The sequence below is a fragment of the Chelonia mydas genome, chromosome 6 (assembly GCF_015237465.2).
Source record: "Chelonia mydas isolate rCheMyd1 chromosome 6, rCheMyd1.pri.v2, whole genome shotgun sequence".
NCBI lineage: Eukaryota > Metazoa > Chordata > Testudines > Cheloniidae > Chelonia > Chelonia mydas.
Window position 1 is genome coordinate 25,892,504 of NC_051246.2, and position 144,179 is coordinate 26,036,682.

Below are 144,179 nucleotides of genomic sequence, written 5' to 3' on the forward strand. Positions count from 1 at the left end.
CTCTTTAATGGTGGCTGGGTCACACAGAGATTGATGAGTCTGGCACAGTCTTTGCTAACAGCACAGTTTTTATCAGTACAGGCTCATGCTTTTAGAACCGGAGGTCCCAGATTTACTGGTGTTGGACACAGGGCCCATGGGTCAATTTCCTTTCTTCAACCAATGCACGCCCTCTCTGCCAGGCTGGACTCCCCACATTCTGCACTCAGAGCTGGCAGGAATGGAAGGTACTGAGCCAGCTCAAGAGCAGCCTGCCCAGGAAGGATCAATGCAGCTCCCACTAGCAGGAGGCTGCAGCTGAAGGTCAGCTCAGCTGATCAGCAAGCCTCTGAGTGGGTTTGCTGTTGTAAGTTTCAGGGTTGTTCTAGCTTACTCCTGGCTGTTTATGGTCCTAAAGGACCTTTTGGGCAGCCAGGGATCTCTGGGATGTGATGACTCCAGCCTCACCCCCAAGGCTGACCTAAGGGAAAATGTTGCCCTGGATGAACTTGTATTTTGGTGCCTCTGGCCTCCGCTGCCTCCCCGGGGTCTCCACCAATCCCCCCATTGCCCCTGGCCCCAGCTGCCTCCCCATCAATCCCCCCATCATTCCTGGACCTTGCTGCCTCTCTCCCCTCCATTGCCCAGAACTCCTTTCCATGGCCTTGCACCCCAGGCCCTCCCCGCTCCTTGCCATTTGACCACAGTGTGCCCCCTCCCCTGACTATTGTGCCTTGGGCAGTCACCCACCCATAACCCTGCTCACCCCCTACACTGGGAGTGTGTTGTGTACGAGCTAGCCACACTGCTGTACAAGATTTTCCTATGCCAAGGGAACCTTCTATTCACTGGTTTCAGTTGTTTTGCGCTATGAGTGGTAAAAAGCAGCCATAACAGGGCCGAGGATCTGGCTGTTTGTCTCTACAGCATGCCATCAAATCAATAATTGTTTGAACACAAACAAAAGATTTAAGATGACTCATTTCAAACCTTTGCCTCACTGTGCCTGGTTTTGCTAGATTTCTCCTCTGAGTTTTCCTGAATCCTAAGGATTTATGACATTTAGGAATTTTCCAGATTTTGAGATTTTTAGGCTGCACTTACATTAGGTCATTTGAAATATATTGTAAGCCCTTTGGAGCAGGGCCTCTTTTTTATGTATTTGTACAGTGCATGCCACAATGGGGCCCTGGGCACTATGACAACACAAATAAATAACATAGTAGGAAGGTTTTGAAGGAGCAACTTTAAGTATTTTAAGTTTTTGAACTCTGATTCACAGTAGTACAGCAAGATACAGAGGCTGACTCTCCATGGTCTTGCACTTTGTGTAGTCAATTACACTTGTGCAAAGTGAGCACAATTCTGTTTTGGCAGCATTTTACACCCACTTTGCATTAGTCCTAATGAACATATGGTGCAAGATACTGTAAAGTCATGTTTTTGGTTCACTACCCCAACTAATTGCCACTTTCCTTGCTCTGATTTTGTACATTGGGTACAATATGCAAGAGTCAAATTCAATCTGCAGACATAGATACAGAACTTCTATTGAGTCAAATTGTACTTGTGTAAGAGATTAGAAATTCGTCCTAAGAAGTAGGTGAAAATGTCATTTTAAAAGAGACAGATAGAAGGCCTAATCCCACAAGCACTGCATGCCCAAACTCCCATGGATAATAATTCAGTGTTACTTTGATACATGGAAGGTATCAGTTTATCTTTTTATAGATTGTATCCTTATTTGTCCTATTTAATATTAAATTTGTCTGGGTAAAAGTCTGCATGTAATGCATCACAGTTAAATTCTAGCTAAAACAAAAATTTCCACGCATTACTCAGAACTGAAAACAAACTCCGACCGGCCTCAGTAGAGGTGGCTTGCAAGTCTGCTCATAGCACTGAATACTAAAAGGAGGAGGGGAACATTTCTTGGTGAAGCCTGAGTTTATATTAATAATATGTGTGGTGGTACCAATATATTCTCCAAGGGTATTTTGACCCAAAAGCAGTAAAGAAACTTAATACAAAAAAGTCACACAGTTAGGGATGGTGCATTTGGCCACCAGGTGACACTGTCTTCTTATGAGTGGAAATTAGATCAAGACATCATTTTGGCCAACCTGCTTAAAATATTATGGAGTTTATTTCTTGTGTAACTGGAAATTAAGTAGTTTAGTCATAAGCTTGAAGCTTCAAAGGGAATTAGGCCTGTTGTCTAGTGTCAAGGTCTGATTTTAAAATAAAATGGTCTTTGATCTATGGAAAATGACAGTTTCTTCTCTCTGTTTAAGTTTGCAGGTAAAGAGAAACCAAATTGCAGAGGAGACTGTCTGGATGTAATAATCCAGAATATAAAATACAGCCCTTTGAAGTAGATTATATCGATTAGCATTTCAGAGGATCTCAGAAGAGGGAGCTCTGGAAAGTCTAGACTTCAAGTGGCTAGCTAAGAAACATAAGAGATGATGGCTTTCTCACTAGACTGGACTCTCAGCATCATCTTCTATAATTTAATTCAGCTCTTGAATCAAGGAGGATTAAAGACACAAAGGGAAGAAGCAAAAAGTCTTAACAAGTTTGGTGAAATGAGTATCACCTGGAAACAGCTTTGAGACTGCAAGGAAGATTCAATGAGCTAGCAAGACAGATAGGGGAAGCACTACAGAAAAGTTTTAGATTACTAGGAGGGTTGAGTTTGTTATATTCTGCCTTTTACTTATCCTGTGAGATCAGACAGGCCATTGACCAAGTAAACCATGGGCCAGCTTCTGAAAAGTCTTACAGGAATACCAAGGAGAGGAGCATAAATTCAGCCCCAGCACTTATTGTGCCAATGTTGCTTCTCTGTCCATCCCTTTGCAGGTACAGCTCCCAAAATGAAGAGACATAGCCAGGAATCCCTACCCTGCATCACCCTCTGGAACAGCGCTGGTGCACAGTGTTCTGCCACCCCGTAAGGAGGTGTTGTTGTGGACTTTCCAGTTTCTGCCTTCCCAATGACTCTCTGGTACAGGTCTGCACCAACCCCAGTTGTAGTTCTGGTTTTAATAAACTGACTGGAGTTCAATGCTATTGTCCTATTTGCTGTCACAATTGTAAACAATGAAGCATGTTGCTAGTTCTACTGATTCAGTGGGGTATGTGTAGCAAGACTCTAGTTTCCGTCTGGGCAGATGTAGAGCCGATTGTAAAATCACTACAATGGGCATTGTTAGCCTTGTCTGTGGTCTCACCAGAGAAACGAAGGAGTGAAGTGGTTGGCAAGACTTACATGATTCTTTTGCTCCTGCAGATGGTCTGTCCGTTTCAAGGTTGACTTGGTGAGGTTATGTAGAAGAGGCTTGCTCTTCTGCCTGTGCTGTGTCTATATGGAGGACTTCAATCTGCAGGGTAGTCACACCGGCCAGCATAACAGATATTCAACATAAACATGTTTACCTGTTTTCTTTGGAGTTAGTCAGGAAATATAGGTTATTATTTCCTTTATCCTGTGACATTAACCTGTAGGTAGGATGAGCCAAAGGAAGTATCTAGCAGTCAGACAAGAAGGAATTGTAGATCGTTTGAGTTGCTTTCATTTACTGTTTGAGTTTGACCTGTGTTAAGAGCTGATTTAATGAGCAGCTCAAAGGAAGCCATTTCCAGTGCACAACAGCAAGTATTTGTATTGGGTGTACAAATCCCAAGAATTATGCTGCATGTTCTTGAACACCATCTATCACTTTATCTATTAAGTAGCTATTTACATATATTAAACATTCTTGTAACAACTCATGTTTCACTGTGGCCCATTGGATTCTGTAGTCCACACATACTTGAAGTTTTGTCTTTTCATCTTTTAGACCTGAGCCTGGGAGGCTTTGACACTCTCAAATTCTGTTACTTCAGTGGGATTGAGTGCTGTGTATTTTGCAGGGTCGGACATTTATGGACTCGTCAAGAAAGTTTAAGATCATTCCTGTAAGGAATGGTGACGTTCCAAGGCTTACATTGCAAGTCCTCATGGTTACCAACAAATCCCTGGACACGTTACAAGTGTGACCAATGCAGTGATATTTTCCTGACTCTAAAGGAAGCCTTTAGAATGAAAAAACAGAAGCCACTAAAACCAAGCAAGAAACCATCTTGACCCATACTAGCAATCACAGCAGACCCAGCCATTGCTCCTGCAAAAAAGAAGGGGGCTATGACTATTAAGCTACCCTCCTCCAGGTTGTTGACATATAGGTATATACCTTTGACCTCACTCATCTTAATCCAGACATACGGGACAAGTTTTATTACAAACTGCAGTACATGGTCAAAGTACATTATCTTTGAAAACTACATTATTTTGAAAACTACATTACATTTGAAAACTACAAACTACATTTCAAAGTACATTATCTTTGAAAACTCATGGCGATCGGGGGAAGTCCCGGACGACTGGAAAAAGGCTAACATAGTGCCCATCTTTAAAAAAGGGAAGAAGGAGGATCCTGGGAATTACAGGCCAGTCAGCCTCACCTCAGTCCCTGGAAAAATCATGGAGCAGGTCCTCAAGGAATCAATTCTGAAGCAGTTAGAGGAGAGGAAAGTGATCAGGAACAGTCAACATGGATTCACCAAGGGCAAGTCATGCCTGACTAATCTAATTGCCTTCTATGATGAGATAACTGGCTCTGTGGATGAGGGGAAAGCGGTGGATGTGTTGTTTCTTGACTTTAGCAAAGCTTTTGACACGATCTCCCACAGTATTCTTGTCAGCAAGTTAAAGAAGTATGGGCTGGATGAATGGACTATAAGGTGGATAGAAAGTTGGCTAGATTGTCGGGCTCAACGGGTAATGATCAATGGCTCCATGTCTAGTTGGCAGCCGGTATCAAGTGGAGTGCCCCAAGGGTTGGTCCTCGGGCTGGTTTTGTTCAATATCTTCATAAATGATCTGGAGGATGGTGTGGATTGCACCCTCAGCAAGTTTGCAGATGACACTAAACTGGGAGGAGAGGTAGATATGCTGGAGGGTAGGGATAGGATACAGAGGGCCCTAGACAAATTAGAGGATTGGGCCAAAAGAAATCTGTTGAGGTTCAACAAGGACAAATGCAGAGTCCTGCACTTAGGATGGAAGAATCCCATGCACCGCTACAGACTAGGGACTGAATGGCTCGGCACCAGTTCTGCAGAAAAGGACCTAGGGGTTACAGTGGACGAGAAGCTGGATGTGAGTCAACAGTGTGCCCTTGTTGCCAAGAAGGCCAATGGCATTTTGGGATGTATATATAGGGGCACTGCCAGCAGATCGAGGGACGTGATCGTTCCCCTCTATTCGACATTTGTGAGGCCTCATCTGGAGTAGTGTGTCCAGTTTTGGGCCCCACACTACAAGAAGAATGTGGAAAAATTGGAAAGAGTCCAGCAGAGGGCAACAAAAATGATTAGGGAACTGGAACACATGACTTATGAGGAAAGGCTGAGGGAACTGGGCTTGTTTAGTCTGCAGAAGAGAAGAATGAGCGGGGATTTGATAGCTGCTTTCAACTACCTGAAAGGGGGTTCCAAAGAGGATGGATCTAGACTGTTCTCAGTGGTAGCTGATGACAGAACAAGGAGTAATTGTCTCAAGTTGCAATGGGGGAGGTTTAGGTTGGATATTAGGAAAAACTTTTTCACTAGGAGGGTGGTGAAACACTAGAATGCGTTACCTAGGGAGGTGGTGGAATCTCCTTCTGTCATAAATATAAAGGGAAGGGTAAACCCCTTTGAAATCCCTCCTGGCCAGGGGAAAGCTCCTCTCACCTGTAAAGGGTTAAGAAGCTAAAGGTAACCTCGCTGGCACCTGACCAAAATGACCTATGAGGAGACAAGATACTTTCAAAAGCTGGGAGGAGGGAGAGAAACAAAGGGTCTATGTGTCTGTCTACATTCTGTTTTTGCCGGGGATAGACCAGGAATGGAGTCTTAGAACTTTTAGTAAGTAATTTAACTAGGTACGTGTTAGATTATGATTTTTTTAAATGGCTGAGAAAAGAACTGTGCTGAATAGAATAACTATTTCTGTCTGTGTATCTTTTTTGTAACTTAAGGTTTTGCCTAGAGGGGTTCTCTATGTTTTGAATCTAATTACCCTGTAAGGTATCTACCATCCTGATTTTACAGGGGGGATTTCTTTATTTCTATTTACTTCTATTTTTATTAAAAGTCTTCTTGTAAGAAAACTGAATGCTTTTTCATTGTTCTCAGATCCAAGGGTTTGGGTCTGTGGTCACCTATGCAAATTGGTGAGGCTTTTTATTCAACATTTCCCAGGAAAGGGGGGGTGCAAGTGTTGGGAGGATTGTTCATTGTTCTTAAGATCCAAGGGTCTGGGTCTATAGTCACCTAGGCAAATTGGTGAGGCTTTTTACCAAACCTTGTCCAGGAAGTGGGGTGCAAGGTTTTGGGAAGTATTTTGGGGGGAAAGACGTGTCCAAACAGCTCTTCCCCAGTAACCAGTATTAGTTTGGTGGTGGTAGCGGCCAATCCAAGAACAAAGGGTGGAATATTTTGTACCTTGGGAAAGTTTTGACCTAAGCTGGTAAAAATAAGCTTAGAAGGTTTTTCATGCAGGTCCCTACATCTGTACCCTAGAGTTCAAAGTGGGGAAGGAACCTTGACATGGTGTTAGTGGTGGGATTAACCTGAAATCATTTTGAGATCCAGTTGAGATTTTTTGAACTAGAAATACAGATTTTAAAAAAGGAAATTTTTTTTTCCTTTGGAAAGGAAGTCCAGAAAGCAGCTGACACTGAAAGCAGCTTGCTTTTCTCTGCTTTGTGGCCAAGCAGAGACAAAAGGGGATTATCTTTGTGAATTGCAGGTTTTCTTTGCCTGGAGGCAGGGTACTTAACTCCTGCAGGGAAATTCGCAGTCTTCCAACCCAGAGTTTTTTTTTCCCTAAAAGTAAATGGGGGGGGGGGGGGTTCTACCCATTTGCCTGGAGACAAAAGTGGCAGGGTTGGTTTTTTTTTTTTTGGATTTTGATTTTTTACAAGGAGCACAAGTTTAAAAAGGAAACTTTTTTTTCCTTTGGGCTGCTGGTAAGCAGGTTTCCAAGTAGTTGGAGGTTTTTTGCTTTGATTTGGGCCCAGAGCAGAGACAAGGGAATTGTCTTTTTCTGTAGGCTGACAATCACTATCAGAGAATAGGTATTCTATTCCAGCACAGCAAAATTTTACAGCCAAGTTTTGTTTGTTTATTTCTAAACCTCGGTTGTAAAGTTAGTTAAAAACAGAGAGGTTAGAATGACAAAATCCACGGCTCGACAAAAGCTGGAATTAGCCAGATTTCAGGCTGAGAAAAGATAAAAAGAACATGAAAGACAGATAGAACTCATGCGGCTGAAGAAGGAGGAGAAGGAACAAGAAAGGGAGGCAGCGAAAGAGGCAGCGAAAGAGGCAGAACAACACCAAGCGGCTGCTCACAGGAGAGCTATGGAAGCAAAGGACAAAGAACTGGAGGAGAAGAAAAAAGAGAGGAAGTATGTGGAGGAGATAGAGAAGATAAAGGCTCAGCAGAATATCCCAACAAACCCTAGCAATCCTTCTCCAAATACCACTTCCCATCCCAGAAAATTCCCCACCTACAAGGCAGGCGATGATACTGAAGCCTTCCAAGAAAACTTCGAAAGGGCCTGCCTTGGGTACAACCTCTCTACTGACCAATACATGGTACAGCTGAGGCCGCAGCTCAGTGGACCCTTAGCTGAGGTGGCAGCTGAAATGCCTAAAGAACACATGAACAAGTATGAACTGTTTAAATCCAAGGCGAGAGTCAGAATAGGGATAACACCCGAGCAGTCTCGTCGGAAGTTCAGAGCCCTAAGGTGAAAACCAGACGTGTCATTTACCTGACATGCTTACCACATTGTGAAACATTGGGATGCCTGGATATCAGGAGCAAGTGTTGAATCTCCAGTAAATTTGCCCTTCCTAATGCAAATGGAACAATTCTTAGAGGGTGTTCCTGAGGAAATAGAAAAATACTTCCTAGATAAAAAGCCCAAAACTGTAATCGAGGCAGGAGAGATTGGAGCCAAATGGGTGGAGGTGGCAGAGAAAAAAAAAACTGGTCGCAGTTGGAGCGGAGACCAAAAGGGACAACCCCAGACCACACCCTATTACCGGGGGCCGCCCAAGGCCCCACCTACCTCCCAAAGAACCCTCCAGACCCCTTATCGTCCCACCACCCCATTCTCCAGCAACCCACCTCGCCCCAGTGACCCGTCAGCTGGACGATGTTTTAAATGTAACGAGCTGGGGCATGTAAAGGCCAACTGCCCCAAGAACCCCAACAGATTACAGTTCATTGCACCGGAATCACACCAGAGGTCCGCAGGCCCAGATACCTCCCAGATACCCTTGGAGCGGAGGGAAACTGTGAGTGTGGGCGGGAAGAAGGTCACCGCGTGGAGGGACACCGGAGCACAAGTGTCAGCTATCCATGCTTCCTTAGTGGACCCCAATTTAATCAACCCAGAGATCCAAGTAACGATTCAACCCTTCAAGTCCAACTCTTTCAATTTGCCTACAGCCAAGTTGCCTGTCTAGTACAAGGGCTGGTCAGGAACGTGGACTTTTGCAGTCTATGATGATTATCCCATCCCCATGCTTTTGGGGGAAGACTTGGCCAATCATGTGAAGCAGGCCAAGAAGGTGGGAATGGTCACTCGCAGCCAGGCTATACAAGCCGTGAGGCCTAGCTCTGTTCCGGAAACTTCTATCAGGACCCGGTCAGAGGTGATGGACCCGGACCCCAGGCCAATGTCTGCAACAGCAGTAGTGGATCCAGTCCCAGAGACCCAGACGGAACCAGTCCCAGAACCGGAACCAGCCGAACAACCAACACCAGACCCATTGTCAGCACTGAATCCAGTACTTGCAACCTCAACACCAGAGGGCCCCACCGAATCTGAACTGGCAGCAGCCGATAACCCTACACAAGAGGCTCAGCCGGAGCCTGAATCCCAACATAGTGCACCAGCGGAGAGCGGTTCACAGTCAACAGAAACAGCTCCATCCCCTATATCGCTTCCAGAGGGACCAAGCCTAGGTCCACAATCCCATGAGGAACTGATGTCTTCAACATCAAGGGAACAGTTCCAGACCGAACAGGAAGCAGATGAAAGCCTCCAGAGAGCTTGGACGGCGGCACGGAGCAACCCACCGCCTCTCAGATCTTCTAATCGATCCAGGTTTGTTGTAAAAAGAGGACTTTTATACAAGGAAACTCTTTCTGGTGGACACCAGGAAGACTGGCATCCTCAGAGACAGTTGGTAGTTCCAACTAAATACCAGGCCAAGCTCTTGAGCTTACCCCAGGATCACCCTAGTGGCCATGCTGGGGTGAACAGGACCAAAGACCGTTTGGGGGGGTCATTCCACTGGGAGGGAATGGGCAAGGATGTTTCTACCTATGTCCAGTCTTGTGAGGTGTGCCAAAGAGTGGGAAAACCCCAAGACCAGGTCAAAGCCTCTCTCCAGCCACTCCCCATCATTGAAGTTCCATTTCAGCGAGTAGCTGGGGATATTCTGGGTCCTTTTCCGAAAAAGACACCCAGAGGAAAGCAGTACATACTGACTTTCATGGATTTTGCCACCCGATGGCCGGAAGCAGTAGCTCTAAGCAACACCAGGGCTAAAAGTGTGTGCCAGGCACTTGCAGACATTTTTGCCAGGGTAGGTTGGCCCTCCGACATCCTCACAGATGCAGGGACTAATTTCCTGGCAGGAACTATAAAAAACCTTTGGGAAGCTCATGGGGTAAATCACTTGGTTGCCACTCCTTACCACCATCAAACAAATGGCATGGTGGAGAAGTTTAATGGAACTTTGGGGGCCATGATACGTAAATTCGTAAATGAGCACTCCAGTGATTGGGGCCTAGTGTTGCAGCAGTTGCTCTTTGCCTACAGAGCTGTACCACACCCCAGTTTAGGGTTTTCCCCATTTAAACTTGTATATGGCTGTGAGGTTAAGGGGCCATTGCAGTTGGTGAAGCAGCAATGGGAGGGATTTACACCTTCTCCAGGAACTAACATTCTGGACTTTGTAACCAACCTACAAAACACCCTCTGAACCTCTTTAGCCCTTGCTAAAGAAAACTTACAGGATGCTCAAAAAGAGCAAAAAGCCTGGTATGATAAACATGCCAGAGAGCGTTCCTTCAAAGTAGGGGACGAGGTCATAGTCTTAAAGGCGCTCCAGGCCCATAAAATGGAAGCATCGTGGGAAGGGCCATTCACGGTCCAGGAGTGCCTGGGAGCTGTTAATTATCTCATAGCATTCCCCACCTCCAACCGAAAGCCTAAGGTGTACCATATTAATTCTCTAAAGCCCTTTTATTCCAGAGAATTAAAGGTTTGTCAGTTTACAGCCCAGAGAGGAGATGACGCTGAGTGGCCTAAAAGTGTCTACTACAAAGAGAAATGTGCTAGTGGTGTGGAAAAGGTGAACCTCTCCATGACCCTTGGGCGTATGCAGCGACAGCAAATCCAGGAGCTGTGCACTAGCTACGCGCCAACGTTCTCAGCCACCCCAAGACTGACTGAACGGGCATACCACTCCATTGACACAGGTAATGCTCACCCAATTAGGGTCCAACCTTACCGGGTGTCTCCTCAAGCTAAAACTGCTATAAAACGGGAGATCCAGAATATGTTACAGATGGGTGTAATCCGCCCCTATGAAAGTGCATGGGCATCTCCAGTGGTTCTAGTTCCCAAACCAGATGGGGAAATACGTTTTTGCGTGGACTACCGTAAGCTAAATGCTGTAACTCGCCCAGACAACTATCCAATGCCACGCACAGATGAACTATTAAAGAAACTGGGACGGGCCCAGTTCATCTCTACCTTGGACTTAACCAAGGGGTACTGGCAGGTACCGCTAGATGAATCTGACAAGGAAAGGTCAGCCTTCACCACACATCTCGGGCTGTATGAATTTAATGTACTCCCTTTCGGGCTGCGAAATGCACCCGCCACCTTCCAAAGACTTGTAGATGGTCTCCTAGCGGGATTAGGAGAATATGCAGTCGCTTACCTTGACAATGTGGCCATATTTTCGGATTCCTGGGCAGACCACCTGGAACATCTACAAAAAGTCCTTGAGCGCATAAAAGAGGCAGGACTAACTATTAAGGCTAAGAAGTGTCAAATAGGCCTAAACAGAGTGACTTACCTTGGACACCAGGTGGGTCAAGGAACTATCAGCCCCCTACAGGCCAAAGTGGATGCCATCCAAAAGTGGCCTGTCCCAAAATCAAAGAAACAGGTTCAATCCTTCTTAGGCTTGGCCGGTTATTACAGACGATTTGTACCGCAATACAGCCAAATCGCCGCCCCACTGACAGACCTAACCAAAAAGAAACAGCCAAATGCTGTTCAGTGGACCGAAAAGTGTCAGAAGGCCTTTAACAAGCTTAAAGCGACACTCAGGTCTGACCCTGTACTAAGGGCCCCAGACTTTGACAAACCGTTCATAGTAACCACAGATGCGTCCGAGCGTGGTGTGGGAGCAGTTTTAATGCAGAAAGGACCTGATCAAGAATTCCACCCTGTAGTGTTTCTCAGCAAAAAACTGTCTGAGAGGGAAAGCAACTGGTCAGTCACTGAAAAAGAATGTTACGCCATTGTCTACGCTCTGGAAAAGCTATGCCCATATGTTTGGGGACGGCGTTTCCACCTGCAAACCGACCATGCTGCACTGAAGTGGCTTCACACCGTCAAAGAAACTAACAAAAAACTTCTTCGGTGGAGTTTAGCTCTCCAAGATTTTGATTTCGACATCCAACACATCTCAGGAGCTTCTAACAAAGTGGCTGATGCACTCTCCCATGAAAGTTTCCCAGAATCAACTGGTTAAAATCGTCCTTGAGATGCAGAAAATATTGTTAGTCTTTATGTACTTGGTAGTATATTTAGAAATGCATGTGTCTTATTAACTCTGTTTTTCCTAGAGCTCCAGGAAGAAATCCCAGCCAGTGTTTCACCCTAGCTGAGATTTGGGGGGCGTGTCATAAATATAAAGGGAAGGGTAAACCACTTTGAAATCCCTCCTGGCCAGAGGAAAGCTCCTCTCACCTGTAAAGGGTTAAGAAGCTAAAGGTAACCTCGCTGGCACCTGACCAAAATGACCAATGAGGAGACAAGATACTTTCAAAAGCTGGGAAGAGGGAGAGAAACAAAGGGTCTGTGTGTCTGTCTATATTCTATTGGTGAGGCTTTTTACCAAACCTTGTCCAGGAAGTGGGGTGCAAGGTTTTGGGAAGTATTTTGGGGGGAAAGACGTGTCCAAACAGCTCTTCCCCAGTAACCAGTATTAGTTTGGTGGTGGTAGCGGCCAATCCAAGGACAAAGGGTGGAATATTTTGTACCTTGGGAAAGTTTTGACCTAAGCTGGTAAAAATAAGCTTAGAAGGTTTTTCATGCAGGTCCCCACATCTGTACCCTAGAGTTCACAGTGGGGAAGGAACCTTGACACCTTCCTTAGATATTTTTAAGGTCAGGCTTGACAAAGCCCTGGCTGGGATGATTTAGTTGGGGATTGGTCCTGCTTTGAGCAGGGGGTTGGACTAGATGACCTCCTGAGGTCCCTTCCAACCCTGATATTCTATGATTCTATGATCTATGGGATCCAAAAAGCCCCAGCACTGTTATAAATAGCATAAAAAAACTTTAACCCACACATATTCAGTTCAAATTGTAATTTAATTCAGTCTATTTCCCAAAATAACCACTCAAGGACCATTCAAGCTATTACCAAATCCAGCTACAACTTCCCATCCCTTGCCTGACACACATCCTCTTCTCTTCACTTACTGACATCTTTCACAGAGGGGGAGGAAAAGGCAGGCTTTTCTTCTGCACTGCTGTCTCTGCCCCCTTCTGAATATCTCTGCAGTAAAGCCACCCAACTGTGGTCCTTCCCCAAGAAAAGGGGTTAACTGTTTTTCTGCCAGCCCAGGGGTGGAGTCTGTACACTCTGTCACAAAGCAAATCATGACTTTTTAATGATAACAATAGCAAATATCTTTAATTGAATTAGACTAACAATAGTAGCAACAATAAGAAAACAAAATAACAACAGGTTTCAGAGTAACAGCCGTGTTAGTCTGTATTCGTAAAAAGAAAAGGAGTACTTGTGGCACCTTAGAGACTAATCAGTTTATTTGAGCATGAGCTTTCGTGAGCTAAGTGAGCTGTAGCTCACGAAAGCTCATGCTCAAATAAACTGGTTAGTCTCTAAAATAACAACAGAAATTAATCAGGCTAGCACTGTGAGCCGGTCCTTATTTATAAACTACATCCATCCCATTTCAGTCTTAGATTTAGTCTCCAACTTTAATCCCAGCTGCAACTGCGTTTGGTCTTTTGGGCTGAAATCCTGCAACATGCTGTGTGTGACAGAGCCCTGTTAAAGTAAATGAGTTTCTGTGCAGGCTCAGGGGTCCACTTGCGTACAACAAATTGCAGAAGCGTGACTTTGCACTCTCTCTGGAACTTAAATTGCCACATACAGTCACCACAATTCTTAGAGCTCCACACACCACATTCTTGTTTGTCTCCAGAAGAAATGTCTCCACTGTGATTTTACAGCAAGATAACTACTAATTTTTCTTTATCTCACTGTAAGAAAAACACCTTTTTGTCAGTGAAGACAAAGCCTTAGGCTCATCCTGATTTTAGATTAATTCCTCAGATATCATGTATTTGGTAAACAGGAAAGCAATGGCTTTACTCACTCTTATTGGTACAGCAACATATCAGTGCTACAGTTAGAATATGTTCTCCATCATGGCATCCTGAAAACTCCTTAAATCTATGTGGTCCTGGGGATAGATAAGCAAACTAGATTATTTTTTCAGATGGGAAGGAAAGAAAGTTCTGACCTGTCTGAAGGAGGTAAAGGCTGGATCAGGATAGAGCATAATAAGTATTATTCCTCCAAATATTCCTACAGCTAGTCCAAAAATCAGGTCTAGACATGTTAGCCCAGGTGCGTGGGTGGGCATGAAGATCCCCAGGAGAATCTCATGATTGTCATGCGAGACATGAGAGCCTGAGAAGGTGTTTCAGAGGGGCTATGGCCTGCATATTGTAATGTCTCAGAATGGTGGTTTATATGACTATAAGGTACATTATCCATGTGATGCTTGGTGGTTTAGCTTTCTGACTCTTATGCACATTATAGAATCTTAGATGGTAATTGGGTGCGGGGGGAAGAGGTGCATCTAAATCAGACACTCTCCAACTGGGATCTTTTGACCGCATGGGACCTGTACATATTTTCTGTGGAGTTCACAAAATGCATGGATTTTCTTTCAACTATCATAAAAACAGATTAATATTTTCAATAATTAACAAAATAGAAAATGCATTTGAAGAGAGGTGGGTTGTTATGATGTTTTTCAAACTTCAGAACAATGTTTTTCAGATTCAAAAGGTTTAAGGATTCCTGATCTTGTCAAAACCGTAGAGCGAGTCAGCCTAATCCCTTTTAATTGCACACCGAATGTATTGTGCCCCTTCTTATCCATGGACTTGGAAGTATAATGTGTGGACTGACAGGAATGATTTCTTCTTGGTTCAGTTTGGTGAAATTAAAATAAATAATCGTCTGCTCTCACAAACTTAATGATGCTATTGTGCTTTTCAGGTACAGGAGCTGAGAGAGCATATAGTCTTATAAACAAAAGTACAACAGATGATAATGAGGAAGGATGGTGTTAGGGTTAAGATGCTGAATTGAGACTGGGAGATTTCAATTCAATTCCAAGCTTTGTTGCAAACATCCTGAGTGACTTTGGGCAAGTAACTTAATCCCTCTGTGCCTCAGTTCCCCGTCTACGAAATGGAGATAATAATTCTTCCATTTTCTTTTCTTGTACCTTTTTCCTGTCTTGTCTATTTAGATTATAAACAGTTTGGAACAGAAACTACTGTCTCTTGCTATGTGTATGTAAAACATTGGGACCTCCCCAACACTGGTTGAGGACTTTAGTTGCTGCTATAATAGAAAAAAATAATAAATAAGTAATGATGCTAGAGCAAATGTGGACTAGACAATATTGTCCAGCTGATGGCTTGTAACATGAATTCCTGTGTCCGGTAACAGAAAGACAAGGAAAGGTAATATATTTTATTAGACAAATGTTGGTGAAAGAGACAAGCTTTCCAGCCACACAGAGCTCTCCTTCAGTGCTGGGTACCACACTCGGGTACCACACTCAGGTACCACTGTTATGCTCTGGTGCCCAGACCCGGCAATAGACTACCCACACCTTGGGGGTGGCAGGGGGAGCTGGTGTTATTAATAGGGCTGTCAATTAATCGCAGTTAACTCACGCGATTAACTCAAATAAATTAATTGTGATTAAAAAAATCAGTCACCATTAATTGCACTTATAACAATAGAATACCAATTGAAATTTATTAAATATTTTTTGATGTTTTTCTACATTTTCAATATTGATTTCAATTACAACACAGAATACAAAGTGCACAGTGCTCACTTAATATTATTATTTTTGATTACAAATATATGCACTGTAAAAATGATAAACAAAAGAAATATTATTTTTCAGTTCACCTCATACAAGTGCAAACTCTTTATTGTGAAAGTATAACTTACAAAGGCAGATTTTTTTTTGGTTACATAACTGCACTCAAAACCAAAACAGTGTAAAACTTTAGAGCCTACAAGTCCACCTAGTCCTACTTCTTGTTCAGCCAACTGCTAAGACAAACAAGTTTGTTTCCATTGATGGGAGATACTGCTGCCTGCTTCTTATTTACAATGTCATCTGAAAGTGAGAACAGGTGTTCACATGGCACATTTGTAGCTGGCGTGGCAAGGTATTTACATGCCAGATATGCTAAACATTCTTATGCCCCTTCCATGCTTCGGCCACCATTCCAGAGGACATGCTTGCATGCTGATGATGCTCATTAAAAAAATAATGTGTCAATTAAATTTGTGACTGTACTCCTTGGGGGTGGGGGGAGAATTGTATGCCTCCTGCTCTGTTTTACCTGCATTCTGCCATACATTTCATGTTATAGCAGACTCGGATGATGACCCAGCACATGTTAGTTTTAAGAACACTTTCACAGGAGATTTCACAAAAAGCAAAGAAGATACCAATGTGAGATTTCTAAAGATAACTAGGGCCCTTGACCCAAGGTTTAAGAATCTGAAGTGCCTTTCAAAATCTGAGAAGGACGGGGTGTGGAGCATACTTTCAGAAGTCTTAAAAAAGCAACACTTCAATGCAGAAACTATGGAACCCAAACCACCAAAAATGGAAACCAACCTTCTGCTGGTGGCATGTGACTCAGATGATGAAAATGAACATGAGTCGGTCCTCACTGCTTTGGATCATTATCGAGCAGAACCCATCATCAGCATGGAAGCATGTCCTTTGGAATGTTGGTTGAAGCATGAAGGGACATATGAATCTTTAGCGCATCTGGCACATATTAAGCACATAACCCTCCTTGACTCGCCTTCCCCCCTCTCCACGCAGCAGGGGGCGCTGCGGGGCCCTGGCTCACCGCCTCCCCCCCGCCCCCACCTTGTTTTGCCGGCCGGGCTAGCGGGCGGGCCCCGCGCGCGCCTGCGCAGACGGGCGGAGGCTGAAGAGCCCGAGTGCGGAGGTGGTGGCGGTTGTAGCGGGTCTGTTTTGCTGACGGCCCCGGGCTCAGCTGCTGGGCCAAGATGCCGGCCGTGTCGAAGGGAGACGGGATGCGGGGCCTGGCGGTCTTCATCTCCGACATCCGGAACTGTGAGTGCGGCCGCGGGGCCCGGCTGCGCTGGGAACAGGGGGGCGGCGGCGGGCTGCTGCGGGTCCGCTCCGGGGGGCGCTTCGGAGCGGGGCCGTGCTCGGACGGGACGGCGCGGGGGCCAATCCGGGAGGGGCTGCTTGGGAGGGGGGAGCGGGGGCCGCCCTGGGGAAGGGGCTGCTGGGGCGGGGGGAGAAGCAGGGGCTGTTCTTGGAGGGGGGGGCGTGCTGACGTGGGGAGGCAGGTTGCGGGGGGGGGGGGGTTATGCTGGGGGAGCTGGGAGGGGCTGGGTTTGTATGGGGAAGGGGGCTGTGCGTGCCTTGCTTTAAATGGGGTGTCTTGGGGAGCCTGTACCGTCAGGGGACAAACAGTATGGGTGGGCTGGGACTCGGGCTTTCTATTATGATGGTGTCTCTATTTAAGTGGCTGTCTGGCCCGTCCTCCCTCTTCCCTCCCCATGCTAGTTTTGAGATCTCCAAGCGCTGCTGCGCCCTGGGGCTTCTTTCTTAGTGACCTGTGGTGAGGGGGACAGTCTCATTGTATGATGGCTAGTACCTAGTTCTTGGTTGTGTGGATAAAATGTGGATTGGGGTGGGGGGTTATTCCAAGTCCTCGGTTGTCATTTTAGCCAATGCAAAGGCGTGCAGTGTGTGTTAAGGAGGAAGACTCTGGCCTTGTTCCAGAGAAAACGTTGTGGTAGTGGAACTGATCTCTGTCCATTCCCCAACCCTTCTTCGTGGACACACTTAAATCTACTTTACAAGAGGGTTATATCAATTTAGCTTAATTCGGGATGCTACTGAATTAAGCTAAATCAATGTCAGTCGTAGGCCCGTTTAATTTTGCCCACACAGGGTGTTTGTGCCACTCTAAATTGTTTAAAAAAAATCTGTTCTTTAGACAAGTGTAACATGTGCAATCAGAGTTTTTGTCCCTGATCTTTGAGAAGCTCAAAGGTGAGGTGAAAAGAGTAATGAAAAGAAAACTGTGTGGCTGAGGGTGATGGCAAGGGAGGGATTGTATGTGTCAGAGAGAGAGTCAAACACACATACTCTGCTGTGTCTGATAAAGGGAAAAGGTAGGGGAGGAGGGGCGCATGCTAGAGAGAAGCCTGAATTCTTGGAGTTCTTTATGTGACCTTGGGAATTGGATTAATATTAAGCACAATGATAACTCTTCTTAAAATGTTTCCAACCAAACACTGCAAGTTCATGAGAACTCCTGAACACAAAATTAGTCATTGATCAAATGTCACTGACTTTCAATGTGTTAAATAAACTAAACTAACACTAAAGTGTTAACTTAGGTAAAACTCTTATAAAAAATTACCCAACAGTGTTACTTTAATATTCCTCCATGATACTGATGAACTAATGGGATCATTGAAGCCATTTGTCATTCTTTGAGTATATCTAATTCGCTTGGATACAAAACATGTAGGGATTGTGGCTTGTGCTACATGTATACAGACTAGATGAGAGGCAATATGATTTTTCACAATCAGAACTGCGCAAAATGAAAATTCCATGGCTGGAAGAAATTAAACTTTGCTTGCAGTTGAAGATGATTGGGACTCTTGGAATTGATGATAACTAAAAAGGTGGTGCTCATTTCTGCAGCGGTAATGATTGTCTTAGTGTTCCATATTGATGATGTGAATCTTAAAATACTGATTGGCATTATACTGTTTTCCTGCCTGGACACAGTATAAAAAAACCCCATACACTTTGTACGATGAAGACAAAATGCAAGCAGTGGTAATGGAGGCAGAGGTAGAAGAAATGACTCAGCTGGAGTGTGGATAAGGATGGAAATGGGGGCAGCATGGTCTTTAAGTAATTTTTGGATGTATCTATTATATAAACAAGGCAACAAGCAACCTATTGTATGGTGGTGACATTAAGGATCTCTAGCCTGCAACTGGAGAAGAAAGATGGTCCAGTGGTTAGGGCATTAGCCTGGGACTTGGGAGATCCAGGTTCAATTACCATCTCTGCTACAGACTTCCTGTGTGACATGGGGCAAATCATGTAATCTCTCTGCTTCCATTTCCATTAAAATGGGGTTAACGGCACTTCCCTACCTTACAGGGTATTATGAAAATAGATAAACGGATTGACCATGGGGCACTCAGATACTGTGGCAATGGATGGTTAGGCAACTAGGAGAGAGGTATCTAAGATGAGCCAGAAGCAGATTTTCTTATTTTTTCATTTGGTGGGCCCAACTATATTACAGATTTCCTGGTGAAATTCAGAGTCCTATGTAAACTCTGGGAATTCAGTGACATTTAACATGAAATATAACTGCTATCATGCTTAATACTGTAGTCACTGCAACCATTGATTGTTTTCAGGTAGTTGTCCAAGAGTGCTGCTATTCTGTTCTTCATAAAGACTGGTTATGCTAGCTCACACTCTGAGAACACATAGCATGTTCCTATTATTTGGGCTGAATTAATGGACCAAGAGAAAAATCAGGCAGGTGATAATGGAACCCAGAACAGATGAAACATACAAGAGAAAATTAATGGTCACACCAGTTTTTCCATAAAAGCTAATTTGGGCTCTTGATTTAGCCCTGTTAGTTTTGCACAAGGACTTGAATTTGGAGGATATGTCACATAGTAATAAGTTGGAGAAACTTAAAACGTGTAAGTGTCTAGTAATATTGTGAATCAAGTCTAGGCTCTGTATGCCAAGACACTGCTAGGATGCTAATAGGCAGACAAATGAATGTCATCAGCCTTAGAAGGACCCAGCTGAAGAGAAATAAAAAGGCCTTGCTTGTATTTGCTGCATGAACTAGGTTGGCAAAATGTAATTTTGTAATAAAATCAATAAAATATTCACCCTCTCATTCTTCAGACAAGTTTTTTCTTACTATACAGATGCTGCTATAAAACGAAAATAATTGAGCTTATCGTTTATATCTAATTCATAGCAGCAACACTGATCCTATATGAAGACTCTAGTGACTTTCTCTCACATTTTTCTCTAGTATATCCACTGTCTGCCTCTGATAAACATTGTTTTACTCAATTCATAATATAGAACCTGGTATTATTTTGTTTGCTACTAGTAAGCAAAATGTAATATAGAATTAAGTGCATAATTAAAATGAAGAATGCCTTGACAACTAACTAAAGCAGAGCAGTAATGATCCCTTTAAGTATTTCTAAGATAGCACTTACCACTGTTGAATAAAATAGAAGTTGATTCAATAAAAGATATAACCTCACCCACCTTGTTTATTACTTATTGCTGTCCGTTACAGTAATGTTTACATAGTGGACTTTGTTCTTCACCTCTCTGGGGTTTTCCAGCTTTGCGTACTTTTTCTTTTCTTGTAATCCTCATCTTTGTGGATATGACTGCAAAAAAGTGGCCTTGTAATATGTTACGAAAAGAGCAAAACTCAGGTTCAGCCTTGTTTTCTGGAAGGCAGTTCTACTGAGATGGAAGGCAGACTGGATTGAGTACTTTTCTCTGGATATTGTAAACGTCAATATGAGAAATGCTTGTATTGTTCCTTAGGAGTGCAGCTGTATTTGGTTGCGGATGAAACTGGTTGTGAATTAAACTCTGTAGTTAGGCCCTGTCTGTGTACGCCCTTAAAGATTAAAACTAGGACTTTGAATTCCTGCTGGATGTGAACTGGGAATGTGTGGTTGGGGCACAACCCAGTCGTAATATTTTTCATGGGCCTTTCTTGTTAAGGACAGTAAAGTCTGTGTAAAATGGATTTTACATTGCCTACATTCTCATCCACAAACACACTGAATTATAATAATCCAATCCAGAGGTGACTAGAACAAATCAGTATGGTCAGAATTTCATCCTAGAGGAAAGAACATAATTTCACAGGAACTGGAGACAGAAGGGTTTCTCACCACTGTTTCTGCCTGGAAATCCATAATTAATGATGAGTACAGTAGGATCTTGTACTGTCTTAACAAATATAGATCAAATGCTGTGGTGGAAGTGGCATTGTCTTGTAGTTTTTTCAGCATGCATTTTCCCTTTCCAGTATTGCGACTTCTGTCTTGTTTACATTCAGTTTGAGTCAGCTCTTTTTCATTCAGGTGCTGATCATAGTGTCTTCAAGGGCAGTGATTTCTTTTGGTAAGAAGTTGAGATAAAGCTGATGTTATGAGCATGTCGTTGGCAATGGAACTTGTGCCATTTTGTAACCTCTGCCAGTAGCCAGAGTATGCTAAGCTGTCACATCCCAAATTTAAACCTGATCGAAGGGTATAGGATGTCAGTGAATATTAACGTTGGAATTTGGTTGAGTATTCTTGTGATCCTTGTCAAGGAAAAGGAGGTTGGAAAGAGGTGGAAGCTTAAGAGACTGTCCTTCATTGTGCATAGTTTCATGAGCCCTTTACTGACTATCGCATGTTTAGGGAGGTTTAAATGTTGTCAGTTTGTCAGTAGGCTCATTTACTTTTGGGGTAAAATTTTCAAAAGTGCCTAAGTAATATTTTTAAAAGGACAAGGATTTGTTTTTGCAAGTAGTGACACAGGCATTACTTAAACTTTCCAGTACTTCCTGTACATGATTGGGAAACTGGATGGCTGCTGCCCTCTATTCTAGTTTGAATCTTCTGGAATTAGTTCTGTACGTGTGCGTGGGGGGAGGGAGGGATCTGTACACCAAGTACAGTTAATTCTACTTAAGTCAAAGGCTAAATATTTGACACACTTGTAATCTTGTGCATAAAGCGCACTGTCATGCTGGGTTTCAAACTTAACTCTGAATTTCTTGGACTCAAATTTTTAAGTGTAGATATTTCTGTTAATACTACTGTATTCGTGTCCTGAGGGATTCAGTGTATATTTGTATACAATTTAGATGGAAAGGTTGCAAGCAAATAAATTAGATGGTTGTTCAAACATTGCTTCTGTAACTGATTCCTTCCTTGTTATCACAAATAACGTTATTTGGATTAAGTGTGTTTGATTTTTATTTGTTAGTACTTGGGTGATAAAGAATGGAGGATTGGCTGCTTTTGCAGGTGCCATCGTTAGCAGTTGAAGAAGGGAGGCTGCCAGTTCTGGGCCTCCTAGCATTCCACAGCTAGACACTTGAGTTAAACTCAAGTGCCTAGACAAATTAACTTCCAAATCTCTGCTGGAATACTAATGAGACTCTCATAACAGATAAGCATATCAATAGATGTTCCTCCTGGTGTTGGAGCCTGGGCTCTGAAACCCAGTGAAAGGGATGGGTTTCAGATCCTGGGCTCCAGCCTGAGTGGAAATATCTATACTGCTATTTTTAGCTCTGTGGCCCAAGTCGGTTGATCTGGAATCTCAGGGTATGTCTACACTGCAGTTACACACCCATGGCTGGCCAGTGCCAGCTGACTTGGGCTAATGGGCTGTTTAATTGCAGTATAGACATTCAGGCTCAGACTGGAGCCTGGGCTATATGACCCTTTGAGCTGAGGGTCCCAGAGCTTAGGCTGCAGCCCTAACCTGAATGTCTTCACCACAGTTAAACATCCCCTTAGCCCAAGCCGCAGGTGCCTGAGTCAGCTGGAACGGGCCAGCCATGGGTTTTTAATTGCAGTGTAGACATACCCTTAGGGAGTGGGCAAGCAGATTGGTTTGTTGTCTCTGTATGCTATATTTATTTACAAATGTCTTCTCAGTCCCCATACATGTATTTGTGTAATGGTTTACAAAATTCTTTATATCTTTTGGTTTCACTGAGTGGACCATTATCTATATTGCATGGTTCTCTGTTTCGCGTGCACTGTCAGGATGTAAACAGCTTTTTTATTTGGGGGAGCTAGAGTTTAAAAAATAAACTAGCTGTTGAATATCACTTCAGTGAGTAGTTTTGTACCATGAGTAAATTTGTCTACTGCTGGTACAGTGTAAAAGGAATTTCTGTTCCAAACTGAGTAATTTCTTTCTTTCTTAATGCGATCCCTAGATTTTTTTTTTCTTTTGCCCGGAGAGAGGGAAAAGCCCCCTATTGTGTGCACCAGTACTGTAGACAGTTCCAGTAATCATTAATTTCTGCTCTAGACTTTATTCCTAAGTTTCAGAGCCACTTCATTGAAAATGTTGGTAGACCTTTTAAATAGCACAGACAGCGGTGGAGGTGGGAGAGCGGGTTGCTTATATTGAAATCGAGCTTTTTTTTTTCTTAATGTTGTCGTTTAAGGTTACAAAATGGCACTGAAGCCCTTTTAGGGCTAGCCTCTGCTCTCGGACACAATGTGAGATACATCCAACAACGCACAATTGTAATGCGGTAACTTAGTAGAGCTACTGATACTAACTCTTAGTACTTCTCCTCAGACTCCAGCTCTTCCCCATACACCAACCTTTTTCTCTTGGGCTCAATCCTTGGTATTGCAAAAAGTTCATTTTATCTTCTGTTAGTGATGTGATTGCCCCCTTCAGCATTCCCCAGTTGCATGGAGATATCTTCCAGACTACCTTTTCCCCACTTTGTTTCAAGAAAACAATCTCTATTTAAAAAAGATCAAGAATATCTCTTACACATTGTAATAGCGTCAGACCTTGGATTTATATTGGAATAAGCCAGACTCTCAAGCCAGATAAGATACTGGATGTTTTTATGTTACCTTTTTCTGTATTTTAGAAATCAAAAATAAATTATAACTATTGGCATTTTAAGAACTGTTTTCAGTTGCTTATAACTTTGCCAAATTTAAACTGCTTAGGCTGAAATTTTCCATGCAGGATGACTTTTGGAGAAAACTTGAGGGGAAAAACTAAGCCGTCTTGATGAATTTAAGGACTTTTTTTTGCCAATATTAAATTTTTAAAATATTTCTGAGAAACCCTAGCACCTTCATGCTTGGGGTGGGGATCGACACTGACTTCAGAGATGCTATTTATTGTCTCTGCAATCCACTCAAACTTTATATCAGCCTCTGAAAATTTCTGTTAACACATGCACATATGCTCAAAATTTCTATTTCTTGCTGTTTGGGCCACTGTGCTCCCCCCTAGGTAGCATGGATGAGGAAACTGGCTAATTAGAATGGAGCGGGATAAACTCCAGAGGCAGAAGGGGTGGCCTGTGTGGGGAGAATGGGATATAGGCAAACAGTATGCAACCATCCCTAGAGGGTATTCCTCCAGAACCTGATACTGAGCCCCAGCCTTCCTATGCTGTTAGCAAATAGCATGAAACCCACCCCCAGCAGTGTCTCATACCCCTTTAGAGGCTGGTCCACAAAGGATGGAAATCTGCTTGTGCTACCAATTACTTAATTAGCTCAAGTGGTACGGGTTTGTACTATGGATCTAAAGGTGCCAGTCCTACCATTGACTTATGGAAGGGTCAGTATGATTCCATATGATATTTTGTGTTTTCAGTTTGCTTCTTAAAATTTTTAAAGAAATGTATACCAGAAAACCACATTAAGACAAACATCAAGGTAGCAAAATCAGGCACTCAAGATTAGAAAAGAATTAAGGTTGCCTGCAGCCTTAATTTACCTCCTTATGGATATGCGTTATGGTAGTATTTAATTGTGACTACCTACTATTTTTTCCAAAGGACTCCTACTTCACTCAGCCCCCAGGATAGATGGTGCTTTCTGAATGGTTGCTCTTCAGTATTTTCTAGACATAAACGATGGGTATGTAGATCAATGCACTGAGCTTCTCAGAAGCTAATTCTAGGCAAACTCACAATGCCTAAAACACTGAAATTATTAAGTGTTTAAATTAAAAACTTTGTTTACTATATCTGTTAAATGTGTTCTGTGCACAACATCAAATCAAAATAGTTCTTGCAACATTACAGCCCTTTTACTGGAGTAGGCTGGCCAGTATTTAAAAAAAATAAATAAAAAAAAATTAAAAAATAATTGTTTTTCACTTGGTAAACCGTGACACAGCTTAATCCCTAAGGTCATAGTCTGTGGCATAGCTATGAATTGCACTTGTCTTCTGAGCCCCAGTTTAGTGCCTTGACCACAAGAGCATCTTGCCACAATTAGTTTATATTTCTGTATCCTACCATCTTCACCTTAGTTACTGTAATCTGGAGTCATTCAATTGTTCTTGCATAATGAGGAAACTTCTCCTCTGTTAACTTGTTCTGTATCCTACTCTTCAGAGGAGACGCTAAATCTCCTGTCGTCCTAGCAACAGATTTGAGGCCACCATGGCTATTCAAAGATCTCCATCTTCTCCCAGGAAACCAATGTATGTGGAAGTGTCACACGAAAAATAGAGCCTTTCTACACAATTAACTTCCAGAGGATCCATTTTCAGCATGATTGTACACTGTCAGTGTACAAATGTAGTTTCGCAAGGGAGGCCATTAAACTAGAAAATGTCTCCCTACACTTGAGAAGGGACTCCTAGTACACAGTTAATGATCCTTTACAAGTGATTAACATGATGTACAGAATTATTTTGATTCTCCTCCCCTCTCCCCCCCATGACATTCTGGGGAATAAGAAGCTGGGTCTGAACTGAATTTCAGACTTTCATGGGATATTAAACCTAAGATTACAAAAGCTGCTCACAGTGGAGCCTTCTAAACTAATAGTTGAAATGAAAAATGAATTTACTGGTTAAATGTATTGAGTTCTGTATAGTGTAAAAAAAAAAAAAAAAAAAAGCATATATTGGAATAAAAGATCTAAGACTTATTGATACAATGATGCTTTAAGGATTACTGAATTGATTACAAGCGACAAATCCAGGAACAGTTTAATCTCTTGATTGTCATTTGTTGCTTAAGTTTTGGAGTGATAAGATGAGCTTTGTCTGTGTCAAAGTAACTTGCTACCCTTAAAACTAAGACATCCCTTTCTAGAGCATGGCATAATGCAATCTTCTGATATAATCCTGACATATAGCATGCCTAGCTCCTCTCTTGATTTGGCCAGTCAGTTTAATTTTAAACTTGACATAAAATGATCCCATCAAATGTGCTTAAATTGTGACCTTATCCAGATTCAGACTTTGAATCAAATGAGAAGTTACAACACTCCAAAAAAATAAATATTTACATCTGTTGTTCTTCCCAAAATGGTAAAACCAGAAACTCAAGTTATGCAAGTTATCCACACAGTATATTGCTGTCTTCGTCCCCTGCAGATGTGTTTAACAGTGCAATTTTAACTCTTGTTTTGATGTAAATTTTAGTGGCAATGTTCTGGTGACAACAACTAAAGAAGTTAAATATAAGGATGATTTTGTTCTACGTTATAAAGCGGGGGAGGGTTCTTAAGAGGATATGTGTACCTATCGATATCTTTTGTATGGTTGTAGCCATGACTCCTCGCCCCCTCATGATTGCTAATGAAAATGGAAGTTCAGGTTTTCTGTGGAAAAAATAAACCATTACAAAACATGTTGCCCAAGAAATGTTTTAAAATGCTTCTACTCTCTCCCTTTCTCTGATTGGTCTTACAGAATCTATTTTAACTCTGGATGTGGTAGGTCTTATGATTTAGCTGATGCAAGGTAATGAGTAAGAAGCTGTGAATAGAATAGTGCTACATCTTCATTTCATTAACAGGTTTAACAATAGTAGACAACAAATTATGTCAGATCTAAGAAATCCAGCTTTAGATCACATGGCCTCTGAAACGTGTGTTTTACTAAGTTTTGGACCATTTCATGGAAACCGAGATTTCCAGTTCAAATGGAAATCGACCCATCTGATTTCAGAACTGTGGGATAATGTAGCAGTTCTTCAGAATCCAAATACTTTGAATGTGTTTTAAGGGCTTGTCTACACTGTGGGGTAATGCGCTGTATGGGAGGGTGATTTCTAAAGTGTACTAATGAGCTGTGTTTTACTTGGTCCATGTAGACTCTACTGGAGTGCAATAAATGTTCTCTAGCACGCATTCATGTCATATTTTTTCAAACAGCACTGTGTTACAGTGCACTAGACTAGGGAACCTGTAGTGTGCTCCAGTAAGGTCTGTGTGGACCAATTAATGCACAGCATGTTCGTGCTGTTGAGAAGTCACTTCCCCCTTACCCCACTGTGTTGACAAGCTCCAACTCTAATATGTTGTTGCAACACTCTGTACTCTTGCCTCAGCTATCTTTGCAAATGCTTGCTGTTGTTACTACAGTGGTCTCTGAGATGCAGGCGTTTCTGTCTTCCAGTAGTACATTGATTCTGTTGCTCAGTTATCAGAAATGAGGCACAATTGGAGAAAGTAGCATTTCAGCTTCTGTACTTAATCTTGACAACTGCATCTCACATGTTTTTCCAGCAAAAGCAACATTCCATCTGTTTGGTAAGGGTGCTAATGGTAAATGGTGAACAGTGGTGCTGAGAAGAACTGCTGGAGGGTTTTACCTTAACTGATCTGAATAATGTAGGTAAAATAGTTAAGTTTGAGTTAAATTTCTTCCTCCTGTCTTAGACCTGTTGGGCTTCAGCAACATGGGGCGGCACAGGCCAATGCTTTAGAAATAGCTATTAGCATTTTAAAGGCACTCCTGGGGAGTGGGGACAGTACTGCAAGTCTGGCTTCATGCTTAGAATCATCAAAATATGTTTCTTAAACTCAAATCTTTCTCTGTATGGTTAACGACACTTACTTATCTCCCAGCAACAGAACTCTTCCAAATGGAGATATGAAATAACGTTTTTTTTAACTACGAATCTCCACCCTGAAAATGAAGACCGTTAACAGCCATTTTTGCTATGGAAACCTATATTCCATTGCACTTCTTTAAAGTATCATCTTGATGGAATGTACTTAGAGAAGAAAGTGAGAGCTGCTGCTAGAGACACAGGAAACATGAGACTTCCCCTGAACATTTTTAAACAAGTTTCTCTTGAATTTTTAGCTTAATGTAAAATCCAGAAAAAATGCCAACAGCTTGTTTTTAGGCATACTTTTTATCTTCTGATGCTATTCCCTGTGTCTCCAGATGCTGCTCATACTTTTCTATCTTTTTTCAGGCACTTTCTTCCAAACTTCTCCCCAGCATTTAGTTTCAAACCTAGATTATCTGTCCCCCACCAAATTTCATACATGCATTTTCCCCCTACTGTGTGCTGAAATGGGACAGGTGTCAAATCCCTTGAGGGTACTGTTTTTATACTTATTTGCCTTGAGAATGGTGTTCCTCTGTGTCTGGTTTGCACATGGGAAAATGGGTGCAATGTGGAGGAGAAGCAGAAGAGTGTAGATTGGATTAGGGGAGTGCACGCTGAATTTTCCCTCTGGCAGAAGACACAACCCACTGTGTATCCTTTGTGGTACTGACCCAGGGGCTACCACAGTCAGTGGAAGTCATTGGTAGAACTGCTTTTAAGGAGCTGGCAGTGGGGAACAGTGTGGAGGTGCAAGCTTCCCACGGGACTCTTGAGATTGGCCAGTTTGGAACCAACCTACTCCTTAGGTGGAAAAAGAGAGAGGAACTCATTGAGGTGAGTAAAACTAGTAAAAGTCTCTTGAAGAGATTTCACTCCTTCCTGTGAAATAGCATGCATGGGAGGAACAGGGCCTTAGTGATCATGTAGTTGTTTAATTAACAAAAGAGAGACTTTGGCCATATTTCAACTGCAGAGTTAACCTAGGTTTACACTTGAGTAACATTGATCGAGTGAGAGTAGCCACGCTGCAAAATAATGTTCTACCTGTTTTGTGTTAGCAGCTGACAAGTTGTGCTAACTCGAGCTGTAGCTTATGCCTCCTGACAGGCTGGCCAATTCAAGTTAAAAGCACCACCACACTGAAGTTGCACGTTCTTCTGTGTGAACAGGACTCTAGTTAATATGAACACTTAAGTTGCAACTCAGGTTAACTTTGCAGTGAAGACAATCCATCTGAAAGCTTTCCCAGTTTTTTTAATACTATATAATGTCTATTAAATGACTACATCATTTAAGGCACTTGTAAAAGATCACTTTTTTGCTTTTCTCTCTTCCTCGGTCTATCTTTTTACTCAGTTTTCCTCCTTTTTCCTTTTAATGTGTTCTCTGCTTCCCTTTCTTCTCTTAGTACTACTGATTTAATTTTTAGTATAACAGTACTTTGCACCATCTAGGGGTCTAGCAGAAGCAGTAAAAATTAACTAAAGCTCATTTCACGCTGGAGCTGCAAACAGCACTAACTAGGAACAGCAAAACTAGAACTTGAACGATTCTCCTTGGGCAATTAACCTGGAGAGGATATCTGAAACATAACCTGTATTTCTGAACAATCATCTTCAACTGTTATGATCTTATCCTCCTTTTGTCCTTTCCTCATGAATTCTGAAGATTTTGTTTCTCGGTGGGTGCTTACTCATTAGGGTAACAATGTTAAGAGCAAGCTTTGAGCCTGAATCACCAGCACTTAATTTATAACGAGCCTAAGGATTTATAGGGGTTTGATGGACCTACTATGTATATCTGACTCCTCTGCCCCCTCCCCCCCAACTTTGTTGTAATAAACTGTTATTATCTACTGGCTTTGAAATATGAGGCCTGACGGACCAAAATCTGGGCGACGTTAACAGAGGCTTTTGTGGATTGTCACTGAGAGAGTGCAGTTTAGCTGCATCAACTTCTGTTTCAATCATGTCTGAGCATGCTTATTGTCATCCCCAAATCCCTCTGAAATAAGCAAGTTTAGAAACTGCAGATGAATAAGGAGACTACATGGGCAAAGCCAGAGTACTTTTCGCAGGTTCAGCTGGCATTCTGTAAAATCTTTTTAGAATAGTGTAATAATGTAGCATTGATCTTAGAGATGTTGCCATAATCTTATGAATGTGTTCACATTGCTTCAGAAATATGACTACTTAATTACTGATTAGCGAGAGGGGAAATAATTTTTTGGTGAATAATGCAGAAGTGCAAGAGTAGAAGCTTTAGGCTATTTTCATCAGGGTATTTCTTTCTTGAAGCTGTAATTTTTGCGGTAGGAATTAATGTCTCCTTAAATTAATTTACCAGGTGAAGTTCAGATGTCTTAAAAGTAGCCAGATTTGAACTTCTTGTGATAAATGGTTTATCTGGATTTTGGGAAAGTTGTACACTTAAGTGGTGGGTGTGGGAACATTATATTCTCACTGGAACTAGGAATTCTGTTACATAGACCAGATTTTGGCATATTTCACTTATGATGATGCACTAAGTACCAAAACAGTAGACATTTCAACTAACTCAGGAGTAAAACCAAATACACTGTTTATAAACTTGCACTGAAATATTAAGTGGGTTATAATTTTCATATATGGATATCTTTGTGTCACTTGTGTTTAGTTCAGTTCTTGCTGTCTTTCACTGGCTGTCATAAAAGCAGACTGGAGGTTATTGGGGTTCTTTCATTGGAAATAATATGGATCAATGTAAAACTGAGAGCTTTCTATTGATCTAAATAAGTTAGCATGCTAGTCCCCATCTGTTCACTCAAGTGTTGCCCAGAAATGAAGTGGAAGACATTTGGCAGCACATTTGAGGAAAATAGGTTAGAAAAAGGGGAAAGGACTCCTCTTATTTTGGTCAGAAATTCATTGTCATGTAATAGCACATATAAAATGCCCATCATCATAGTATCTGTTACATTAAACACCATCAGCAACTATGTAACTACCCTACCTATGAATTCTACCTGCTCAGGGCAAAATTTTCAAAGGCACCAGGTGCCCAACTACCTATTTTGCCTTTGGAAGATCTGCCCTATGGCTGTTCAGAAAAAGAGGACTTTTTTGGTCAAGCTTACTCCCTGCAAGGGCAGGATGTAGTCTAATGATTCGGGTCCTAAGATAAGCACCTTGCAGGCAGCTGCTACGGGGTGCTATAAGTCTGTGCAGTCTGTTTGTTTTCCCCCCTTTCCTACCCCTTCACCCTGCTGTTCCAGATAACCAGCTGCATGTCAGATTAGGGAGAGGAGGAGGGTGGAATTGGCATCATACTTCATGAAGCTAATGACATTCTCTGTAGGGAAGAGCTAATCCTTACTGTAGTTTTGGCATCAGTGTTCTTCCATTGCTGATTAAAAGGAATAGTTTTCAGTGTATTGGTGCCAGAGCTACTCATAATAGCAGTTCAGCAGAGCATACAATAGGTACTTTAACTACAAATTTACATGAACCTTTCCATCAAAGTGAAAAGTTGCCATTTAAAGGCAGGTGAAATGAGTAAAAATAATTTGTATTTATTATACTAAAACTTAGTATAATAACCATGCTGATATCAATGAGTTACTGCAGGGGAGTTTTTAAAGCCTGTGTCCACTGTCAGTGGGCATCAGGAATTCAGGACTTCCTTGTTCTCAATCCTACGCTTGGTTCACTAGACCATTCTGCATCATACTTCTGAGTGCCTTTCCTTTGGCCCCAAAATCACATTAATTGGTCAGCAGAGTATTTAGCTGAGATGGAATTAGTCTGTGAGTGTGTAATTCTATGGGCAGGTTGATAGAAAGGTGTGTGGGGGGGGTCATTTCATTCTTAAAAATCTGTGGAATCATAATTTCAGTAGTGTCATTCTGCAGCATGCTGGGGCAGCGGGGACTTGCTGCCCTCCTCCTCTCTTCTCCCCCCACGGCCCTGTAGTTGGTGAAAATTTTGATAATATAATTTCATTGGAAATGGGCCGAGTTGTTATCATTCGAAAGTCCTTTTTCCCATGAGTACAAGGGTACCAAACAAGACAGACCTAGACCAATTGTGTAGATGTTGATTTTTAAACATTTTCTCAAATATACATATTTTTAATTGTACTTTAACACAGGCGTGTCAAACATGTAGCCCTCACAAGTTAAATTGTGGTCCTCCTCTGACAGCACTGTTACCAGTTAATGCTCACAACATGCTACCTGGTGAATTTTTTTTTAATATTACAGATTACTATAAATGGAAGGAGGGCTTCAAGTTGATTTGCCATCATTGGCAAAAAGGAAGTGTATCAGTGATTTTGATTATCACTTTGTTTGTTATGCCAAACGAGTTGTAATGAGGCACTTGATAAGATGTCAGCACCCAGCCAGAAATTAGTGAAATCCATCTGCAAATGGTATGCACATACATTACGTAACATAATTACAATCCCTAAGTAATTTATTACAAAATCCTTGTTTTTACTTTGGTCTTGATCATTTTTAAGGCATCAGTGGGGAGACAGAGTACCAACTAGTAGCTAAATCCTTGGAGAGTACTGCTGCAGAGGCTTGGTTAAACACAGCACTCAGTGGCACCTTATGTGCACCCATAAACTGAATTTTTGGCAAAGTTGGAGAGGAAGTACATTAAGCATTAGGAAAAAATTGAAGATGCTGGGACAAGTGCCAGCTGTGCGCAAGACTCGTCTTATGCTATGTTCCATGGCACACATTTTGAGAGGAACACCGGCTTCTTCTAGGGTAAGCTGGAAGTGCAGAAGCATCCATTAATCACAGTTTCAACACAACAGGTGAGAATTTGTATGACAGTCACACTTGGTGAGAATGACTTAAGTGGGTACACTGGCCCAAAAGAGGCCCAAGCATATGACATTGCATATTATATTGAGTGCTACAGCAGTAATGCATGTAATGTGTTGTGTCAACAGGTAAAATCAATAGAAATAAATAGACTTTTTTTAAATTTTTACTGCAAATTGTGGGACTCTGCTAGAGTTCTGAATTGCCTTGTCGTGGCTCTGATGGATGGGAAAGTGGTGGGGATGGCTGAAGTGGAGGCTAAGAGCTAAGAATTATGTGCTTTGAATGGGATTGAAGAGCAACAAATGTTTGAATAAGACAGAACACTGCATATGTGCCCAGCAAAAAGCAAACTAATGCGTATCCTTCATGGTCTTCCTAAACCAGCACCTACTGACAACATGGTCAGTACCTTATGCTAGCAGAGGCCTTTCAGCATAGCAATCGTAGATAGTATGGCTGAGATGCAAGTTCTTAACAAACCAGAAACTGTTAACACCTGCTGAGATTTGGCTGAACATTTCATTATAAGGCTACCACGAACATACTGGACCTAGGATGAAGTCCATCTCCTGTGGACACACGTGTAAAGGAATCAATTAAAAATCTTACCAGAAAGAAGAGACTCCATGGTATTGGACAGGTACAATATAAAATCATTGACTCTACAAACACCTCTAGTGTCAAAATGAAGAAGCTGGTGTTTTGTAATTGCAGAAAGGATGGGTTAACGATGTACTTTGAAGGAAAAAAAGAATTGCTCGAAGAATTTCATCATCACATGGCATAATGGCGATGCTACCTTGCACTCTATGTAGTTTCTTCATAGTTCCCATGAGGAGGCTGACACTAAAATGATCTTGCATACCATCAATGCCATAGAGAGGTGCTGCTAAACGCTAGACTTTTGTACGTGACAGATGTTGTAGTGCTTTCTGTGAGATGCTTTCCAAGACTTCTGCAAGGTTCTGTTTTTGTGCCTGCTGCTGGGGAACAGAATTGCTGTTTCTGTCAGAGATGATGTGTTCCCATCACTCGCACCATTAAAAGCTAAGAATATAAGAACATAAGAATGGCCATACTGGGTCAGACCAAAGGTCCATCCAGCCCAGTATCCTGTCTACCGACAGTGGCCAATGCCACGTGCCCCAGAGGGAGTGAACCTAACAGGTAATGATCTAGTGATCTCTCTCCTGCCATCCATCTCCACCCTCTGACAAACAGAGGCTGGGGACACCATTCCTTACCCATGACTGTGCTGCCAGGTTTCTGGGCCCTTTCAGGATGTGATACTGCTGGAGGGTTGGTTGCAGAGACCAAATTAACTTACTGGAAGGTATTTGATTCAGCCTCCAAGACACTCTCCTAGCTTTGAAGGTACTCAGAATGGCTGAGATATCACTGATGAGGTCATAAATGCACTGGAGGTGTGCATTTACTGAGTTTACTGTTTGAAGACTAACATTGTGACACTTGCAGAGCTACACTGATGGATATTTTCCAAGAATCAGACAAAGGAGAAAAATTTATATCTGCTATCAAGAGGGCAAATTATCAAGCAATGGAATAGCTCTGGGATGATCGAGTATGTCCAAAACTACCCTCCACTATCTGGCATGGAGAGGTCTTGGCAAATGGACTGAGCACACCAGTTATGTGTGAAATACCATGCAGTCCAGTATCAGTCCTTCAGCTAATCAAATGCTTGTGAACAAAGACCAGATGCACACCACCCTGCAAACGTTTGGCCAGCAGCCTGCCTTATACACAGATGTGTGGAGTGCAGACAAGGATTGGTGAGAACCATGTCTAGCAGCAGTGCTCTAGATGGAGATGACACTGATGACTTTGATGAATAAATGTGTTCAGTCCTACATGTCAAGGCTAACTTCCCTAGCACTACCAAAATCAGTATCTTCTTTTATGTAAGCAATGCATCCCTGTATAGAAGCATAATTAACAGTTCTGGGTTTGTCATGTTTGGTACCATTGTGTTTGTGGGAGAAAGGACTTTCAAGTGATATCGAACTTGACCCATTTCCAACAAAATTATATTAAAATTCCAGCAACTGGAGGACCTGGGGCTGGGAGGGCAGCAAGTCACTCTTGCCATGTAGCAGAGAGTGACACCATGAAAACGATGATTCTATAGATTTATACAGATCCGATTACACCTCCCTTTACCTGTCTATCACTAACTTGCCCACGGAATGAGACTTTACTACATTATACTCCTATAGACTAACCCTGCGTAGCACTTTCCCTCCTACCTTACTCACAAATATGCTTAGGAATTTAACAAAATGTAGGGTTCTGTGGCTCTGGCTTTATACATCTGCCTGTGGAGCTAGTCAAAGTGGACTAGGTAACACACGATTAGGAAAAAAGTGGTATGCTTCCAACTCTTGCCATCAGTGTACATTTGTCTTCTATAACAAAGTTTTTCCTTAAAGAAAAGGCCTAGAAACTTCTTTCAAATGAGAGCTGAAATTCTACTTGAGTACAGATCTACTGGATAAGGTTAGATGGCAGTGCCACAGAAATATTCAGTGATACCATTGATTCACTGGAGTAACTTGAGTGTAATAGTAACTACGAAATCAGGAAACTTGTGTCCATATAGCTTAAACAGCACACTGGGTAGAAAGTTATCTAAAATTCAGTTGTAGTATTACAGTTCCTGTAGAATTAAACATAAGTTGGTATTCAAGTTCAATATGCTTAGGAGTTTTAGCAATCGGTCTCGTTAGTGATATTAGAACAGTGGCTTAAGACAGCAAATGAATCTTTTGAAATGAAAACCTTTTAGACTGTCTCGAATGTAGAAATACTCACGGAGGTGTTACCCTACTGGATCCTGAACACTTGCTGGACCAATTGCCCTTTAACTGTAGCACATCTACACCCAGATAGTATAGGCTCTGCCATCTACTATTACAGTTAAGATGGTGATTCAGTAAGATGCAAATCAAAGGAAGGTAAGCAGAAATTCAAAATAATTGTGGTGTCCGGCACTCGGGTCTTAAGTAGTCCAGTTGAATGCCAACCATAAAGATCAGAAATTAAAGAACCAAAATAGTATTCGGAATAGCAGAGTAAAGTATCTTACAGTCCAAAAAGTAGTTCAGTAATAAAGGTTGTGCATAAAACATCCTGGTGTTCAGGGTAGCTGTCTGCATCTAATATTTTCTGGAAACTGCTTGATTCCATATTAGGGTATGTCTATGCTACGAAATTAGGTCGATCTTATAGAAGTCTAATTTTTAGAAATCGATTTTATGCAGTCGATTGCGTATGTCCACACTAAGCGCATTAAGTCGGCGGAGTGCGTCCTCACTACCGTGGCTAGCATCGACATACGGAGTGGTACACTGTGGGTAGCTATCCCACAGTTCCCGCCCATTGGAATTCTGGGTTAAGCTCCCAATGCCTGATGGGGCAAAAACGTTTGTCGCGGGTGGTTTTGGGTACATGTCGTCAGTCTCCCCTCCCTCCGTGAAAGCAACATCAGACAATCGTTTTGCGCCTTTTTTCTGTGCAGACGCCATACCATGACAAGCATGGAGCCTGCTCAGCTCAGCTCACTGTCATCGCAGCTGTTCTGTCCTGGGTGCTGCCGTCAGCAGACGGTGCAGTAGGAATGCTGAGCATTGTCATACACCGCTTCTGCTGCAACTCTGCTCTCCTGCTCCCCAGCGACAAGCTCAGGGGATCTGTTCTGGTCCTCCTGGGTGCTGTACTACTGCTAACAGTCGTCATCCACCTTTTCTGCTGCAACTCTGCTCTCCTGCAGACGCCATACCACTGCAAGCATGGAGCCCACTCTGCTCACCGTCACCGTTGCTGTTGTGAGCATTGTAAACACCTCGCACATTATCCTGGAGTATATGCAGAACCGGGCTAAGAGACACCAGCACGAGGAAGATTTTGATGAGGACATGGGCACAACATTCCTGAAAGCACGGGATGTGGCAGTTGGGAAATTATGGCGGCAGTGGCGTGGTTGATACAGTGGAATTCTGATTCTGGGCCCGGCAAACAAGCACAGACTGGTGGGACCGCATAGCGTTGCAGGTATGGGATGATTCCCAGTGGCTGCGAAACTTTCGCATGCATAAGGCCACTTTCCTGGAACTCTGGGAGTTGCTTTCCCTCACCCTGAAGTGCAGGAATACCAAGATGAGAGCTGCCCTGACAGTTGAGAAACAAGTGGCGATAGCCCTGTGGAAGCTTGCAACGCCTGACTGCTACCAGTCAGTCAGGAATCAATTTGGAGTGGGCAAGTCTACTGTGGGGGCTGCTGTGATCCAAGTAGCTAATGCAGTCATTGACATTCTGTTACCAAGGGTAGTGACTCTGGGAAACGTGCAGGCCATACTGGATGGCTTTGCTGCAATGGGGTTCCCTAACTGTGGTGGTGCGATCTTGGCACCGGACCACTTTGCCAACTAGTACATAAACCGCAAGGGGTACTTTTTAGTGGTGCTGCAAGCACTGGTGGATCACAAGGGACGTTTCACCGACATCAACGTGGGATGGGTGGGAAAGGTGCATGACTCTCGCATATTTAGGAACTCCGGGCTGTTCGAGCAGCTGCAAGAAGGGACTTACTTCCCAGACCAGAAAATTACTCTTGGGGATGTTGAAATGCCTATAGGTTTCAGAGTAACAACCGTGTTAGTCTGTATTCGCAAAAAGAAAAGGAGTACTTGTGGCACCTTAGAGACTAACCAATTTATCTGAGCATAAGCTTTCGTGAGCTACAGCTCACTTCATCGGATGCATACTGTGGAAAGTGTAGAAGATCTTTTTATACACATAAAGCATGAAAAAATACCTCCTCCCACCCCACTCTCCTGCTGGTAATAGCTATAAATGCCTATAGTTATCCTTGGAGACACAGCCTACACCTTGCTCCTACGGCTCATGAAGCCATACACAGGCAGCCTGGACAGTAGTAAGGAGCAGTTCAACTATAGGCTGAGCAAGTGCAGAATGGTGGTAAAATGTGCCTTTGGACGTTTAAAAGCTCACTGGCGCTGTTTGCTGACTAGGTTAGACCTCAGCGCAACCAACATTGCCATTGTTATTGCTGCTTGCTGTGTGCTCCGTAATATCTGTGAGAGTAAGGGGGAGACCTTTATGGCAGGGTGGGAGGTTGAGGCAAGTAGCCTGGCATCCGATTTTGAGCAGTCAGACACCAGGGCGATTAGAAGGGCACAGCAAGGCATGCTGCGCATCAGAGAGGCTTTGAAAACCAGTTTCATGACTGTCCAGGCTTCGGTGTGACAGTTGTGTGTGTTTTTCCTTGATGTAAACCCGCCCCCTTTGTTGATTTTAATTCTCTGTAAGCCAACTACCCTCTCCTCTTCGAAATAAAGTAACATTTGTTTTGCAACCATGCATTCTTTCCTTCTTTCCTTCTTAAAAAAAAAAAAAGAAGAGATAGCAGACAAGGTAGCCTGGGTGGGGAGTGGGAGGAGGGAAGGACAAGGCCACGTTGTTTATTGTAGCCACATTAAAAATCAAACTGTTGGTTTGAAAGACAGCCTTCTCTTGCTTGGGCCATCCTCTGGAGTGGCTGGGTGCCCGTAGCCTCCCCCCCCCCCCCCCCCCCCCGCACGTAATTGGACGTCTGGGTGAGGAGGCTATGCAACATGGGGAGGCGGTTATACAGAGGATGCGGGGGGGGTGGAGGGGCGGCTGTGCTCTTGTTGGCTTTCCTGCGGCTCCAACAGACGCTTCATCATATCCGTTTGCTTCCCCATTAGCCTCAGCATCGCTCCCTGCCTCCGCTCTTTGCCCTCCCTTAATTCTTTCCTGGCCTCTGCCACTGAATGCCTCCATGCATTAAGCTGTGCCCTATCAATGCGGGAGGACTGCATGAGCTCAGAAAACATGTCATCGCAAGTGCCTTTTTTTCACCTTCTAATCTGCGATAACCTCAGGGAGGGAGATAAGGGGAGCACAGAAACATTTGCACCTGGGGGGAGATAAAAAGGGAGAGTAAAATTGGGTTGGCTTCTTACACCTTCATAACATTTCGGAATGTTTTCAAACTGCATCACCCCCCTTTCCCAGAGCAAGCAATGGGTTGGGCTTCACATTTAAAAGGAGAGGCTGCAGTATTCGGGTAGATGTCCTTTTACTGTTCCCTTACAAAAATTCCCCTATTTCAACCAGGTGACCGTGAACACTATTGCTTTTAAACCCTGTATTGTAGTTACAAATGTGCAGTCACCAGAGGTGCCTTCTCCGGCTTCAGGGTCGGGGATCCCGCCTTGGGAGGGTATTGGCTCCAGGGTGATGAAAAGGTCCTGGCTGCTGGGGAGAACGGATTCACCGCTTGCCTGTTGCGCATTCTCCTCTTCCTCATCCTTCTCCTCTTCCTCATCCACAAAATCCTCCTCCGTGCGGCATGAGACTACCCCCTTGCAGGGGTCCACGGACAGTGGTGGGATAGTGGTAGGGTCCCCCCCCTAGAATGCCATGCAGCTGTTCATAGAAGCAGCATGTATGGGGCTCTGACCCGGAGCGACCGTTTGCCTCCTTTGTCTTTTGGTAGGCTTGCCTGAGCTCCTTAACTTTCACGCGGCACTGCTGTGTGTCCCTGGTGTAGCCTCTGTCCAACATGCCCTGTGAGATTTTGGCAAATATATTTGCATTTCTTCTTTTGGATCAGAGTTCTGCGTGCACAGATTCTTCTCCCCATACAGTAATCCAGATCCAATGTCTTCCTTTTGGTCCATGCTGGAGCTCGTTTGCGATTCTGGGACTGCATGGTCACCTGTGCTCCTGAGCTTGCCGCACTGACCAAACAGGAAATGAAATTCAAAAGTTCCTGGGGCTTTTCCTGTGTACCTGGCTAGTGCATTGGAGTTGAAAGCGCTGCGCAGAGCGGTCACAATGGAGCACTCTGGGATAGCTCCCAGAGGCCAATACTGTCGATTTGCATCCACGCTACCCCAAATTCGACCCAGCAAGGTCGATTTTAGCGCTACTCCCCTTGTCGGGGAGGAGTACAGAAGTCGGTTTTAAGAGCCCTTTAGGTCGACAGAACGGGGTTGGTTGTGTGAACGCGGTCATTTTTAAATTAACCTAACGCGGCTAATTTCGACCTAACCCCGTAGTGAAGACCAGGCCTTTGTTTGTACAAGCTATTTCCTAATCTGTGGAGAACTAAATGGCAAAACAGCCTCCAGATACGCCATGTGTGTGATACGATCATTAATCTTGATTAATGAAGCCTTTACCATGTATAGTGTATATTCAAAGCCAAAGCTGCTTGTTGGCACCCCTTTCTTCTGAGCAACAATATTAAAGCAAGCAAGTTTGGATTAGAATCTCTATCTGCAGCACGTGGACAGTTTTTTAGATAAAGTATTGGCTTCAATCCCAGTGTTTTTAGCCTTCTCTTCAGGAAAGGAAAATGTGCATCTCTTTGAGAACTGCAGGATAATAGCTGTTAGGTTGTGTAAGCTTCCTCTTAGCAGAGAATGAGCTGCCAAGTCAGGGTTAAGTGAGTACTTAAAGTTGCATCTCCTTGGAGGGTTCCATCTCTGCAGATATCTATGGAGGAAGTTGCCTGGGCACTTAATTAGGGGAAAACTGGTTCCAGTAAAACCCATAGGGTTAGGAAAAAAACTCCCCCTCCTCCTAGAATAGTATACTGCAGAGAGCAGCATCTTGGGTTCCTAATCAAGGTCTTTGTTCTCATTTTTAAACCACACAGAACGTTCCTCTGTTAGTTCTTAAATGCTCTAAAACTTTCTATAATTAGCTCTAATTGAGACTATTACTGGTCACTAAACTCTACTTTCCATACTCTGGAGTTTATCTACTTTTTACTTTGTTATATATGATGCATTTAATGCCATATCTAACCAAATTCGGGTGTTGAGACTTGCACTGTTCAGCTTTACAGCCCAGTTTATTAAATTCAGTAGCTGGAGCCATCCCTGCACTAAGATATACCTCCTTGAAGTTGGTGATTAAAGAAAGCATTGCAAGGAAAAGAGCTGTCCTTAAACATTCTTAACTCTTAAGGCCCTGAAATGCCTTGCAACTAGATGAGCCAAACCCAGTTGGAAAAACAAAGGAAAGATCATAAGAACAAATGGCTTTGTGCAGCTGAGAATGATACATCTGTATTAAAGCCTGCATGTGTGCGCCTTGGGCATCAAATGTAGCATGAGCGATTTGCATTTGTCCATGAAATGCATGCATTTACTTAGTCTGGCAATGGCAGCAATTTATCTTACTGGAGCAGCTCGCTTATTTAGTAAGTATTGAATAATGAACAATCAAAATATCTTAAATACTTGGTCTCAGAACCCTGGTTTCTGCCAAGCTGATGTCATAGATCTGAAATGTCCTGTAACTGAACAAACCAAGAAGGATCAATTAATATCTCGTCTTTAACTCCTCCCTCTCTTGTATCTTTCCAAAATGCTCTTCTGCTCTACTGGTTTCTAGTAAATCTAGCTAGTTCAGATTAGGCTGTTTTAGAGAATTATAATATTTATCTGATTGTGGGCTTATTTACTGTTAATTTTTTTATCGGCTATTTACAGTAATTTTCATTCTCAAAAGCATTGTTTTTGACTGCCTGTGTTCTTCATCGGTTTTGTAATTACCCTGCAGCTTCGGGAAAAGAGGTGTGTTGATGGAGACTGAACACATTGTACATAATGAAGGAGGGTGGGTGGCAGGCTGTAAACTGTTAAATTCTAAGGGCATGGCTACACTTGCAGATGTAGAGCGCTTTGAGTTAAACCAGCCTTCGGAGAGCGTCTGTCCATACTGACAGCTTCAAGCACACTGGCGTGGCCACGTTTGCAGCACTTACAGCAGGATTGGGAGTGGTGCATTATGGGCAGCTATCCCAGCATGCAAGTGACTGCAATGTGCTTTTCAAATGGGGGGTGGAGTGTGACTGACAGGGAGTGTGTTGTGTGTATGGGGGGGGAGAGAGTGGGTTTTTGGAGGGCTGAGCATGTCAGCATGCTGTCTTGTAAGTTCGGACAGCAGCAGACTCTTCCCCCCCCCCCCCCCCCCCCCGCATTCCACACAGACGGTAAGCAGCCGTCTGTCAGAAACGGAGCTTTCAAAGGGCATATCTGCATTTCTGCAGCAATTCAAAAACAATGACAAGAGTGGCCACTTGACTTAAGGGGATTATGGGACGTTTCCGGAGGCTGATCAGAGCGCAGTAATGCAACACCTCGTTCACACTGACGCCCAGGCATTTCAGCCAAGACGCAGCAAACGTTAATCTTCTTGCCAAGGTGGAGTACCAGCAGCGCTCTAGCTGTGGAGTCAGAGCACTCTACGTGCCTTGCCAGTGTGGAGGGTAGTGAGCTAGGGCACCCAGGGCTGCTTTAATGCGCTGTATCTCAAGTGTAGCCAAGCCCTAAGTCTGGTAAACTGCCAAATCCAGTTAAATAACTAATTTGAAAATATAAAGGATGCTGTTTGCCCCTCTGCTGACTGAGGTGCTTGAGTTGACTAGTGTTAGTTCTCTCAGGTACTGTTCTCAGGTGCTTTGAAGATGTGCAGCCTCAACAACACTCCTGCAACATCTGGATGTTTCCTTAGGCAGTGAAGCAAATGCTGAATCAATGGATACTACAGTAATGAAACAGCAGGCCCACTTATATAAAACAATTTGTTGTATATGGTTAAATCACACAAAGCTCACTTCTAACTTCCTGATAGTAATGCCTAAATAAAAGAATGAGGAGTACTTGTGGCACCTTAGACTAACAAATTTATTTGAGCATAAGCTTTCATGGATAAATGTTAGTCTCTAAGGTGCCACAAGTACTCCTCATTCTTTTTGCTGGTACAGACTAACACAGCTACCACTCTGAAACCTAAATAAAAAGGTCTCAAGCTACCCTTGGTCTCGTTGGTTGGCTTGGAGCTGTTTCGGTAGCTTGTCCTCCAGAGAAATGGACCTTGGTGAACTTGAGCTTAGAGGTACATCTAACCACTGGATCACCCCATTTAGCAATTACTTACTGTGATGTTGGATCCATCTTTTGTCCATGACTTGCTGGCCTTCCTTTTCAGCCTCAAGTCTTGTGGTAAACCTAGAAAGACTGAAGTAGCTCAGTCTGAGGGAGAGGATGTACTCTGAATTGACATGGATACCCTTTACATTCCTGCTCTGGCTGTGCTTGAGTCTATCCTTATTTTCCTGCACAAAAGTATTTCCAAAGCCCATGTGATCATAATTCAGCAGTTCTAACTTGCTTGGCTTTGCAACACTAATATTCATGTAGTATAGTTCTTGTATGCAATTTCTCTCTCAAAAAAGAGAAATTTAATGGCAACTGTAGCAACACGTTTCCATGTGGCATTGGTAAGGTTTGAACTCTGGGCCTTCAGCACTGCAGCACAGCTTTCTCTCATGTGAACTCAAAAACAAACATAAAGCTGGCATCAGGAGTAGGTGGTCGGCCGCCACCTCCTCTCTAGACCAACTATAAGCAGATGTAAAGCAGCGGGTTAAAAAAGCATTTTACAGAAAGTATAATTAAATGCACAAATCTGGCAAATTCTGTGAGGCAGCATGGCTAAGTGCAGAGACTTTGATCTGCCATGTTAAAGGTGTGTTTTACTCCCAATCCTATTTAACGTTTGAGGCATGAGACCCTGCTCACTAATTAAGAGTTGCGGTGGGCACCCAGAGGTTGTCAAAACAATGCAGAGGGTTAAATGCACTGTACTGATGAAATGTTCAAGGATTTCACTTAAATTATAATGTCTTCACTTTGGCAATTTTAATCTGAACAGTAGCAAGATCTTCTTCTAGTTCTGAATTATGTGAACCAAAAGTGAAATTTGATTGCAGTAAATTTAGAAAACTCACAGAAGGCACAACCTGCTATCTTTAGTCTTGAGCGTAGTAAGCAAAAGCAGCATATTTATGATCTTGTGGCTGTTCTCAACCACAGCTGAAGCTGAAGTAGTGGTACAGCTGTAAAAGGAGTAATGTCAGGCAGACACTTACTGTAATCAGCAGCAGGGGAGCCACCACTTTTCCTTTGAGCCACAATAATTTACTGTAAGGAGTCCGGTGGTAGATGAATTTTAGTTCTGCTGTTTCTTTTTGAAGTCTGTTTCTGAATTTTTTTTGTTCAGGCATAGCTACTTTCAAATCTGCTATAGAATGTCCAGGAAGACTGAAGTGTTCTCCTACTGGCTTTTGTATGTTACCATTCCTGATCTCTGACTTGTGTCCATTTATTCTTTTACGTAGGGACTGTCCAGTTTGGCCAATGTACGTGGCAGAGGGGCATTGCTGGCACATAATGACACACATAACATTAGTAGACGTGCAGGTGAATGAGCCTCTGATGGTGTGGCTAGAGTAGATGGGGACAGAGTAGGCAATGAGGTTTGCTACAGGGATTGGTTCCTGGGTTAGTGTTTCTGTGGTGTGGTGTGTAGTTGCTGGTGAGTATTTTGTTTCGGGTTGCCTACTCTGTCCCCATATCTACCCTAGCGACACCATCAAAGGACCCAACCACATCAGCCATATATAATGTTATATATGCCAGCAGTGCCCCTCTGCCATGTACATTAGCCAAACTGGACAGTCCCTACGTAAAAGAATAAATGGACACAAGTCAGACATCAGGAATGGTAACATACAAAAGCCAGTAGGAGAACACTTCAGTCTTCCTGGACATTCTGTAGTAGATTTGACAGTAGCTATGCTTGAACAAAAAAACTTCAGAAACAGACTACAAAGAGAAACAGCAGAACTAAGATTCATTTGCAAATTTAACACCATTAATTTGAGCTTGAATAGGGACTGGGAGTGGCTGGCTCATTACAAAAGCAGTTTTGCCTCTCCTGGAATTGACACCTCCTCATCTATTATGGGGAGTGGACTACATCTACCCTGATCGAATTAGCCCTGTCTGCACTAGTTCTTCACTTGTGAGGTAACTCCCTTCTCTTCATGTGTCAGTATAGTTGTCTGCATCTGTAATTTTCACTTCATGCATCTGAAGAAGTGGGGTTTTTACCCATGAAAGCTTATGCTCAAACAAATCTGTTAGTCTTTAAGGTGCCACTGGACTCCTTGTTTTTGTGGATACAGACTAACACGGCTATCCCCTAATTATTTACTGTAGTAGTCTGAAAAACAATATGTTCAAAAGCAAATCCTGTGCCTGTTTTGATCCCAGGAATGCAGGGGGTCCCCGGTATGGATCCCCTGCCCCCCTTACCTGTTTGGATATCCGTCACTCATCAATAGGGCAAGGTGTTCCAGTTTACATTGGTCCAGATATCTGTCGTTTGCACGGATCAGGACCGACATGAAGTGGAACACCTTCTCCTATTGTACAGTACTGTATTTGCGTCCGCTGGCCACGTTCAGGGCTTATTACCTACGGAGGACGTCCTCCATGCTGATTAAGGAGATGGCAGGTGAAGGAAAGCCCAGTGTAAAGGAGTTTTGGAAGTCCTACAATATCTTGAACGGCTTGGAAAACATTGATGTGTTGTGGGAAGAGGTCCCTTCACAATGTATGAACGGTGTTTAGCGCTGTGCATGGCTAGATGCTGTCCGCAGCTTCATGGGATTTGATGCTGTTCCTGGTCTTGAGCAAGAAATTGTTAAGTTGATGAAGGATGTCTGCTTTGAGGAAGTGGAGGAGGATGATGTACAGGAGTTGTTGGAGTCTCATGCTGAGCAACTGACAAATGAGGAACTGGTTGAGCTGGACCAACAACGGATATCCGAAGAAAGCAAGGACAATGATGTAGGGCTGGAAGCCAAGAATCTGACGACAAAGAATCTCTCCTGTTTCTGTGGATTGCTGGATGAGATGACGGAAATCATATAGAGCGGTGATCCTTTTCGTGAACGGTCTGCCAAAGTCTCCAGGGCTCTCAGTGATGTAATGCCTTGCTAAAGGGAGATCTCTTGTTCAGAGATTCAGACAGGAGAGCAGATGTTGATAAAATCCTTTTTTAAGACTTCTGCAACCAAAAAGCCAGCCATGGAGAAGCCAGCCCAAGAAAACCCAGCCGCCACCCGTACCTAAATTTAACAAAATTGACATTGTTTTATACTGTGTTACTGTTCTGTATTTACTGTGTTAAAATGTTCTGTGTGTTTGAATGGTGTTAGTAGGGTTCTACGTTATTTTATTCAATGTTTTATGTGTAAAATGTGTACTTTATAACCTGTCAGTGTAAAAGGTACACTGTTTAGGCAAAAAGAGCATTGTCATAGGTGAGTGTGGTGAAGTGAATGCATCATCCACCTTATTCCATTATTTATTTCTTAAGGAGAAAAATTCCCTGGTATACGTCGTTTTGGCATCCATCGCCCTTTTCAAAAACGCAACCGCAATGAATACAGGGACCCCCTATATGATACATTCCAGGGACTTGTTCTTTTTGACTTTGCATCTTGCTTGAGGAGGCTCAATCTGGACACTTGAAGTTAATAAAAGGGAATCCTCCAAAGGCAAAGAAAAACTTGCCTCCATGCTAAATTTGACAGTCTGTATTTCTCTCAGTTGCCCAGCTAATATGGGTGTAGAAGCCGATGAACTCAAGTGACCTTTGTGAAGATGGCTTTCTGGGCAGTTATTAAATGGTGTGTAGCTGAAAAGCAATTGCCTAGTCCTTATCTGTAACAAAAAACAGGGAAGGGACTTCAGTGTCCTAATGTGCAGAGCAGCATAACAGCTCTTTCTACAAAAATACTACACTAGTGTCCAACAAATTCATGAAATGAAATCTCTAAGCTGTGAAGGAATTACTGATTTTATGTCCAAGGCATTAATGTAGCTGAAATCATCAAAATATGTTGACCAAGCAGATGACTTGGGGATTAGTTAAGAGTTTGACTGTCGCTGTCCCTCTTACATGTGGAATACAGTAAATACTGAAGCAACTTGTTGGCAGTACAGACAGAGTTGCATCAGCTGCCTTGTTTGTGTTTGATTAATCTCTGGCTGAGAAGACATTTCATTTATCTTACTTTATGGCCTGGAACAATTTATATACTTTAACTTAAGGCAGGTTTTTGGCTATTGTTGTGACAGGGTTTTATTCAAATTCTGGACTCTGCTATACATTTGTGGGTACACTGACTTTAAAAGTGAACGGAAACTTTAAGGATTTGGGAGTGTTCTAGCAATGTGTAGACTAGAATGCTGTTAAATAACCATGTTTTCTGCTGAGAATGTAGTCTGGTGGGTTTTTTTTTCTCCCCCTACTGGGGTTGCTGACATCACAAACGCATGGAGTATTTTGGTACAACTTTCCTTATGCTTAGATACCTTTGTAGTCAACTGCCACTAGAGCAGGGGTGGGCAAACTTTTTGGCCCGAGGGCCACATGGGGGTTGCGAAACTGTATGGAGGGCTGGGTAGGGAAGGCTGTACCTCCCCAAACAGCCTGCCCCCTCCATCCGCCCCCTGCCCCATCCATCCCCTCCAGGACCCCGCCCCCTTATTCAAACCCCTCCCCCCCGTGCCCTGATTGCCCTGACCCTTATCCACACCCCTGCCCCCTGACAGGCCCCCTGGGACTCCGCCTCCCGGGGCCCCACTCCCTATCCAACCGTCCCCTGCTACCTCTTCCCTGGCTGCCTACCCAGAACCTGCTGCCCCTTATCCAACCTCCCCGCCCCCTTACCACGCCACTCAGAGCGGCAGGAGCTCTCAGCCATGCCACCATGCTCCCCAGCAGGAGTGGCGGGGTCAGAATGCTGGGGGCGTGGCGAACTGAGGCTGTGGGGGAAAGGGGACAGCAGGGGAGGGGCAGGGGGCTAGCTGCCCTGACTGGGAGCTCAAGGGCTGGGCAGGACGGTCCCGTGGGCTGGATGTGGGCCATTGTTTGCCCACCTCTGCACTAGAGCAATAAAAACCAATTCCTAGGCAAGAGTCCCAATAGGTAAAAAGCCTTTTTTGAAGTATTCTTTAGGGACAAGGAAGGGTGACTTTTTGTGGTTTAAAGGATCAAACTTGAAACTAAGATCCTGACTCCATTCTAGGTTCTGAGTGAGACCTGGAGTACATAATTAAACCTCTTGTCTCAATTTCTGTGTCTGTGTAGTGTAACACACCCCCTCCCCCCCCCGCACACACACACCATTTCCCTATTTTGTAATGTTGATGTTAAATTCTGTGTTTAAAGTGGAGTTAGAGAGTTTAAAGATGTTATAGAAAGTGTTCAGTTTCTCTAATCTTAATTACAAATATTCCTAAACATTCTGTTAGTCTTTATTTTGCACTTCTCTTTTTATAAAAGTGTAGTAGATTTGCCTACACAAGAGCTAGGTATTTATTTTTCTTCCTGCTGCCTCTCATAGATATATCAAGGTTACTTAAATATATTAAATACATAACTGAGTTAAACGTAGTGATATACCAGACTGATGTCAGCGTTCAGTGGTGCTTAGTAATCTAGATGAACTTTCAAAGGAAGTGCAACATCTCTTGTGACACAATGATGCAGGTCTGAAGGTCAGCATTTTATTCTTCCCCTTTCTAAAAGATAAATGGAGGGGCAGCAGCTTTTGTCAATAGTCGCTGAAATTTACATGAATACTAGCTCTTTGTTTTAACACTTCCCACAATTCTGGTCATATAGAAACAAGTTGGATTGCTAAAATAGGACCAAGTAACTAAAGACCAAAAGCCTTCTCTACAGAAGGGTTTCTTACTAGAGAAATTTCCACACAGTTCAGACTTCAGTACGTAAGCCCTTAAAATATTCTCATTTGTTATTTGCCATATTTTAAAATTAATGTAACCCCAGTTACTTAAATCATTTTCCTCTCACACCATCCTGTCTTTATTTTGTTCTTGCACTACAAAAATCCCAAGCCTTTCTTAAAGGTAGTGGGTAGATACAGTTGCCAAATTTCTACTCGCACAAAACTGAATACCCTTGCCCTCCCCCCGGTCATTCACTCTCTCCACCCTCACTTACTCATTTTCACCAGGCTGGGTTAGGGGTTTAGGGTGCAGAGGAGGGGGTGAGGGCTCCAGCTGGGGGTGCAGGCTCTGGTGTGGGGCTGGGGATGAGAGATTTGGGGTGTAATAGGGTGCTCTGGGCTGGGACCGAGTTGTTCACAGGGCAGGAGGGGGATCAGGGCTGGTGCAGGGGGTTGGGGCATGGGAGGGGTCAGGGACGCAGGCTCCGGGCGGTGCTTACCTCAAGCAGCTCGCAGAAGCAGTGGTATGTCCCGTCTGGCTCCTATGCAGAGGCGTGGCCAGGCGGCTCTGCATGCTGCCCCGTCCTCAGGCACTGCCCCGCACCTCCAATTGGCCACCATTCCCCGCCAATGGGAGCTGTGGATCTGGCGCTTGGGGTGGGGGCAGTGTGCGGAGCCCCCTGGCTGCCCCTACGTTACAAGCCGGGGTGAGGGGGCCATGCTTCTGCTTCTGGGAGCCGCACAAAGCCACTACAGGTGGGGAGCCTGCCTTAGTCCCGCTGCGCCACTGACTGTACGTTTAATGGCCCAGTCAGCCGTGCTGACCAGAGCTGCCAGGGTCCCTTTTCTACCAGGCATTTTGGCAACCTGGCAACCCTATGGTTAAGCCATTATTTTGGCCTACCTAATTGTCCTGCTGCATTGTTGTACTGTTTAATGGAAGCATTCTCTCCCAACATTTGCCTGGACTTCATTAGGATTTTGGTGCATAAATGGGGCTATGTGTATCTTACAGAATGAAAAGCCAACATAATAATTCTCACGGCTACAACTGTTAAAATGACAAACAGAACCTTCAGTGGGACAAGTCACATTACCTAGTTGTTGGTACGCTTTGCTTTATTTACTTGTATTTTGTTTACCCTTTGTTGGTACAGAGTACGAAAGCACCAGTGCACATACTACTCATTCTGGGCTTTCATTATTCTAATGTAACAGGGTCATCCCTAGACATTGTGGTGCCCTGTGCAGCCACTCTGTGGGTGGGGTGGGGGGCTGGCCCCAGGCCTCCAGCAGGGTAGGAGCTGCGCCCAATGTCTGTGGGGAGCAGGAGCAGGCTTGGGGAAATCACCCCCCAGCACGAGCCGGCGGAGTGGAGTGGGTTCTGGCTGGGTCGCTCCACTTTCTGCTGCCCGGTGATTGCAGGGTGGAACCAACCCCTACTGACGGGGCGACGGGAAGTGGAGTGACCCGGCCCCAACCTGCTCCTCTCTTCTCCCCTGGCTCCCAGCCTTGCCCAAATTGCCCCAAACTTCCTGGTGCCCTACACAGCTACCTAGTTTGCATATGGGTAAGGACGGCCCTGGTAATAGAAGTATTGATGGCAGAACTGAATTTTCCTTTAGTCTTAATCGCTTTCCGGTATTTGCAGAACCTGTAGTAAAGCTCCCCAACTTTTTCAGTTCCTCTGAACCTTGCATTTAAGTAAAAGTTTGAATTGTATTGGCCCCTGGGATTCTACTAACCGCAAAGGCAGGAGTATCATTGTAAACCTTCCCCTGGCTCTAGCTCCCTCACCTGCACAACCAGTTATCCTGGGTATTTCCCATCCATCCGTTGTTTGGCTACATTCTTTTGCATTACTGCTTATTGCCTTCCTTGCTGCAGAGGGAGTTTTTGATGCTCCACGTGGTCAGCATTAAATTTGTGGCACCTTGAAAATTAATGAATTATGCAATAAACTGTGCAGCAATGTGACTGCATAGAAAGCATGATCCCTTGGTCATGGCGTTCTAGCTAAATGCGCAAGAGTGAGAGCAGGAGTAGTGTTGGCTACTGCTGATATCTGGAAATATAGAAGCAACTGAAGACCCAAGCAGCCTTCTAAATGTGAATTTACTATACGAATTGTTGGCCCACGTCTCCAATGAAAGGAGTTGAAATGGTCTTTGTCATTTTTTCCATTTTGCTTTCTTCCACCTGCAAACATTACCTCAGTCATGCCTTGGTTAAGTCTCAGCCAGTTGATCATAGGGAGTAACTAAAGTTGAAGTGAACATAGTACTATAACTCCATGTACTTTTTGATATTGCTGAAATACCTAACCCAAAAACTAGTGTGCTGATTGCTGTGTAAAGTTACTTGTTTGTGAAGCTTAAATTATTTTGTTTGGGGTAGGCAAATGTATCATCACCTAAATGTCAAAACACAGCCACTTTCCCTGAATGTCTGTGTGTATTTTTTTTCTCCTCTAAGGAGAAAATACTTGACTTGTAGCTTATTTAAAAAAAAAAAAAAAAAAAAAAAAAAGAAAAAGAAAAAAGGCATTACAAAATGAAAGCTAAACACTCCTTTGACAGCTGGTAGAGCAGTTTCCTATTGCTAGGGTGTAAATGCAAGTCCTCCCACATCTATGCCTTGCTGCTTTTGTAGGCAAGTAGTATATTGGCTCATCATCAACACGCTCCTTTTTAAAGTTCTTTATTCCTGTTCTCATTAAGCAAGTAGGCTGATGCAGAGCAGAAAAATGCTGTGCAAGCTCCAAGGATAGTAGAGCAAACTCATGAACTTGTAGTGTAATTAGACTGTAAGGAACTTTAAAGCTTCTTATTTATTTATGGTATAAATGTTTGATCAAAAGAAAGGGCACGCAAGCCTACTGATCATTAATGGCCACTTAAACCATTTAAACTTAAATTATTGTTTTTAAGAACTTCAGGAGTAATGGGAGAAGGTTTTAAGACTACAATTGTTTGGTAACTGAATTGCTCAGGGAGAGTTCAGAGGGCAAAATCAAGCTATTGACTAGATTTTAAAATTGAGTTAAAAGTTTTGTTATATGTATCCGGGAGTTCACACTCCAATTTGTTTTTTATGATTTCATTTTTCTATTCCTTAGATGTCTTATCTCCTTTCCTCCTCCCCTCCCCTTTTTTTGTAAAAGAGCAGCACACACGTGAAAGCTATATGCAAATAAACCATAGGTAAACCTTTAGAAAGCACTGACTTTTTGAAAATTATGCCATGCGTGATTTTTCTTCTAAGTAATAGGTTAAAAATCAGACTTTTTTTTTTAAACTTTTGGCTATTTGTCAAATACTTTGAAACTTTGTTCTCTGGACATTTTAATGTGGGAGAGCAGGGTGATAAGCCTTTTTAATTAAAAAAAAGGCTTTCCATTTCCCCAGAAGATGTTAATGTACTACACTTGGTGTTCACTCTGTAGTCTTTTGTTGCTTGGAGGTGGGGGGGAAGGTTCTACCAGTGCCTCCACTTTTAAGGAGTGGTGAATTGAAAAAACTGTGCTGAAAGAATTATAGACAAATTAGGAGCTGTTTGAAATGCTGAACCTTGATGTAAATTCTCTTGATTTCAGGCAAAAGCAAAGAAGCAGAGATAAAGAGGATAAACAAAGAACTGGCAAACATTCGGTCAAAATTTAAAGGTAAGTGTATTTTAAGTACCTTCAGATCTTTACCTTGTCTTTTACCCTATACTCTATTCTCTCATCTCATCATGTGATCGTTTTCTTTCTTGTCTTTTTCATTTTTCTTCCTTGTTCTGGTCTCAAGTGAGCAAAATGCTAGTGTCATCTGTCAAAATATAATACTGAAAACTGAGCAATTGTCCATTCTAAATGATCTGTCAGCCTGTGGAACTCCTTGCCAGAGGATGTTGTGAAGGCCAAGACTAGAACTGGGTTCAAAAAAGAACTAGATAAATTCATGGAGGATAGGTCCATCAATGACCTTTTAACGGAACTTCTAAAATTAGGTTCAACATAAGCAGTTTTAAATTTTAATATAGTAATAAAACATGAGCAATACTAAGTATTCTTATAAAGTGAAGGCTAGAGAACACTTAGCTTCCATGCTATGTAGTGTTAAAACTATACCTTGAGTGTATATTTAATACATCATATATACCTATAATTGTAATCTCATCTAAGGTTCCTAAACGTTCTGAATTTAAGTGTGTGGTTTGTGGAGTTGCTAGTGGCTGCTGCCATTTCCTAATGCAGTGTTTCATCAGCAGTGTCTTCACTCAATAAATGTTTATATTGACTTGTTATACTGAGGGCTGCATTTATGACAATAGTAATGTGTAACTGGGTGAAAGTTGTCTGCATCTCCGAATTTACTATATGGTAAACCTGTTCTTAAGCTTTTTCTCAAAAGCGCCCCAAAAGGCCTTTCATTCTCTATCAAAAATAGTGCTATTTCTAATCAGAGTAATCACTTGTTCACTTAAGGTTTGTCTTAAAAACACCCCCCTCGAACAACAAAAGTTTTGTCGATGAAAAGCACCAGTGTGCTCCCAGCATAGAATTTTCATATGCCGCAAGCCTCAGCGAATAGCCAGGAGATCCTGGTGTGCACATTTTACTGATCTGCCTGCAGTATATTTCAAACTTAGTAGATACAGCACTTCTGGGCTCTGCTCTCTTGATAACCTTGCAATAGTCCAAAGTTTTGGTGTGTTTAAAACTGTAAAAGCAGTGGACTTCAGATTTGTTTAGCTGGGTTGTTTTATCAGGCAAAGTTTCTAGACATGAAGCATCTTGTTAGTAAAGCATGTTGGGGAGCAAGCAGACTCTAGTTGGCATGCTAATTTAACAGACTTCTTTTGGAGAAACAAGTGTCTAGGGAAAAAGAAAAGGAGTACTTGTGGCACCTTAGAGACTAACCAATTTATTTGAGCATAAGCTTTCCTGAGCTACAGTTAGCTGTAGCTCACGAAAGCTTATGCTCAAATAAATTGGTTAGTCTCTAAGGTGCCACAAGTACTCCTTTTCTTTTTGCGAATACAGACTAACACGGCTGCTACTCTGAAACCTGTCTAGGGAAAGTGATACAGGTGGCTTTGAGAAGAAAAACAAATTAAGTTTGACTGCAAGTGATAGTAGGTACCACACACATGCTTTTTGTTGATAAACATTGTACCAATTCAACATGGTATGGATTATCAGAGATGTCTTCAAACTCATCAGAATGTTTACTGCTTTCAACTGAAAGCTTTAATAAACAGGCAAAGTTTTCACAGTTCACAGCAGCTGCTGTAATTTAAATATCTTCTGAATTGGGTATTTTGCAACCTAAATGCAGTATTTGGTGAACTGGAACAAAAACATGCACTGCAGTGACAGTACATCAGTGAAATAATTTTCTTCCATGAGAAGTGACAATCACAAGATTGCATTATATTAGAGCATCAAACCTTTTTATCAATGCTAATATGTTCTGTACATGCTCAGACCTAGAGGCAAACGATATCAGTATAATTGGAGCCAGAAGTGATCCTAAGCCTTGTCTACAGTTGTTGATAATGGGTGGTGTTTCTGTAGACTTGGCTAAACAGTCTTATACTTATGCTTTGAACCTTGTCTGCAGTAATACTACCATAGTCCGCCATAGCACTGGTTACGGTGGTATTGATGCAGGTACAGAGTGGTGTGTAGGCAAGGCTCTGAGTGTTCATGATTGTATTTCTCCCCCTTGTAAATCCTTGGTATTGTCCTAATAGCCACTTTACAAACTGACTTGCAGCAGGTTCTGTGCAGATAATGACAGGGTAATAGAAGTATGTTCTGAACTTCATATAATTACTAGGTTATACAGTCCAGATAGCATGGTTGGATGCTTGGCTTATTCAGTTCTTTGACAATCTGTTTAATGTTGGCGTAAATTCTGTTTGATGTGAGGTTTTGCATAGCCCACCATATTGCTGATGTAATCTCATCCAGTTCTCTCTATTTGTGCCATTTCTGGAAAAGTCACATTAATGTACATCTTCTCAGCTCTTCACCCCAGCTTCTGCAGACATGGTTATCAGACATATGGTGTTGGCTAATGCTTGTTGCTAATACCGAAATATGTAACACAGTGCTAATCAATGGCCAAATTTTCCCTAACAAGTTATTTTCAAAATATTAAATTTTGACTCTACTTAATTATCATTAAGTTAAGATTACTGTGCCTCTTAAATTTTAACTATTCCAACATTTTAAAACAAAAATTAGAACTCAGATCATGGTTCTAAAATCCACTCAGCACCTATTCTGATCATGTATCCCTACTAACCTTCTACCAATGAGCTAGACATACTTTTACATGCTTACCCTATCTAGATTTCCAGTATGGGCCACAGGCTGCCACCATCTCTACTCTCTACTGTACACTGCCAGCTGAACAGTCCACCTGCTATTTATGGGCCCCAGTCTCATGTCAGAACCGTTGCGTCAGGCATGGTAACTTCTTTCAGATTATCTATCCTTCATTCCAAACACATCCTTCTTTATCTGTTATCCCGTGTGGGCCGTAGAGTTCAAGAACCTGATATCTCCTTATGTGGCTGGAAAACTAGCTCTAGTCAGTGTGCTTGGCCTTCATTCTCCTCCTAGTTCAAAGATCTATTTTTAGCATGTTTGCAATGGTACTATTCGGACCCTGGAATATCCTGTACATTGAATGTATGAATATCCTGTACATTCTGCTTTAGGGCTAGAGGCTCACTTAAATATCTCCGCTTTCTAAGAAATAAGAAATGTCCTCAGTTTCTTTTAGAGCTAGTCAAGAGTTTTTTTAAAATGTTAGACTTTCTGGCCAAATCAGTGTTTCGTGCAGAGGACTAAATCAATAGGTGAAATTTACTAACATATTACAAATTATTTTCATATTCTTTGTCATGGAGCCACATAAATGCAAGTCTTTAGAAGTAATCCAGTTACCCACAAAGCTCAAGTTAATTTGACTGATTTTTTTTTCCAAGAGTGGCATTCAAAGTCCTACATTGTTACTCCTTGCAAGCTTGTTTGATCACAAGAATGAGAATTTAAAAGTTGCTGTTTTGATATTTGAAACTGGGTCCCAACCCCCACTTTTCTCTACGTAACTGACTTTTTTTAACAAATGAAAAACTTAGAGCATATGTAAATAGATACCATATGGGATAACTGTACGCTTTGCAGGGTACCAGATTACACTTTGTTAGTACGGCTGCTTTCTGCTAGCAGAATTCCAGTGAGTCATTAGCATTGAAGGTCATTACATAAACATTTACAATTCCAGAATGTTAATGTGTTGATTCCTTATTTTAAAAACCCCTTCCCTTGTAAAGCTGACTTTTCCTCAGTTGAGGATTTTTTGGGGCTGCAACTCTCTCCTTTCCCTAATAACGGCTTCTTAAAAATCTGCCATATTTCTTGCAGATTGAGGAAAATATTAGTTAGTGACTTGCCGGGAAAGCGTGAGCATTGGGGCTTGTGTGTGTGTGTGTTTTTTAAAAGCTATTTGTAGACCAGTCGTAGCTCCACAGCTGCTTGTATGGAGCCAAATTTGTAAGTATTCATCAAATGTTAAGTCTTCCTCTTGTTGCTATTATAGGTTTTTCATGTTGGCATTTCCCAAACATTGAACAGAAGTGGCTTTCTAAAATTAACTTGAGTTGTGCAGTCTTCACTGGAGTTGCCTTCAGCTAGCCCTGATCCATATTTATACGTTGTAATCTCCCCTCCTCAGGGACATTTTCTGCTGGTTGACAAAAGTGTCTTTTATTCTGAAAGCGGAGCTTGTTAATTGAGGGAGGGGAACATAGATAAGTGAATGTTGCTGTGGAACAGGGCTTAAAATTCTTAAAATCTTTATCATCACTGTGACACTTTTACTTGGTCATTAGATCTGCTTATACGCCCAATGTTAAGGAGCAATTTGACTCTGTTCCCATTAGCAGTAACCTCTTGTCTCCCCAAGCCAAAATTGGTGGTACATCTTCCAGTGAAATAAACTTCACAGACCTAAATTGTGTGCTTGCTTTATTTCACTATCTCTCTTTACTACGTTTTTTAGCATCCCATGCTGCTTGTTGTATCCTTCTTCTTTACAGCTCTTTATTTCACAGGTCAATAAACTATATTTCCCTTTTGTATATTCTCCTCTCTTGGTTGTGCCTCTGCCCTCGCTTGGCAACTTTCCATATCTGGAGGGAAAAAATCCTACTGTCACTCTAGCATCTATTTGATCACCTGCCTTGTCTTTTTTTTTTTTTTTTAAACACACTGAAATCTGTCCCAAGACCCCAATTAAGAATTTTGAACTGGCTGAATATAGTATATCCAATATTGTGTGCAAAGTGTTCAAATCCTTTATAAAGCAACATATTTTAAACACTGGTAGGGTAGTAACTGGAGGTAAAATTGGTAGCCATTAAGTACTTGGTGACTTGTGCTGCTGTAAGCATGCAGAGGCCTAGCTGTTCCAATGCAGCTGCGCCACTGTAAGATCGCTTGTGTAGCCGCTTTGTGCCGATGAGAGTGCTCCCGTCGAGATAATGAAACCACCTCCACGAGCGGCAGTAGTTATGTTGGTGGGAGGCATAAGGCTGTGCACGCTACCATCTATGTCGGCGAAACTTATGTTCAGGGGGCTGGGTCCGTCCCCCCCCCCCCCCCCCCCCCCCCACTCCTGAGCGACATAAGTTTTGCTGCTATAAGTGATAGTGTAGTCATGGCCTTAGAGAATGCATAATGGCTTAATTGTGCACCAGTACAGAAAAGTTGTTTTGCAAATAATGTATGCAGCACCCTTTTATTATAGGGATTACTATTAGCTCCCCCATATTTAAGTTGCCCAATGCTTTCATTATAAAAGGTCCCTGTGACCTTTTCTCAGAAGATCGAGCACTTCCATTGTTTCCAGTGAGTCTCTGCCATGTAGCAGAGAGAAAAATGGCCCAAAGCCTTTTCTTTCAAATGAAATTACAGTTTTAGCCAAATCTGAATGCAAACTTCTGAAAACTACAATTTCTCTGCTTTTGTAAGAATGCTGAACAAATTTTGCTGACAATTACTGAACATACACATTATAATTAGAAGCTGGGCTCACACCACCACCACCAAAGCAGCAGTACACACTGCATTGGGAGCCCTGGGAGCAGGTAGCCTGTCTTGGGACTGTAGTGTGGAGCAAGCGTCTTGCTGGGCTTCTCTGAAAATCCCTCTGGATTTGTACATAGCTCCAGTGGCCCGTAACCCCCCTGAAAAGTGAAAATGGGGAAGGCACTCCTCCACTTTCTGGGGAGAGCTGGGCCATGCTCCCTCAGGCCTAGTAAGTGGTCTGACAGAGTCCCTTCCCTTCCCTTGCCGCCTCCCCCCCCCCCCCCCCCCCCACCCCATGGAAAATGACCTTCTCCAGCTAACATAGGTAGCTCTGTAACACCAGCTGTGTTGCGGTGCTGAGTGTTCAGGGTTCAATCCTTGCTGATGCATAATGAGATTCTTATAGATCACATAACTTGTTTTTAATCTTCATCCCTTTTTTTAAAAAAAATAAATAAAAAAGCAAACTATATAAGCTAAAGAACTCTTTTCTGTGTTACAAAGTCAAGTGCTTAAAAATTAAGAAATACTAGAATTTAGGTTGCCCATGATACCTTACTCCTGTTTCCTTGTGCCTACGCATTATGATGATTTTTTAGCTATTTAGGAAGATTTAAGACTAACAAGTTCTAGCCACCAACATGAAAGAATTCAGCCTGAGGGCTAGGATTTCACTCTGAATTTCAGCCTGAGTAATTTGTCAAAAGTATAATGCATCAAAGCCAAGGTTATAACAAAAGTTTGCGCAAACATGACTAAGTATTGTTGTGTGTTCTGCCTATGCTTTGTTTAATGTTCTGTGTGACTTGTGTGTTCACTGCAGAAAAGCCTCTCTCCAGTTAGCTTATCATGTATACTTTTTCTTGCTTAATTTTCAACCTAGAATCATATTTTAATTAGAGAGAGAATTACTTTATCTTCACAGTATAATCTGATATTCTGCATTGTGATAGTAAGAGATGAAATGTGATTTGTATGGTAGTTGGAAATACAGGAGTTCTTGAGGCCTTGGGGCATACTACTGTCCCAGACTAAATGAAAAGGAGTACTTGTGGCACCTGAGAGACTAACAAGTTTATTTGAGCATAAGCTTTCGTGAGCTATAGCTCACTTCGTCGGATGCTGTAGCTCACGAAAGCTTATGCTCAAATAAACTTGTTAGTCTCTCAGGTGCCACAAGTACTCCTTTTCTTTTTGCGGATACAGACTAACATGGCTGCTACTCTGAAACCTGTTCCAGACTGTGTTTACAAATGCTCTGGCTAGACTAGAATTTTGGTTGATGTAAATTGAGTTAATTGCCAGCTAGTTCCAGTTAATTAATCCTATTGGAAATATTGGCGCTATAGGGAGAAAGTTAAGGTGAGGTGCGTGCTTGTTGGATACTGTGTAAATTGCCTGAGGGCAGACTTTAGAACAGTGCAGAGCTTACTGATAGCAGAGCTGGGGGTGGGCAGAGAGTGGTACTAGGAAGCAATGCTGGCGGCTGCCTTTATTTTTTCCCTCTCCGGAGTTTAGTGTTATATTCCTAGCACACCTTTGACTCCCTGCTCTGGCGTAGCTCAAATCCAATTATCTTCCTCATTGCTCTGCATCCTCAGACTCTGTTGGCCCACATAGCTGCAGTACTCTGGCTTTCACTCCTACTCTTCCCCAACCCAATGGACCCGTCATGAGTTCTTTTGTAATTATCTTGTAGGAAAGAGTGAAGAATTCCTTGTGGCTATTTCTCAAGGGTGGCCGGCTGGCCCCAGACTCGCGTTCTGTGACTGTTCTCATCCCACTGCATGGCATGGCATGGAGATCTTTAGAAAAAAGGGAACTTCCATACCCAGCTGGTGGAGCCCAGGCAGCTCAAGTGCATAGACCTGGGCTCTAGCACTGCCTTTATGTCAGCCTCGGGAAGCCCTTCCCCCAGTGTGTTGGAATTTCCCAGTGGTTAAGGGTCTATGCTAAATATGGACTTGGATTTTTCAGTACAAGGAAACTTGGCCACTAGGATTGGGGCTTCCTTGACTGTTGTGTACAACAGAGTGTTTGAAACAAATCAAAACAAAATACAGGCCAAGGACACAATTAATGTTGGTGTGTAAAGACTGAAATCTAGGGGTCTTTGTCTTGAAAGAAAATTCTAATGTAGCCCTTTATTTAAATATCTAGAAACGTTGTGCCTTTTTTCCCCCAGTGGTAAATTGTAAGCATGGCTGTGAAGATATTAGTAGCATTAGTAGATATTAGTAGAAATACTAGCAGTTTTAATGAGACTCTTTACCTGACTGCTTCTTAATAATAATAATTAATAAATCACTTTAATCTGAAGATCTCAAAGCACTCTTTAAACCCTGAAGCTGTGAAACACCAGTCTCAGATGCCAGCTATATGCTGATTCTACAGGCAAACTGTGTCTGTCTTCTCAGTGTAGTAAGTCGGTGGTAGAGCTGGGGAAAGAAGAGGAGTTCTAAATCCCAGTTGCCTGCTCTGATAACTCACTAAACTGTTCCTCTACCAAAGCTCAGCCACTGTAGCCTAAGATGCTTCATTTTTATCCTTAAAATGTTTGTGGTTTAACTTGTGCTATTGAAAGATCCTGTAATTGAAATAGTCTGTTCTGATTTCTTATCAGAACTGAAAGTCCTGTCACTGTTCCCTTCCCCAAATTGCGTGCAGAGATCCATCATAATGCACTTTCTACCAAATGATTAAGAAAGGGGCTATGGACAGGATGCGGGACAGGTGCTCGATGATTATACCAAGGAATACAACAGCCAGTTGCTTGTATTAGCATAACATGAATACTTATTTTGTCTAAGCAAAAATGTTCATACCAAAGGCTGATCTTAGCAGACAGGTGAGTGACTGACACACATTTTCTGTTAACGCTTTTTGAAGCAATATTTCTTTAGAGAGTTTATTTAGACCTAAGTATAAATACTTTAATTTAGACATTCTTGGAGAGGGTTAACAGATTTTACTGTAATCTGATATTTAAATCCTGATTTTACTTCCTGATTTGTAGGTATCATAATAAGCTTTCTGCTGCTAGTATGCTGGCAGCTAAGTACTTGAGGATTTGTGATCCGATGAAGTGAGCTGTAGCTCACGAAAGCTCATGCTCAGATAAATTGGTTAGTCTCTAAGGTGCCACAAGTACTCCTTTTCTTTTTGCGAATACAGACTAACACGGCTGTTACTCTGATACTTGAGGATTTGTAACTGATATTGTAAAATAACTCCTGGAGACTTTTGCTTGTTCACTTAAACTATTCAGTTAGGCTCCTTTCTATAATTCCTGCTACACTTGCTGGCAGAAGTACGTAAATTACTCTAAAGTTTATAGATGTGAACATAGAACCTACCAAAACTAGATAGCACATTACAAGCTGTGATATGAGTGCTTACGACCAGAATACTTATCTGCTGGTCCATTGGATTGCTGGAACTAGTGTACTAACTACACAAAAGCAAGTCATACAGAACTTAAAGCTAAATCACTGAACCGCACAAACTGGCAAGCAAACTTTTTGCACCAGCATGTGTGCTTGAATCCATTTTCTCTCTCCTGAATGTAAACCATTACCCCCTTAACATAAAATTGAAATCTTTACATTCCAATTGGTTACTGGCTCCAAAAAAAACTACCTTACTAGTGCCCCCACAAGCTAATTGGACTGGTTGGGTGTTATCAATTTTGTGTGTAGACAGTCCAGTCACATAGAATTGAGTGTTCTTACTCTTTCTGATTGTATTCAATAGACTATACTTTAAAAATTGCTGTAAAATTACAGACAACTCAGGATGTTTTCCTAATTTTCCCCTTTCTGTTGTGGCTTCATTTATAAACTATCATTTGTACCGTATCCTTGTTTACGTTTCTGGTTGGAATAAATTCAGAGGAGATTTCATAATGTTGCTTTTGAGGTTATGCTTTTCCTATATTGATTATATGTCTGAGAGAAGCATGACCCACAACTGCAGTTCCTATTGGTGTGTGCACGGCTCTATAATTTGGTGTTAAAATCTCTGAAGTGGTGGGAGAAAACAAGAAGAAATTTGAAAGCATAATTTCCCCTTCTTTACAACAGTGGAATTTACCTCATCAATGGATAGTAATTCCCATCGGATGACAAGAACACCAAGTTTTCTAGGGAAAGAGAAGTATTTTTTGTCCTGTTTGTTGTGGTTGAAACTGCTGACCAGAATTCTTTGGATCCTTCCTGTTTCTGCTGAATTTCAAACATAAGTTGTTACAGAAACTTATGTATATATCTTTCATTGAGGAGAACCTGATCAGAAGAAAAACATTTCCTGTTGCTTTCTGTTTCCTGTGAGCAACAAAATACGAACTTGCTGTTGGGGGTTAGAGGAAAATATATAATGCTTTGTCACTAAAACACTTGGTTTTTTGTGTAGTGAGATTCATCATGTACAAGGGACCTTTATGCAATTTCAGACTACAGTAAACTGTACAAAAAATCAGAGTAAGTGCTAGGATGGAGACTTGAGTTGCACAAATTGAGATTTCTTCAGCATGCATAAGTGTGTCCAGGCATGTGTGTTTGAAGTGGGGCGGTTGTTGAGTTCTCACAACATACTTAAAATAACAAAGCTGTGTTTAAACTATTAGTAAGGTTGTTTAAACAAACTATACACAGTTCAATTTAGTCCTCGGTATTGGAATCCATTTTAGATTTTATATTGTAATACAAAATGAAACAAACTAGGGCTGTCAATTTTAAACGCAATTAACTCACGTGATTAACTCAAAGTAATCACGATTTAAAAAATTAGTCATGATTAATTGCAGTTTTAATCAACTGTTAAGCAATAGAATAACAAGTGAAATTTATTAAATATTTTTGGATTTTTTTTACCTTTTCAAATATATTGATTTCAATTACAAAACAGAATACAACATTTACACTGCTCACTTTGTATTATTATTATTTTGGATTACAAATATTTGCCTTGTAAAAATGATAAAAGAAATAGTATTTTCAGTTCACTTCATACAAGTACAGTAGTGCAGTCTCTTTATCGTGAAAGTGCTATTTACTAATGTAGATTTTGTTCAGTTAGTTTTTGAGTGCAGTTATGTCACAAACAATGTAAAAATTCAGAGCCTACATGTCTACTCAGTCCTACTTCTTGTTCAGCCAAATAACTAAGACAAGGAAGTTTGTTTACATTTACGGGAGATAATGCTGTCTGCTTATTATTTACAATTTCACCTGAAAGTGAGAACAGGCATTCACATGGCTCTTTTGTAGCTGGCATTATAAGGTATTTACATGCCAGATATGCTAAACATTCGTATGCCCCTTCATGCTTTGGCTTTCATTCCAGAGGACATGCTTCCATGCTGATGATGATCTTTTTAAAAAAAAAAAAAGAAAAAAAAAAAAGCATTAATTAAATTTGTGACTGAACTCTTTGGGGGAGAATCGCATGACTCCTGCTCTATTTTAACCAAATTCTGCCATATATTTCATGTTATAGCAGTCTCGGATGATGGCCTAGCACAGGGGTCAGCAACCTTTCAGAAGTGGTGTGCCGAGTCTTCGTTTATTCACTCTAATTTAAGGTTTCACGTGCCAGTAATATATTTTAATGTTTTTAGAGGGTCTCTTTCTATAATATATAACTAAACTATTGTTGTATGTAAAGTGAATAAGGTTTTTAAAACATTTAAGAAGCTTCATTTAAAATTAAATTAAAATGCAGAGCCTCCCCAGACCGGTGGCCAGGACCTGGGCAGTGTGTGCCACTGAAAATCAGCTCGCATGCTGCCTTTGGCACACATGCCATAGGTTATCTACCCCGGCCCAGCAGATGTTGTTCATTTTAAGAACACTTTCAGTGCAGATTTGACAAATCTCAAAGAAGGTACCAATGTGAGATTTCTAAAGATAGCTACAGCCCTTGCCCAAGGTTTAAGAATCTGAAGTGCCTTCCAAAATCTGAGAGGGACGAGGTGTGGAGCATGCTTTCAGAAGTCTTAAAAGAGCAACACTCCAATGCGGAAATTACAGAACCCAAACCACCAAAAATCAACCTTCTGCTGGTGACATCTGACTCAGATGATGAAAGTGAACATGCTTCAGTCCACACTGCTTTGGATCGTTATCGAGCAGAACCTGTCATCAGCATGGACTCATACCCTCTGAATTGGTGGTTAAAGCATGAAGGGACATAAGAATCTTTAGGGCATTTGGCACGTAAATATCTTGCGACACCAGCTACAACTGGGCCTTGGGAATGCCTGTTCTCACTTTCAGGTGACGTTGTAAACAAGAAGTAGGTAGCATTATCTTCTGGTAATGTAAACAAACTTGTTTGTCTGAGCAATTGGCTGAACAAGAAGTGGGACTGAGTGGATTTGTAGGCTCCAAAGTTTTACATTGTTTTGGTTTTGAGTGCAGTTTTTTTGTACATAATTCTACATTTGTAGGTTCAACTTTCATGATAAAGAGATTGCACTACAGTACTTGCAATGGTGGGGATTGAAAAATACCATCTTTTGTTATTTACAGTGCAAATATTTGTAATTAAAAATAAGTTGAGCACTGTACTCTTTGGATTCTGTGTTTTAATTGAAATCAATATATCTGAAAATGTAGAAAACATCCCCCCAAAATTGAATACGTGGTATTCTATTATTGTTTAATAATGAGATTAATCGCGGTTAATTTTTTTTAATTGCTTGACAGTCCTAAAACAAATTACTCTTCTTCCTCAGATATGCATCTCTGTTGCCACCTGTAGAAGATGAATAGATAGCAGGGTAGATTTGATTTAAATCAATTTGATTTAAATCATAATTTAAATCACTAGTCAAGAAGACTCAATTTAATCATGGTTCTCTACATAAAAGTGCATTCCTGTTGGTTGTTATAACCTTAATCCATATTCTTGACAATTCAGAGATAGATGTAGACTTCATTTTTAGAAGGTACACACCATACATTTTTTAAATAGTGATTTAGTTTGAAAACTTTTCAGATTATGATATAGCTGTAAAACTAATGAATGATTGTTTGGTTATTTCATTTACTAAAGGTAATTGAAGCAGGTATTTATGAAGTCATTGGGAGGTGAACTGTCTCCAGTTCAACAGGTTAATCATTAATATTTGGAGTATTTTCTTGCCATGTTGTATTAGAAGGAGAACGTCACCAGACAGACATTTGTAAATAGTTTTATTTAACTAAAACAACAACATTAAGTATTCTGGATTTTTTTTCTTCAACAGCAAACATATTTTAACAAAACAAGCATATGTCCCTTGCTTCTCACATTTATCTCCAGACTTCTTCTCCTTGTCCAGGTCTATTCCGCCCCCAACAATCTTCTATTCATTGAACTTTTTGAAACTTTGCACTCTTAGAGAGAGGTGAGGGATTGACTCTGAGTACACAAATTTGTAGAGGGACAGTAGAGTTGAGATTTGTTAGTTCTCACCTCTATTTTATTTATTTTATTTAAAAACATTTTTGCTGTTAACAAGCATGTTACCTCTAGGGACACAAATCCACAGTTTGAGAACTGCAAAAGCATCGCTGATGGTATCTTCTAGATTGAGCACTGAGTCCCATTGGGTGGGTAAATTAACCTAAATCTATACAGAAGCCTGTGGACTTCATAAAATTAGGTCCCTAATCCATGAACTATTGGAACTCCTTTACAAAACTTTTCTTAAACATTACATGAATATATTGTCTCATAGTATAGAATTAGAATTTATAATCCCTGTTCCATGATGAGATATCTTTGAGCTGTAATGTATCTTTAGATAGTTCTTCCCCCCCCCCCCCCCCCAAAAAGCATTTTATCAACAAAATCAGATTTAAATTTAAAACTGTTTTTGTGGGTTTTTTAAAAAAAATAATTGATTTTTATCCACCCTGATAGGTAGCTGCTGCTTCTCTTAAAAGCCAAGCTGGTAAAAACGGAGAATCTCCAATCTCAAATTTTGTTCCCAGTACTTCATCGAAGAACAGTGTGGTAGATGCAACATCCGCGACTTGTCTTTCAGGACAGCTTTTAAAAGCTTTGTTTTCCTAATCTTGTTTTGAAAGATGAGTAGAAGTGCCAGGAGGGAGGATAACCAATTTCCTTCCCTACTCAAAACTGCAAGTGCTCTGGCTGTGTTGGCACATGAGCCTGCATCACAAGAGGCTTTAGCTTGTGCTTTGGTCGTTCCCACAGTCTGATGGAATTGGTTTCTGGCAGCAGAACAAAATATCAGTCTGCTTCATTGCTACTTGAAGCACAGCTTCAGGGATGCCTCTACCAATCCTAGAGGGCAAACTGAAGAAAAAGAGCCCGAACACCACAGACACCATTGTTCGTTTTCTCCATTTGGAAGTGTCTTGTGAAACACTGACAACTGAGGTTCACAGCTGTCCAGACCCTTACCATACAAACAAATCTTTAGGAGCAAGCACTTGGGAAAGCCATCATTCTGGTGGCCTTTCCCTTGTTGACTGCAGTTGTTGATAGGTTTGCCTGTTTCCTTAACCAGTGGATGCCAGCTGTCTAAGTGGGTGTCATCTGTAGTAAGGGGTACTGTTTCATTCCTTTTCCTTTGTCCCCAGATCATGAAGGCCCTGGGTGTGTGTGTAGGTAAAATTAAATTTGCATTTAAAGAAAGGCTTAACCATTTAATTATGTACATAGAATACACCATATTCTCCTCAATTACAGCACTTGCAGTGTTTTCTGAGAGTTTACAAATAAATTAAACAATTAATATTAATTTAAAGAAATTTGGCACTGTCAGATTTTCTTGTCCTGAATTTATCTCAACTCGGATGTTGTCCATTCCCACAAATTCACAGGGAGGTGAATCTTGAGTATGCCTTGAATAAAGTGAATGTAGATTTTTTTTTTTTAAACCCTTTAATTATAAGTTGTATTTTTGTTGTTTAGCTGAGGTAGAACACCAATTTTCAGAAAATTTTAATTGCCCTCTTCTAAAATGGCTGGCATCTTTTGCTCTCATTGGGAAGGAAGCCATGTGTTGCCCTTGGCAAAGATGGTCACCAGCACCTGCATTCACTCATTCCTCACAGTGCTCTTCTGCTTTCTGTACAAAATGTCCTTGAAAATCAGGACTTGTAATCTGGAACCACAAACATATTTATTAGTTACAATTGTATGGTTATTGCATGATATCACTGCAAGGCAGGATTATGATTGTTTGGATGCCTTAATTGTGTATTTCTGTAATTTAATGTGTTTGGGTTAAATTTAATCTTAAAAGAAATCCAGTATCCTTTGTTTGCTTGTTTTAGGGATAGTTAAAACATCCCCTGTAATACCTTGACTATAAACTACTGCTACTCAGGGCTTGTCTATACTGACACTTTACAGCACTGCAACTTTCTTGCTCAGGGGTGTGAAAAAACACCCCCCTGAACGCAGCAAGTTTCAGCGCTGTAAAGCACCAGTGTAGACAGTGTACCAGCGCTGATAGCTATGCCCCTTGTGGAGGTGGGTTTTTTCAGAGCGCTGGGAAAGCGCTCTCCCAGCGCTCTGCCGCGACTACACAAGTTACGTTAAAGCGCTGCCGCCAGTATAAACTAGCCCTCAGCTTTAATTTCACCTTTTTAAAGTTTTTTGTGTAGAATTGGAATACAAATGGTTTGCCTATTGGGGTTGACTGGTTTCATCTTCACAGTGGGATCCTTCAGCAGTTCTTGCAGAGTCCAGATGGTCATTTCTCTGACACAAGAAATTGGTTCCTGCAAAGCATGTTAAACATTTTTTTGGGACCAAGAAAGAGCATTTGAGCGTCCACTGTTCTGTAGCTGAGAGAGAACAAGGGGATTATTTAATTTCTCCTGGTTCCCAAGATATTGTCTTCCTTTCTGTTTTACTTAGGGGGAGGTTTTCAAATGCACAAGAAGGCATTTCAAGTACAGGAGAAGGAATTAACACCCACTTTCCATTTGATAGTCAGTAGGAATTTGGACTGTTGTAATCCATTCTAGTTAGGCCTACTCTGGAACATTAATTGAAAAGTTCCTCTAGTACAGAAAGCTGTGGCAAGTTGACTTAATGAGTTGCATGCACATGACTGCAATACGGCACCTATGTTCTGAACTGCACTGGCTTCCCATCTGCTTCTAGGTGTAACTCGAAGGTGTTTTCAACCCATAAAATTTTAAGAGTTGGGGATTACCCTAATGGATTATTATTCCACATGTACCAATATCAATGCTATTTAAGTATAGTATCCAGCCCTTAATTATGGGGGTTCCAGACACTAGAGAAATCCAGGTGAACTTAGTCAATTTTTACAATACTCTCCAATCACACAGCTTTGAGACTACCCATATCTGATTAAGATATTAAATATCAGATTGCTTCTTGATCAGTGGCCTAACCACAGATTGTTTAAGGTTGGTTCACGTCTTTGTCTCCAAATTAATAAACCTAAATTTCCCCCTCCCTTTTTCCCCTTCTCCCCCCCCCCCCCAAAAAAAAAAAAAAAAACCAACAAAAAACAAAAAACCCTGGCTTTTATCAATCAGAAGTATTCTTCCTTCAGATCACAGTGAACAGCCATCACGTTTCCAGGTGTTCTACAGGAGACCTGGAGAAACTTGCTGGGGGCAAGTGTTTGAAGCAGCCAAACTGCTGATCTGCTGACATCTGATTAAAGTTGAAAGCTATTAATTCATCTCTTCCCTTGGTGTGTTTTGAGGCTCCCCTTTTCAGTGGATTGCAGGATTCTGTGTATGCTCCCTATTCCCATATGTCTAGGTGATTGAAAGAGACTCCTCTAGTTAAATCCTGTATTAGTCTACTAGTGAGATAATAGCGTCGTGTGAGGTGCTCACTTACCCTGCCTTGAGTGCAGAACTATCAGTCTCTTGCTCCTTAAGTTTGGCAGAGACTAAAGACTGGAGCAGACATCTGTCCTAGATTCATGTTGACACTGCAGTATCCATCTTACATTTTTTAAATCCAAGCTGCCATCTCTCCCAGTTCTCTCTCCTTTTCCATCTCTTCCCAACAATCTCGTCTCCTACTTGCTCTTTACTATTGCCTTCTGTTGTATTCCTCCCTCCCTTTGCTTTTTGCCTCCTTTGGTTGCTTGCCCTGACATGAAGGTGCTGTTGTTCCTTTTTCACTAAGTGACATGAATCTAGTGGATTTTCACTTCACTGCTGTTGCTGATAGTGCTGTCTTTCTGCAGAATCAGCAGAGTTGTAAGCATGATTCATTGCTGAGGGAAGGAGAGATTTATTTGCTCTTTTCAGTTGCTTCTCTATAGATTGCCCCATCAGCAAAAGAAGATCCTGTCTGGCTGTACTGCCGTTGCTGTAGTGCTTCCCCCAGCAGGAACAGCATAGTAAAATTGACTATTTTGTCAGTTGACCTGTGTTGTCGCTTCTGTATTACTCCTGTGGGAATACTGCGCCAAAACATTGAAAACTCTGCGCACACTCTTTTGAAATTCTGCATATTTTATTTGTCAAAATAACACTATATAATCATGCCATTTTCAATTATTTTTGGTAATTTATTTAAAAATCAATGTCTGCAAGTATGTAACAATAAAGACAAGAACAGATTTCCCCCAGGAATAGAGTTAAAGAAACCGCTATTTTATGCTTTTGTTGGGCACCTCAGTATGGGTGTGCCACACATGCCAGCTGGGCACATCTTGGGGGGAAAACTCTGCCCCTTTGATCTCAGACACCCGCACCTACTACCCCTCAGAGCCCAGCTGTGGGGCACCCTCTACCCCCCCCACCCCCAGATCCAGAGGGAGAAACAGCCTGATGCTGGGTCCCAGGCTTATACGGAATTTTCTGCACGCCACCGCCTTCCTTCAGGACCTGCTGGGAACTGCAACTGCGCAGAACCCTCCAGCTCCCCCTTCTCTCCTCCCCTCCTCCCCCGCAGTGTCCTGTATTTGTGAGCTGGAGAGCTGGGCTCTGCTGGATCCAGCAGCCCCTAGTGGCAGCCAGCAGCTCTGCAGCATCAATTCTATGGGGGAAAAATGAAATTTGGCACAGAATATTAATTCTTCATTGTGCAGTGGTGCAGAATCCCCCCATGAGTACTATATGCAGAAACACAGGCATGATTCATGGCTAATTTAAATCCTTGATTAAATTATTCTGGCACTCATGGTCTCTAGAAGTCAAGGCAATCTTGTTTGCCTTAAAACAAATATATTTTTAGATTATGTAAAGGGATTTTCTTCATGCTGGTCATGTGGGTTTTTTCCTGTCAGTTTGTCATATCCACACTTGTCTGATATAGGTTAGAAAACGGTTTCTTCCCATTTTTTCCACATATCTAGTGATATTTGGTATTTTCTTCAAGCCCTAGCTCCAGGAATCAAGTGATAACATGAAAATCTTCACTATAATTTAAAAATTTGTTAGCCTTCATGCTTGTAGAGAAACTTGAAAATTTGGATTCTCAAAGCAGAAATAACAAAAAGCAAATACCTCCCCCTTCCCACCCACCCCTCCCCATCCCCCCAATCTTATGACTCTTCGGAGCCTCACCCAGTTTTTTTGGCAATATTGTAACCGGTAGGCATAATCTGCAATATGCCAGGCACTCTGTCTGACACTTTGTACAGTCACTGAGCTTGCTATGTCAACTGCAACTAATTGAATTTATGTAATAGCAGGGCTTAAAAATTTCGGAAATCTTCATAGAAGTGAATGCTGAAGTTCCTCAGTATTTAGGCACCAAGTTAAATGGCCTGATTATCAATACATGTCAGTGAGTTGTGCGTACTTGGCACCTCTGAAAATCAGGGTCACTTCTTTAACTACATAAACATGGATTTGTTAACCTAGCTGTAGACACCCAAGTTTGAAAACTCGCCTGTTGATTCAGGTGCTGTAGATTAAGCTGGTCACTTCTCAGCCTGTTAAATACATGCCGTGAGTTGGGTTTTGCGGCTTTATTTTTGATAAGAGCAAATATGATTTTGGGATAATGTAACCTTTCAGATAAGGCTTTATACCATACAATCCTGTGCTGACTAATGCTGCCCATCAAAAAAATTGGTCATCGATTTGACAGATATATCTGTTCCACTCTGAGTGAGGCAAAAATAGTTGAAGAGTTTTTACAAGCTTCTGGGAAGAAGCTTCCCTGAAATTTTGTTACACAGACAGAACTCTAGGAAACTGTCTGATCATTAGACATTTCTTTGTAGGCTTGAATGGGGAAAGGAAGAGGCTGTTGGCCAAAAGGCACAATGTTCATGTTTCTCTACAAGAAAATAATTCCTATACTGTAACAGATCTGCCGGAAAGATTGCACTTGTTAGGGGGCTTATTCCTTCACCCACTTACTTCCCCGGTCCTTCTCGCATGAACAGAGAGCAACAATACCCGAAGTCCAAAGGTGCAAACAATTCGATGTTTATTGGGGTGAACTTCCAGCAAGCATGATTCCAGTTTCCTTCCTTAGTGTCCCCCTTCCCAGCTCTGACACCACAGAGCCTTACCTGCATCCCTGTTCCCATTCCTGCCCTTAGCAAAACATGATTCCAATTTCCCCACCCCCATTCCCTGTTCCCATTTCCCCCCCCACACACACACTTCCTGATTGACTGCAGACTATATAGTAAAACTCGAGTTCTGCTTAGCTATACCTTAACCAATCATTTTACTGAAATTTAACTAACCAATCCTAACATATTGTAACATGATTATTTAACCAACTATATCCCACCACCTTAATTAGTTTACACCCAGCAAAATTAATTATATAGCAGACAGAAACAATCACAGAACCAGGCAAAGATTATACAGATAAACAATAGGGGAATGGGGACTACAATGATAGAACAACACAGAAATGAGCAATGCTCAGATAAATTGGTTAGTCTCTAAGGTGCCACAAGTACTCCTTTTCTTTTTACAGAAATGAGGATTTCACATCCCAGCTATTGATAAGTGAGTTCTTGCCAGACAGGATGCTATCAAACTAAGTTTTCTTTTACATCTTCTAGGCACTTCCCTTTCTCTGGAGGTGATAGGCATTATCAGGACAGGATTGGATTCCTAACAGCCCAATAGCACCTTATTTCAATGTGATTAGTTTGGAATGTGAGGATTTGACCATTCGCTTCCCAGCTTATGGCTGCCTCTGCTGCTTAGCCAAAGGCCTTAGCCTAAGAACAGGGCCTCAGACTGTCACAGTAAGAGAAGGCCCTTACACTGGCAGACAGTGATTTTGATTCTTTCTTTTATACCTCTATAACTAGCTAAGTGATACGAATACACCTAAATTCTTAGAGTATAGGCCTTTACAGACAGGCCTGAATATCTATATCCTAACAGCACTTACAGCCAGATGGCTTTGGCTGGACTGTTCAGTACATAAGAATTACCATACTGTGTTAAACCAACAGTCCATCTAGTCCAGTATCCTGACTTCTGACAGCGGCTGGTGCCAGGTGATTCAGAGGGAATGAACAGAACATCCATCCGCTGTTATCCAGTCCCATTTTTCTGGCAGTTGGCGGTTTAGGGACACACAGAGCATGGGGATGTGTCCCTGACATCTTAGCCACTGATGGACCTATTAGCCATCTTCTATGAACTTATCTAATTCTTCTTTGAACCCAGTTATACTTTTGGCCTTCACTACATCCCCTGGCAATGAGTTGCACGGGTTGACTGTGCGTTGTGTGAAGAAGTAATTCCTTATGTATGTTTTAAACCTGCTGCCTATTAATTTCATTTGGTGACCCCTAGTTCTTGTGTTGTGTGAAGGAGTAAATAAAACTTGTTGTTCATTTCTCCACAACATTCATGATTTTATAGACCTCTATCATATCTCTTCCCCCTCCCCTCCCTTTTAGTCATCGCTTCACTACAATAGGATTTTAACAAAAAAAAATAAGGTTGGAAAATAATGCTGATGAACTTTCAGAAATACATATTTTAGAGTTCTGTACTACAACCATAAAAGGTAAGCTGTTTTAGAGCATGCCCTTTTGTTTAAAAAATAAAAATGAAAACCTCTTAACCTTGTAATCTAAACCATTTTGAAATTTGACTTGTAAAGCTGACTGGATACCAGGTATTTAAGAGGAACTTAATCTTACTTTATGGCCTCTACACATGATAGTCAATGTAATGTTTTAGACTTTATAAAAAGGCATAATCAATTTTTTTTTTGTCAGACTATTCCTCCACTTCCTGATGTGTGCATTAGCTGTTGTAGAATACTTAAATGCCTTAATCCAGAGTATTGTGGTTTTGCCATTTCCACGGATTGTGGGGCAAAACTGACATTTGTATGTTCTAGGGCTGTCAAACGATTAAAAAGATTAATTGCCCGATTCAAAAGATAATAGAATACCATTTATTTAAATATTTTTGGATGTTTTCTACATTTTCAAATATATTGATTTCAATTACAACACAATACAAAGTGTACAGTGCTCACTTTTTTATTTATTTTTGATTACAAGTATTTGCACTGTAAAAAAAAAAAAGAAGTAATTTTCAATTCACCTAATACAAGTACTGTACTGCAATCTTTTATCATGAAAGTTGAACTTACAAAGGTAGAATTATGTACAAAAACATTGTTTTATTTTTAATCAATGTAAAATTTTAGAGCCTGCAAGTCCACTCAGTCCTACTTTTTGTTCAGCCAGTCGCTCAGACAAACAAGTTTATTCACATTTGCAGGAGATAATGCTGCCCGCTTCTTGTTTACAATGTCCCCTGAAAGTGAGAACAGGTGTTCTCATGGCACTGTTATAGGCAGCATTGCAAGATATTTACGTGCCAGATGTGCTAAAGATTCATATGTCCCTTCATGTTTCAACCACCATTCCTGAGGACATGCTTCCATACTGATGACTGATTCTGCTCGATAGCAATACAAAGCAGTGCAGACCGACGCATATTCATTTTCATTATCTGAGTCAGATACCACAGTCAGAAGGTTGATTTTTCTTTTTGGTGGTTCGGGTTCTGTAGTTTCTGCTTTCGAGTGTTGCTCTTTTAAGACTTCTGAAAGCATGCTCCACACCTCGTCCCTCTGATTTTGGCACTTCTGATTCTTAAACCTTGGGTCAAGTGCTGTAGCTATTTTTAGAAATCTTACATTGGTTCCTTCTTTGTATTTTGTCAAATCTGCCGTGAAAGTGTTCTTAAAATGAACAACATGTGCTGGGTCATCATCCGAGACTACTATAACATGAAATATATGGCAGAATGTGGGTAAAACAGCAGGGGACATAAAATTCTCCCCCAAGGAGTTCAGTCACAAATTTAATTAATGCATTATTTTTTTTTAATGAGCATCATCAGCATTGAAGCATTCCTCTGGAATGGTGGCCAAAGCATGAAGGGGCATACAAATGTTTAGCACTTGCAGTGCCGGCTACAAAAGTGCCATGCAAATGCCTGTTCTCACTTTCTGTTGATATTGTAAATAAGAAGAGGACAGCATTATCTGCTGTAAATGTAAACAAACTTGTTTGCCTTAGCGATTGGCTGAACAAGAAGTAGGACTGAGTGGACTTGTAGGCTCTGAAGTTTTACATTGTTTTGTTTTTTGAGTGCAGTTATGTAACAATAAAAAATCTACATTTGTAAGTTGCACTTTTGTGATAGAGATTTCATTATAGTACTTGAATGAGATGAATTGAAATACACTATTTTTTCTTTTATTTATCATTTTTACAATGCAAATATTTGTAATAAAAATACAACACAGAATACAGTATATATGAAAATGTAGAAAAATATCCGAAATATTTTTTATAAATTTCAGTTGGTATTCTTATTGTTTAACAGTACGATTTCACGATTAATTTTTTGGAGTTAATCGACAGCCCTAGTATATTCCATTACCGGTGTTCTGGTGCCAATGTTTTGTAGACACATCTGATCAGTGTTTGCTTGCTTTGCTGCTTAGTTCAAAAGTATTGTAAGCCACTTTGGGTTGTTTTAAATCTGAATGTATTAATGGATATTTACAATCAGAAGTGTCCATCAGAATATCTAGTCAAGGTACCCATTAACTTTTTTGTATTGTGTAATAAGCACTTGCATAGATACTCCCGTCTAATGGATCAAAAGAACCTTAAACATAAATAATGAAACCTGACAGGATAAAACTAGAACTCTTGAAACAACATTTAGCACATGCTGCAGTACTTGAATGGTACTGTGCAGTACTAGAATGCTAGTGTGGGGTCATACAGAGATATACAAATGTTGGCCTGTGCTGCATTTCAAAGAGTCTTGGTTTTTAAATATGCTTTTTCTTAATTATTTACTAGGTGACAAGGCTCTGGATGGCTACAGTAAGAAAAAGTATGTCTGCAAGCTACTTTTCATCTTCCTCCTGGGGCATGATATTGACTTTGGCCACATGGAAGCTGTAAACCTACTGAGTTCTAACAGATACACAGAGAAACAAATTGTGAGTAATTTCTCAACCCTGAAGAAGGAAATATCTATGAAATGTCATACTGCCTAGTTGCCCATCCTGTCCTGCCTCACTGTATAACTAGCTGCTTAAATAAATTGTGGGGTTTTTTGTTTTTGGTTTTTTTGTCCCCCACCCCCCACCTTCTTTCTGCATGGTTTTAGCTTGGTTCTAGCTGGTATTGCAAAGTAACTTTTAGCTGTACAGATGAGTCCTTTACTTGTTTGGATAAGTAACTTTGAAGGATTTTGTTGCCTTTTTTAACCTCTAAAATAAATGTTGCACTAACTGCAACAGAAGACTAGTCATGTTACATTTTTAATGTACCTTACGAAGACACACACATTCCATTAGACAAGGTACTTTCTTTAAGTAGAACATTAGACATTTTATGGAATCCCACTCAGAGGAAAACCTATGTTTAGAGGGTAACTGAAAGGATACAGTCAAAGCTTAAAAAAAAAATCAGATACTTAGGACCTCCTGTTAAACAGCACATTTGGGGGTGAGAGGTAGGGAGGGGGAATAAACCAGCGTGAGTTTAGTTAACTGTCAGAATCTAGAAGGTTTATTCTCCTTTTTAGTGTCCCTAATAGGAGAACTAACATTTACTAGGTTTCAGAGTAACAGCCGTGTTAGTCTGTATTCGCAAAAAGAAAAAGAGTACTTGTGGCACCTTAGAGACTAACCAATTTATTTGAGCATAAGCTTTCGTGCATACTGTGGAAAGTGTAGAAGATCTTTTTATACACACAAAGCATGAAAAAATACCTTCCCCCCCCCCCCCCCCCCCCCCTCCTGCTGGTAATAGCTTATCTAAAGTGATCACTCTCCTTACAATGTGTATGATGATCAAGTTGGGCCATTTCCAGCACAAATCCAGGTTTTCTCACGGGGGGGGTGAGAGAACCTGGATTTGTGCTGGAAATGGCCCAACTTGATCATCATACACATTGTAAGGAGAAAAGGAGTACTTGTGGCACCTTAGAGACTAACCAGTTTATTTGAGCATGAGCTTTCGTGAGCTACAGCTCACTTCATCAGATGCATAGTACTCCTTTTCTTTTTACGAATACAGACTAACACGGCTGTTACTCTGAAAATTGTAAGGAGAGTGATCACTTTAGATAAGCTATTACCAGCAGGAGAGTGGGGTGGGGGGGAGGTATTTTTTCATGCTTTGTGTGTATAAAAAGATCTTCTACACTTTCCACAGTATGCATCCGATGAAGTGAGCTGTAGCTGACGAAAGCTTATGCTCAAATAAATTGGTTAGTCTCTAAGGTGCCACAAGTACTCCTTTTCTTTTTGCGAACATTTACTAGGTGCATGTGAAGTGATGGTTTGTGACAGGTACTGAGCAGAGCACGGGTCTTTGAGGAGCAAAATATATGATTTGGGTGGAATGTACATGTGATGGGTTTTTTTGTTTTTTTCCCTTCTGAAGACATTGCTGTTGTACTCTGCAACTCTGGACCTCTTTATTCTATTATTGGACTGAAATTCCAGGGACTTATTTACAAAGAACTCTTGGGAGAGCTGTAAGGACAAGTATTGCTGGAGGGGAACTACATGAGTTCATAGAATACCTTACAATATTAGCAAAAGACAGAAAATTAGTTTTAGCAGGCTTGATTTATCAGAAATATTACTTTCTTATTCCTTTTCTGAACCACAGGGATATCTTTTCATCTCAGTGCTAGTGAACTCCAACAGTGAGCTGATCCGCTTGATAAACAATGCAATCAAGAATGACCTGGCCAGCCGCAACCCCACCTTCATGGGACTAGCTTTGCATTGTATAGCCAATGTGGGTAGCCGGGAGATGGCAGAAGCATTTGCTGGAGAAATTCCAAAAATACTTGTAGCTGGGTATGTATTGTGTTTGAAACAACTGCACAGCAATAGGTAGTACTAGTGGTTCTCAGCATGAAATTAGGGGTCGAAAGCCATATTTAGGCACCTAAGTGACCTGATGTTCTAGAGGTGCCAATTGCCATCATTAAGAACTGAAGGTAAACAGTGCTCAACACACCTGAAAACCAGGTTGCTTGCTTAAGTGACTAAACATAGATATAGAAACTTAACTTTTTGCACACAAGTTAAAATATTTTGGCCTAATTACCTTGTGTCCTCTTTGGCTAATAACCCAAATTGCATTTTTGCAGATTCTAGTTCATTACCCACGTATCTATGAAGAATTTTTAAAAAGTATCTACTTTTTATCCCAGAAGTGTGATCCCGAATATGTTGCTTGGGAGAACAAAAGCTGTTCCCTTTTTCCTGTTCAGATAAATCCTATTAAAATGGGCAGTGAATGAATCTGAAAACACCATACCTCAACTACAGATTTCCTTATTAGAAATGTACTCCATTGGAAACTCATTATTGCTGTCTATGATTTTATTAGGAAGGTGAAAACTTTTCTTGCACCATATATTCCAGCTTCCTCCAAAATCCACATTTCCTTTCTAGGTGTACATAGGGATAGGCAAAGTTTTATATCCACAGGAAATCATTTGAGTGGCTGTTTTCTTTTAAATTGCCACTAATCTTTTTTCCCTGTTTTGCCCAGCAAGACTGTGGCCAAAACAAAAGTTTTGCAACTATTATCTGACTGGAGTTCACCTAATAACTGTGTAATGAGAAATTATGATCATAGGACTAGGCCTATGTCCATGAGAATTCTCAGGACTTAAAAGAAATGAAAACCTTCAGGTAGTAATTCAGTTCATTTCTGCTTTCTTTATTAGTATTAAGTATTCTTAATTTGTATGGATCCTTCTCATACATTTCTTTGAAATACTAACTAGAGTTTTGGTTGCCTCATTCACCTCTCATCATTGTAATAGAAAAATAATTGAATGTATTGCATACTAAAAAGACAATTGGGTTGTAAAGTCAAGCCCTCCAGATAGTGCCAGATGTACTTGCTTGTGCAAGATTAAGTCTGGCTTTGTTCGTTCTGTGCACTGAATACACCAAGGATCCTGTGGAAAAAGTTGCATATGATCATATAACTAGAAATTGCATCACAATGCACATGCAACCCTAACTGTGCATGTGCAATTGTAAATCTGTCATTTTCTAACTTAAGAGCTTGACTTTGCCACTTAAAAACCATTCTTCCAAAGATTCTTTGTATGCAGCTTCCTCAGTGGTTTTTTTATTATTATTGTTTTTTTTTATTTCTACCTATTTTCATTGTGTGCAGCTAACAATCCCCTATCATGTACCTTCATCAGGGGATTCACCATCCTTTTATAGGCGGTCCTCGAGCTTCTGCCTCATGTGTTGGTACCCAAAGGAGGATGGGACACTGGGTCATTTACTGGATCTGAAGGGAGCAGGCTCTGCAAGGCTCTCTTCTTCCTTTTCTTCTCCCTGGTCACTTCCACACATGCTCTGGCATTTTCCAGTTGCTCCTAGAGCAGTGTTGTGGTGATAATGTTGCTGTGGCAACACCAGCATGGGGCTGGCTTGTTAGAATAATCATAGTCAGTTACTTTGACTTTTCTGATGTACACAAGCAACAGAAGCTAAATAAATGGTGATTGAACATTGCAGAGCTCAGCCAAGCCTGAACAGAATTTCGTGAGACAAGCAAAACCCTCAGGGTTTTGTCCTTGCTGAATTTCAAAAGTTATTCAGATTTTCATATTAAATAATCTAAATTTAGGATTCGCTACCAGCTCCCCATCGGATAAAGGACTGCATTTAATTTTGTCTTACATCATGTGGCTGAAAGGAATACCTTTAGTTCCATAATGTGTTATCAAGCAGTCTAGCACTACAGAAATCAAGTAATGCCCTAGAAATTTAAATGTATTAGCTTGTTCATGAATCACGTTTCCTAAAGATTGTGAGTTATTCTTAACGGACAAGGCAAATTAAGTATATGAAGTTTGATGGTGCTCTCCAGACAGAATCTTTCGGTATCTCTTCTCTGGGAAATAAAGGTCATACAATATTTGTAAACCATTTTTCAACTACAAACATCTAGCTTGAGATCCTGGTTTCACTCTCATCCCTTCTCTAATTTCAAATGTATTCTGACTGAATATCATTGGTATTGCTTTACCCTAGACTTATCACATCTCTAACACTAGTGTACTTCCAGCTGTAGAGTCAAGAAAAATCTCCTGTGTACTGTTGCTTTAGAAGACGAGGGAGTGTTGTCTCACTATTGCTTTTATGTTGCCAAATAGTGTTTAGCAAAGGATACAGAAGTTAAACTAGGTAGTTAACTCGTGTAACTAGCCAAATTTTTAAACCACTTATCAAAGTACTTAATAACAAATTTAAAGTAGTTGAAAGTAATTTAAATAATTAACTTGGGGATCTAATACTTCTAATAAAAAAAACAACAAAACCCTTGTGCTGGTTTCCATTCTTGTTTACTTCTGGATAATAGTGTTTAGCGGCCTGTGAAAAGCATGACCAGATACTGGTCCATTGTATAGTACCAAGACTCTTAATTTGGGCTGAAAAGAGGTGTTATCTTGCAGAGACACCATGGATAGTGTGAAGCAGAGTGCTGCCTTGTGCTTGCTGCGTTTGTATAGAACTTCTCCTGACTTTGTTCCCATGGGAGATTGGACATCCAGGGTGGTGCATCTTCTCAATGACCAGCATTTGGTAAGCTTATCATAGCATTATTTCTTCTGGGATGCCAAACGTAAATAGTAATCATTTCAGCTTTTGGCCAAAAGGGAGGGTTACCAATTCTGGGGCCGTGTAGTGGAGTGAGGGTGGATAAGAGGAAGTATCCAAGAAGTCTCACTTCCTTTCCTTTTCCTACTTGGAAAAAAATTGATAAAAGCCAGTTAGCTTATTTTAAGGTATCACTTACAACTGTGGATTAATGCAAACTGAATTTTGGCTTTTAGGCTTAATAGTATAGTATAATCTTCCTTAGTGTAAACTTAAGGATAGATTTGTGTGTCTGGTACATAACAAATGTCCGTCTTTCATTCGACGCTTTTAAACAATTGCACATGTTAAATATTTGATATTTGAACAAAAACGTTAGTAATTCTGTTTTCTTCCAGGGTGTGGTTACTGCTGCTACCAGTCTTATCACTACTTTGGCACAGAAGAACCCAGAAGAGTTTAAAACTTCAGTATCTTTGGCTGTCTCTAGGCTAAGCAGAGTAAGTCTCATTAAACAGCCGCAGAGAAATGTAACCAGGGCTGCTTAACTTTCTTGATCAGATTCACTTGGACTGAGTTAACAGACTTGGGTTACAGGTTACTCAGAAACAAACTTGCTGTATTGCTTCTGCAAGTGATTTCAGTCTCTGTTGAATAGTAATGTTTGCAAAGTGCTTGTATAGCCCTTCTTACGTTAATATTTTATTGGTCTGTTGCTGATGAACTGAACGTCCATAAACATTTCCTCTTGTCACCTATGTCCTTAAAGATGAAGAAATCCACTGGTGCATAATTTAACTGTAAGCAGTGACATATTTTATTTTACTATTTACTACAAATTATTTCCCCTTCATGTCCAGCCAACTTCACATAAGGAAACGATTCTATTACAGCATGTGGAGACACATCAGACTTTTGAGCTGGTTAAGTACCCACTCCTCTAAAAGAATTGCCAGGAATTCTATCTTGCATAAGTGGCAGATTTCAGATCTCCATTTGTACTAGTCTTTCAGTGGACTTCGCAGTATTGCTGGGTAACTTATTTACTGATTTTTCCGGTTTGTTCTCTTCTCAAATGTTAATACTTGTCTCCAACATATAAACCCAAACCTCTAGAAAGAAACACTTCAAGTATGCTTACACAATCTGCAGGACAGCCTAGGGGGCAAGCTAAGTGGCTAGTTCACCTCCAATCACAAGTGGGAGATCAGACTCACTCAAAAATGGAATGTTGCACCAGATAATTGATTGTTTGGTGTTTTGGATTACGGCTACCATTGCGTGGACCTGTTTGTGATATACAACAGTACACAAGTGTCAGGTCTTCTGTTCTAGAGAGATTTATCATCCCAGGCTCTCTTTTGGTTGCTTTTCTAACTTGATGGTCAAGGACCCAATATATACAAACCCACCTATTCTGTGTTTATTCCTGAGGGTCTTACACAAGATCAGGCAGTACTGTGCAAAGATTATATTAATGGTACCAGGGTAGGAGATACACAATCTGCCGCCTAAGATCATTGCCTCTGATTCCAGATCTCATGTTACCAAACAAAAGGTCAATTTTGCACCAGATCTGAATTCCCTCTGTCTCCCAGCCTTGCTGTCGGATGGCGAATGAACCGAGAGAAATCTTGTTCTACATAGGTTCAAAATATTTTGATAAACAGTAGAAAAGATTCTACAGTACAAACTTTCTTGGGAAAATGGATGAGAGGTCGTGAACTCCACAAGGCACTTCTGTATCTGATATTTAGGGCTTCTGATTTTGGGTTTTAATTGCTGAACACTGATAAAACACCACTAATGCAAAAAAATGAAATTGGTGTTTATCCAATAATCACCAGAAAAATACAAGAAATGATTATTTGTATCTATGGTTTTGTCTACACAGACAGTAATGTGGACTTCTAAAGTGGCTAATGTGTTGTGCATTCATTAGTCTGTGTAGACCCTGCTGGTGTGCACTAAAGGTTACCTAGTACATTTTAACATAATTCTGTTTTAAGTAGTACTACATTCAAGTAGACTAGGGAACATTTCAACAATTACTCTGCAGGTAAAGAGAGCCCTGAAAAACCTGAATTTTGAATAACTAAAAAAAAACCTCAAAATTGCCAAAAATTACTTTCCCAAAATGAAATTAATAAATCCTGAAAAAGAGAAGCGCTGCTGATTTTTTGCAATATCAATCTGAAGCATATGAATCCATTAAGGGTTCACTTTGCCACTATCTGTACCATCTGCTGGTGCATGGGTGCGTGATTTTTTTTTTTTCTCACTCATCTGTTTTCGAACAAACGCTTTTTAGTCTTTATTAAATTAGGCTTGTTTAGTCCTATAAAACTAAATATAAGACCTTTCAAATTGGTAGAGTTATTGATTACTGATATTGGTACAACTGATATTTTTCAATGTCTTATTTAGATATATTGATTTTTGAATTACTTATTGTATTACTTGCACATTAATCCTTATTAGGTGATTTGTTCAGCCTACTAAAAATGAAACTTATACTTTGCCTTTATATACTATTAAAATTTGTTATGTCTAACTGTAAGTTCATTTACACGTTGTATCGGTACTTAAAAAGAACAGTGGACATTTTCATAATGTCAGATCTTATGAACTTCTGTCATTCAGATGCTGATTTTGTGTTTTTACAGATTGTGACATCTGCATCAACTGATCTGCAGGATTATACCTATTATTTTGTCCCTGCTCCTTGGTTGTCTGTAAAGCTTTTGAGGTTGTTACAGTGCTATCCACCTCCAGGTAATGGGGTAAAGAATCATGTTAGTTGCCAACGCTGTTCCATGCAACGTCGGGAGTCTTCCAATTCCACCCTTATGTTCAGAGAGTTCTTCTGTAAACTTAGTGCTGACACCAACAATTTTCTTCTCAGTTGGGGAATAACTTCATCTTACGGCAAGGTTGGGTATTTAATCAGTAGTGTTGAGCAAAATGAAGTTGTCCAACAGTTTGTCTTGTTTCCTCCAGAAGATGCTGCGGTGCGAGGTCGTCTCACAGAATGTCTGGAAACTATCCTTAACAAAGCTCAAGAGCCCCCAAAATCTAAGAAAGTGCAACACTCAAATGCAAAGAATGCTGTGTTGTTTGAGGCAATAAGCTTAATTATACACCATGACAGGTGAGTCTGCTACTTGTAGTGCAACGCTTAAGGCTACCACACTTGACATTGTCCTTAACATTAATTTACCTTCTAATAAAATGCAGTTTCATTTTCTATTACCATCTCCTGAAAATTACTACCTGTAACCTGCGATTTTATGATAACTGTCTCCGTTTAGATTTTAAAGAGTACAGTTGAACCCTGGTCACTTGAAAGAATATACACAAAGGACACATGAAATACATAAAATCATATTCATTGAGCAAGAGTATAGCTTTCTCCTCATGTAAATGTGTACCCGTAGGGTTATCTTGTAAACTTGAAAAAATTATTTTTGCAGTCCACTCAGTTTGATGATAGACTTGTGCTTAAGCTGCCTGCACACAGATATTGCATGCTCACTGGTTTGAGAATGGTTTTGGCTTCAAAATGGGCCATCATTTTAGCTTTTGCGTCTTGTTCGCCTTTGAATAATGCATAACCATAACTCTACTGAAAAACACTATTCAGTTTGTACAAGCTGAGTCCGTATTATCCATAGTGGAAGCAAAGTCTTATATTCACCTTTTTTAGCTGTCTTTGCTGCTGCAAAAATGCTAAAATGCCAAGCAACTACAGCAGGTCTACTATTTCTGAGTCCTAGTATAGATGAAAATCCATTCTAACACTTAATTGCATGAATATCTATATGGAGTCTTGACTGTTTATGCCAGATGTGGGCAAACTACAGCCCGCGGGCCACATCCGGCCTACGGGACCGTCCTGCCCAGCCTCTGAGCTCCCGGCCGGGGAGGCTAGTCCCAAACCTCATGATCTTTAGGTTTCACTGAAAACTTAATCCTCCTTACCATTTTCACTGGAAAGTTGGGGGGAGGTGGGAGGAAGGATGTTAATTGTAGGGGTGGAGAACTGTTTAAGTGGGAAGCAGATTAGTGGTAGGTTCTCCCCCGCTGTCCCCCCCTCCCCGCAGTGACGCCGCCGCACAGGCAGCGCTCTGGCCTGCCGCTCCTACTGGGCAGCGTTGGGAGCGCAGCTGCGAGCTCCTGGTAAGGGAGCTGGGGGTCCTGGGGGGCAGTCGGGGAGTGTGGGGCGTTTGGATGGGGCGGAGGTTCTGGGGGGGCGGTCAGGGAATAGGGAACAGGGAGGGTTGGGGGTGGGAGTCCCGGGGGGCCTGTCAGGGGGCAGGGGTGTGGATAGGGGTCGGGAGGGCAGTCAGGGGACAGGGAGCAGGGGCGTTGGATAAGGGGGTGGGATCCTGGGGGGCAGTTAGGGGCAAGGGGTCCCAGGAGGGGGCGGTCAGGGGATGAGGAGAAGAGGGCGGTTGGATAGGGGATGGGAGTTCTGGGGCGCTGTCAGGGGGCGGGGGTGTGGATAGGGGTTGGAGCAGTCAGGGAGTAGTAGGGTTGGATTGGTTGGGGGTTCTGAGGGGGCAGTCGGGGTGGAAAGTGGGAGGGGGCGGATAGGGGGCAGGGGTCAGGCTGTTTGGGGAGGCACAGCCCTCCCTACCCAGCCCTCCATACAGTTGCGCAACCCAGATGTGGCCCTTGGGCCAAAAAGTTTGCCCACCCCTCGTTTATGCTATACTAAATTTCTTCAGTAAATTTCAGATACTTAAATTGTACTTAATTTAAAAACTGAATAACTGCTTGGGGGCCAACAAGGCTTCAGACAATCTGGGCTGGGCTGTATCTTGGATAAACTTCTTTATCTGGCAATAAAACTACATTGGTTTCTGCTTCAATACCAAGATATATCTATCAGGGTTATGCTTTTATGGTAGTCTGAGCTGCCCTGTGTAGCCTCCTGGGATCCTGTGTTCCATATTTACTCACCATCACAATAAAATACAGGTTTGATATTTTTTAATGTGGAAATTGCACAGGATGCCTCCATGAAGGAGGAAAACAGTTTTTAGTCATCTGGTAATGAATGGGAGGAGGAGTGTATCTGTGTGAGTCCTGCATTCATCTGCATAATGCAGGAAATTACATGCCTTAGTTGGGGGCAGCTGGATATATTTTGATTGGAACAATACTTGGGGGGTATGGAATGGTGCACCGGAGAATTGATTGTTTTGGTGTTTGAGAAATAGCCCCTGAGTTGGTGGATCTGGGCCCTGTTTGTAGTCTTAACCCACTTCTATAATCTAGAGAGAGGCTATGAATGTTTACAATATCTGAAAACTTAATTACCTTCTGCCGTTCATAGATGTGCACTTACTATCTCCGTAGGGACACTTGAGTAGTTTGTTTGATTCTTATCCCTTTATCATTCCAGTTCTGATGCACACTCCTCTTGTGGAGTAATTACCTAGCATTCTTATAATATTTTTCTAATTTGTTGCTTTTTACCCTCTTTCACTTTCTCTCCTGTTCTGTGCAGTGAGCCAAACCTGCTAGTCCGTGCCTGTAACCAACTAGGTCAGTTCTTGCAGCACCGGGAAACTAATCTGCGTTATCTAGCACTGGAAAGCATGTGCACGCTTGCCAGCTCTGAATTTTCCCACGAAGCCGTGAAAACTCATATAGAAACAGTTATCAATGCATTGAAGGTAAATATCAAGGTTTAAGAATTCTGGTATATGTTCTGCATCAGTTTTGAATCTGTTGCCCTTGTGCTAAGCTCATCAGTGCTCTTACTTCTCAGAGTAGTCATGTCATGAGTTTTCTTACTTTAGCCACACTATAATAACATTCAAATGTCAGGAGACAAGACTTGAAAAGGAAGGAAGCAGTAGTCTGTAACGTACATTCTTGCAGGTTTTTATCGGTGGACGGATGTTTGTGCCTCAAACCCCACTACTCTAGGCTCAGTTGCAATTCAGACATCCACTGAGTAAAAACCTGCTAATGAATTCGACACAAGGGCAACAAATTCAAAACACAGTACAGAATTGGTTTTTATCAGATATCTTGATTTCTTCAGTGTTCTGTCCAGTAGCACCTCTGAAGTATATTAATTATTTTCTTCTAGATTCATAAGGTGGGCTACATGCCCCAGTTTGTCACAACAAGTACCCTTAATGCATTTAACTGCAACTTCCATTAATGCTGAATAAGTCTGATTTAAAACCTCCAGATAGCTAGTTAATTTCCCCTTGTTCTGACAGCTTGACAATCTTAGTAATGCTCATTCATGTCCCATAAGGTGGCAAATGCTTAGTTCTATACAAAAAGGTAATAGGCCATAAGGATTAAATGGATCAGTACTATCTCTGCATTACTTGGTAGGGTTTGATATGTCATTTTATACTAAGTGCCTTTCCCATCCTTCAGGCACTTCTACACGTTTTAAAATATACATAGAAAAACAAAGTGCACTAACTATAAAATAACTTTTACACAATCACTCTTGCCCAAAATAGATAAATAGACCTCAGCTAATCCCTTACCTTGATGCTTGATGGAGGTAGGAATGAAGCAAGCAGCTTGTATTACTGGAAATACAGTGCACTCCTAGGTTCTTGGTTGCAGAATGAACTTGCATAGTACTTCTGTGTAGGAATAACACAGATAACTGTGGCAATTGTTACAATCAATCCTTAACAGTAATTCAGTGTTCAATAGGGAAGCTGCATCTCTTCAGTAAATTACATGAATTGCAAATGGGAGCTGAAATAATTTTGGATTCTCTTGCCTGTCACATGATTTTCCGTAGAACTTCTACTTTGAGTGAACATTATGGCTTCTCTTACAGACTGAAAGGGATGTGAGTGTAAGACAAAGAGCAGTAGACCTCCTGTATGCCATGTGTGACCGAAGCAATGCCCAGCAGATTGTGGCCGAAATGCTAAATTACTTGGAGACTGCTGATTATTCAATTAGAGAAGAAATTGTGAGTTATTTGTGCCCCCTTTGCCAATCTCAATTAGCCTGTGTTGGAAAACGCAGTATGCTGTTGGATGTTGTGTAATTGCTCTCTATTAAAGATATTTTCAAGGTAGCAAAAACTAAAAATGAGATCTGAAAGGTGGTTGTAGTCTAATAATTCAGCTTTTTATTGTTAGAATTATGTGTTTTGTCCTTGGGAGGAGTGTGATATTAAAAATGAAACTTTGTTCTCAAATTCTGGATGGTGTAGAACTGCGTACTATACTGTCAAATTTCCTTCACTGGCCTCAAGATTTTGTATTTGTTAGATTAGTGTTAAATTGTATGATATACAGCAGAACTCTAGTTTGATTTAATCACACTAAGTTTTTAAACAAAGTGCTAATTTTTATAGTATGTCTGTATGTAATACTCTAATTGTTCCAAAACATAGAACTGTCTTTCAATCCAGAGTACTTCCTGGAAATCAATACTTTATATGAGGTGAGAGTTAAAGTGGAGGGAAAGTGCTCAGGTATATTTTCTTAGCACCCTAAACATGCTGGGAAGATTTGAGTGAAGATTAGTAATTGAAATATCTATTCTTGGGTACTTGATGTAGTATTAAGTAGTGGCCTCCAGAACCAACTCACAGCTATAACCCTTTAAGGCAGAGGTGGGCAAACTACGGGCCACATTTGGCCCGCGGGACTGTCCTGGCCGGGGAGGCTAGACCTCAGCTCCTCCCCTGCAGTCATGCCGCTGGGCAGTGGGGCTGCACGCTTCTGCAGGGCGGCGCGGCTGCCAGACATGCCGCTCTGAGCGGCATGGTAAGGGAGCTGGGGCTGGGGGGTTGGATAAGGGGCAGGGGGTCCTGGGGGGCAGTCAGGGGATGGGGAACAGGGGGAGTTGGATAAGTGTGGGAATCCCGGAGGGCCTGTCAGGGTGTGGGTAGGGGTCGGGGCAGTCAGGGAGTAGGGGGGTTGGATAGGGGGTGGGAGTCCCGGAGGGGCCTGTCAGGGGCCGGGGGGTCCCAGGAGGGGGTGGTCAGGGGACAGGGAGCAGTGGGGGTTGGATGGGTCGGGAGTTCTGAGGGGGGCAGTCAGGGAGCGGGAAGTGGGAGGGGTCAGCCTTCCTTACCAGGTCCTCCATACAGTTTTGCAACCCCGATGTGGCCCTCGGGCCAAAAAGTGTGCCCACCCCTGCTTTAAGGCTTTACCCGGGGTATGAGAGTGTTTTATATGCTGGTAATCTGGGAATATTTTTTCCTCTGTACAACTGCAACAAATTGAGTTATCTGATCAAGAATCTTTAATTGGCTGGTTTAAATTGATCAAAGATCTCACTCGTTCTGTCCTATTCTGTCAGCAACCTGGATTAATTTATTAATTATACAGCTCAAGGATACCATAGTCTGCTTTAACTTGTTTACTCTTCTCTCAAGAAATGCTGTTACAGATACCTCATCCAGGTGCTGTGTGTATAACAAATGCCCTCTGATTTTCAGATACATGGGTCTTAAATGGTTCAAATCTTATTAACTATATTTTTCTACGTTGTTTGGCCTGCCTTTACTAATTGCCCAAGCGAATATTCAGGCAAAACTGACACTAACATCAATAAGGATTTTATTTGAGCAAGGATTTCTGGAACCCTGTTATTAGATACGCTGTTTTCTACATTCCTCCTCGACTCAACGCTTATTTCAGTGAACAGCGCTTCACAGTAACTTCTTGGCTTGGATCATGCCTTTTTGCTAAGGATACTCATTCATTGTAGATTTCTTTAGGTTTACTTCAGTTTCTTGTTTTGCTCAGGTGCTGAAGGTTGCAATTCTAGCTGAGAAGTATGCAGTGGATTATACCTGGTATGTGGATACAATCTTGAATTTGATTCGTATTGCCGGAGACTACGTCAGTGAAGAGGTGTGGTACAGAGTTATTCAGATTGTGATTAACAGGGATGATGTGCAAGGATATGCAGCAAAGACCGTCTTTGAGGTAAGAATGACAGTTTTTACACTTCCAAGATGGAAAGACCCTCTGCTTCTGTATGGAAGTGCAAACTACACACAATATTATCTAATTAATAACTCTATTCTCATTAGCCATTCCCATGATATGTTGATGGCAATTAAATGGCAGTGCTTGAAAAAGAAGAATGACTTCAGTCACGCACTGCTGAAGCTTTGTGTCTTGAATCAGTGAATGGTCTTGCCAGAGACCAAAATCAGTAGGAAACTTCTATTTCTGATTTGGTTTTCATAGGTAATGTCACAAGACCTGGAGGATTTGTTACTTCGAAAGTTTCTATTTTTAAACACCTTTCTGGTGATATTGATAGTCCATGCTCTTTAATCAAAGTACATCTGAAGGTATTTTATAAAGGTAATATCTAGTAAAAGTGAGACTTTAGCAAGTTTAAAACAATCAGTGGATTTCCTCCATTATATTAGATGGTATCGACGACTTATCCCTTTTTTACATACAGTCAGATCACACATACAGAAATGTAACCTTGAATTGCTTTTCAGAAATGTTGTTGTGTTCATTGTTGTACCTCACCTATTCCTTTCTATGATAGTGGAGTAGGGGACACAGCATTAGGGTGCTGCCTGCTTGGAAGCAGGGAGACAGTCATGAACTTGCACCCCAGATTGCACATGCCGCAGACAGATGTCTCGTAGCTTGCTTTTCCTCCTCAGCTTAAAAGCATAGAGTCTTCGCATTCTTTCCTGCTGTCTTCCTCCTGCGTCTCCTTCTCTTCATGCTGCCCTGTCAGGGCTCCATGAAATTAGGGAAAAAATAAACAAGGGCAGAAATGAAGTCTGAAGCAGCTTCCAGCATGGGGACTGAGCCACCACCGCTCCTTGCTGACTGTTGTATCAGATACTATGACTCTTACCTCCTGGTGGGTGTTGAGATGAGATCCTGAAATAGCAGTTATGATTTCACTGGCTCTGTAGCGACTCAGTTCCTACTGGATTTTAAACCTGATGAGCTTAGTGGTTACCCCCCGCTCCCATTGGACATTGCCTGAGATTCCAGACTTGTTCTTTCTGGGACCTGTGTTCTGCAACCACCTTTTGGGTTGGGCTTGTCTCACGCTTAGTCTCAGATCTGGAAGATCTTCATCACTTGCTGTGATACCAGGGATGCTGCTGCCTTGTCTGGCTAGTTCCAGTATGCTGGGAGTTCATAGACAATTTCAAGAACAATCTCAAAGACCTGTAATGCATTCAGTGATACCTTAATGGGATCTGACCATCCTCCTGCAGGTTCTGATGGGTGTCCTGTTTGAGTTCTGCCTTATTGCTGTGACCTTGTCCAAATGAGGTGGTTGAACTTTCCCATTTCTTCTTGCCCACCTTTCTTTCTAGAAAGGTGGATTTTCAGCATCCTTGGGGATTCATTCCAAAGAGGAATACTGGATTTCCCCCTTTACGAAGTAGTATATTCACCCGTATCCCTATGACACAGTGCTGATCTTGTTTGGATATTGAGCATGTTCTCAAGTTCAGAAGAAGCTGAACAACTGTTTTAAGGCTGTATGAAGGGAAAGGTTACAGATTAATATTTTTAGGTGGGTCTGAGGTTGCACTTAGGCTGGTATGCCTCATCCTGAGTTTTAGAGGCCATTTAACTAGGGAAGCCTTCACTTCACAGATGAGAACTTTCACACTTTTTTTAGCTCCTTCCTTCCCAGTAGGTGGCACCATAGAACACTATCCTATAATTCTCTACTGTAGGATAAAGGAGTACTTGTGGCACCTTAGAGACTAAAATTTATTTGAGCGTAAGCTTTCGTGAGCTACAGCTCACTTCATCGGATGCATTCAGTGGAAAATACAGTGGGGAGATTTATATACATAGAGAACATGAAACAGTGGGTGTTACCATACACACTGTAACGAGAGTGATCACTTAAGGTGAGCTATTACCAGCAGGAGAGCTGGAGGGGAGAGAAACCTTTTGTAGTGATAATCAAGGTGGCGCATTTCCAGCAGTTGACAAGAACGTCTGAGAAACAGTGGGGGGAGGGGGATAAACATGGGGAAATAGTTTTACTTTGTGTAATGACCCATCCACTCCCAATCTCTATTCAAGCCTAAGTTAGTTGTATCCAGTTTGCAAATTCATTCCAATTCAGCAGTCTCTCGTTGGAGTCTGTATTTGAAGTTTTTTTTGTTGAAGAATTGCAACTTTTAGGTCTGTAATCGAGTGACCAGAGAGATTGAAGTGTTCTCCAACTGGTTTTTGAATGTTATAATTCTTGACATCTGATTTGTGTCCATTTATTCTTTTACGTAGAGACTGTCCAGTTTGACCAATGTACATGGCAGAGGGGCATTGCTGGCACATGATGGCATAGATCACGTTGGTAGATGTGCAGGTGAACGAGCCTCTGATAGTGCGGCTGATGTGATTAGGCCCTATGATGGTGTCCCCTGAATAGATATGTGGACACAGTTGGCAACGGGCTTTGTTGCAAGGATAGGTTCCTGGGTTAGTGGTTCTGTTGTGTGGTGTGTGGTTGCTGGTGAGTATTTGCTTCAGTATTTCGATCTCACCATCAACCTCAGCTTGGACCAGTCCACACAAGAGATCCACTTCCTGGACGCTGTGGCGCTAATAAGTGATGGTCACATAAACACCACCCTATACCGGAAACCTACTGACCGCTATTCCTACCTACATGCTTCCAGCTTTCATCCAGACCACACCACACGATCCATTGTCTACAGCCAAGCTCTATGATACAATCGCATTTGCTCCAACCCCTCAGACAGAGACAAACACTTACCAGATCTCTGTCAAGCGTTCTTACAACTACAGTACCCACTTGCTGAAGTGAAGAAACAGATTGACAGAGCCAGAAGAGTACCCAGAAGTTACCTACTACAGGACAGGCCCAACAAAGAAAATAAGAGAACACCACTAACCATCGCCTTCAGCCCCCAATTAAAACCTCTCCAACGCATCACCAAGTATCTACAAGCTATCCTGAAGGACGACCCTATCACTCTCACAGATCTTGGGAGACAGGCCAGTCCTTGCTTACAGACAGCCCCCCAACCTGAAGCAAATACTCACCAGCAACCACACACCACACAACAGAACCACTAATAGGAAACTAACAGAATTACCAGTCAATAACTTTCCCTTGCCCCATTGCTTCTATTTCATGTGTGTGTACTGCTTACATATGCATATTCCACTTTGTACTCATAGGAGATAATGTGACCTGGCAGCTCTTTGCAAACCTGTGCAAATGCTTTGTGGTTCATGCTTGAGGACCGTTTTCCTAAAATTTGTAGAGTAATGTAGCATCACTATAGTGATATTGTCTAGAGTAGAATAATAGTCTTTCGTTTGGTTGTGTCATTGATTCTTGATTGATTTTTTCTTTGTCCAGTGGTTTTGACTGAATGGTCTTTTACAGGCCCTTCAGGCACCAGCATGCCATGAAAATCTGGTAAAAGTAGGTGGTTACATCCTGGGAGAATTTGGAAATCTAATTGCTGGTGACCCAAGATCCAGGTGAGAACACCTTCTTCTAAAACAGACTTAAAATACTATAATTGTTTATCATGGAATCTCAATGCATCTCTTTACAATGAGTTCTCCTCTCTCTCTCAAATATTACAGTCACATACAGCTGAATGTTGAACTGTTATTAAATAATGCATATGTATTATGATATCAGGAAAACAGAACTATATTTTTTTCCCTTAAGTCCTCTGATTCAATTCAACTTGCTGCACTCCAAGTTTCATCTGTGTAGTGTCCCCACCCGTGCACTGCTTCTGTCTACCTACATCAAGTTTGTGAACCTATTTCCGGAAATCAAAACTACCATTCAAGATGTACTGCGCAGTGACAGTCAGCTGAAGAATGCTGATGTTGAGCTACAGCAGAGAGCCGTTGAATACCTGAGGCTCAGTACCATTGCTAGTACTGATATCTTGGTAGGTACATAGAGTTAAACATGGAAAAGTCTTTGCAAGTGGGTGACTTCTGTCTGGGCAGGATTCCACTTAAATGTTTTAGTGGATGTTGTTCAGTAAATGGACTGCCCAGAACTTTGTTAAAATGAAGTTAGGGTTGCCCAGTACTGTCTTATGCCATTCCAGACAATCGAGTTCTGCTACATTCCAAACTTCTGAAAATCAAAAAATGAACAGATATGGTATAATGCAAATATAAATTTCTGAAATAGAATAGAGGTAAGATGCATGCCACCCCGACAACCCTGCTTTAACTCTGCTCCTGGGATCTGGCAGTAGTCGTTGGAATGGCTCACTAAGAGTGGAGCTATAGTAGGTAGACTTGAAGGGGCTATGGGAAAGTGTGTTGTTACGTTCCACTGATACAAATTGCAGCATTTATCTGCGTGTACTCCAGAAGTGTTCATTGTTCGGTGTAGCTGTTTTGAATGGTGGGAGGGATTAGTTGGAGCAGGTTGACAGAGCTGCCACGGTAAGATGAAGAGAGCTTCATGTGTACCTTGAGTTAAATGACTCTTCTCAGATTTGAGCTCTTTAGGTTGTGTCACTAATGATGCACAGAAGTCTTGTCATGGGGATTGTCAGCAGTCTGGTGACATAAAGTCTCCAGGACTAAGTGAGATGTAAGTGAAGGCAAAGTCTGTGATGTAATCCTCATGACAAAGGTGAGGGAGTGGTAACAGTTAGCAATTCTGGGGTGATTTGTGGGTGGTGACCTCTGTGTATGAGTGCAGACCAGGTGTAGGTAGCTCTTTTGCTATGATTGATCTAAACCAGAGTTTTGCCTCAACAAAGAGAAGGTTTAAACTTTGTCTTAGAGTGATTATGATCTGTTCCCAGACTGTTGGGTAACATCTCTAAGGGTATAGTGGTGGTATGTGTTATGGCATATTGAGACATTACTCGGAGTTAATGTTGGTTTGCAGGAGTGGTGTATACCTTAACTCTGTGTGTTTCTTAATTTTTAGAGGTTTTAGTGTAGCTGAACTTGATGTCCTAGAATGGCTTGAGGCAGCGCCAGGCAACCTTAATGTTGCATCAAAGATTTTAGACAGATAGAAGAAGAAGAAGAAGAAAAAAAGGAATTTGTTTCTGCTCTGTCAACATTTTTGAGCTCCTAAAGAGCAACAGTTAGAGGTGTGGAATTTCACTGAAGGATCATAGTAAAAATATTTTCAAAAACTCAATTCTTCATCAAAGCCCTAGACATTGCACTGGGTTTAAAAATCAGTGTTTGGATAATTCCTTACATTAAGGGGTGGTCACACGGAAAAGTTACAACAGCATAGCTACCTCTCTCAGGGGTGTGAAAAACCCAAATCCTGAGAGATGTAATTAAGCCAGCCTAACCCCTGGTGTAGACAGTGCTAGATCAATGGAAGAATTCTTCCGTCTACCTAGCTACTGCTTCTCGGGGAGGTGGATTACCTGCAGAAGAGGTTCTGAAACTGGGGGCATGGAATGTATTCTTTGGGGGTATGGGGTGAGAAACCACTCAGTCTTTAGAGAGGGGGTGACGAGAGTGGTGGCTGCTGAACCCCTCACATTGCTGTAGTAAGTGTCTACACTGGAGCACTACAGTGGCACAGTTGTGCCACTGTAGCATTTGAATGTAGATGTAACCTAAGGGTTTTTTGTCTTGGTGTGTGCTAGCCCCTCAATAGTTATGTCAGAGCACAGCCCTAATGGGTGAAGGTTGTTAAAAGGGTAGAGCCCGTGCGTTGCTTCAACACCCCTTGCACGTTCCACCTCACAGTTCCAACCCCATTCCCACCCCATTATACTCCGTTGCTACACCAAAAAAGTTAAGAATCTGCATGTTAGCATGGCTGTGTATTAAGAAGCTGTTGAGCTAATATCCAGTGACAACTTTCCTTTGATCACACTGGACTGAGGAGCATAAGTCATGATGATTACATTACTCCAAATGCTTACTGCACAGTCATTATCTTCTATATCACTAGTGCTTATTTCACTGACTGCTTCTAAAGTAAAATCAGAATCTGCATGTGGATTTTGGAGCACTTTAAAATATCTTAAACCAGAACAAAACTTCAAAAAGGAGCCTCCATAAAATGCAGGCAAAGAACAACTAACTTACATAACACATTCTCCAAAAACTGCCACAAGTAGGACTTTAACTCTCAGTGCATGAGTGTTGCTTAGATTTAGTGTCCACAGCATGTCACCTTGAGCCACCCGATTATGTCTGTGATGAAAAACAACCTGCAAACCCTCTCGTCTTGGTGCATGTGTGTATTTCACTGTTTTGTCAGTTTAGGTCAACTTGACCTGGAGCTGTAAACTTACTAACGCTCAGTACTGCTACTCCAAAGGCACATGGGTGCTCTGCACTACTGAGATAAATCCCAAGGGGTGATATCAGTTTGGGAAGGATCAAAACCAGGTGATTTTATAAATGTAATGGGTTTTGTTAAGTGGATTGCATCTCAGGAATCACTTGCTCAAATGACCCTAAATTGGGACCACAAACCCGACTGTGCATCCCCATGGGGCACAGCAAATAAAACAGAGTCAGCTTATGGCTTTAAAGCACTTGCTTACTGTTTAAAAGAAGCAACTCTCAAACTTAACTATAGCAGAGCTATTTCTCTACTATAATGTGCTGCTGTCTGTTGCATAGGTGCTGTATTTCTGTGCTCTGCAACAAGAAGCAACTCTATAGTGGTGTATGCCTTGAAAGGTTGGGGTGATCTGTTTTCTTGCAAGTGTCTACCCGTCTGAAGACACATGTGTTGTATTGAAAACTAATATTTGCTTATTTCATGGCAAGGCAACTGTGCTAGAAGAAATGCCTCCATTTCCAGAGAGGGAGTCATCCATTCTGGCTAAGCTGAAGAAGAAGAAAGGCCCCGGCACAGTTACTGACCTAGAAGAGATCAAAAAGGAGAGGAACTCTGATGTGAATGGAGGCACTGAATCCACCCCTGTTAATGCCAGTACTGTGGTATGTTTCCTTAAGTAATTATACCACTTGTGATAACCAATCTAATACCAATTATGATTTTCTAGGAGGGAGAGATTCCTTAACATTTTGCTTGTTCAGTGGCTTGTATTGTGCATTCACCATTTCTTAAATTTGAGGCTCCTGATGTTTGTATAAAGTAGCTGGAAAAGCTGGATTTTAATTCCAGAGGTGGGGGAAGTAGTGGGTAGAATTTGCAGAAGTTGAAGTCAGTGGGGCCAAATTAGACCAAGACTCTGTGCTTTTGATGATCTGTGTATAGTTACTTTGAAACTGTTAAAATACGTTTACCTAACATTTTGAAAAGAAAATGTTGACATCCCATTCTTGGGATAAATTTTGGACAAAGTGTGTTTTTCTAATCAACTTCATTAACACTCTTAGAAAGAAGCTAATTATCTGTAATGGAGTTCTGTGAAACATTTTAAGTCTAGATGTTCTAATTTTCTCTACTATAGACTGACTTTTGCCAGTTTATTTTTCTGTTTCAAAGCATTCAGGACACTGCTGCACTTTTTTGTACTTAAAGTAATCTAATGTGGATGTACTTTAAACTGATTTAACCATTACTTATATTCATTTATATAAAGTCATAACTTGAGTTAAATTGCTGCACATTTTAAGGACTTACCTTTTAAGTGTAAACAACATCAGTCCTGGGCTTTTCTGTATCTCCCAATTATGCTGAATTGCAAGGTGGTTTTGTGATGGAGTGCTGTCTACTCTACTAAGATGAGATTCATTATCTCTTGTGACTAAAAGCAAAACCAAAATCTGTAACTATTAGGATTAATTTTCTAAGTTTTTTTTAACATTCTGTCCTTAGCCTTGTAACACATTCCGTACCCATCTTTTTAAACACTTCTCCTTTTAGACTTAGTGAAGATACTGTGCTTTCCCTGTTGAACTCTCATAGTGAATGGTACAACTCTACTGTATTTGAAAGTTAGTGACCAAGTTTTCCATCCCAAGATGATGTTGTCCTCCATCTTCTTCTGAATGGATATTAAGCCAACCTTCTTGCATACTGTTTCTTCCACCATGCAGTGTTTCATACTGTGGTGTTAGGGAGGAGAGCATGGTAGGGAGAGGTTTCAAACAACATCTTCCCAATCAACTAACTTCAATTTATGCATCTCTACCATAGAAGAGCTTCACTTTATTGCTTATTGCATGGAAAAATAGAATGTGGGGGAGCCTGTTACCTTCTGAAACAGTTTTTGGTCTGATTCTAGTGTAGACATAAATAAGTGTCTGCTCGTAACTTAATTGTGAAGTATCAGGGGTAGCCGTGTTAGTCTGTATCTACAAAAACAAGGATTCCGGTGGCACCTTGAAGACTAACAGATTTATTTGGGTATAAGCTTTCATGGGTAAAAAGCCCCACTTCTTCAGATGTGTTATGCCTAAATAAATCTTAGTCTTTAAGGTGCCAGCGGACTCCTTGTTTTAACTTAAGCGTGTAATACCAAATCTGCTCTTGCAACTCTGATATTTGAATGCATAAGCTAAGCACATGCGAATAGTGGAGCACACATAAGTCTTGGTTTTGTTGCTGATTACTTGATTTTTTTTTTTTTACATTTTTTCTGCATACCATTGAAAGTCTTGCCTGATTCTCCACTTCAGGGTTCACTGGCTGAACTCGTTACTGGGCCCAGACCTCGCCCTTGTCGTCTGAATTCTTCTCGTTTAGCCATCCACAACCTTCAGACAGGAGTTCCTTGTTTGTTTAAAGGATTCTTCACTTCTGAGGTCTTTTAATTAGTCCTATTGCAGGCATGAAGTCTTAAAACTTTTTTTGCTTTTTGGTGCTTGCAATTATTCATGACAAGGCCTGCGCTACTTTAGGAAGTGGTTTGGGAGTGAATTATTAACATGCATGCCTATTTCAGTTTAACTATCCAGTTGTCTTAAACATTGATATAGAGACAACTAAGAAATTCAAACTTTTTATGAATAATCAGATACTTACTATAGTGAATTGTTTCTAAATCCTCCTGTTGCTGTAATTTCTCATGTTCCCCTGCTCTCCGTTATTTGATAGATGTCGCAATACTTTCATGGGTTTCCCTCATAGCTACTCTGCAAATACTAGAAATGTCACCAAACTAGAGTCCCTCCCATTCAAGACCACCTGTTCTCTTGCTGCATGAAATTTGCACTATAGTTTAAAACCTCGGTGTTGCTAGGCTACTTTTATTGTTTGGTAATTGTAATTTTCTCTTGACATAAGTGCATTTGGATATTTCAGAATTCCCAGTAAGGCAGGATCTTACTCTGCTGTCTCATTTTTTTTTCATTAGTACATACCTAATACTAATTAACAATCACTTGCTGCTTTTCTTCCCATGGTAAGGGAAGTAATAAACATTTAACCCAAGCCAGTAAATGCTTTGCATGCATATCTTTAGCACAGCATTGATATTATTTTTTCCTGTTGGTGATGTTAATTCCCTTCACATTTTAACACTGGTTTTTTTCATCTTTAAAGACAAGCAATAACATGGAAATTTTTCCCTAACTTGGTCTTTACCTGTAATGGGAGTTTAATTTTAAGCACACTTCTTCAACAAATTAGCTTTTCATAGTGGATTTAGAAGACCTCTTGTGACTACAGATATATATTGGCCTTGATTTTTTTAAAATATATTTTTTAGGGGTGGTACCCAACTTAAGATGCCTGATCTAACATAATTCTCAAAGTGAGCAGCCATACTCAAACTGAGGCACCTTTAAAGTGTCTCAACTTGGGTACCCAAAATCACTGGTCACTGCTGAACATTTTGACCATCAGTGGTGACGAAGGGTATGAGAGGTGTTGTCAGTACTGTGTATATATGTGGTAAGGTTGAAGTTTTTAACCGTATTAAACTAGATGGACCTGAAGAGCAGTTGTTGGTTTGATTCTCCACTGCACCAGGTTCTGCTTAGGAGGCTGAGAGCAAGTCAGTCCTAGCTTGCCTGGTTCTCATCTGCCAAGCCCCAACATAAATTAAACTTGCAGGGGGTAGTGTAGACTTATGCTGCTGGTGAAAGACCAAGGGTCTTATTCCAATGTAGAATTGGGTCCCTTGTTCAACTATGCCATCTCCTATGCCGCACCCTTGATGTCCACCTTACCTCCCATTATGCTGGAAGGGGTGTGGTTCCAGCACAAAGGTGGTAGAGCTGCCAGTGTAGATGGAAATCTCCAATACAGATCTTAAGCTGCTTCAGGTTCGCTTTGTGCACCAGAGAATCTGTCCCAAATAACCATTGCCGATTTAAAAAATGGTCACTTTTTAAATGCTTATGACTTTTTTGAACTTTTCAGTGGAATCACTTAAAACTTTAGGGAAAAAAATAAATCTAGCTCTGTTCAGCACATGTTGTAAAGTTCTATGAGAAGGACAATATTTCCTTTCCAAATCAGTATAATAAGGCCCCAATTTAACTTTCATTATCTTCACTGCGGAATCACAACTGGCACACCTGTACACATTGTGTCTGGGAGTTTACGTAAGTAAAGTAAATTGTTCCGATATGTCCACTTATTAATATATTGCTTTTCCAGGAGAAAGTTAACTATCTTTCTCTCCATCTCCTTCCCTTTGAGGAAGAAGAAAATTCCCAACCAGCAGTCCAAGAAATACAAGTTCATCAAACTTTTAATGCCAGATTCTCCATCCACTGGAACTCCTCGTTCATTTTACTTCATTTGCGACTTAAATGTTGTTACTCTTCTTGTGTTGGGGAATCTTATTCTAGATTTTATTTCCTTTCTTAACCAACTTTAATTTTAGGAGCACTCTGGTTTCTGGCTTATTAGTCTCAATACTTGTGAGTGTGTGCATGGCTTCAGAACTTAACATTCAAGTGTATGAGCAAAGAGCTATATTTGTTAAAAGGAAAGGGCTTTTAATATTCAGGAAAAGATCAGTTTTAGGCATCTGGGTTTGTCAAAATATCCTGAAATTTAGGTTTACACAATAGTCTGTGAGGTTGGGGGACACAAGTAATTTGGATTAGAGTTATGTAAAGTTGAAGTTTGCAAAATAGTACAGATTGACCTGTACTGCTTTTAATGTTCAAAGGTGAATGAGGGAGGTAACTTAACGCACTCTAGTTCTTCATGGTATCTGGTTTAAAACTGGCTTTATGGGAAGATAAAATCTAGTGATGGGAAACTAGCAGCTTTTTGGATATGAAACTACCTGTCTGAGGCCATTTAAAGGGCAAGGTGATAGCCACATGTGGAAGATGTCTTTATTTCCTACAAACAAAACTATTTTAAAAATCTGAGCCAGTCTTTATTGGGGACTGGGGGGTGAGGCACAGTTTGGGATTTGTATTAATATATATGAGTTAAGTGCAACTTTAAAGTGTTCCATTTTATCTTTTACAGTCGACTCCTTCTCCATCAGCAGACCTTCTTGGCCTCGGTGCAGCTCCTCTCACCAGCTCTGCTCCTCCCCCTTCCTCTACTGGCAGTTTGCTGGTGGATGTATTTTCAGACTCTGCTTCTGTGGTTGCACCTCTTGCTCCTGGCTCTGAAGATAATTTTGCAAGGTAATTAAAATAATTCTCAACTGAGTTGGGAGTAGGTGGTGCCTCTTATCTTCCACCTTTTCCACCCTACCCTAATGAAGAGTACAAACAGCTGAAACTCCCCCCGTTCCCCCTTAAGAACAACATAGCTTTGTCAGTCCTACTTCTACGAATAAGTTCCTTAATGTCATGTGAGGTGAATTCATTTACTGATATAATCACCTATGGGCAAATCTAGAGCTTGTTATTTTATGCTTAATATCCAGATTATATTGAGTACAGTAAGACTTAAAGGCAATGATGAGGTCAGTGGATAACTTTGGACCTGGCCGTAAACGATTTCTATTTTATTGCTTTCAGTTTTAGGTGCATAAGGTAAGCTGTTCTTACATTAATACCTACAGCCTGATATTGAAATGAATGGATTAGTTTGTAGTAGTGAACTGTTATTTCACATTTTGGATTATCTAGCCTAAATTGAATATAATTCCTTTCTTATTCCTGTGCCATGCAGGACTCTAGCAATTGTGTCCTTGCATCTGTAACACATTCCTGTTGTTGGCCTGAGGTGGGTAGGTTATTGCTAATTTTTGTCTCTGTGACAGCAGATCTCCTAGAGCTATTAAAAATAGTCTATCCAAATGGATTAAACCAGTCTCAGACCTGAAGACATATTTAATTTGGCTTTTATATATTGTTTATGATCTAACTACAGTCAATGGCCTCATTCTGTAAAGGTATTCTTACTTCTTCACAATGTCCCTTGTATTTAAAAGTACATATTATCCTACATTCCAGCATGCCTTTTTAATTCAATGATCAATAACTGCTTTTATTGATTGTTACCAGCATTTTAGGTGAAGTTCTCAATATAAAGCTTTTAGGCACTGTTCGCAAGAGATTAAATTCTTGGGTGTCAGTGTAAATATCATGAGAGGCTCCATCTTACTGCTAGCTTTTTCTAGCAGAATTCTAGCATGTGAGGATAGCTAATATTAAATAGAATACGTAACCTGAATCTCTTGTCATTGAACACTTAACTATATTCAAATGTTTTTCAGCTAAGACTGCCTAGTCAACCAGGGTGTTTAATTAAAAAAAAAAAACAAAAAAAAAAACCTTCCACTGTGTCAGACCTCTGCTTATAACATCTACTAAACAAGATTTAATACTACTGTGGACAAAGTCTTTAAAGTAATGGAGGGCAGCTAAGCCATTGCAGTATACAGCGGTCATGCTTTGTGTGTTCCTGCTGCCTATTAAGTATAGGGATAAGTATGTGCTCCAGCACAGCTCTGTAAAATTGCCAGGAGAAAGTACCAGCCCAGGCACAATCTACTTGCCCTGCCGTTTGCTATAGTTGAAAAATTTCATCCTAAAACATTTCATTCTTGCAAGATAGTGGATTGTGTGAGACAAATATAAGTGGCTCATACATGGTAACCTTTAGTGTGTGGCAGTAAAGTTAAACGATGTTTTAGAGCTGGCATCTGCTGTACCTCTTCTCTGTCCTTTCTCTTCATTTAGTGTTAGGCTAGTAGTTCAGGAGTGATCTGCAGGGGTGAAGAATTAATGCTTTATATGTAGACATTTGCTGCAGAAAAATGACTGGCCTTGCCGGGAATTCTATCCTGATTGCAGTCATTGCATCTGGTAAAGTGCTTGTCTAAGGTAGTAACTACCTAAGCGTCTTCTACAGTAACCTCTGCCACTTTTCCATAAGTAGTAAGGTGGAACTAAGGAGGAAATCTGTTACTTGGTTAAGGGATGTTCTGGACAGTCTACCAGTGTATTTACTGTGGCATGATTGTTCTAAAATGTTTTGGCAATGCTTGTTCTTTCATTCAAGCAGTGCAGTTTTATTAGAGTTTGAGAAAAGCACAACTGTAACTAGAAATGCTACCAGTGGCAATGAGGGCCTGGCATCTGTATGCAGACTAATGAAAGTTAATGGGCGTTCTTAAATGTGGACTTAATCCAAATTTTTTGTACAATGGTGCCTGGACTTAGGTGTCTAAAAAGGATTTAGAGGCCTAAAGTGGTATGATTTTAAGTGCTGAACATTTCCATTCTTATTGACATCAGTGGGGACTACATCCCCTCTGAAAAATCCAGTTGCTTAGATGGCTAAAGTATTTAGGTACCTAACTCAAGGTGTCTTTGTTCAAAAATGTAGGCCTTGTCAAATCCCAAAGTGCTGTTCTGAGGGAGGAAATAAAGGAAATGACTAAGCTCTCTTTTTTTTTCTTTTTTTTTTTTTTTTTACACTAATTTATAACTCTTGCCATCTCTGTTGCTACCTCCTTTCTTCCTTTGTGCTGCTTGAATTAGCCCTGACCTGGCTTCATCTGAGGTAGTTTCTGAGGAACCAGCTGATACTGTGCATGATGCTGATGAGCTTATTCACAAGTAAGCAATACTAAAATCTTGCGAAGATGGGCGACTTCCAGAGCATTATCACGAAATAGTCAAAAATCACAAAGCAAGGGATTAAACTAAGTATTAACCCACTATTTTTCAAAGTAGCCAGTGTTTTTTCTAGACATGCAGTAAGACTGGTAATGCACAGAGCTGGTTATAAATGCTGTGTTGCATATGCTATATACTCTGTCACAACTTTGCAAGTGCAGCTCAGTGCTCCCCTGCAATACCACATGCTGCTTTAAAGCTAGGCCTCTCTTCATCAGTGTTAGTTGTATGCCACGTTTTGCAATCATTTGGGGTTGAGAACAAATGTAACTGGGGATTAGATAGGCAGAGCCAAGGGTATTGGTATTGCAAGTGCACTTTTTTCAAGTGCTTCGTAGGTGAAACACTGAACTGAAGTTCATTAATCCACTAGATTAATGCTGGATTGAAAAATCTATTGCCTGGTCCTTGTATAGCATGTTTGCGTGTCTTGGTTTCCACCCTGTTTTCTTTTTAAGCATAACATTGAAATAAACTTGAATAGTTAAAATAATGATACATTGCAAGGAAGGTGTGGGCTAGAATATAAATTAATTTGCATTAAATTTACAATTTTTCTGTTGTCTGTCCTTTTTACTGACTACTTCAGAGCACTTGGGCCCACAGTTCTCTTCTTTATGCTGACCACAAGACCTTTAAATTCCATGGCTTTGATTGCTTTGTAATAATTTGTCTTGTAGTTAAAATATAAACTCTTATCTTTCAAATGTGCCTATCTTTCTCTAGGTTTGTATGTAAAAATAATGGAGTTTTGTTTGAAAATCAGCTGCTACAGATTGGACTGAAATCTGAATTTCGACAGAACTTGGGTAAGACCAATAATTTGTATATGTTTTGAATAGATCTGGTAGTTAACATGGTGCTAACTTCCCTGTTGTATCAACAGCAATGTCAGCACAGAATTGGGAATAAACCTTGTTAGTTAAAAATGGTTATTTTGTTAATTTACTGGTGACAAATTTTCTAAACATCTAAAGTGGATCAGATTTGAGGCCTAACCTTCTTAAGGAACCTTTTTTGTGTTGATGGTGGAAAACAGTTGTCTTAGGCTGTAGAGTAGTCATAGCCTATGTCAGCAAAAGTTACGTCACTCGGGTGAGAATATCCTCCCCCGCCCCCGTCGGCGTAGAACATCTTCACCAGACGCACTGCAGAAAGACAGCTGTATCTATACAGCTGCACTGCTGAAATGCTGTACATATAGACACAGCCTTAGACTCTTGCTCCAGATATAATCAGTAGACTTACTTAATGTTCTGTGCTATATTTGAGGATTTTATAAGTAAATGTTTTTACCTATTTTTTTCCAGGTCGGATGTTTATATTTTATGGTAACAAGACTTCCACTCAGTTCTTGAATTTTACTCCAACACTAATCTGTTCAGATGAACTTCAGTCAAATATCCTTGATTTAATTGATCCGCCTCATGCAAGTAGTAGTGTATGCACCTGACCATTACATATATCAAATGCAAAAATAAACAAGAATAAAGAAATATTTTGGCTAATGCAATAGCTGCTAGATTGAAAGTCTGATACCTCACAAGATGAGGAAGTTGGCACTTCTGTGTCTTAAAAATACAACCCTTTGGTGTCAGATTTTGCTAAATTAATTTTTCTACACTATGGCTCTAGAAAAAATACTACACATTGTAGTATTGTGTAGGATTTGTATAGAGATATCTTTTTGTTGTGAGAAGTTACCTAATACGCTTTTGACAAGATATATTGTATTGCATGGGCAAAGTTGCAAAGTACCAGCTTCCAGGAGAAAAAAGGAGCATATTAAAACCAGATATTTGATTAGAATAGAATATCAGGGTTGGAAGGGACCTCAGGAGGTCGTCTAGTCCAACCCCCTGCTCAAAGCAGGACCAATCCCCAATTAAATCATCCCAGCCAGGGCTTTGTCAAGCCTGACCTTAAAAACTTCTAAGGAAGGAGATTGTACCGCTTCCCTAGGTAACGCATTCCAGTGTTTCACCACCCTCCTAGTGAAAAAGTTTTTCCTAATATCCAACCTAAACCTGCCCCACTACAACTTGAGACCATTACTCCTTGTCCTGTCCTCTTCTACCACTGAGAATAGTCTAGAACCATCCTCTGTGGAACCACCTCTCAGGTAGTTGAAAGCAGCTATCAAATCCCCCCCTCATTCTTCTCTTCTGCAGACTAAACAATCCCAGTTCCCTCAGCCTCCCACAATTAAATTGTGATTAATTTTCCACAGAGCTATTATCTATTGCCAACTTTAGTTTTAGGCCTCTCTGCTGGTACTAAAGTTGAAATGGTTTTAACTCTTTGGTACCAACAGAGTTAATTAAAATTTAATCACAAAATACACTGCGAGTTAAAAGGGAATAAGTCAAATTAGACAAATGCAAACTAAATGAGGATTTTTAAACTATGCAAGCTAATGTGGAGAGATTGTTCACTGCTCTTTAAAATATTTGTTGCACGACCAAAACAATCACTTTTAAGCAGTTAGTAGAAGTCTAGCAATGGATTTTGAATATATACTTGATAGTATCAAAGAAAATAAGGGTGCTTTATTAAAAATTCCATGAATATAGCATGTGGTAAAGTAATCAATTTGCACATCACAACATTGCTTGGTTAATTTGCTGAAGTCAACTTGGAAGCTACAAGAAATGTAGTTAAGCCTTTGGTTATTAACTAAAGATCTTGATGCTAAAATATATATTTTTGGCAGGCAAACTCTCTTTAAAAATGTAGTTGTAATTAAACCTCTTCATTCTTCAGAAATGGCTAGATTAACTTTGACTTCTTCTTTGCTTTCCCCATGAATTGAAAATATTTGTTTTGCTCGGTCTAGCTTTTGTAAGTGGTAACTTCCACTGAGACCACTTATGCTTGTGGATACAATGAAACAATTCATAAATCCTTTAAAAAAATTATTAATGGAATTTTAACGATAGAGTTTAACTGATAAGGCCTAGTGCATGCACTATATAGTATTTTGCAGACATTAACGTAACACTGAAATTGTACTTACGTCTTAATGACCTAGCACTATTACAAGTAATGCCTAAAATTACTAAACTGAAAGATTATATGGAGAGAGGTTTTTTTCAAATTACTTTGCACCCTTGACATCACTGTAAGGTTAATTTACTGTTTCACCATAGTCAGGTGCCATTGTTCTTGTGAGCCTTTGTGGTAACGAAGGGGAGAGGCAACAAATGAAACAAAAATTAAGACTTTTCTTTTAAATGATTGCTGATCCTCTTAGTGCCATGTGTTGTGAAAGCGATAGGGAAATCAGAGAAGTCTCAAACTTTAGAATAAATTGAAACAAGTCCATGGTATTAACATTAGTCCCAGCAAATATATTCCAAAATAAAATTTTAAATTTTGTTGGAAAAAAGCTTCATAACGTACTTATGAGTCTGCCTTTCCTCTCATATGGAAAGACAGTATGGTGTAAATTGTAGTGCCTTTGTTGAAAATTTTTCAGGCAGGTGAACAGTACTGTGCATTAGTAGAATCATATTAGTAAAAATGAAAAAAAAAAAGAATAAATGCATATTAGTAAAGACTGAATAGCTGAATGAGAAATGCAAAGAAGTTGGATAAAGAGAATAACATGAGATGTATCAAAAGATAAGAGCCTTCAATTAAAGAAAAGGTGACCAATACAACTGTTAAGGACAAAAATAGACAATATTTGACCAACCCTAAAGACAAGAACGAGAGACAGTGAGAATATATCAAGGGACTATATGGTGCGATAGGCCTGAAAAACCTTTGCTAGAGATTAATTAAGGCCATGAATAATGGATGAAGAAATCTTGGCATCAATAAAAAGACTTCAGAATGGAAAAGCACTAGATTGTGATGGAATACTGGCTGAATTGTTAAAGCATAGGGGATGAAGACTTGAAAGCCCAGTCAGAGGTAATGAAGAATATATTTAAGACTGGAGAATTGCCAGAATACTTCAGGTTTCAGAATAGCAGCCGTGTTAGTCTGTATTTGCAAAAAGAAAAGGAGTAATAGTGGCACCTTAGAGACTAACCAATTTATTTGAGCATAAGCTTTGCTCAAATAAATTGGTTAGTCTCTAAGGTGCCACTAGTACTCCTTTTCTTTTTTCAGAATACTTCAGTACCTTACGTATCCAAACTGCAAAAAAAGACCACTGCTATGGATAGTAAAGACTACAGAACAATCACATGCCTCTAAGGGGAGAAAAGAGAAAACAAAACCCATGGCAGTGTGTCTGAGTCTGGGACTATAGACGCTACATACCCTGAGGGTATGTCTATGCTGCAATGTAAATCGGGTCTTTGGGCCCTAGGCTTGTGAACATTGTGTTTCCAAGCCTGCACTTGAGCATCTACACTGCATTGTAAACCTGGGCTTAAAGTTGCTTGATCTGGGTCGCACATCCATACTGCACTACAGACATTCTGACTTGGGTCTGCGGCTTGAACTGCATCCACGCTGCAAAATGACAGGGTTTGGACCTGAGGCCCAGTGGGGTTCCTGAGTCCTTGCTGACCCAAGTCAGTGATTTGTGTGTGGATGGAAGGGGAGCTTGACATCAAACCTGTGCCAGAGCCTGGGCTAAGTGTGCAGTGTAATTATATTTCTAAATATTTTTGTGAGTTGTTCAAGACCTAATACAAGGAAAGATTGAAAAGGAAAGAAGTGATCAATAATACTGCTTCAGACATGGAAAGGGCATGATAAACACCATTATGAACTTGAATCTCATATTAGAAAGATCATTTGAAATGGGGAACACAGTATAGTTGTGTTTTATTGACTTCCAAAAAGCATTTGACTGAATCTCCTGCTACAAATTACTCAATATATTAAGATCTGTAGGGATTGATAGATACAAAATGTGAGTAAAAATGAGTATCCCTAGCAGTTTAGAATTACCATCTACAGCATATAAGACTTGTTTGGACATCTTGTGTTTGCATACATTGCATGTACTCTATGCAGTGTTTAATACTCTTCAAGGGTTACTAGCAAAAGTGGTCTCTTACTATCTTGAATCTGTACATTGGCATGGTGCTTGAAAAATTATCCACATAACATCTTGTTAGTATTGTGGTGTTTCACAGGGACATTTAACTTACCGGTGAAAGTTCATCCTGTCCCGTCCCTTCCCCCCCAGTGGCCAGTTTATCCATATGAAGGTGTAAATCTATATTTAAAGCCAATGGTAATGATTAAAAGCACAATCAATTTTTTTCCTGTGAATTGGTTTCCTTAACAACCTCTCACGCCTGAACCTGCAAACAAAACCAGTGGACCCGACAGTGGATGGGGGCGCTCAGGTGCAGCAAGTTGTGAATATTGAGTGCATATCAGACTTCATGGAAGCTCCAATCCTAAACATTCAATTCAGGTAAAAGATGTTTTGTTTTTGTGTTTGTTGTTTTTTTAGTTGAATTTGTTTGGTGTTTGAAGTAAAGCTTAGCACAGACATGGACTTCGGCATTGACTTCTGAATCTAAAAATGCATTGGAAGCACAGAAGAATTAAAAGGTACTCTGGACAGAGGAATTGCCTGAGGGCTTGTTCTAACAAGTTGCTAAAGGCCTTCAACTTAGAAAGACAAGGTGGGTGAGGTGATATCTTTTATTGGATCATCAGCTATGGGTGAAAGACAAGCTTTTGAGCTACACAAAACTCTTTCAGGTTTGGAAAAGGCACTCAGTGTCACAACTAAATACAAGGTGGAAGAGACTGTTTAGCATAAATAGTTAACACATACTTAGAAACCCTTCAAGGTGGAGTGCCCTGCTAAACCTCTCCAGCTATATGACCAAAAAGAAGGGTTAATGGGTTACAGTTTGTTGTAATAAGCCATGAATCTTTAAAGGTGTTGCACAAGTTTTCTCTGAGGACAAGGACTGAGGGGTTAGATATGGAAAGATCGTTTTGTAAGTGGTGTTTGCCCACTGGGGATGTGGTGTTTGTCTTTTATCATTTTCTGAGATAGGTTATTTGAGAACATAGAGATTGTCTGGTTTCACCCACATCTGGGGCACATAATGCACTAGATAAAGTATACCATATGTTGTGATAGGTTTGTGTAGGACCCAAGGATTTTGAAAGGTGTGTTGGGGGGGTATTGATCATTGTAGCAGTGGAGATATGTCTGTAGGTTTTGCATCTGTTCTGGCAGGGTGTGGTGCGACTTTGAGTTTGTGAGTCCTGGTCTGTGGGGAACTTGCTACTGATAATGAGCTTGGTGAGGATGGGAGATTTGTTTTGAAGGCCAGAAAAGTGGGTTTGGAAAAGATTTCTTTCAGGATGTGGTCCACACACTTGATCGTTACTGTCATAAATATAAAGGGAAGGGTAACCACCTTTCTGTATACAGTGCTATAAAATCCCTCCTGGCCAGAGGCAAAATCCTTTCACCTGTAAAGGGTTAAGAAGCTAAGGTAACCTTGCTGGCACCTGACCCGAAATGACCAATGAGGGGACAAGATACTTTCAAATCTGGAGGGGGGGACAAAGGGTTTTGTCTGTCTGTGTGATACCTTTGCCGGGAACAGGTCAAGGATGCAAGCTTTCCAACTCCTGTAGAGTTAGTAAGTAAGTTAGTAGCTAGAAAATGCGTTAGGTTTGCTTTGTTTTTTGGCTTGTAAATTCATTGTGCTGGAGGAAATGTGTATTCCTGTTTTTTGTGTCTTTTTGTAACTTAAAGTTTTGCCTAGAGGGATTCTCTCTGTTTTGAATCTGATTGCCCTGCAAGATTATCTTCCATTCTGATCTTAGAGTTGTTCTCTTATCTTTTTTTATTCTTCTAATAAAGTTCTGTTTTTTAAGAATCTGACTGGGTTTTTTTTGGGCGTTAAAAATCCAAGGCTGGTTTTGTGCTCATCTTGTTTGTTCTCAAGCCTCCCAGGAAAGGGGGGGTAAGGGCTTGGGGGGATATTTTGGGGGAAGACATCTCCAAGTGGTCTCTTCCCCTGCTCTTTGTTTAAATCGCTTGGTGATGGCAGTGTACCAGGTTTTTAACCTAAGCTGGTTCCCAAGGCAAGAAAGAAATCTGTGACTTGGGGAAGTTTTAACCTAAGCTGGTAAGAATAAGCTTAGGGGGGTCTTTCATGTGGGTCCCCACATCTGTACCCTAGAGTTCAGAGTGGGGAAGGAACCTTGACAGTTACGTTGATTGCTTCTGGAAAAAAAATTGACTGTGAAATCCTGAACAAAAATCACATCCACCACAATCACTCCACCACCAATAGGACAGCAATGTAGTCCCTGAAAACCAACGCCAAGACAAAGGGGTCCCATCGTACTTCTCAACCATGATAACTATGGCAGCGAGGCCAACCAACAACTCTCCGACACCACCTACTACAAAGAACTTGAAGACCCCACACCACAGTTCACCCAGGAATTTAAGGTTATCATACAATCCTTCTCCAAACAACTCTAAGAGAAACTCTACAACCTCATCCCCCACGAATCTACTCCTGGGACCTCACAGGCTCCCAGAACTAGGCTCAAGCCTGAGCCTGAATATTTACACTGCAATTAAACGGCTCCTTAACCCGAGTCAAATGACACAGGCTAGCCATGGCTTTTTAATTGCAGTGTAGACATATCCTCAGAGTACCTTTCCCAGAAAAAAGAGCTCTGTGTAGCTCAAAACCTTCTCTTTCACCAACAGACATTGGTCCAGTAAAAGATAATACCTCACCCAGCTTGTCTCTCTAATATCATGGGACCAACACAGCTACAACAACACTGTTGTATTCAACACTGTTGTATTCAACTCAAATAGTCATTCTTTGGAGCAGTGTGATAGGTAACTTCTAACTGAACAGGTGACCACAGTTCTCACTTATCTTTCCATTTTATTCAATAAGGTTGAACTCTAGATTGCTATTCAATACAGAAAGGAAGTTTCCCTACATGAAAGCTGAAGATTAACTTCTTGTCCAGAAACATTTTCATGATACAATGGAATTTTTTAAATTGGTTTTCTACAGTACTTACAGCCAATACATGTGCTCCCAGAATATTCCAATGAAAATCTAAAAGTGAAACTTAGTAGAAGCTGTCTGCTATTTTTCTGGGTCCAAGCTGAGTGAAATGCAAAACAGTGACCAGGCAACATGAACTGTAAAGTAAATTCAGTTTTAATAATACCTTGACTTACCCAAGGTGATGGTTCTTAATATAAATGAGAATGTGTTAAACATGATTAACCTGAGTGTCAATTTAACAGTTACCCTGAAATGACTGTATGCAGTTCATTAATTGAGATGCTGGCTGCTAGGAGTTGTTTAATAAATGAGGGTGTCAGAGTTTCTCCTCACCTAACTGTGTAATCTTCATATAAGCAAATATCAAAGCAAGAAGGTATATTATAGGTGAGTGTTTCGACTCAGGCTTTCCACGTTTCTTAAAGCGTCTTTTTAAAAAATACAAAGAACAAAAACTTTTTATCATCAGAACTGTTGGGGGAGGAGGATTTAAAACAGTTGCCTGTTACATCTTGATGCTGTGAAATTTTTTTAGGCAATATATCCTGTTCCCAGTTAAAGAAGAATGTTAAAGATGCCTGGAAAAGAAATGCACATGGTAACAGTGTTTAGATGGCTGTTTTAGGCAAATTGTTCAAATAAGGAATAGACATTGTTCAGTCATGCCTACTTAGTAATTTAAACATTAAGATTATCAGTCTTATAAAGGTGAGATGCTAGCTTTGCATTATCTTGATCTAAAATGGTGGTATTTTGCATTGGTGTATTTATTTCCATAGAAATAAATCTGTTCACCCTCTTGTGGTTTATAGTGAGATTGTACCTTTTGAAATGTCTACATGCATGTTTCCACTAAAGCGTAAACCTGATTAATGATTTATCGATTATTTTTATACAGGTTTGCTATTGTTCCATTCATTCTGTTGCTGCGGATGAATATTAATATTTTTACATGTAGAAAGCCACAGTTTTAAGATAAGCAGTAACAGATACTACTACTGCTGTTTACTTTGCTTTTTCTCCATTACAATTGGGCTTAATACATGGGAGGCTGCAGTTGTTGAGTCCATTCTCAATGTTTATTTGGTTGGCATTATCTAAAATGGCAGCACTCTAAATGTGGACCAGTTCAGATTCATGGAATTCTTATTGAGGTGTTGATGTATTTAACTATTTCTGCCTTCATACGCATCTAAAATGAGTTATTTCTAAACTTCTATTTTCATAAGTACAAATGCTTGTCTTTTCTCCCACCTATTGCCCCTCCAAAAAGGAGTTTATAATCAATAGTCTGAGTCTAAGGTAAATTTACTTCAGAATTCTTTGTATTCTGTGTGAAATAGTGAATGGACCTTTGATAAGGCAGTATAATTATTATGCTGTCTGGAGTGGCTCATGACCGAGAATGCCGACCTCAGGGCAGACACCCCAAACTGATAGTATGTTCTGTAATTAGATTTCACCAACTCAGTAACAAATGTGAACTCCTAGATCACTGTAACAGTTCTACCAAAGAGTCGCAAACAGTCCCCTGGGGCTCTCCAGTCTCTTGCCACATTGGCAAGCTGGACTTAGTGATAAACAGTCATTTATACCAAAAAATCACAAAATATTCAGGTTGCTTCCAGTCCTAGGAGATCTGTCACTTACCCCAGATCAATTTTTACCTTAGATCTCATGCCAAAGACAACACCTGCAGCCAATCCTGTAATTAACTAAAGATTTATTAGCTAGGAAAAAGAAATGATTTATTTACAGGTTAAAACAAGCAAGCATATAAACACAAATGAGTTTCAGTCTGTGATTCAAAAAGGGTCAGATGTAATAATCTGTCAGCATGTAATGTCTTTAGGGCTGAACCCAGGTCGACCCTGGGGATCTCTGTTTTTTGTTTCGTAGCTCCAGCCCTTGTGAGAGTCCATACAGCAAAGAGATGAAAAATTTTCATGTCATTTGTTTTTATTTCCTTCTTCCAACATTCAAATAGATGGCCGGAGGCCTTATGTACATACTTGTAGATGCATGGATGAGGCAATTAACAAAGCTTTTTTTCTGTGATGGCCCACTTAATTTTTGATAGCCCTTCTGAATGGGCAGTGGGAGCCACTATTCCCATCTGAATTCACACATTCAAAGCAGGCATTTTTATAATTATAAAACACTTACGTTTTACCTTGCAGCATGGAATACAGACATTACAAATGAGATTAATGCATACAGCAATTTACAGTAATTTCATCGCTTCTAAGCTTTAAATACATGCTTATAAGACTAATATCTGTTTTGAACAAAACTAGCGTATAGGTGAACTGCTTTGGTTTCCAGCTATGAGTTTGTCAGTTCTTAGCTAATGCCTACGGCCTTGGCCAGAACTGGCACTTGGTTAACCAGCGTCACAATATCTTTCAGTGTTTCACTTTTTTTCTGAAATTGGTTTTGAAATACAGTCCTATAATTCATCATAACTTGTACCACATTTTCTCTTTATTCCTCATGCAGATATGGGGGAACATTTCAAAATATTTCAGTAAAACTACCAATCACACTGAACAAATTTTTCCAGCCCACGGAGATGGCCTCTCAAGACTTCTTCCAGCGTTGGAAACAACTGAGCAAGTAAGATTTGAACCCAGATGGTGAATTTCTCAGTGAAAGGGCTGTGTTGAATAATATCTAGCTTAGTGGTGCTTCATTTCCAATTACTTATATTTACTTATATCAAATACTTGAATATAAGTAAATACTGCTGTTGAACTTCAGCACTCTACCAGCCATGCTCTTGTGTTATATATTTTTATAGCATGATACTAACTTGTATGTTTCTCACAGTCCTCAGCAAGAAATGCAGAACATCTTTAAAGCAAAGCATCCAATGGATACAGAGATCACAAAGGCAAAGGTAGGTAACTGTGTGGTATTTTAACAGACGGATTTCAGATTTGGAGCAGTGGCATTAACAAATGTAATGATTCTATTAATGCTGACATTTTATTTTGTCCCTCTTTTTTTTTTTTTTCTTCGGGGCATTTGAGTCTTGCTGCTTTGGCATGAACACATTGCAAATTAGTCAGTGAGGTAATTGCACTTAGCAGCATGGAAATATCTGTAGGATTTCCATAGGTCTTAATCCAGTTTGGTTTATTTCTAAAAGTTCTAGAGCTTGTTGTGAAGAACATTGAAATGGTTTATACTGAAATGTGAACTTCATTCATGAAATTGAATTGGAGGGAACTTCAAAGCCTACTCTCTACTAGAGCTACTAAAAAAAAAAAAACCTAGATTTTAAAAATGTTTTTCATGTAAGTGTTTCCTTTTTGTCAAAATGTTTTGACTAAATCTACCTGGTCAAAAAGCAGGGTGAAAACTGACTCTTTGTTGACATGGTGAAATAAGAAAACTTTCAACCAGCCCCTCCTTTTTTTACCATTCATACCCTGTTTATCGCTCAACTGTTTGCTGTTATACTTGTATATTCCATGAAATCCTATTAGCATGATTAAATATTCCAGTGAAAACTTCACTGCATACCATCTGGCAACTGGAGTTAAAATCTGGCTAATCATCAGATAGGGTGATGAATATCTGTTAGCCGTTTAGCATGGGAGGTGTGTCAATATGGGGCAGTTTTGGGCCACTCTAGTTCAGTGCCCCTTCACCGTACATCCATTTTTATAATGTTTGTAAAGAAAACGTAACTGACTGGATTGCTTTGTATACTTTCTATGCGAGACTTCCTGTATAAGTTGAAGTTCCTTGTTTGAATTCCCTTATTTACTAAAAGCAAGCAAATTAATATTGTACATTCAGACATTGCTATCTCAATGATCCATATCTGTTTGCTCAGAAAGAGACCATGTTAAGCTTACCGTGCTGCCAAAGAAATAGAGCTGAACTGTAACTCCAGATATAGAATCTGCTCTCAAACTTAGGAAAGTTCTAATTCTGATTATTAATCATGTTTATTACAGTACTGCCTATGGACAAGCAAGATCAGGACCCCCCACTGTCCTGAACACTGTACAAAGAATAGCAGACAGTCCCTGCCCTGAAGAGCTTACAATTTAAATAAACAAGCCAGAGGGCAGGGGAAAGGGCTAGAGCATGCAAGCAGAGTGTGATAGTGGCAAGCATCATGTTCCATTGAGTCTTTTTGTGGTGCTAAATGCATCAACACCTCAATAAGAATTCCATGAATCTGAACTGGAGTATAAGTCCACATTTAAAGTGCTGCCATTTTAGATAGTGCCGACCAAATAAACGTTGAGAATGGACTCACAACTGCAGCCTCCCATGTATTAAGCCCAATTTTAATGGAGAAAAAGCAAAGTAAACAGCAGTAGTAGTATCTGTTACTGCTTATTTTAAAACTGGGGATGGGGTTTAGTTAAGAGATGATTAAATGGAAAGACCGTGAAAGAAAGAGGGGCTAGGGGAAATGGAGCAGGTGAGGAGGAGAGGAAGGTATGAGGGACAGGTGTGGAGAAAAGACTTAAATGTCTGAATCCAGAGAACTCAGACCCCTCATCCTATTTATAAGTGTTGCTACTGCTTGAGTGCCAAACAAGTTTATCTTCAAGTTCAGTTTGTGGTATAGGAGCAGTGTTCAGATGTCAGAATTCCTATGCTACTATTGCTGCTGTGAAAAGGCTGTTTCATGAGCATTCTTGGACACTTTTTGTACTTTTGTCTTCCTGCCCCTGCAGTGTCTCTAAACCAAGTCTTTGGGTTTTCTTTGATAGATCATTGGCTTTGGCTCTGCCCTCCTTGAAGAGGTAGATCCCAACCCTGCTAATTTTGTTGGTGCTGGTATAATACACACAAAAACTACCCAGATTGGATGTTTGCTGCGTCTTGAACCCAACCTTCAGGCACAGGTACCTACTTTTGTATTTGCAAGTTAAATATAAGTTCCGGTTTACAGAAACAGAATAAAACTTATCTTACCAATGTTTCTGACTAAACATGCCTTGTGCTTTTTATTAAAAATAACGTGCAATAGAAGTAGTTATGTGATGTCTCAGACTCAGTTGTCAATGTCAATAAACCCCAAATAGGTTGAAAACCGAGGCAGCTGGTTCTGGCTTTGGCTTTCAGCAGGCTACTTTTCAGCTTTCCAAAGGCCTCCGCTGTTTTGCATGCATGCTCACGTGTTTTGTTACTCTGACATTCTTCCCTGGAAAATATACCATCCTATCATCAAACTACAACTCTCCTTATTGTACAGAGGACACTAAATTAATCTTAATAGTCTTTTGTATTTGTTTGATACCCCCTTGAAGGTTTAAAAGCTTCTTACTAAATTTTCCCTTCAACATCTTAGACAAAACTGATTTTTTTTTTGCCATCTCTGTTTCTAAATGAACGAAACATAGCTCTGTTTTGTTTACTACTTTGTGAATCAGCAGTGGAAGAATGCACATCTCTAGAAATAGTGTTTGCTACTGTTGTAAAATCAAAGGGACTGAACGTGATGACTGTGTTTTATGTTTCCTGGTGATATTGGAGTTGAAGAAAATCCATATTTTGGGGGGTTGTGTTGGTTCTCAGTGGGAATGAAATGTATTGCCTTGAGAATCCAGGTTTGGTTTACAAATCTCTGCTTCCCAAATTGATGGGGTTAGTGAGAATGCCTTTATTTGCTCTGAATCAATTCCTCCTCTTCCTGCTGCTGAGTGATCACTTAATGGGCTTTCAAGGATTGTCCATATTTCAGTACCAACGTATGGTAGCAGAGATTTGAAAATTCTAGATAGGTAGTTAAACAGGAAAAACTATTTATTTTAGAGCAGAGTTAGATCTGGGGAAATCCTAGTGGGAAAAGTACATTAAACACCCTCAGAGCTCAGAGGACCTGTCCCCACAGACTTTAAATATTATTTGTGCCTGAATAAAATTGTCAGTGTCTCACATGAAAATTACTAGCCATTGCTCATATCACAACCAAGTGGCACCTGTACTACTTTGTTACTTACTTTTTCTGATAAATCCATCTAAATGCAGACATGTTTCACTGTTGTCTTTATAATACATAGATTTCTTATGTGCTCTCTTTCAGATGTATAGACTCACACTACGAACAAGTAAAGAAACAGTATCTCAGCGATTATGTGAACTGCTGTCAGAACAGTTTTAATAGTAACAAGATGAGTCCAGTTTTGTTTCTCCATTTCTGCCATAGTTGTCCTCATCCTACTGCAAATAAATGTCTTGTACATCAGTGTCTGAGTACTGCAGCATTACCCACCACCAACTTCCAGCCTTAAAAGGACTTGTCCCTTTCATATGAAATTAAGGATGTAAAATGTATGGTATAAAATGACTTCTAGATATAAAAAAATCATGGCTTTTTAGCTTATGCTATATAAAGGGTGGGAGAGATGTCTATCTTAATTGTGCTCTATTTTTTTTTTTTTTTTTTTTTTTTTTTTGCAGAAGTTGGGCTTTTTAAAACTTAACTAAAGGGAAATGAGCTTAGGCAAGTGTGATAACTCTGAGTATTTTCATTGAAATGCCACTGTAAATTGCTGGTAGCATGGTGCTTTAGTGCCTTTACTAAGTGCACCTTTCTGCTTTGAGCTAAAAGAAACCAAATGTAATGTCCAGTGAGCTTAATTCATACGTTAGCAGAAGGTCAGATTGACCAATCTGCAAGAAACTGATCTGACATTTCTGTTCTGGATTAAGATAGTCAGAAGTGACGTGAGTGGTTGGCTGAACTCATGAGTGAAGTTTCTTAAAGGTTTTGGCATCAAGTTTGTGATGGGTAGAGAGGACAGATTCCAAGGTATGTTTTAGATTTTGTTGTTCAGTCAGAGCACTGCCATATCACACAGTAGAATATATTGCTTAGTCAGCGTAGCATTAATATTCGGTTGACTTCTACTGCACATGTAAAATTTTTTAGGACCAAAAATTTGAAAAGTTTAATATTCTCAACATCGCCCTTTAAACTAGCTTTGAATTCAGTTTTTTTTCTCCTTTTTGCAGTACAGGACTCAGGAGGAATTTTTTTTGCTTAGCAATTATTTATAATTCAATTGAGGAAGAGGAGGATGTAAGAAATCCAAAATGAATTGCGTGAAATGTCCTCCAGAGTCAATATTGGGTCATTCGTCTATGCACGTCTGTTTTTTCATCTTGAGGAAAGCATTACCTTAACTAGGCTTGGTTTTCCTGTTCTTAGTCAAATGGAGCAACTGAGGATAGGAAGGATGTCCATTTGGTTTCTCTGTTCCCTGTCAGATTGTTCCTTGGTAATGCTGATTACATAGTTAACACTGCATCAGACATGGAGAGCAGGTTATGATCACATGATGCTGCAACAGAAAAAGAGAGGGTGGGGAGAAATCATCCTCTCTGATCCTCAAGGCACAACATGTCCATCTGACTTTTTAAAAAATGAAGTACAGGATCTAATTTTAAACCATATTTTCTCAGATAACATTTGTTTAATCATGTGACCAAATTGTTGGGCAGTGAACAATTAATATTTGTACAGTTCCTTCTCTGCACTGCAGAGAAGCATAGTAGTGGTGAAAAGAATCTCCTATAGTCATGTAAGGTATGTGGGTTGGTTTCTTTTGAGGTGGGAGTAGAAAGGCTATAATTAGCTTTTACAGTGGTTTTCCTGACTCTATGCATTAATAGCTCATTGTTCTACAAGAGCAAAGATTTGCATCTTCTCTGAAGAAATCAAACATAATTATCTTATTTAGATCCTTCAGACTTTTAGATGCACCAAAGGTTACCTAAGCAGATCAAGCTCTGCAGTTAAGACAGCTGCTAATTCCCAGCCTATCAACAGTAGCGATGTGTGGGACAGATTTAATACAAAGGAGCGTGTCTGCCATCACTGGAGTCACAAGTTACAAGCAACCCCTCATATTCAGACTGTAAAATTTCTCTTTGAGACAATATATACATCTCTTTGAGACATACTGTCTTACAGTATGTACATTTGTAACCAAGCACACCCTTACTATGATGGCTTGAGATGCAGTGCTAGTAAGATGTTGGAATTGCACACTAAATGAGGCTTCTGTTGCCATGCAGCACAATGCACTTGTGAGGAATTGGATTCTGCATGACTAAACATGCCTTGTGACTTCTTACTTTTTAGATGACTTAGGCAATGGAACTGGATAGGTATTAACTTGGTTCAATCAAGGGCCAGTGATGTATTTTGAATGTAAGTTAAAAATGAAAGACAAAATCCTTCAGAAGTGACTAGTGATTGTGGATGCCACAATTTTAGGGTGCTTAAGTTGAGATTGCTTACAGGGGCCAGATTTTCTGACAGTGTTGAGCACCCTCTGTCTGAAAATCAGGCCCCTTTAGGGTTTCCCAAGTTGGGCACCAACAAATCACTAGCCATTCTTTAAAACCTTTGACGTCTCCTACAAACAAGTTTGGCTAGGTAAACTGAAGTACTGTACGAAACTACCTTCTGAATTTGGCAATTAAAAATAACGGACAGTAACTAGGGCCAGTGAAGTCCCAAATGACCCTTTGTTGGGGGGTGAAGGGGGTGTCCCAAGTAAGTCCTTTTAATGGGCCCATTTTCGTACCCTTGGAACCTGTGCTGTTGTGTGCTATATTATAAAAATTTGGGGTGTTAAACCATGCTATGTTAAAGTGAGTGCTGCAGCAGATGCAAGGAGAGAGCTGCTATTTCATTCTTCCAAATCCTATTGTACATCTGTCCCTCTGGAAATACAGATCCTATACCTTCATTAAAGGACACCCTGAGACACTGTTTTTGTGTACTGTTTTAGTTCACTTTGCTTTGGTTCAAGTTGTGGTGAATTGTGTATTAAATATGGGGAGGAGGAAGGAGAAGGATTAATAAATGTCTTAGAATTTTGGATGTATTAAAAAAAAAAGTAATCAAGCTTTATTCAAATGTCCACAATTCTGTATTGGATGAGATGTTTCAGAGAGCCACTCTAGCAGTGTTGTGAACAAAACTAAAGACACATATTGTTCGCTTTGTGAAATGATGGTTGGACATTACCAAAGTGATTGTATCCTCTCTCAAGCAGTTTATGCAGTGAAAACAGTATTATTGTTCAAAGTACAGTATTAGGCATTGACACATGAAAATAACTGAACAGCAGGACAGAATATCGTGCACTTTTTGATCTACACTCCAGTGTGTAACATTTATGGTGATCATTTCATTTGTATAAATCAAAAGAAAATTCTGACAAATTGGAGGATTTTCTTATGACTATATAGAAGATTGAAAAGAAATAAATGCATCAAAAGAACTATGTTACCTTGAAATGAAAAATAAATGGTTAGAACAGTAACCTAATACATTTATCTGTCTTCCATGTTACTTTCATGTTTTGGAGGGGAAGGGGGAGTATGCTAAAATGTATTCGGATGTAATACATCATAGTTTTTCAAATACTGTACTGTACAGTACTTCATCTGCAAAACAAAAAGGCTTTCTTCTCCTACATGTAATGTGGGAAACAAAACTATATAAATGAGGTTTATATTTTGAAAAGTGACTATTGTATATGTAGAGTAACGTGGGGTTCTGTACTAATCTCTTAGAATTCTTTACTTGAAGAATCTGAAAGTCTGTTTCTGACTTTCACTTGATCACCAGTTATTAAAAATTACTGCATTTGAAACTGTATAATAATTTGGATGCATGAGCTGTAAGACAATCCAGTTCACTCTCCCATGGTGGGTTTTTAGTGCCAATGCACTAACAGGAATAAAGTAATGAAAATGTCTCAAAGTTAGCTGATGGAATGCTGAATACACACAAGGGCCCATCTGCTAAGTAAAGTGGTGTTGCTTTTTTTTGGACCACAACATCACTTATTTTATCTGTATCAAAATTCATTCATTGTGGTGCACTTCTAATTGCACATACTAAACTTTTGCATTACTCTAGTCAAGTAGTTGTGATTTGCAAAGCAAATTGTGTAAAGTTATAAAAACTTGCACTAATTTTCTGCACTGTCAGTTAGTGATTTTGCAGGTAATCTTGACTTTTAAGGTCTTTTTTAAGAATTGTTGAGCACCCTGAAGTCTAAAGAAAGCTCCAGATGCTCAGCATTTCTAAAAATCTGACTGTTTAATTCAGGTGCTACCATTCCCTCAAATCTTTTGTTCCATTTACACAGTTCTCCTGTAGTATGTAACCACAAATTCAAATGAGTATGGACTGGTTGTGTCTCTGTATCCAGTAAAATACATATCATGAGTAAAATACCAGTCTCCTTGACAGTATTTGTGTGTTACTCTAATCTTAATAGGTTAGTCTTTTGCCTACCCATTCTGCTTTGAACTAATTACTTATTGAAAATATAGGCAGCCATATTCTGAACAGCAAATTGGATCATTTCACTATAGAGTCCATTAGATATTAGGTAGTCTGGTTCCTGTTGGAGTAGGATTGCTCCTTACTGTACATTTGTTGACATCCGGAACAAAAATGGGGTTTTCTCTGGATCCCCTAGTATCTGAACTGATACTGACCACCTTAACTTTAATCTTCCTTTCAGTATAACTGATAAGCTGCCTCAAACTGACTTTCCTTTGCTCTTCAGTCCTTATGTGCACCCAAGTAGTGCTCTTCCATTCCACCTTCCAGCACTTACAGCTTTGGCTGATCTTGTTGGGGGCCAGAACAGCACACGAGCTGCTGTCCTCTTTCTTGAACTGCATGCATTGAGGTGCATTGGGTGAATCACCCCAAACCCTGGGGTGTGCAGTCTGGAACAGTTTTCAAAACCCCTGTGCTGTCAAATGCTCTTTGTATCGGGGAAGAGGGCAGCTGGTGCACAGAGGTGTCTGGGTCAGAAGTTTCTTGTTAATATCAGGAGGATGGTGGGAGTTTCCCGGGATAGGGGAGGGAGCCAGGGAGGGAGTCTGGAAGGCTTGGAAGGGTGAACAGCAATGTCATCTCAATGTTAACAAATGCCTATTTCTAATCTGCCAGACTTTCCTGCACTCACAGGGAAAAGCCCCCACTTCAGTCTGTTCCATACCCACAATAACATTTGGGCCTGGAGGATTCTCTAGGAGCCTGTTAACACTTTTTTTCCCCAGCTACATAATTGCTTCAGAGCTATACATATAAACCGTCCTCAGCAAGACTTGATCATCTGCTGCCTTGAGGGAGTCAAAGACCAAATTATAGAACCCAGGTCTCCTGTGTGGCTGCTAAATGCACTAATCATAGAACAACAAAATCTAACCATTAGGTAGACTTCTGATTAGTCAAATAATTTACACTTGTAAGTGTCTTATTAAAAAAGTTGTTGGCTATTGCAAGTCTCTCTCCTGTTATATGGTTTAATTAATTACAAGAGTTCCATTAAAACTTGGTCCAGCACTTCAATACATTTAATCATATTCTTCTTTTCTTATGTAGGAAACATAGGAATATGATGAATGCCCACTAAACAAAAATACCTGACCAATCATGCAGATGTGGGGAAACACCTGAGGAGCTGTGCTGGTTTCGATATTTCTAGGACTGGTGATCATCACTTAAAAAGCTAGTCATACCATATTTTATTGTAGTCCTGAATTACCATGACATTTACCATTAAAATATTAGCATTTCAAGGTCGGTACAGTAGTACATTATCTAATAACACCAAATTTCTCCTTGTGTAAACACTTCCAGAAACCTAACAATTTTTGTTGTCTGATCTCCATCTCACGTTAGCTTTCTGACAGTGAAGTGCCCAGAACTGAATTATTCCTGATTAAGCTGCACTAGAACTGTGTTAAGGATTCTGTAGGAGGAGAAGAAGAATGCAGTGATGCACTGCGGGGTTAGAGGGCACATAGTTGGCCTCTCTCAAAGAATAGTTTAGGAGTAAATGCTAGGGTTGGGGTAACTTCCTGCATCTGGAGTTCACCTGTGTCTATATCTAATATCCTTACGCCTCAAGAGCATGTTTTTTGCCTTAGGAATCCATTGTTGGACATTTTAAAAAATTCCTTAGGGGCTGGTACTATCAGACTGCTTTTAGAAAGGTGTCTAAACCTCTTTTCCCAGTTGAAATTAGAGAAGTTGGACAACACCATACTATCAATATACATGGTGTATTTTTCAGAACTTAAACATGTCCAGCAAGTGTACTTTGTTCGCCACATGGTGTCTGCATCTCCTCATTGGAAGACATGGTTAAATGGGGAAAACATGAACAGCTTCCCCATTCCCTCAGTGTATTCTTCAGCAAGCGCACATGGTTTGATAGACAAAGGGGAGAAATGTGTTAGCCTTGCAGACGGAGAAAAAGAGAAGAGTATTCCCCTCAAAGAGGGGGAAAGATAGATACAATGTAAAGGAGAGGATATATGATGGTGTCAAATGCAAACTAAGGGGTCAGATAAGATGTGGATGGCATAGAGGCCATGAGACTTGGCCAGAAAATCTTATTGGAAATCTTTGAGTGGCTTCAGTAGAATGAAGAGGGCAGAGTCCATATGGGAAAGGATCCAAGATGGAACTGGAGGAGGAATTAAAAGCTATGACAATAAACATGTTCAGGTTAGAAGAGAAGATGATGGGGCAGTAGTTGAAGTAGGAGGAGATGAGGAATGATTTTGAGGTAAGAAGGCCAGGGTTTGTTCATGTAAAGAGGGGAAAGAAGCCAGAGGGAAGAGGGTTTGATGAGGCTAAAGCTAGTGCAGCAGTGAGATGAGTGCAGATGGGATGCAGCTTAGAGAAGAGAAGGAATTAAGTTGGTGGGGTGATTGTTGATGAAGAGCAGGCAGGAGAGTCTGTCTGACATAGGAGGAGAATGGGGCATGAAAGAAAGAAGAGAAGAGGAGAGTGAAGGAAGATTCACGTGCAGAAAAGAATGAAGGGGCAGTTGGGGGAGAGTGTTTTATGGAGAACTGCAGGTTGCAAATAGTTGAGGGTAGTGGGCATAGGAGTTTGAGAGGATGAAGTAGTGCTGCTTGTCCAAAAAGATGGCAAAACTGAAGGAGAGCAAAGAGCAGGAATTTGTGGGTCTGGGACTTTCTCCAGAGGTAGCCACTGGTGCAGGGCTGGAGGAAGTGGTTGCTGGTGAACCAGAGTATGGAGTTAGTGGAATGAGACATTTTGAGGACCACTCCGACCAGTGAGAGGTTCTGTCACCACTTGCCCTTTAACTTGGCCTTTGTGCTGTGCAACCATGGTTTAGATTCTTGACAGCAGTAGCCAGACCACAAGCATAAGGTCTCACCCTAGCTCTCACCAGCCCAGTTACTCTGTGCAGGGTGACACCATTGGCATTTCCAGTCCTGAGTCTCCCCTGGTTCTTAACTACCAGACATTCAGACTCCATTCCTCTCTGTTTTGTCACCCCCACAGGTGTGAAATCAGCCCCCCAATTAGCTCAAATTGGCATACACACTCCCCACAGTTTGCATACCAGAGACCTGTTTGGGATAAAAATAAAGAGTTTAATAGAAAAATTTGATTCCAAGATGAAATAGTAAAGCCAATATATGAGTTACACAGAAAATAAAGATGCAACTTCAGGCATTACACTTCCATAATAGATAAAGTCCCTTTTTTAATAAGATGGCTGTTGCCTAAAACAGTTTTCCAGTGTACCCCTTACCTGTAGGAGTGCTCCAGCGTTCATTGCAGCCTCCTGCCTCACGACTGTTCCTTAAATTCAGATTAAAAAAGCTCACTTCTAAGCCTACTTTTAAAAGGCCTTTTTGTTCCTTTAGTCCACAGTAACTCCTGGTTAATCAGAGTGTGCGTGTGTGGGGCGGGGGGAGGGGGACGGGGGACTCCCTCCTGACTGGATGTTCAAGAGCGATGATTTTTTTTTTCTTTTTCAATTTGGAGTTGTCTCAGCGTCTTTCCATTAACTCTAACGATCCATCGTTGTCTTTTCCTGGGATGGACACTGGATAGTTATTTTAAACCAGTTTTGTGTAAACAATTGGCTTGGGAGGTGCCTTTCCCTGACTGCTCACCACCCTGCTGAGAGAGGGAGCTGAAGTTTCCTCACAGACGAGGAGCACAGGTTTCTATAGACGCAAATACATAACCACGGTCTGTAGGCATCTAATGACTATCAAGCTCAGAACTTTATAAGCTCTCATAAAAGACCTTACTTGATATATTTTTATAGTATAATACAGTGTGCAATCACTTGGTTTAACCGCTTATTTTGCGGGGGGGTTATAACAGTCTGTTCTCCCCTTTGAGTGTCTGGACCATGATTGTCACAGTATGTGTGTGGCAGGGGAGAGATGCAGAAGGATGAGAAATGAGCATGTAGAAGGAGCCATTGCTGGTTAACGTACCTTCTGGGCTTAATCGCTGTAATTCTGTTACAAAACCACTCTTGGGTCAGAGAAACACCTGTTGCTCACTGGCCCTCTGCTGTTCCCTCCACAGTTGTCGACAGATTTAACAAGGAAGGCTTCCCTGCTGCAGAGATTTACTGAGGGGAAAATGCTGACATTCTTTTCAAACTCTTGGTTAACAGTTTAGTTCAATGATTTGGGTAATCCCCAGGTATATCCAGTGCCGGGTTTACAATGGCACCAGTGGCCTTATGGAGCCGGGCCCATGCTCAGAAGGGGCCATGGTCTGCTCTGCTTGCACTGGGCTGAGACCCCACCAGCTTGCTGGCTCCCTCGCCCCCCCCATCTCTTGCTCCTCTCGGCCTGCCCTCCAGCCGGCCGAGCACTCTTCTCTGCCTCCTGGCCGGCACTCAGTGCACCTCCAGCTCCGGGCAATCTCTCTGCTTCCCACCACCTGTGGGGCCCTGCCTGTCTCCCCGGAGCTGAGCCGCCTGGGACAGGTGCAGAAGCCTGGCCAGTCTCGGCAGTGTGGGGGGGGGCTTGACTGGGCCCCTCCAGGCAAGTGGTTCCTGAGAGAGAGTCCGGCCGGGGCAGCCTCTCGCCTGGCTGATCGCGCCACTCCAGAGGGGCCAGAGCGATTCCCGGCCCCAGGACCAGCCCTGGCTGCGCTGCCGGCTCGGCCCAGCACACACAGTCACCTCCCAGCGGGGCTGGTGAGTGCAGCTTGGAGGAAGGGTGTGGGGGAGCGGGTCTCCGAAGGGTCTAGGGTGTGGCCGCTTGCTCCGGGGACCAGTCTACCCGCGCTGTGCTTCATTGCCCCCATGGGGGCCCACAAATATATTTGGTGCTGGGCCCACAAAAGGTTAATCCGGCCCTGGGCGTAACCAAGGCTGCCTCTGCCATTTGAGGACTTTTTCCTGTCAGTGTTGCATCATCTTCTGAGGTGCTGTAACACCTGGTGCCCCGGCAGTCTTTAGGGAGAAGATTAAGCTGAGACAGCCAAAAGGAAAAGTCTCTCCTGCTTCACCCTGCTGTGTGGTCTCCCAGGGGAGCTCCGCTGTGGGAAGAAGGCAGTGCCCTCCTCACAGTCCAACTTTGAGTAGGTTCACCTGTGTGCCCCCACCTTTGTTGTGAAAGGAACCCAGATGGGTTGGAAAGGCCGCTTCTGCCTAAGATGCATGTCTCCCACTCCTGAGCTTAAAAAAGAGGCAGATAAGATGGGAAAAGCCAGTTATAGTGGGATCTCTTCCCATCTCCACGATGGGAGTGACTCCAGAAAGAGGGTATGTCCACTGGAAGAATGTGTGTGAGTCTCTAGAGCCTGCACCAACTGCCTTGCTCCTGATTTGCAAGCTTAGCTGCTGCCTTCCTTCAGACTGCAGATGGAGGATGTTAGACACAGAATGGATCCTGCCATACCGATAGCATGGCAAGGATGGTAACCTGGTCCCTCCCATCTTCAGTACTAATATTCCAGGCAGGGTCCTTTAGGACAACAGGCCTGTATGGGACTCCATGTGGAAGGGAATTGTAGAACCATGGGACCTCCCATCCTGGGCTTTTGAGGAGTCCATCTTGAACCCCAGACTACTCCATTAGAAGACAGAAGTGAGGTCAGAACAGGTGAGGAGACAATCAGTTTTTGAGGGTAAGGTGAGTCCTAATCATCTGAAATAATAGAATCATAGAATATCAGGGTTGGAAGGGACCTCAGGAGGTCATCTAGTCCAACCCCCTCCTCAATGCAGGACCAATCCCCAATTTTTGCCCCAGATCCCTAAATGGTCCCCTCAAGGATTGAACTCACAACCCTGGGTTTAGCAGGCCAATGCTCAAACCACTGAGCTATCCCTCCCCCCTATTTGAGTGCTCTGAGCCCAGTTTCACTCCTCCCTCTGAAGCGGAGCATAGGCCCAGAAACACAAGGCGAACAAATGAAAATTCATTCTTCAGTGGAGGGAGAGTTAGCCATCTGAATGAGTTAGCGGCTCAAAAATATTTAAATAGGAGGATAAACTTTTTCACTCAGAATGCTTTGTAACAGAGCAGGTCTGTTGCTGCCCTAAGTAAGCTATAATAACACTTTCTCTCCTTCCCTGGGAAGATATCATTGACAGGAATGGGAATTGCCAGCCACACACAAGCTGTGAAAAGTACTGGGCTCTTGTCCCCAGATGCTGCTATAGGTCACCATGTCCTGTTACTGCTAACCCCTTGTCAAGGTTCCTTCCCCACTCTGAACTCTAGGGTACAGATGTGGGGACCTGCATGAAAACCTCCTAAGCTTACTTTCACCAGCTTAGGTTAAAACTTCCCCAAGGTACAAATTAATTTTACCCTTTGCCCTTGGATTTCCACTGCCACCACCAAACTTTATCTGGGTTCCTGAAAAAATGGAGTTTGGACACGTCTTTCCCCCCAGAATCCTCCCAACCCTTGCACCCCACTTCCTGGGGAAGGTTTGGTAAAAATCCTCACCAATTTGCATAGGTGACCACAGACCCAAACCCTTGGATCTTAGAACAATGAAAAAGCATTCAGTTTCCTTACAAGAAGACTTTTAATAGAAGCAAAAAAAAATCACCTCTGTAAAATCAGGATGGTAAATACCTTACAGGGTAATTAGATTCAAAACATAGAGAATCCCTCTAGGCAAAACCTTAAGTGACAAAAAAGACACACAGACAGGAATATTCATTCTGCAGCACAGCTATTCATCAGCACAGCTATTTTCTGCCATTTAAAGAAATCATAATCTAACACATACCTAGCTAGATTACTTACTAAGTTCTAAGACTCCATTCCTGTTCTGTGCCCGGCAAAAGCATCATACAGACAGACACAGACCCTTTGTTTTTCTCCCTTCTCCCAGCTTTTGAAAGTATTTTGTCTCCTCATTGGTCATTTTGGTCAGGTGCCGGCGAGGTTACCTTTAGCTTCTTAACCCTTTAAAGGTGAGAGGATTTTTCCTCTGGCCAGGAGGGATTTTAAAGGGGTTTACCCTTCCCTTTATATTTATGACACCCCCCCACCCCCAAAGCAAGCCCATGGATGTTTGAGATGGGGAGCAGCCCAGTTGTGGAAGAATAAGCAGCTTACTATTTCCTATTTTCCAGACCTCACCCCCATTTCAGGACGCTAAAAAGTTCCCCAGTTGTACACTAATTCACGTTCAACTTGGTATCAATACTGAAGGGAACCATGTCTGTCTTGCCTGGTGATGAAGGACATTGTGTTCCTAACCCAAGTAGATTTTCACATGCATGAGTGGGCTCCTTGCTCAGGAGGAATTAAGGGATCACCTGATAGGTCGAAATAGTACAACCAGTGTGATGTGCTCTCAGCAGATTTTCAAGCTCTCTTCTTGGGCTTCCTGTGAACTCAGCAAGGTCAAATTCAAGGTTTCAGTCCTAAATGCCAAAACCTGTCGTGGACTGGCCAGAGTTCCCTCACCCTGTGTGAGCATGACCCTCTGACAGCTACATCCTCCTGGAGCAACAGAAATCTCAACTTCCAACAGCAAAATGTATGCAAGGAACAAAGCATTCTTAGCATTGGCTATGAATCTGGAACAAATCATTCCCTGAAGAGATCAGGATGGTCCTGAACCTCAGTATCATCAAACCAAACTATAAAACACATAATTTTGGGTTTGGTTTTGGGGTTTTTTTTGGTTATCTAGAAATAATACACCCCCAGCCTCTGCTGACTGTAGGGATATGAGGAGTTTTTAAGACCTGAAAGATGCTAGTATCAGGAACATAGGTATGACTGATAACTTTAGTAAAAGGGCACTGCACTTGTCCCGATTGCAGATGCCTGCTCTTCTGGGAAACATGGCTGCTAAGCCTTTAAGAGTTGTTAGAAGTTAAAAGTCCTGAGTACTGGATGGGCTGAGTAACAGGGGAATTCTGCAGTTAGCAGTTCTGGAATCCTCGGACAGCTTGGAGTTGGCCAGTCAGTGCATCTGCGGTGAGGTGGTGAAGGAAGAAACAGTGGTGAGGGGAAAACCCTGCAAATTGAGAGATTTAGAGGAAATTAAGTTCCATAGATGGAAGAAAGGTAGGATGTAATTAGAAATGGGGAAGTAGCTTGTCCAAAGCAGAGTTAAGGAGGGCATCAGGGATATAGTAAGACAACTTGTCAGAACACTTTATCATATACATGAGTCTTAACTCCCCCTCTCAGATACTTGATTTTTTCCCAGTTTTCTTCATTTTCAATTTTTATTCCATTAAATTCTTACATGGCCAGGTACCTGTCTCATTAATGCTTTCCACGAAACCTAAGTTTGGTGTAAGGACCTGTTCTTTCACTCTGTGCTGAAGTGACCGTGTTCAGATAGCTGGGGTGAGAGGCTGACAAAGGTCAGGACTCAGCTGTACTGATGGTCATGTAGGGAAATAGAATTTTATTAGTAGGGACTAGGGCTCAGGGGTTTGAGAAGCTTCACAACAGCTCACTGTACCCAAACACACACCATTTTATTGGGAGTGATGTGATTTTTGGCCTCTGCAGCAAGCTGTCTCACAGGGACAGAAGAAGCTGTAGTGTTTATCCAGTTTTCAGATCTGTCCGCTCCCACTGATTGGCTGCCTTCCCCACCTTTCCCTCTTCAGGGTGAGAACAGCCAATCACAGCTGCTGCAGGAAGCAGAGTGCTTTTCCCCATTCCACTCTCCCACAGAGGTAGACATTGGTGGGGGGGTAGAGGGAGCAGCAGATACCATTTGCTCAAGAGGCAGGGAGGATGGACAGTTCAGGGCAGCCCTGCTTCTAACTTCCCTCTGCCCTCTTGTGCAAAATGGGTTAACTCCCCACTACTTCCCCTCCACACTGTAACACCGGGCTTGGGGAGAGGGAAAAGAAGACACCTTCCTCCATCCAACAGCTATCCCCAGATCTGGCATGTGGAGGTGGGCTGTGGATATGTGAAAAAGAGCCTCTACAGCTGAGGGAGAAGCAGAGGTAAACTAGGGGCATAAGGGGCAAGTTCATAGATTCAAAGGCCAGAAGGGACCATTGTGATCATCTAGTCTGGCCTCCTGTATAACACACACAAATAGAACTTCCCCAAAGTAATTCGTAGCGCATGTCTTTTATAAAATCATCCAATCTTCATTAAAAACTTGTCAGTGCTAGAGACTTCACCACGATCCTTCAATTTCCAGCCATTGGATCATATTATACCTTTCTTTGCTAGACTGAAGAGCCTATTATTAAATATTTGTTCCCTATGTAGATATTTATAGCCTGTAATGCAGTCAACTTTTAACCTTCTCTTTGTTAAGCTCAACTGAGCTCTTTGAGTCTATCAGTTTAGGGTATGCTTTCTAATCCTTTAGTCATTCTTGTGGCTCTTCTCTGAGGGGGCAGAGCTGATGTAGTTCTGGGGGATGAGTCAGATGTCAGAGCTGGAGGTACAAAATTATGGGTGTGGGATCACTGATATGGGATTGGAGAACAAAATTAATTGGCATTTTGGGGTTTTGGAAAAAACCTGGAAGTTCTGCACCATTAGGCAGCACTAATATATTTGTAATTTGATCTCAGTTGAGTCTTTTAGAAAGAGCTCCTGTAGGTGGGCCCAAAATGGCACGGACCATTATGAATTTGTGAGAATTGACAACACTAGTTGTCTCTCAAACTGGGGTGGGCAGGGGGAGTTCAAAAATCCAGAGACAGACCAAAAATATAATTGTTTTTTTTGGCCAATCCCCAGACTTTTGGGGTTGGCTCATGATTTTGACTTTTTGGGGTTGGCAGTAGTACTATTCTCTCAGTTGCTCTAGGTCATGAATATGTAAAAATCCCCCTGCCACTCCCCTCCCCCATAAAATATATTTAGAAAAAAATCTTGTTTTTGTTAAATGAGAGATGGGAAAGGAAACTATTGAAGGAATACACAGATGACATCACTGCTGTGCTAGCTTTTTATTAGCAATTTTTTGAACATACATTTCTTTTTTAAATGTATCTCTAACCCATAAAACTGCAAATGAGAGTACACTTCTCGATAAAGGACACTGAGCAACAATGGACAAATATTCCGTTAACAGGTCCCTCCTACAAAAGTGCCTCAACCTGACTCCAATTGTCCAGGCTGCCAAACTGTCCTGCAACTCCCAGGCAAACTACTCTACTGAAATCTCCACCTGCCTGTCAAGTGACTCCTCACACTCTTCCAGCTGTTAAATCTTCCCATAATATCCCTCATAGGTGCTCTGAGACCCAGCTACTGAACCCTCTCACACTCCCCAGAGGAATGCTTTCACCCAACCTCCCATCTTGCTGTATAACTTGCCTACAAACCCCTCTAACATCCAGCTGCTGACTCAGCCTCAAGACCAAGTAAGCGCGCTGGACTTTCCTGCAATCCCCTCTCTAAAGAGCACCCCAAATTTGCCAGCTCTCCCTATTTTTAGCAGAATATTTATTTTTCAGCGGCTGATCATCCAAAAAGTTCCCCCAGTCTGCTGGTTCAGTGGCATTTTTAAAGGTTGTTTGTATTTTTTTCTGCCTATTTGTCTTTCTTTATAGTATTCATGTGTTGGCAGGTATGTTCCCTTCATCTCTAACACCCTCAGGAAACCCTCACCACTCACAAATAAGTGTGATGGCCTCCCTCCTAGGTATCATACCATTTTTTCACTTCCTGGCAAGCCCCTAGGCTAACTTATTCTCTTCTCTCCTAGTTACTCTTTTCAGATGTCATCCACTTAGACATTGGCTAGCATTCTATGGATTAGCAGATCATTTTATGAATTTAAAGAAACACTGCAGCTGTTTACAGTAGAAAGCGCATTCTAACCCAATCGTCACTTGAACATAGATGTAAAGAATTAGCAGTTCATCACAGTGTATTTGAAAGAGCAAAACCCCCATGAGTATTATATGGTACATAATCAGTCAGGCCAACCTTCAGCATTTGGTTAAATAGTGTCTTGAGCAAGCCAGACACTCCTGGATCCTCCCTTACTCCCCCCCAATTTAGAAATAAATTATTCACATCATTCTAATATTATAGTTATCTGCATTCTAGATAACTGCCCTGGTTGTTTCCCTACAAAGCTGGCCCACGCAATCAGCAGAAATAGATATGAGAGGTCATAGTAATGAACAGTCATTGTTTCAAATGTTGTAAATTGTTATCGTGTAATTTCATTTAAAAAAAAAATCTGGTTTGATACTGTTTGAAAAGGCCCAGCTAGTGCGTGCAACCATCGTAGTTACATACGCAGCCACCAAATATGATTATCTCCATAACAAGCCTCTTTCCAGGGTGATCTGGGTCTAGGCAAGGCATTTTCAGTTCCTTTTTATGCAGTGTGACTGGCATACAGCAGCCACATTCCACATCTACCATCATCTTTGCGATATTTAGCCTGTTAAAATGAAGAGAAATAAAGTATTTGATTAGGCGAAACAGCTGTTTGCAAGCCCTGAGCACAAGAGATGGGAGAAATTTCCTGGCTTACTTTCTACCTTTATTTGTAAACTTGTGGATTTTTGACAATTTTAGTCTGTGGTGACCTCCTCTGTACAAGAGAACAGAGCAGCTTGACATCCTTAGAAGTGACACATGTCTTGGACGTAGATGTCCATGTTTTTATTTTAAGGAAGTGGGGAAATGTAGTTCTCTGCCTTGTAAAGCAGTTCAGCAGACTGGTGCTTAACAAAGCATGTTCTTTTTAAAAAAAGGTGATAAAATAAAGCAGTGTGGTTTAGCTCATCTTTGCTGTGCAATTTCTCATAGATCCTTACTTTGCTGAAGATGGACACATTCCTTCACAGCGGATCAAGGTTACGTTTGTAGAGCATCCTTTGTAAGTCACTTGCTCCTCATATTCAATCTCTCTACAATGTTCTGTCAAGTGTAAAAGAAAAGAAAGATAATTATCAGAAATCTAACTCGAGAAGATATTGGATTAGCTCTGGTGGACTGAAAGCAGACAGGCTAAATCCTATGGGAAAACATTTCAATTAGAAATTTCCAATAGGCTGAAGAGAACTGATAACTAACAAGCCAATAATATAAAACAAGTAATTTTTAACTTAGGCACCTAGGTTGAATCAGAGCTGAAACAAGAAAACACATTTGAGAAAAGGGTAAGCAACTGGAATCACTAATGAACAAAATAGAATCCAGTTTTAAAGAACAAAGTGAAAATGACACCCAACGGGAAACACTTGAATTGTATTACTGATGAGAATGAAAGGATACAAATAATACAGGTTATCAAGCCAGTTCTGGTTAAAAAATCTTTGATTTCTTTGCCTTCTAAATAGCATAGAGGTTAAGGACTTAAAGTATGTCTCTCTGATATAACGTGTCCGTAAACGAATGACAATCTGATATAGCCATCATACAGAAGGTCCATACTGTAGCATCAATCGGGTTAATCTTATCAAGTTTTCTCTCTCCTTCCCTCCCCACCAGACTTGCATTCTAGGTGGAAGACACAATGTTACTTGTTGCTTAGTGACTATGCTCAATGATGTTACCAAATGAAATATATTGACGTCTTATTTTATATTATGAGGTAACTCAAATTAACACTACACACTGAGCAATAAGTTGACTGAAAGGTCTAATGGTCCTAGTCTGGGAGTGCTGTGAACAGAGATTGCTTTCCCCCTGTGGCTCAGCACCTCATGCTACTCTTAAGTGATCTTCTCTCATCGAAAAGAAGGGTTGCTGGGCTGTAGGACCGGACTATAGTGTTGACAAAGTAAATGGAATAAATTATTAGGAACCGGAAAGTCTATCCTATTAGACACAAGGATGGGATGCCTCCTTCCAATCATTATTTTATAGTCTGTATCTCAAGAGCAATGATTCGAGCCCTTCATTTGGATTAAAACTCAACATTTTGAAAGGCATTGGTAATGTCCTGAAAGGTCAGGAAACGTAAGTGAGTTACCCACGTAGGGGGTGAAAAAGTGTTAGAAGAAAGAAAATAGCATTATAAATAACAAAACATCATGGAAGCCAACACAGCACTATTACATTGCCCGCTGACTGAGGAACTAACCTTTTGAAGGTGTTGTAGCGTGAGAAGGCAGTTTGCCTGTGAAAAAGGAATACACAGTAAGCCATGTGAATGAAAAGAAACAAAGCAGATATCAAAACTTAAAAGATCAAATAGTGGAGGAAATCTTTTGAGATTTAATTTTTCTCCCATTCCAACAAGGGGCTCACTGCCTGAGTGACATCAAGGGCTGTACAGGGTATTTTAATCTGGTATAAGTAGCAAAATGTCATATCCTTTTATCAGGGTGCTCAATCTTCATACTACAGAAATGATCTTGGATTTATATAATCCCTTTCCTACCCATGGTATCAGAAAACACTTGACAAAATGAGTTATACAATCCTTTTCAAATGATGGCTGTTGCATGAAACAAGATACTTTTCTCTTTCATCAGAAAAATAGACAGAGCTCTTAAACTGAATGCTTTTCCCCCTCAGTTACCAAAGATAGTCAGCACTTCGGTACAAAGAGAGCATTTGGTTGTCAGACACGTAATGTGAGTGACGGCAGAATTGTGACAGGCAGTTACACAATTGGTTAAGCAAGCAAAGATCTGCAAAATACAGAGAGCTGCTCTGACTGACTGCAATTATCCTCCAAAATTTTCAAAAGTGTATCCTCCAAGTTATATTTTCAAAAGAGACTTAGATACCTAATTAAGTCAATGAAACTTAGGGTCCTAAGTCACTAACATGCTTTTGAAAAACATTACCCTCTAACTTTTCCAAATAGCCTATCAAAGGAAAGATCTTCTGAATAAACAAGTATGTAACCTTGGGGAAACTCGAGTATTTGTCAAAGTCTTAACAGGTATTCTCATGCTACATGCACCAACTCAGAAACAGTTGGGAATTCATCACTCAAACACAACACTCTCATCCCGCTCACATAAAACTGGTGAACAGGAGAAGTAAGTTGAGAGAAAAGAAAGACTCAAATATAGGGGGACAATTTAAATCTGCCCATCCTACAGTGTGAAGTACCAATTTTAACAGTGGCCTGTGGTACTTTCATCCAATTATAATGCATTTTCTGCTCTAAAAGCTAAAAGTGAAACTGTTCAATTGCCAAAATTATTTTTATAACAATGAGTTGAAGATGGTGGTTAAGCCGTAAACCAATGCCGACAGAACAGCACGGTTTTGTGGCAGGCAAGGAAGGAAAAGGTGTCTAAATACTCCACAGAGCCTAAAAAGAAAGAGAGAAAGGATCAGTAAAATAAATGCAAAATAAAAAAAAATCATTAGGGAACTTCGTCATTTCCCTACTTTTTTGTCTTGTTGTAAAAGGAACTATTTTCACAGTAGAAAGGTAGATAACATTGCAAAAGCATGTAAAGTTAAGGCATACCAAATTAACAATATGACCAATAAGCTATGACACTTCTTGGCTATTCTTGCATTAATAGTCTACTAAAGTGAAAATTCTGTTCTGGTTAATGGCTACATTGATGAATCTCTAAATGGCAGAGTTCTGTTCAGAATATAATGAAAAATAAAAATGTTTTGAATATATCAAAAATTGCATATTATCTCACCAAGGAATACTAACGATGATTCCTACACATTTAGTGGTGGGACTTTAAGAAGGCTTGTCATAAAAATAAAGGGAAGGGTAACCACCTGTCTGTATACAGTACTATAAAATCCCTCCTGGTCAGAGGCACAACAACCTCTTACCTGTAAAGGGTTAAGAAGCTCAAGTAACCTCACTGGCACCTGACCAAAAGGACCAATAAGGGGACAAGATACTTTCAAATCGGGGGGGGAAGGGGAGGGAGAAAGGCTTTGACTGTTCCATGTGGCTTTTGCTGCAGACAGAACAAGAAAGCAAGCACTCCAACTCCTTAGTAAGTATTTAGCAAGGAAATGCGTTAGATTATCTTTTGTTTTGGCTTGTGATTTTCTCTGTGCTGAGAGGAAAGTGTATTCCTGGTTTTTCTTTTTGTAACTTTAAGGTTTTGCCTAAAGGGAAATTCTCTGTGTTTTGAATCTAATTGCCCTGCCACTGGGGGCAGCCCAAGGCCCCAACTACACCCCAAGGAAAACCCCAGACCGCTTATCGTTCCACCACACCATTCTCCAGCAACCCACCTTGCCCCAGTGACCTGTCAGCTGGGCAATGTTTTAAATGTAATGGGCCAGGGCATGTAAAGTCCACCTGCCCCAAGAACCCCAACATATTACAGTTCATTGCACCGGGGTCACACCAAAAGTCCTCCTGCCCAGATGCCTCCCAGATACCCTCAGAGCGAAGGAAAACTGTAAGTGTGGGCAGGAAGAAGGTTACAGTGTGGACGGACACTGTAGCACAGGTGTCAGCTATCCACCAATCCTTAGTGGACCCCAACTTAATCAACCCAGAGGCCCAAGTGATGATTCAACCCTATAAGTCCAACTCTTTTGATTTGCCTACAGCTGAGTTGCCTGTCCAGCACAAGGGCTGGGCAGAAATGTGGACTTTTGCAGTCTATGATGATTATCCCATTCCCATGCTGCTGGGGGAAGACTTGGCCAACCATGTAAAGCTGGCCAAGAGGGTGGGAATGGTCACCCGCAGCCAGACTAAGCAAGCTTTCACACCTATCCCTTTTCCTGAGCCTTCCACCAGGGCCCTGTCTGTGTTACCAGAGACTCAGCTGGAGGTGGTGGAACCGGATCCCCTCCCAATGACTGAAACAGCAGTAGTGGATCCAGTCGCAGAAACCCAACTGAAGCCAGTCCCAGAACCGGAACTGGCAAAGCAACCAGCACCAGAACCATTGCCAGCACTGAGTCCAGCGCTTGCAACCCCATCTGCAGCTCCAACACCAGAGGGCACCACCGAGCCTGCACTGGCAACAGCAGCAGATAACCCTGCACAAAAGGCTCAGCCAGAGCCTGAAATACCATATAGTGCACCAGCGGAGAGCGGTTCACAGTCAACGGAACCAGCCCCATCATCTGCATTGCTTCCAGAGGGACCAAGCCCAGGGCCAGAATCCAGTGAGGAACTGATGTCTCCACCATCAAGGAAACCGTTCCAGGCCGAACAGGAAGCAAATGAAAGCCTCCAGGGAGCTTGGAAGGCAGCACAGAGCAACCCACCACCTCTCCGCTCTTCTAATTCATCCTGGTTTATTGTAGAAAAAGGACTTGTATACAAGGAAACTCTTTCTGGTGGGCACCAGGAAGACTGGAATCCTCAGAGACAGTTGGTAGTTCCAGCTAAGTACCGGGTAAAGCTCTTGAGCTTAGCCCACAATCCTCCTAGTGGCCATGCTGGGGTGAACAGGACCAAAGACCATTTGGGGAGGTCATTCCACTGGGAGGGAATGGGCAAGGATGTTTCTACCTATGTCCAGTCTTGTGGGGCGTGCCAAAGGGTGGGAAAACCCCAAGACCAGGTCAAAGCCCGTCTCCAGCCACTCCCCATCATTGAGGTTCCTTTTCAGCGAGTAGCTGTGGATATTCTGGGTCCTTTCCTGAAAAAGACACCCAGAGGGAAGCAGTACATACTGACTTTCATGGATTTTGCCACCCGATGGCCAGAAGCAGTAGCTCTAAGCAACACCAGGGATAAAAGTGTGTGCCAGGCATTAACAGACATTTTTGCCAAGGTAGGTTGGTCCTCCAACATCCTTACCTATTCGGGAACTAATTTCCTGGCAAGGACCATGAAAAGCCTTTGGGAAGCTCATGGGGTGAACCACTTGGTTGTCACCCCTTACCACCATTAAACTAATGGCCTGGTGGAGAAGTTTAATGGAACTTTGGGGACCATGATACATAAATGAGCACTCCAATGATTGGGACCTAGTGTTACAGCAGTTGCTCTTTGCCTACAGGGCTGTACCACATCCCAGTTTAGGGTTTTCACCATTTGAACTTGTGTATGGCCGCGGGGTTAAGGGGCCATTACTGTGAGTGAAGCAGCAATGGGAGGGGTTTACGCCTTCTCCAGAAACTAACATTCTGGACTTTGTAAACAACCTACAAAACACCCTCCGAACCTCTTTAGCCCTTGCTAAAGAAAACCTTAAAGATGCTCAGGAAGAGCAAAAGGCCTGGTATGATAAACATGCCAGAGACGATTCCTTTAAAGTAGGGGACCAGGTCATGGTCTTGAAGGCGTTTCAGGCCCATAAGATGGAAGCATCATGGGAAGGGCCATTTACGGTACAAGAGCACCTGGGAGCTGTCAACTGTCTCATAGCATCCCCCACCTCAACCCTCAAGCCTAAAGTGTACCATGTTAATTCTCTAAAACCTTTCTATTCCAGAGAATTAAAGGTTTGTCAGTTTACAGCCCAGGGAGGAGATGACGCTGAGTGGCTTGAAGGTGTCTACTATGAAGGAAAAAGTGACAGTGGCGTGGAAGAGGCGAACCTCTCAATGACCCTTGGACGTATGCAGCGACAGCAGATCAAGAAGCTGTGCACTAGCTTCGCACCGATGTTCTCAGCCACCCCAGGACAGACCGAACGGGCATATCACTCCATTGACACAGGTAATGCTCACCCAATTAAAGCCCAACCTTACCGGGTGGCTCCCCACGCCAAAACTGCTATAGAACGGGAGATCCAGGACATGCTACAGATGGGTGTAATCCGCCCCTCTAACAGTGCATGGGCATCTCCAGTGGTTCTAGTTCCCAAACTGGATGGGGAAATATGCTTTTGCATGGACTACTGTAAGCTAAATGCTGTGACTTGCCCAGACAACTATCTACTGCCTCGCATAGATGAACTATTGAAGAAACTGGGACGTGCCCAGTTCATCTCTACCTTAGACTTAACCAAAGGATACTGGCAAGTACCGCTAAATGAATCCGCCAAAGAAAGATCAGCCTTCATCGCCCATGTAGGGCTGTATGAATTTAATGTACTCCCTTTCGGGCTGTGGAATGCACCCATCACATTCCAGAAACTTGTAAATAGTCTCCTAGTGGGATTGGGAGAATCTGCTGTTGCCTATCTTGATGATGTGGCCATATTTTCTGATTCATGGGCAGAACACCTGGAGCATCTACAAAAAGTCTTCGAGCACATAAGGGAGGCAGAAGTAACTGTCAAATAGGTCTAAACAGAGTGACTTACCTTGGACACCAGGTGGGTCAAGGAACTATCAACCCCCTACAGGCCAAAGTGGATGCTATCCAAAAGTGGCCTGTCCCAAAGTCAAAGAAACAGGTCCAATCCTTCTTATGCTTGGCCGGATATTACAGGCAATTTGTACCGCAATACAGCCAAATCCATGTCCCACTGACAGACCTAACCAAAAAAACCCCAGCCAAATGGGGTTCAGTGGATTAAAGAGTGTCAAAAGGCCTTTAACCAGCTTAAAGCAACACTCATGTCTGACCCTGTGCTAAGGGCTCCAGACTTTGACAAACTGTACCTAGTAACCACAGATGTGTCTGAGCGTGGTGTGGGAGCAGTTTTAATACAGGAAGGACCGGGCCAAGAATTCCATCCTGTCATGTTTCTCAGCAAGAAACTGTCTGAGAGGGAAAGCCACTGGTCAATCAGCAAAAAGAAATGCTACTCCATTGTGTACATGTTGGAAAAGCTACGCCCATACGTTTGGGGATGGTGTTTCCAACTAGACACCGACCATGCTGTGCTGAAGTGGCTTCACACCGTCAAGAACAATAACAAAAAACTTCTTCGGTGGAGTTTAGCTTGCCAAGATTTTGATTTTGAAATACAACACATTTCCGGAGCTTCTAACAAAGTGGCTGATGCCCTCTCCCATGAAAGTTTCCCAAAATCAACTGGTTAAAATCGTCCTTGAGATGTGGGAAATATTGTTAGTTTTTATATATTCAGTAGTATATCTAAAGGTACATGTGTCTTATTAACTCTGTTTTCTCCTCAAGCTCCAGGAAGAAATCGCAGCCAGTGTGGAACCAGCTGTCCAACACAGTCTGTGATTTGGTGCGGGGGGGTCATAAAAATAAAGGGAAGGGTAACCACCTGCCTGTATACAGTACTATAAAATCTCTCCTGGCCAGAGGCACAAAAACCTCTTACCTGTAAAGGGTTAAGAAGCTCAAGTAACCTCGCTGGCACCTGACCAAAAGGACCAATAAGGGGACAAGATACTTTCAAATCTGGGGTGGGGGGGAAAGACTTTGCCTGTTCCATGTGGCTTTTGCTGGAGACAGAACAAGAAAGCAAGCACTCCAACTCCTTAGTAAGTAATTAGCAAGGAAATGCGTTAGATGACCTTTTGTTTTGGCTTGTGATTTTCTCTGTGCTGAGAGGAAGGTGTATTCCTGGTTTTTGTTTTTGAAACTTTAAGGTTTTGCTGAGAGGGAAATTCTCTGTGTTTTGAATCCAATTGCTCTGTGAGATTATTTCCCATTCTAATTTCACAGAGGTACTTCTTTTACCTTTTTTCTTTCTAATAAAGTTCTGTGTTTTTTTAAGAATCTGATTGGTTTTTTTAGTGTCCTAAAAAACCCAAGGCTGGTCTGTGCTCAGCTTGTTTATTCTCAAGCCTCCCCAGGAGAGGGGGGAGTAGGGAGTGGGGGGATATTTTGGGGGAATAGGACTCCAAGTGATCCTTTCCCTGATTCTTTGTTAAATCACTTGGTGGTGGCAGCGTTTATCTAATCCAAGGTACAAGGAAGAATTTGTGCCTTGGGGAAGTTTTAACCTAAGCTGGTAGAAATAAGCTTAGGGGGTCTTTTATGCGGGTCCCCACATCTGTACCCTAAAGTTCAGAGTGGGGAGGGAACCTTGACAGGCTGCTTACCTGAATACATTCTAAATACAATATATTACTTCACATAAAACCCATATTTTTCAGCTGTAGCAGTATGTGTATCAAAATAAAAAGGAGAAAGTGGGATGGAGACAGAGAACGCGATTAGGGACATTTGCTAATGCTTGTTTAAATATCATCTATGATATGACTATAAGATGTATAAGCTCTTACATATAAACATTCAGAAAAATGATTTTAAAATTATATTAAAAGTGATTGTAGCATATAAAAAAGACAACAAATTATAACTGATTACATACAATACATTTAAAACTTACCAGTGGTATTAAAGGTTGTAGTAAATGCGGTAGAAGCTGTAGTTGTTTCATTGAATAGAGCTGTGGTTTTTGTTGTGGTTGGTGTTATGTATGTAGTTGATTTGGTTGTGGCTGTCTCAGTGGATGAACTAGTTGGGGTTGTTGAAAAAGTTGTGATTTTGATGGTTGTGGTTTTTGGAGTAGTGGATGTTATCATAGTGAGCGTCGAAGCCATAGATGTGGGTGTAGTAATTTTTGATATAGTTTTTTTGGTGATTGAGGTAGTGGCACTAGGCAGAGTGGTGGATTCCAATGTTGAAAATTCTCTTGAGGTAGAGATTGCAGTAGTTGTTGGTGAAGTGCTTGTAGTGGATTTAATAGAAGTACTGGAAGTTGTGGTTTTTCTAGATGGCTTTATTACTGCAAAGTAAGAGTTTAAAGAAAGGGAAAAATGAACATATGATGTGGCTAAATGAAGACACCTTCTCAAACTATCCAACAAGATATTTAAATGGGCATATATATGATATTTTGGACCAGTGAGCTGTCTGAGGTGATCAAAAGAAGGTAACAGAGTAATGATTCCAAAATTTTTGAATAAAGAAATCTGTGTAGCATAAAAGCAATTAAAAGACAGGTATTATACCAGTAATTTCCCATGCACAGAATTAAAGGAATGACTAAAATGTACCTGTTGATGTTGGTGTTGTCCTCGTTGTGGATTTAGTTGAAATAGCAGTAGAAGAAATTCCCGTCAGTGATGTGGCTTTTATGGTGCTTGGGGTGATGGACTCTGATGTTGACCTAGTTGTTGGGACCGTTGTCATCAGAGTGACAGATGTGAGTGTAGTTGGGGTGGTGATTGTGCTGGATATGGTAGAGGTAATGGAAGGTGTGGGGGTTGTCAGTGATGTGGTTTTTGTGGTGGTAGAGGTAATGGTTTGCGGGGAGGTAGACTTTGATCTGGTAGTCTCCGTTGAACTAGTGGTCAAGGTAGTTGTTGTCAGAGTGACGGTTGTGGGTGTAGTTGGTATGACGGTTGTGCTGGACACTGCAGATGTAGTAGAAGGAGTCGTCGTTGTCAGAGTTGTGGTTATCAGCCTAGTTTTTGGTGAGGAGGTTGGAGTGGGCTCTGTAGAAATAGTGGTTTTGGACGTTGTAGATACAGATGTTATTGGTGTTGTTTTCGTTGTACTGATGGGGGTAGTTCTTTGTGGTGGTGTGCTTTCTACAGTCTTGGTTACTGGGAGGGAGAAATGTGAGTTGATATGGTGAGACTGAAAAGAAAATGATGGATTGCAGAAGAACAGTTTACCATAAAAATATATAAATATGAACAAGGTTTTTCAAGCAAGCCCAACTTTTGTGCTAAATTAAATAAGAAAAAATTGGAAATAACTGACAAGTGACCCTCTCTCATCCTTCAGTAATGAAGAAATGGGGGAGCACTTCAGGGTGGAAGTTATGACTTGAGGCAGGAGTAGTAGGTTTAGGTGACTCTTTTCATGAAAAGCAAGAGTGTAAAGAAAAGAAAAGAAAGCAGCTTGAACCCTGTGAGTGTGACTAAAGGAAGTCAGCCTTCTCAAACCATGAACCAAGGGTATTATATTCACCTAACTGGAAAACAGCTGTGGATATGCATGGAGTGCATCAATGAGAGAGACAACATTCCCATTCTTTGACTCTTATTTACAACCCATTTCAAACTCTCTAGTGTGTTTTCTTTCAATCACATCGAGTGCAAATGCTTTTTAGTATGTGCCTTTCACAGGAAGGTATAGAGAATGCATTATACTGGAATGAATCGGGTGTATTGGCCTCTGTGTCCGTACCCAGGAATTAGTTCGAGTTATATATCTACAAGGATCTATGCAATCCTAATGATTAAGATTCTGAAAAGGAGGTGAGATATATTGGAAGAATGAGCTTTGTGTTGTGAGAAAAAGCAATTTAGATAGAAGAGGAAAAATGCTGTGTTTACACCATATACTTCCCACAAGAATGGGCTTCAATCTCCTATGGTGGAGGTTTGTGTACCTGTTGGTGTTGGCCTTGTTGTGGACTTAGTTGACGTAGTAGTTGTAGAAACTGTGGTCAACGTAGTTGTTTTTACAGTGCTTGGGGTGGTGGACTCAGATGTGGTGCTCTCCGGTGAAGTAGTGGTCGGGGCCGTCTTCGTCAGAGTGACGGTCGTGGGTGTAGTTGGTGTGGGGGTTGTGCTGAACTTGGTAGAGGTAATGGAAGGGGTAGGAGATGTCAGCGTTGTGGTTTTTGTGGTGGTAGAAGTAGTGGTTTGGGTGGAGACAGACTCTGAAATGGTCCTCTCCGTTGAACTAGTGGTCAAGGTAGTTGTTGTCAGAGTGATGGTTGTGGGTGTAGTTGGTGTGGCAGTTGTGCTGGACTGAGTAAACATAGTGGAAGGAGTAGTCGTTGTCAGAGTTGTGGTTATCAGCTTAGTTTTTGGTATGGAGGTTGAGGTGGACTCTGTTGACACAGTGATTTTGGATGTTGTGGAGACTGATGTGGTTGGTGATGTTTTAGTCGTACTTCTGGGGGTAGTTCTTTGTGGTGAGCTTGTTCGTATGGTCTTTGTTACTGTGAGGGAGAAACGTGAGTTGGTATGGTGAGATTGATAACAAAATGATGGATTGCAGAATCAACATTTAAAATGAACATATAATAACCTAAACATGAACAAGCTTTTTAGAGAGAGCACAACTTTGTGCTAGATTAAACAAGAAAAAAGTAGGAAATAACTGAGAAGTGGCCCTCTCTCATCTTTTAGGAATGAAGAAATGGGGGAACATTAGTAAAAGTAACATTACTGCCAACCTTGTTAAAAAACAGCAAATGTGCAAGGGTGTGTATTGTTTTGGGAAAGGAACCCAGATGTCCCTGAAGGGGAGAGAATATGGGTGGTTTAATTCCTACTGATATAAGGAGGTGAAGAAAGCATGCCGCACACTACTGAGTTAATATACGTCCAAAGAGGAAATGGTTTTCGGTATATACCTTGCTCAGAAATATATAGACAGACCTGATAGCACAGGAACGAAGCGGGTGTATTAGCCTCTGTGTCCGTACCCAGGAATTTGTTCGACTTAAAGATCGACAAGGATCTATGCAATCCTAATGATTAAGAATCTGAAAAGGAGGTGGGATATACTGGAAGAGTGAGCTTTCTGTAAATTTTATTTTACAAGCTGTCAACTCACCAGCTGAGGATGGAGTAGTAGGTTTAGTTGGCTCTTTTCCTGCAAAGAAAGAGTGTAAAGAAAAGGAAAATGGTTGAATCCTGGGAAGGTGACTAAATGAAGTAGGCCTTCCGAAACCATCAATCTCTGCAATTATATTGGCCTAAGTGGAAAATGCTCCTTGGCAGTGAGTACCACAGCAAGGAGATGTGGCTATGCCTCCTGTTGAGATGATTGGGCTTCCTTGCTCTCCCAGACGGGAGTGACTGCTGGGCACTGTGGAAGGCGACCTTTGCCAATTAGTCTAAACAGAGAAATGTCAGAAGGCGCTGGGTGGGGAGCGAGGGAGGAATGGGGAGCAGAGAGGAAGGCCAATGAAGAAAAATGTTCCCTGGCCTTTCGACATCTCCGAGCCAAAGAGTAACGCTTTGGTTATGTTTGGCTGACGAAGCCTATGTGGTGGAAAAGCGAGTTATTATTCCAGTAATTGCCCAGGTACAGAAGGAAATCGATGACTAAAATGTACCTGTTGGTGTTGGCCTCGTTCGGGACGTAGTTGAGGTTGTTGTTGGAGAAATTGTCGTCAGCATAGTTGTTTTTACGGTGCTTGGAGTGGGGGACTCAGATGCGGTGCTCTCCGGGGAAGTACTGGTCGGGGCCGTCGT

At 41.4% G+C, this 144,179-nt stretch overlaps 1 protein-coding gene across 8 annotated transcripts; it reads left to right on the top strand.

Annotated features, from left to right (window-relative positions):
* Nucleotides 1-16,566: 16,566 nt before the first annotated feature.
* AP2A2 (adaptor related protein complex 2 subunit alpha 2) lies at nucleotides 16,567-119,293 on the top strand. 8 transcript variants are annotated; one of them, XM_043547938.1, is made up of 24 exons: nucleotides 35,536-35,540; nucleotides 50,678-50,680; nucleotides 51,470-51,538; nucleotides 74,259-74,401; nucleotides 76,086-76,279; nucleotides 78,916-79,045; nucleotides 79,459-79,560; nucleotides 81,727-81,835; nucleotides 82,061-82,211; nucleotides 84,576-84,744; nucleotides 85,890-86,027; nucleotides 87,820-88,002; nucleotides 91,445-91,542; nucleotides 91,739-91,970; nucleotides 94,804-94,977; nucleotides 99,383-99,546; nucleotides 101,857-101,934; nucleotides 102,721-102,803; nucleotides 103,305-103,394; nucleotides 107,257-107,380; nucleotides 112,482-112,598; nucleotides 112,812-112,881; nucleotides 114,722-114,856; nucleotides 116,038-119,293. In XM_043547938.1, the coding sequence occupies exons 4-24, from the start codon at nucleotides 74,351-74,353 to the stop codon at nucleotides 116,113-116,115; spliced, it is 2,670 nt and encodes an 889-aa protein (XP_043403873.1). In that variant the 5' UTR covers nucleotides 35,536-35,540; nucleotides 50,678-50,680; nucleotides 51,470-51,538; nucleotides 74,259-74,350; the 3' UTR covers nucleotides 116,116-119,293. The 8 variants fall into 8 exon arrangements, with proteins under 8 accessions (XP_007059786.1, XP_007059787.1, XP_037755531.1 ...); XM_037899603.2 differs by lacking the exons at nucleotides 35,536-35,540; nucleotides 50,678-50,680 and adding an exon at nucleotides 16,598-16,785; XM_037899605.2 differs by lacking the exons at nucleotides 35,536-35,540; nucleotides 50,678-50,680 and adding an exon at nucleotides 16,615-16,785 and having other exon boundaries at nucleotides 82,064-82,211.
* Nucleotides 119,294-144,179: the final 24,886 nt, after the last annotated feature.

What these genes read in the sequence shown, in the direction of transcription:
- AP2A2 (XM_043547936.1), top strand. Translation starts at nt 16,719, where the DNA reads ATGCCGGCCGTGTCGAAGGGAGACGGGATGCGGGGCCTGGCGGTCTTC. An exon ending in CATCTCCGACATCCGGAACT is followed by an intron (nt 16,786 to 51,469) that starts GTGAGTGCGGCC and finishes TCTTGATTTCAG; the next exon opens with GCAAAAGCAAAGAAGCAGAG. An exon ending in TCTGAAGATAATTTTGCAAG is followed by an intron (nt 99,547 to 101,856) that starts GTAATTAAAATA and finishes TGCTTGAATTAG; the next exon opens with CCCTGACCTGGCTTCATCTG.